Source organism: Podarcis bocagei (assembly GCF_964188305.1).
Source record: "Podarcis bocagei genome assembly, chromosome: 6".
In the NCBI taxonomy this organism is placed as follows: Eukaryota; Metazoa; Chordata; class Lepidosauria; order Squamata; family Lacertidae; genus Podarcis; species Podarcis bocagei.
The window spans coordinates 35209551-35352121 of record NC_138130.1 but is presented as its reverse complement, the minus strand read 5'-3'; the positions used below and the strand labels follow the sequence as shown (position 1 = coordinate 35352121).

Here is a 142571-nt window from a genome sequence, read left to right as displayed (position 1 = left end):
ATTGGAGCCTCAGCTTCAGGATCTGTCCTTCCAGTGAGCACTCAGGGCTGATTTCCTTCAGAATGGATAGGTTGGATCTTCTTGCAGTCCATGGGACTCTCAAGAGTCTACTCCAGCACCATAATTCAAAAGCATCAATTCTTCGGCAATCAGCCTTCTTTATGGTCCAGCTGTCACTTCCATACATCACTACTGGGAAAACCATAGCTTTTACTATACGGACCTTTGTTGGCAAGGTGATATCTCTACTTTTTACTTTTTTTACTTTTCCTTAGGACATCCCTATTTTCATCAGAGACATGTTGGAGGGTATGGTAGGACATTCCTATTTTCACTGGAGAAATGTTGGAGGGTGTGGAGTTATGTGGCCCGCGAGCCAAGGGGACAAATAACTATACAGCAGTACCTCAGAAGTCAAATGGAATCTGTTCCAGAAGTCCGTTCAACTTCCAAAACTTTCGGAAACCAAGGCGCGGCTTCAGATTGGCTGCAGGAAGTTCCTGCAGCCAATCGGAAGCTGCAGAAGCCGCATCGGACATTCGGGTTCCAAAGAACGTTCTCAAACCGGAATACTCACTTCCGGGTTTGCGGTGTTCGGGAGCCATAACGTTGGACTCACAAGGTGTTCGGAATCCAAGGTACAGCTATATAACCTTTAGAAGACACCTGAAGGCAACTTTTTAACGTATAATGTTTTATTATGCTTTTATATATGTTGGAAGATGCCCAGAGTGGATGGGGCAACCCAGTCAATTGGGTGGGGTATAAATAAAAAAAATTATTATTATTAAATAGGACGTCCCTATTTTCCTCAGAGAAATTTCGGAGGGTATGTCTAGGCCAGACTCCCCCTGAAGTCTCAGGCTGTCCTCCCCCAGCCTGCTAATCCAACCACCCTCTCCATGACTCTCCATGGGACTCATGACAATTTCCTCCCTAACGATTGGCACTCACCCCAAACACTGCTTACAGAGCGAATGATAAATAACGCATAAAACACCAACAAAGAATATAGCAAGATCATCATTTTCCTAGCTTGCATGTTCCTCTCTACACTAAGAATGGGAAAGGGAGCTGAGTGAAAATGAGACTCCCAGCCTCAGATATGTACTAAAAATAGTCAAGGAAAAGGCCAATACAATCTGCAAGCAGGTGCTGGGTTTATCAAACTGAAATCTGCTTGGCATGGCTAGCAATTGCTCAGGAAGGAGCAAATTCAAATATCTTTAATACGGTCAATGACCAACAAGCAATTTATAAAATAAAATAAAATTGGCAATATGAGTACTATTGTACTACAGATAACAGTGGAGATATGGCCAAATCACAAAATTGGTACTTATGTTTATGATCAGGTTTCGACTTTTAAGGTTTTGAGAATTCAGTTCAAATGTCATTACTGTTTATTATCGTTCCTTCGATGTTTACAATTTGAACTCCGTTGCTGTCATCATTGCTCGTCTTATTCTTGTTGCAATGTAACAGTACTTCGCCACAGGCCTGTTGATTTCGGGGTCTTTGTCAGCTAAGAGGTGTCTGATATAGGTGTCATCTGTACTACGAGGTATTTTCCTCAGAATCGGCGCGATCAGCTCTTTTCTTGAGTCTTGATATAATGGGCAATATAAGATGACATGCCCAATGGTTTCTATTTCGTTGCTGTTACAGGGACATAATTGTTCGATCGGTATTTCGTTGTATCGAACAAAGATTATGCAGCTCAGTTAGGCATTTACACTGATGACTCTGAAAAAAGGCACACAAGGGGGGATGATTAACTCGTTTACTTTATCTTCTACGCTACCTCAATGTGCTCTTTTGGAAAACATTTTGAAAGTATTATTAATAAACAGATATTGATATGGGTCTTTTGTACTTTCAAAGACTTAGAATTTGCTTCTGATCCTGTTTCCTGGTGCTATGGTCAGCACAGAGCCTTGCAGTTTGGTCGACAGAGAGAGGAGCAAAGCACACCTCAACAAGACACTGAGGGCACATTTCTCGGTGCCCAGATTTCCTATGGAAAATCAGTACAACAGCAGTTCACCTCACAGGGCTGTCGTGACAAACCAAACGAAGCTTATAAAAATAGACTTTGGAATTTCTAAATATAAAAATACATATCAGGTGTCAAGGAGATAAATAAATATACAGTTTTTGAAAACATCTGAAGGCAATCCTGTATCAGGAAGTTTTTAATGTTTTATGTATTATTATGTTTTTATATGTGTTAGAAGCCACCTAGAGTGCCTGGGGTAACCCAGCCAGATGGGTAGGGTATAAGTAACAAAAATTGCTGTTATTGTTGTTGTTGTCATCTAGGTGTTTTTGTTTTTATTTTTGTTTGTTTATATTCATTTATTTGTTCATTAAATTTGTATTCTGCCCTTCATCCAACAATCATAGGGTGATTCACAACATATTTGTAAGCCATCCTGGGAAAATCTTTTTTCATATATAATTTTTATTAAGCAAAGGTATTATTAAGTAGGTATGGATGAGGCCTTGGCCTGCCATATTTCAAACTCTTTTCAGAATGGATCTTGAAGAAAGTGTGCTGCTGCCAATGCTCAAAGTGGGTAGGTTGAGATCTTGGACTCCCTTAGATGACATTCTTATTGAACATTCATCCTGATTTGTTTGCAGAAAACTTACATGGAGGTTAGAGTGTATATAGTCTTTACTGAGCATATTAAGTAGTGGGTTGACATAGCAGCCGGCACAGCGATTTCTTCAAGTAGCTCTTTATTAAGACAAGCTGGAATAGAACTGACTGTGAACAGCTCAGCCGGCCTGTATTTATAGGCAGCCGGCTGTCAACATTGTAACCACAACAGCTCAGAGTTCCCGCCTAAACTAACTGCCGCGGACCTGAGTGAAAACTATCTACAGACCTGAGTGAAAACTATATACATTATCCCCCTGTTGGCCCAGGGTGAAACTACACTACATAACACCCCTCCCCACCGAGATAAGGCGTTAGTTACAATCGTAATGGTTTCCTTATATACAGCACTACGCGTATGGTTCAATTAGGCACAAAAGCATATCGGTTACATTTCCCATACTTAGACCAACAGTGATACCTGTCCAACAACGTAGTCCTTTAAATGAGTTGGGCGCTTGGAAACTCTGCCAGACCGCCGGGGACTGGTAGCCAAGTCCGGAGGGCCACACAGTTCTCGCTGAGGCTGTGGTGCGACCCTAGGTGGTGTTGGAACCAACTCCCCTGGATCCGCTGCTGTGGGTGGAGCCTCCGCAAGTGGAGTGGTCTGAGTCTGTTCTGAGACGGCTTGGTTCGGCTCCACGCTGGCAGTTTGCGAGGGAGGTGTAGGTGGGGCCTCGCCATCTGTACGTGTCTCTTCTGGAGCCGCAAGCGCAGTTGGGGGCACCTCGGTAGTGTCTAAGTCGCCAACCCTGCGCCTAAGCTGGTCTATGTGCCGTCGCCACAAACGTCCGTCTTCGAGTGCCACCTGGTACGAGCGAGGTCCAGTGACTCCCACTACTGTGGCTGGCACCCAAGGAATGTCCCCCACATAGTTCCAGGCAAAGACCTGGTTTCCTGGGACAAATGACCGTGGTGCGTTGGCACAGCCTGGAGGTTCAGCCACGGCAAAGTCTGGGTGTAGCCGGTCGAGCGGTGACCTGAGGCGGCGGCCCATAAGCAGTTCAGCAGGACTCCTCCCTGTGGCCGCATGAGGAGTGATGTGCTGCACGAACAAGTATTCGGCGACCCGCTCATGCCAGTCTCCCCGGTCCAGGCGCGCCAGTGCCTCTTTTGTCGAGCGCACCATTCTTTCCGCTTGCCCGTTGCTGGATGGATGAAAAGGTGCCGTTAGGGCATGGCGGATGCCCAGTCCCAAAAGATACCGCTCAAACGTGCCTGACGTGAACTGCGGTCCGTTGTCAGAGACAAGGACATCAGGACACCCATGCGTTGCAAACAGGCCTCGCAGCACCCGGATGACAGCTTCGGTAGTGGTGGAGGGCATCAAGGCGACCTCCAGCCATTTGGAATAGGCGTCCACCACTACCATAAAGGTCCGGCCGTGAAAGGGGCCAGCCAAATCGATGTGCACCCTCGACCAGGGTGTCTTTGGCGTCTCCCAGGTGTGTCCCTTAGCTGCCGGTGGTGCAGGCCTCGACTCTTGGCACGCTTGACAGGCGGATACCCAGGCAGTGATGGCATCGTCCATATTAGGCCACCAGACGTAACATCGAGCCAACGCCTTCATTTTGACAATTCCCGGGTGGCCAACGTGCAGAGCCTCCAGGACGCGCTGACGGAGTCCCTGGGGAATCACGACGCGGTCTCCCCACAGCAGACAGCCGCGATGAGCTGAGAGTTCATGTTGTCTGGTTGCGAAGGGCTGGAGCTCCGATGCAAAAGGCTCTTGTGGCCACCCCCTCCACACCCAGTTGAGCACCCGGCTGATGGTGCGATCCTGGGCAGACGCGGAGGCCACAGTGGCAGCCGATACAGGCGCTGCCGGAAGATCCTCAATCAGAAGGAGCGATGAAGCTGGAGCCGGGTCTTCCACCAATGCTGGAAGAGGGCAACGGCTGAGGGCGTCGGCATGGCCCATCGATTTCCCCGGGCGATGGATGAGCTGGTAGTGGTAGGCAGCCAGGAAAACAGTCCATCGCAGCATGCGTGGTGAGAGGACCGGTGGAGTTGGACGATCACCGGCGAGGAGGCCCAGGAGTGGCTTGTGGTCAGTGATGAGGTCAAAAGTCCTGCCATAGAGGTATTCATGGAACCTCTTCACTCCAGCCACAAGTGCCAATGCCTCCTTGTCGAGCTGGCTGTAATTCCGTTCCGCCGGAGATAGTGTCCTGGAAAAGTAAGCGAGCGGTGCTTCTCTTCCATCTGGAAAACGGTGACTAAGGACAGCACCGACGCCAAAAGGTGAGGCGTCGCAGGCAAGGACCAGCGGTCTGGATTCACTGTACTGTACCAGCACACTGTCTGAAGAAAGGAGAGCCTTGACCGCGTTGAAGGCCGCCGTCTCTCGATGACCCCAGGCCCAAGGCGTCTTAGTGCTAAGGAGTCGGTGAAGAGGCTCAGCCACTGTGGCTTTGTGGGGCAGGAACATGTTATAAAAGTTCAGCAGCCCCAGGAATGCCTGCAACTCCGTTTTGTCCTTCGGGGTGGGGGCCTGCTGGATAGCGCGGATCTTGGATGTGGTTGGATGAAGGCCGGAGGCATCGATAAGATAGCCCAGGAACTCTACCTGTGGAACGGCAATCAGGCACTTCTCCCTCTTTACCTTGAGCCCGGCCTCCTGGAACCTGGTCAGCACGGCACGGAGGCGCTCGAACAGCTGCTGGTGTGATTCTGCAGACACCAAGACGTCATCAAAATATGGTACCACGCCCGGAAGGCCTTGCAGGAGACGCTCCATAAGGCTTTGGAAGATGCCAGGAGCCACACTCACCCCGAACTGCAACCGGCGGCAACGGAATGCCCCCCGGTGGGTGACGATCGTCTGTGCTTCAGCAGTGGCATCATCGACTGGCAGTTGTTGATAGGCTTGGGCAAGGTCCAGCTTAGCGAAGACCTTACCCTCACCCAGGGAATGCAGCAGGTGTTGGACAACAGGAACCGGATAAGCGTGCTGCTGAAGTGCCTTGTTGATTGTGCACTTGTAGTCAGCGCAGATTCTCACCGACCCATCTGGCTTGACAGGCGTGACGATGGGGGTTTCCCACTTTGCGTGGTCAACGGGCTCCAAAACTCCTTGGGCGATCAGTTTGTCCAGTTGTTCGTCCACCTTAGCCTTGAGAGCAAAGGGAACCCGGCATGGCTTAAGCTTGATGGGGGCGACTTGTGGATCAAGGCTAAAGGAGATGGGCGTACCAGTATATTGTCCCAAGGTGCCGTCAAAAACCTCGGCAAAGTCTTTGACCAGACCCTCAGTCTCTGCGTTAGAGATGCAGTTGATGCCGGTGACTTCCAGGCCGAGGGCATCAAACCAGTCTAGCCCTAGGAGGCTTGGCCGCTGACCTTCGACCACCACCAACCGGAGCAGGCCCGAAAAATCCTTGAAGGCGATCCGGAACCGGCCAACGCCTACCACGGGAATGTCGTTTCCCTGGTAGTCTCTCAGGTGTACGCGGTGAGAGTCGAGTTGCCTTTTGGATACTCTGGGTACCAGTCTTTTGATGGTGCTCCATGACACGACGGACAGGGCAGACCCGGTGTCGATCTCCATGTCACATGGAGCTCCTTCAATGAGCACCGTGACGTTCAGCTTGCGTCGCGTAGACGAGTCGGTTTGGCCAATCGTGGTTCCAGACGGGCAGCGGCAGTTGGTGAGAGCGAAACAACTTTCCTTGGCAGACTGGAGTGAAGACTTGAACTTGCGAGTCGATGAAGGGGGGGTGTCAGACGGAGCCGATCGGCAGACCTTAGCGATGTGGCCCCTTCTGGAACACCTCCTACAGATGGCGTCTCTGAATCGACACTTGGCACGGGAATGGTCGCCTCCGCAGCCAGCACATTCCGGTTGGCCCTTGGACTTCTGTTGGAGCTTCCGGCGCTCCCGCTTTGTCTGGTGCACGTCATCGTCTTCACTGGAGGATGCCTCATCACTGCTGGCCTCTTCATGATGCACCGGAACTGGCCCCCTAGCAAGACGCGGGCTGCTGGACTTGCGGATCTCCTGGGCGGAGCGTTCAGCAGCTTCTGAGGCCACAGCCTCCTCAATGGCTTTCTGTAGCGTGAGGTCTGGCTTGGCTAGGAGACGCCGTTGCAGATGGATGTCCCGGACTCCGCAGACGATTCGATCCATCAGGGCATCGTCTAAGTCTCGGAACTCACAGTGCATTGCAGCCTGTCGCAGGGCGGTGGCGTAGTTGTTGATTGACTCCCCCTCTGCCTGGTTCCGGTGGTAGAATGCATGGCGGGCAGCAATCTTGGACCGCTTTGGTGCGTAGTGGTTGCGGAGCTTCTCTTGGATCGTGTCCCATGGTGTTGCCTGGACTGCTTCAGGCGCAACCAATGCTCGGGCCGTCTCAAACACCTCAGGCCCACAGAGGCTGAGAAATAGGCCCCGCTTCCGATCCACTGATACTGCTGTCAGCTCGTTGGCTTGGAGGTAGCAGTCGAACCGAGCGAGGTAGGAGTCCCATGACTCAGAGGCTGGCGCAAACGGCGGTAGAGGCACAAGTGAAGCCATGATTCCGATGCCGGCGTGAAGGGCGATGGATGGAACACAGTGCTCTAGCCAGAACAGTCAGCTCTGAATTGGTTCTGCCCAGTGATTTCGCTCAGTGATTTCGCTCAGTGATTTCGCTCTGTGATTCAGCTCAGTTCAGAGGCTGGCCGCATCTGGCTGTGCTCTGATGTCCATCCATCCCATCCTCGTCGCCAGTATTAAGTAGTGGGTTGACATAGCAGCCGGCACAGCGATTTCTTCAAGTAGCTCTTTATTAAGACAAGCTGGAATAGAACTGACTGTGAACAGCTCAGCCGGCCTGTATTTATAGGCAGCCGGCTGTCAACATTGTAACCACAACAGCTCAGAGTTCCCGCCTAAACTAACTGCCGCGGACCTGAGTGAAAACTATCTACAGACCTGAGTGAAAACTATATACATTATCCCCCTGTTGGCCCAGGGTGAAACTACACTACATAACAGAGCATTTGTTCTGTCTTGTTTGCAGGGAGGTTATACAACAATGAGTATTCATCCTGTAGTCATCCAGATTTGCTTGTGCAGTGTTTATACATCTTCCCATTCATCACTTGCTCATCCCACACTTCTCTCTCTCTCTCTCTCTCTCTCTCTCTCTTTCTCCACACATACACACTCACTTTTCATTACATTGAAAGTAACAATTATTACCACACATAATTATTGCAGTCACAAGCTTGTATAAAGCAAGCAGAGTACAGAAAGATGAAAAGTATCCACCTGTGGAGCATTATGAGCACTTTGCTCTCATGCATTTGGAGATTCATCTCAAAGCAATAATCCTATGCCTGATGCATAACCACACTTTAAATGAGCTCCTACTGGCCTCTCCACCTAGGAACTTGAGAGACTGGGGGATATAAAGTATGCTGTCCCTTGTCTATAAAAGAGAAGAACCAAAAACCTCCTCAAACCTATCTCTTTTTGACACACCCCATATGGTCCTCCTTCTCAGCAGAATAAGTTCTAAGAGGGCAGTGTCCAAGACATAATTAATCCAGGCCTCAATTAATTCAGTTTTCTAGTGATGAACTGCAGTCAGCCACACAGCATCCCACACTTTTCAATGCATTTCCCTGTCACATTCCTAACGAAAAGGTCTATTTGCTTGATTTGTTGTGCTAGGGTGATGGAACACTTTAATCCACTTCAACTGCACAAGCCAAAATTTCCTTGTACACGCTCGAACCCTCTCTCAAATCACTGACAGTAAAGAGGCAACAACTTCTTTCAAAGCAGCTCAATAACCACCTCACTCTTTCTCAATGAATGCCATGAAATCTGACCTAATTTGAAGAAAAAAAGATCTCACTTCCTCCCCCCACCTGTCTCGCCTTGAGCACCGTTCACTATGGAAATAAATAAACATGAACCTCACAATGTGCAAGATTCTTCTGATTCAGTTATAGGAAGTGCAATCCAAGTTGTCTGTTTTGGAATTTGTAGCACGTGCAGCATCTTAAGATGGAACCTCCATGGCCGTTTTTAAAAGGTTTGTAAAGGTAAAGGGACCCCTGGCCATTAGCTCCAGTCGTGACCGACTCTGGGGTTGTGGCACTCATCTCACTTTATTGGCCAAGGGAGCCGGCGTACAGCTGGCGTACAACCAGAACAGCGCACGGAAACACCATTTACCTTCCTGCCGGAGTGGTACCTATTTATCTACTTGCACTTTTATGTGCTTTTGAACTGCTAGGTTGGCAGGAGCTCACCCCGTTACGGGGATTCAAACCGCCAACCTTCTGATTGGCAAGTCCTAGGCTCTGTGGTTTAACCCACAGCGCCACCCGCATCCTTTAAAAGGTTTGAGAAACTGATAAAAAAAATACCCTCTGGCATACAATTATCTGTGTGCATATATTTTGATGCTCAGATGGCTGCATTGCATGGGTATTCACACAAACACTCGAGCTCTATCTTCTCTCCAGCCTTATTAACCCCCTTTCCCTTTCACCATGGCCCCTTAAAGCAGCTACAGAACAACTCAGGGAGGCAGGGATCAAATATAAATGGGGATTTCCATTTGCTCCCATCGCGGAGATTGATGGCATGCCACACAAAGGCACCAGAAAAGGAGAAGTGGAACCTGTCTTAACACTACTGAAATTAAAGGTCCCCTGGGAGGAAGATGAATTTAACATGGGAGACCTGCAGGAGCCTAAAGCAAGAAGGGACAAATGGAAACTGCCCCCTTACCTAACAGAACAAGACAACACCATCAATTATAATTCTCCAGGAAACACATCACATGGATAGTAACGCTAGGCTTCCTAAACATCCATGCTTCAATAACCTTTTTACAGCAGCTCTAAAATTCGATTTTAGAGCTGTCATCATTATTTTGGACAAAACAAGAAGGGAGGATATATTTTTGTGAATTGAATGATGGACACTTATATGGTCAAAGAAAAGCAATTCTCTTTTCTTTTTAACACATTAGAAATGCGATTCCATCTTTTGCACTGTCACCTGATGGATTCCTGTTGGTGGGTACACCCAGGGCGTCAGGGACTACAACTATTTATCTCCAGGTCCTATTCATTCTTACAACTGAATTACCATATTTTTCCGTGTATAACATGCCCTCATGTATAAGACGCCCCCTATTTTGGGGGACTCCAAATTGAGAAAATGGGGGGAGATTGTATCTGTGTATAAGACAATCCACAATTCTGCACATAATTCTTTAATTAAAAAAACCTAGTCTTATACACAGAAAAGTACGGTATGTGCTGGATTCTGGCCCCCTAGAGGTGCAGCTATAGGATGCCAGATTCTTCCTAACACTATGTCAGACCATTCACCTCTATGGGCTACGTTGCAACTTAACTATGACTCATCTATCCAATCGGTTTGGAGATGAGACTCAAATTTATTTAACAGGAAAAGCTCCATGGAACGTATTAAGAAATTGATAATGGAATATATTACATTTTATTTAGGCTCAAATCCAAATTTAACTATTATAGGGGATGCTATGAAGGCCACAAACCAAGGATGTGCATAGCTGTAAAAAGAAAATTTAATAGGATAATCATTCTAATCAAACAACAGCTTTTACATTACATCTCAATTTTGGAAATTAAACAAAAGACCACAGCTTCAAGTAAAGCGTATAGGCAATTATTACTCAGTCTAATGAAAGAATGTGAAGCCTGAAAAACTCAGCTACAAAATCTTTAAACTTTTTTAATCAATGATTTTATCAGGCTGGGAATTGAAACTCAAACCCATTAACTGATATGCTGAAGAAGAAAAAATATGCACATTTGTCTCTCTCTATAAAACAGAAAGGTAGAGTGTTTTCTGACAGTCAGTAATTACCGTATTTTTCGCTCTATAAGATGCACCAGACCACAAGACAAACCTAGTTTTTGGAGGAGGAAAACAAGGAAAAAAATATTCTGAATCTCAGAAGCCAGAACAGCAAGAGGGATCGCTGCACAGTGAAAGTAGCAATCCCTCTTGCTGTTCTGGCTTCTGTGATAGCTGCGCAGCCTGCATTCGCTCCATAAGACGCACACACATTTCCCCTTACTTTTTAGGAGGGAAAAAGCGAGTCCTATAGAGCAAAAAATACGGTAATTAAAACCTTTACCAAATAGTATTCTAAATTATATAGTTCCTTGAAACTTAATGAAGAAAACTACAAAACTAGCTATCCCTAAATTATAGCCTATCGCCGATGAGCAAGGAAGAATATTGTACAAACCTATTTCAGCAGAGATCAAAACTTCCATAAATAAATAAATAGAAAATCAACAGGGCTCCCAGTCCAGATAGCTGGGAACAAATTCAAAGGGAATTCAAATGCATGTCTGAAAGGTGTTTCTAGTGATACACTTAAATGCAACTTGTGGGTATCTAATAAAGGTTAATGCTGGAAGATTCAGGACAGATAAAATAAAGCATTTAATGCAGTACATAATTAAACTATGGAATTGCTTCCTCGGAAAGCAGTGATGGCCACCAACTAGGATAGCTTCAAAAGATAATTAGATGAATTCACAGAGCATAAGTCTATCAGTGGCTACTAGCCATGATATGCTCTGTCTCTATAGTTTAGAAGCCATATGCTTTTGAAAGCCAGTTGCTAGAAACCATAGGAAGGAAGAGAGCGCTTGTGTGTCGCGTATTCCACGCGGCGTTTTCAGCGAGTCACTAAGAGTTCCAGGTTTTTCAGTGCAGTCCTTTTAATGTGAGCTATATACAGGCATTTACAAAAGAAACAGTCCATACAGAGTACTTACAAACGAATACTCTCCACCACAGCACCACCACACTACAGCACAACCACCACACACCCCTGTTAAACAGGCTTTCCTTTTAAAACAGGTGATAGCCAATTACACTAAACACACTCCTGCTGAGTCACTCTGACCCAGCAGAGTATTGCATCATCCTGTCGAAGCCTGCAGACTTATCCAGTATCCTGCAAATCCCAACACTCCTCCTTAAGTCAAAGGCTTGAGACCCAATAATTCTCTTAAGTCTTGAAATTTAGGAGCATCCAAACATTTTGTATACAAATCTGCCACATTACATTTTGTGTTACAGTGCTGTACCTTTAACACATTTCTTTCCAAAGCATTTTTCACATTTCCGTATCTTATCGCAATATGTTTACTCTTGCTCTTAAAGTTCTGTTGGTTAGCAAGCTGTTGTGCAGCCATGTTGTCACTTAACACAGTGATTGGCATTTCAGAAGGTATTCCAAGCTCTTTTGTTAGGCAAGCAAACCACTCTATTTGTGATACACATTCGCTTATGGCTGAGTACTCTGCTTCACAAGTACTTGTGGCAACAAATGTTTGTTTCTGGGATTTCCACTGAACCATGGCATTTCCAATATATATGGCATAGCCAGTGGTAGACTTTCCATTTTCTCTGTCCCCCCCAGCTGGCATCAGCGTATGCATACACTTGCTGATCATGTCCTGTATCCAGCACCAGTTTGTAATCTTTTGTGCCTTTCAGATACCTTAGGATTCTTTTAAGTGCTACCCAATCTCTCTGAGCCGGGTCTGCACTTCTTTGGCTTAACATGTGCACTGCCAATGTTATGTCGGGTCTTGTCCAACAACTTAAATATAACAGAGAACCCAACAGAGAATGAAACGCTGTTACATTCTCACATTTTTGCCCTTCTGGTTCATTTTTGTACTGGGTAGTTATGGGAGTGTCAACCGCATTTGCCCTCTCCATTCCATATGTCTTCAGTAACTTTTCAATTTTCCCCTTTTGACTCAGAGAGTAAACGCCCTCTTCATTTCTCTGAACCTCTACTCCTAAGTAATTCTGAATCTCTCCCAAATACTTCAGTTTGTATTTGTTACCTAGGCTGTTTATAAACCAAGACACTTGCTTTTGTGCAGTTGTTATTAGACAGATATCATCAACATACAAAAGTAAATAACAAACACTTCCTTGCACCATCGCTGAATATAAACAGGAATCAGCCAGGCTTTGTTTGAATCCCATCTTTTTCAAAGTTGTGTCTATGCATTCATGCCATAGACGTGCACTTTGGTGCAAACCGTATAGTGCCCTTTGCAGTTTTAACACCATGCTGTCTTTTTCTAGCTCATAACCTGGTATTTGCTGTAAATATACCTCGGCGTCAATAGGAGCATTTAAATATGCTGAGGCAACATCAAAATGATTAACTTTTAACCCTCTCAGACTTGCCATTGCTAAAACTGATTTTACTGTTTCAGCCTTTGCTGTTGGGGCAAACACTTCATCATAATGTATCATTTTCCTCTGTGTAAAGCCCCGTGCAACCAACCTGGCTTTCCTCTGACAACTACCATCAGCCAGCTTTTTCACTTTAAAAACCCACTTACAGCTTATGGGCTTTTTACCTTCAGGCAATTCTGTAGGTACAAACACATTGTTGTTTAGCAGAGAGTTATACTCTGCCTGCATTGCCTTTAACCACGCCTCTTTCTCTAGAGTAGGTAACTCTTGCACTTCTTCAAAGTTTTCTGGCTCAGTTACACAAACCTGGTTTATGGTGGCTGGGAACCCATAACGGTCTGGAGGTTGACCTTTATTACTTCTTGCAGACCTCCTTGGTTCATTAATCTCACCCCCTGGGCTATCTTTAGGACTGCTTTTGGGATGGATTGACTCTGGAGATTTACCTCCTCCTTTCCCTGTTGCACTTTCTTCTCTCCGCTGCTCCATGCTAGCAGCTGGAGAAAAATGCTCAACCTTTACTTCCTCCCTTTCAGTTTCTCTGGGAGAGCTGCCAATTCTTAACTTTGTTTCAGCTGCCTTATCAGGTATGCTCGGCAGTAAAACTTTTTTTGGCAGCAGGTTTGCATGTATCTTGGGCCAATTTCTTTGCTCATTAAAGCTGGCTGACCGACTATAACTCAAAAGGTTTTTATCATCTTCAAACCTGTAGGCTTTCGTACCACTTTCATACCCAAGAAATAGCAACTGCTGTGCCCTTTTCCCACCTTTTCTTCAGTTCTTCACAGGTATGTCAACCCATGCCTTTGTCCCAAAGATTCTTAAATGTTTCAAACTGGGACTTTTGTTATACAGAATTTTATAGGGTATGTCATCTAGTACCCTTGACCACAAGCGATTCCCAATATAGTTCGCGGTCTTAATACTTTCAGCCCAGTACTTAATTGGAAGATTTGCATCTGCTAACAATGCTTTCATTTGTGTCTGCAAGACACCTCCCCTACGCTCTGCTACTCCGTTCTCCTGAGGTGTGGCCACATTGGTAAGCCTATGTTTAATCCCTTGGGAACGCAACCAGTTTCTTAGGGAGCTTGCCATAAACTCCCCTCCCCTGCCTGACTGAATAGAGGACACCTTTTCACCAAGTTGCCTTTCTACCCTTCTTACCCAGAACTTCAAAGTTTGGGCAACGTCAGACTTTTGCTTTAATGGATAGACCCAGCCAAATCTAGAAAAATCATCCACTAGGATTAAACAATACTTGTTGTGGGAGACACTAGGTGGAAAAGGACCAGTTACATCAGAATGAATCAACTCCAGTGGTTTTTTGGTTTCTCTCTGGCTTGCTCTTGCTACTGGGCAAGCCCTGCTTTTAACCTCCTTGCAGATATTGCAGTCTAAGTAATTATCACAACTTTTTATGTTTTTCATCCCCCCACACAACTCCAATGTTTTGTTTAGCACCTTATAGCTAGCATGAGCCAAACGCCTGTGCAGGAGATGAATACACATATCATGGGTCGGGACATTTTGCACATTTGCAACCTTAGATTCACACTGCAGTACATACATATTAGTTCTAAGGCTAGCATTTGCCAACACTGCCCCATTTTGCTTTATCTGGCACTGATCTCCCACAAAATTTACTTCAAAGCCTGCTTTTGCCAAATCAGGAATGCTCAGGAGATTGTTTTCCAAACTAGGCACACACAACACATTCCTGAATGTGTGTCCTAGCTGTGGGAACACAACCTCCCCCTCACAAACCACATTAGCTTTCTGGCCCGTAGCAAGACTTACATGTTTTTTGTTTGAAGCCCTAGCATAAGTTAGCAGTCCTTTTCTTTTACAAAAGGTTTGAGAAGCTCCACTGTCCAGAACCCACAGTTCCTCTTTTTCTTGACCATCTGCAGACACCCAAGCGGTAGACTCCCTCTGCTGCCACTTGTGCTTCTGCTGTTTTTGTTGTTTTCTCGGGCAGTTCCGCAGCAGATGTCCACTGGACTTGCAGCAAAAAACACCTTTTTACTTTGTTGACCACTGGCTGGTCTGCAGCAGCTCCTCCTGGCTGTTTCTCCGGCTCCCGACACCTCTGCTCTTCCCGGCTGTTGTTCCCTCTGGGATGCTCCAACAGCTGGGCTGAGGTCATCTTTCGCTCTGCACGCCTGTCCTCCTCTGCATACAACCGTCCGGTCACGTATTCCAGAGTCAGCTTATCAGTCTCTACAGACTCGAGGGAGTTGACCAGCATATCATAGCTGTCATCAAGGGAACTCAGGACTATAAAGACTTTGTCCTCTTCCCCCACAGGCCTCCCTCTTAAGGCTAGCTCCTGGAAACAGCCCGTTAGGAATTTTAGGTGGTTTACCAGGGAGTCCCCCGGTTTCTTCCGACACCGGTACAGTCTCCTGGTCAGTGTTATCAGTGAGCCAGCTGTCTCTCGCACATGGACAGCCTTGAGCGCATTCCATGCCTCACTTGCCGTCACCTTATCAGCTACGTAGACTAGCTGGCTGTCGTCCACTCCAAGGATGATCGTAGCCAAAGCTTTCTCATCCTTTTCAAGCTGGGCCTCTGCTAGTGCCAGCTTTTCATCGTCGTCCTCATCCTCCTCAGGGGGCTGCGGTGGAGTTTCCACCACCTTCCACAGGCCCTCATGCTTGAGGAAGTGTTGCATGCGAACCGACCAGATGCTGTAGTTCGTGGCCGTCAGCTTCTCCAGCAACACGCCAGTTCTGGACTGCTCCATCCCTGCAGCTCACCTCCAGCACCCACGGCTAGATAACTGCCACCTGTACTCTTGCGCAGCGGAAGCGTGCTGGGCCCATAACCCTGTCGCGTATTCCACGCGGCGTTTTCAGCGAGTCACTAAGAGTTCCAGGTTTTTCAGTGCAGTCCTTTTAATGTGAGCTATATACAGGCATTTACAAAAGAAACAGTCCATACAGAGTACTTACAAATGAATACTCTCCACCACAGCACCACCACACTACAGCACAACCACCACACACCCCTGTTAAACAGGCTTTCCTTTTAAAACAGGTGATAGCCAATTACACTAAACACACTCCTGCTGAGTCACTCTGACCCAGCAGAGTATTGCATCATCCTGTCGAAGCCTGCAGACTTATCCAGTATCCTGCAAATCCCAACATTGTGCTCCCATCCTGCTTGCTGGTTTCCCACAGGCATCTGGTCGGCCACTGTGAGAACAGGATGCTGAGCTAGATAGGGACGCAGGTGGCGCTGTGGTCTAAACCACTTAGCCTCTTGGGCTTGCCAGTCAGAAGGTCAATAGTTTGAATCCCCAAGATGGGGTGAGCTCCCGTTGCTCTGTCCCAGCTCCTGCCAACCTAGCAGTTCGAAAGTATACCAGTGCAAGTAGATAAATAGGTACCACTGCAGTGGAAAGGTAAACAACGTTTCCGTGTGTTCTGGTTTCTGTTCTGGTGCTCTGTTGCACCACTAGCGGTTTAGTCCTGTTGGCCACATGACCCAGAAAGCTGTCTGTAGACAAATGCCGGCTCCCTCAGCCTGAAAGCAAGATGAGCGCCGCAACCCCATAGTCGCATTTGACTGGACTTAACCATCCAGGGAACCTTTACCTTTTACCTTTTATTTACTGATGTAACACACCACTAAATGGCAGCTGTTAGATCAGATAAACAGACGCATGCAAAGGAAACATCCATCTGAAGATTAATTTGCCCAACATCTTCCTGCTTCATAATTTGAAATGGTACCAAACATTCCAATCCACTTTAATAATAGAAAGTTTGACATTTATGGATGAGAAGGAGAGGTCCTGTTTGATAACTAGTTAAACAGACTGGGGTCTCATGAGTTATCTGTGATCAGCACACAAGTGAGGAAACAGTTAACCGTTGCAAAATATATATGTATGTATGGTCATTTCCTGAGCTGCGGGGTGCTGCCAAAACAACATCTTCTCACTTACTTCCCATCCCATCACATGTGGCTCTTGCATGCTATGAACTACACACCAAAGCAGGTAAGTGCTACTTTGTCATCTAAAACCTACATTCTATGAGATACGTGTGATTTTTCATGTCCCTTGTTTGATCCTAAGTTTTCTTGCAGTGAATTATGTCATGTCTACCGATAAGACCATCACTGATGGCTTAACCAATTGCACATTGCTATCAAAGCAACTTGCGTAACAGCTCGCAATCAATAACTAACTCAGGGAAAGGAACTGTGTTATTAAACAGCCACAAGTATTATTAAGATTAAATTAGGAACTGCTTTTAAAATTAAATTAGTTGTGTATAAGCTATTTTAAAGCGAAGTTGTATTGCATTTAAAACACAAATGATTTCATAAACCTTTCTGTACTTGGGACAGGCAAACAAATGAAGTAATGATTTGTAGCAATTTTGAAACTGCTGTTCTAGTGGGGAAAGAGTGTGGGAGACAATCATTTCGCACAACCCCTTTAAGAATTATTAGTATGTATCTTTATCAGAAAAGCAACATTTTCAGTCTCTTAATCACCACGAAAGCAGAACTTGGTTGCCTGCAGAATTCAACCACAATTTTTAAAATCACAGTGCATAAAAGCAAACTGTGCTTATTGTCTCTTACATAGGCTAAAACAGTTTATCGAATGCGGCTTTTACAGACAACTCTGGTCTATCCTCTTAATTGTAAAATAATTGCCAATTGCTGACCTATGGAAAATTTCAGGTACAGGAAAGTTTTTACGGTCTTTAGTGCTCCTCTAAGTCCATTTCACCATCTGTGTACCATTTTGGAATTAGCCAATCTGCTTATCTGCCTTTAATGTTATTTTTATTATTAGTTCTTTAATCCATTCTGTACGTAGTGGTTGGAGTTAGGGAGACCTGGCACCCCACACTCAGGCATGAAGCTCACTGGTCGATTTGGGGCCAGTCGCTCAAGCTAACCTACCATATTGTGTTGTTATGCAGGTAAAATAGGTTTCTTTAAATAATGATGAGATAGGAATCTGACAAGATTAAACCCATGTACTCTTTGGCTAGTTGGATACATACAATAGTTGTTAATTGACTTCTTATGATATATGTATACCTTCCCTGCTATATCTGGTACAAGTGCATACTGACTGGTGTTTAGGCACATCCTTGATGCACATTATATATATGCTGCACATATATGTATATCTTATAGATCAAGCTTCCTCAACCTCGGCCCTCCAGATGTTTTTGGCTTACAAGTCCCATGATCCCTAACTAGCAGGACCAGTGGTCAGGGATGATGGGAATTGTAGTCTCAAAACATCTGGAGGGCCGAGGTTGAGGAAGGCTGTTATAGGTTGTTCAATGGTTTTCTTTCTTTCTTTCTTTCTTTCTTTCTTTCTTTCTTTCTTTCAACCTTTATTAGGCATTACAGATATAGACCATCTTAAAAGATTCATATACAAACATTTAAAAATACATGCAAAGAAGCAGCCATATATAGTAACAGAAATTTTCATTGGAGTGTCTTCCCGCTAAACCGTGCCATTCACCACTGTGGTTTTCAACCAGTGTGTCGTGGCACCCTGGGGCGCCTTGAGTGACGGTCAGGGGTGCTGCAAGCAACACTAGACTCTGTCCCTCTTTCCTTTCCTCCCTCCTCTGATGCCCTCTTGCTTCCCTGCCTCCCAAAGGCTTGTGTGGCTGTTTGTTGCAGCAGCCCTGGCTACAAGCTGCCCCGGTGAATGGAGCCTCTGGAGCTGGCCAGGGGTGCTTCTCAGACCCCTGTGGGGCAGTTTGAAGAGGCACCTCTCTTTGGGGTGGGGTGGGGCAGCTCAGAGACCAGGGGCAGCAGCTGTGACTGTCCAGGGGACTCCCAAGGAGAGGAGAGGAGAGGAGAGGAGAGAGGAGGCTGAGGGAACACTTCACAAGGGAGGGTGCTTGAAAAGGGGTGAGGGGCTGTTGGCTCTGCATAACATAACATAACATAACATAACTGGGCTTCTGGGCTCCACAGCTGCAGAAAGAATGTAGTTAGTCAAGGCAGCCATGGGCCCAAAAAGGATGAAAACCTTTGTATTAATACATAGTTACCTTTGGGGTTTCACTACGAAACAAATACTTGCAGTACTTGAGTATGATGTAAATATCTTTGACATCTCCTGCAATTTATTTGTAGAGGACCTCAAATAGCATTTTAATGTTGTTGCCACCCCCCACCCCCATTATAACGTTGGCTGGTATATTCTTGCAAAACACAGAAACACCAGGTGCGATGCATTTTGTGGGAAGACTGTGATTTACCATATACATAGTTTCATGAATGAAAAAAAGGAAAGTTTGGGTTCGGATAAGCAAAGTACATCTGTAGGAAACCACATACCGGTAATCAGAATAAACTTCCAGGCAGCTGAAGTTGGAGTAGTCACCCAGGGGAAAGATCGTAAGTATAGTCTGAGACCATGTTTGCACCATCAGTTCACACAAGTGGATTCAAAAGAAGAGAATACTTCTTTCACCAGGAATCGTGTGACTTGACCTTCCTGTAGTGAGGATGTCCCCACCAATAAATCTCCTGCAATATTCACTGGTATATAGGTGTGAATATTGCACATTCCTTCTGTGCATGCAAGCCTACTATGGTACACACAGGAGCAATGCAGCTGTGAAGAACGACACAGGTAATATATTTGTGCTACACCATACACAGTCTGATTGCCTTATACTGCAACTAGTATCATTTTTGTTCTCTTGGTTTCTCATTTTTCCAATATTAAATTCAGTTCTCCATATTTCTGCAGCATTTTTCCCCCAAAAGCTCAGCATTTTAGTGTCTATTTCTCCCAATAAACACAATTTTGTATGCAGTTTTGATGAATGTATAGATTTCTGCAAGCCATTTCTCCTGATATAATGCACCGTTCTATGTAATTTTCACCAATTTCTTCATTTCTCCTTAATATATAGATTTTGGTAAATCAGGGTGGATTTTGAAGGATGGCTGTGGTTCAGTCAGGGCAAATTTGATAAATTTGACTTGAAATGTGAGAGAAAAAGCAGCAGCAGCCCTGCTGCAGCATGGTATTCTATGTGCTTCAGGAGCCAAGCATGTTGATATAATCATGTGACTGTCTTTGACAATAAGTGTCAAGAGAGGGGTTTATTTGAGTGGGCAGCAAGGGTAAGAATGTTAGTTATGACTGTGCAAACTACAACAAAAGTATACTACAGGAACAGCTTTCCTGTATCATCAATGCATCCAGCAATATTTGTGTATATGAAGGGAACACTCCACTAACGAAGGCCTATATCACCCAGCAGTAAGAATGATCACCATGCTAAGGATAGCCCCACCCACTTTTTCAGAAGTATTAACTCATTTATGGGTGCAGGACAAGTGACCCAAAGCCTTTGTTCTATCCTGTCCAAGTTGTCCTTGTTGCAAAGTGCATGTGGCAAAAAAAGGTGTTTTCAGACTTAACTGCCCCTTGTTGTGTTGGAAACCATCAAAAAAAGCTTTGCCGTTTTGAATTGTTATCAGCTTGAAAGAAAGAAGAAAAATCAGTGTACGGAAATAAACATCAAATATCAAGCATTTTTAACGTAAGAATTAAAATAAAATAGATAAAAAAGAGAAGGAAAAAGATGAAGAATCAGCAGGGTTCCCCCCCCCATCAGCTTTAAAAACCTGTATAAAATTCTTACTCCACAATAACATCCAACTCTTCTGCTTTCCATAAACCAACCTTTCCCCCCATAGTCTTCAAACCCTGAAACCACAGGTTCTTTTTCCTTGTTGCGCAGAAAGTCCGTAAGGGGTTTCTAGTCATTAATAAATGTCAATAGTGATTTTTCTCTACTTATCATCAGAAAGAAGAGCTGATGGTGCAGCACCCCTCTGCCAGCTGCTTCTTCCCACCCAGGAAAATTGAAATGATTGGTAACGACAAGGGAGGGGCTGGTTGATAGAGAAGCAGTCACTTCAGAGCTGATTCACATGTTACTTCAGGCTCTACCCCACTCACTGAAGTTGCTCATTGGCATGAGCAAGATCTAGAAACTACCCCTTAGTTCACAGATCTCAACTGCTAGCACAGCCTTCAGCATTCAAGGGTGTTATAGATAAAAGAGATAACATTTAGAAATCCACAGGCAAGGATGCTTTGCATGCATGTACGCAATCTGCAAACTGCCTGACACTCCATATTGCCAAATTGTAAGGTTTAAATGGAAATCACCTTTCCCCAAGTTTACTCTTTATGGAAACACTAATGAATTTGAAAAGCTTATTTGGTTCAAGTTAAAGCAGGCTTCCTCAACCTCGGCCCTCCAGATGTTTTGAGACTACAAAGCATCTGGAGCCAGTGTGGTGTAGTGGTTAAGAGCGGTTGTCTCGTAATCTGGTGAACCGGGTTCGCATCCCTGCTCCTCCACATGCAGCTGCTGGGTGACCTTGGGCTAGTCACACTTCTCTGAAGTCTCTCAGCCTCACACACCTCACAGAGTGTTTGTTGTGGGGGAGGAAGGGAAAGGAGAATGTTAGCCGCTTTGAGACTCCTTTGGGTAGTAATAAAGCGGGATATCAAATCCAAACTACTACTACTACTACTACTACTACTACTCTTCTTCTTCTTCTTCTTCTTCTTCTTCTTCTTCTTCTTCTTCTTCAATTCCCATCATCCCTGACCACTGGTCCTGCTAGCTAGGGATCATGGGAGTTGTAGGCCAAAAACATCTGGAGGGCCGAGGTTGAGGAAACCTGAGTTAAAGGCTTGGTCTTGCATGGGTGGGGAACCCTTTTCAGCCCTTACAGACAACCTTCTAGGGACTGCCTACTGGTAAAAGGTGGGACTAGAGGCAGAAGCAGTGGAGGCCACAGCTATAGATGTGTTTCTAATCTTTGTACAGTAGGCTGCATTCCGCCCATGCCAAAATCAGAGGTATCCCACCCAAACCGTGCATCTCTCCATCTTCCAACCAGGCAAGCAAGAGGCATTATGACAGTTCAATGACACAAGCAAAGGCACCTGAGGAAGGTGGGGAGCATAGACAGTGAGAAGAGTAGTCTACAGAGTTCTGAGGGGACAGAGTTCTGAGGGTCGCTTTTGAACACTTGGAATTAACTGCCCCAATCCAAGACCAGGCTCAGAATTTCCACTTGAGATAAAAAGGCTAAATAGTTATCTACCCATTCTGCACTTAATTACAGCCTTGATTTATCCTTCTGAGGCAGCTGATTTATCGCTCTGGGGGCAGTTATCCAGAGTTTTGGAGCACGTTGCCAGCTGTGTATGCTGACGATACACAGCTCTACTTCTCCTTTACATCCGCATGTGTGGCAGTGGATGTTCTGAACCATTGTATTGCCTCAGTCATGGACTGGGTGAGAGCCAATAAACCGAAGCTCAATGCAGATAAGCCCCATTCAACAATATTGCATATGCCCAGAGATGGATTTTGATTTGATGAGGCCCTAAGCTACTGAAGGTAATTGGGCCCTTTATATGTCCAGCTGCCCTTTGTCAACAACAAATTGTCGCTGTTTTGTGTGTGTTGAATATATGCTATATGGTAATTTATGGAGCTAATAAATCCATAATAGGTATCTAAAGCCATTTGCACAGGTTGCCATGCAACCAGTCCATGCAGAATGTAGGCACCCTATATATAGAAATGAGCAAATATTTCAAGGAGCAGGCTAGCAGGCGGGGCCCATTACTTACATCATAGGAGCCTACACAACACAAAACACTGTTGCTGTATGTAGGTTTTATTTTATTTGTTTTTTACCTTATATTTTAGAAATATACATACAGGGTTTTTTCCTGTTAAAATTTTTGGGGGGCCCCAAGAGAGTGGGGCCCTAAGCTATAGCTTATTTAGCTTACACGTAAATCCGGCACTGCATATGCCTCTGAGTTTACGTGCATCAAGTAACAGCCAACTAATTAATACTCAGAGCAGACCCACGGAAATATATGTACTTAAATCCACTAATTTCAACGGGTCTACTCTGAGTATAAGAGACTCTCTCTTTAGTTTACAGCCATATTTATTTAGCATATCCGTTTGTTAGCAAAACAGGGTTTAAAGGTTACTTTCAAATTTCCACTCCAGTTTGTATACAGGTTTTAGCCATGCACCCTCCAATTTGCTCTGCACTTTGATACAAATCATTGCAACCACTTCCTCATTGCTCATGGCTTCTGTTTCACAGCTTTACAACACACCCCAGCATTCAAGAGCGAGCAGCGCCCGCGCAGCTGCCACACTGTTTTCAAACCACTCTGCGAGGTGACGGCTCCCACGTGGCAAGTTGTTTGTGTGCAGAGCTGCCATCAGCAGATCAGGCAATCCTCTGCATGATGGCTCTGGGCCTCAAAGGTGAGGTCTTACAGTGCCGCGGAGGAAATCCAGCCGTTGTCCACTGCACAAAGGCAAATGCCGCAGGCTGCAAAGATGGCCGTTCTGTGGCAGCTGCTATATATGCATCAGAATTGAAGGTTTTTATTTTTAGAACACTTGATTCCAGATCATCGCTATTTTGGGGTGGGATCCAGAAACGTGCCGGTATATTCTAGTTCCACAATTAAAGTTGATTTGGTGCTCTTTCTCCTCACACCGTGACCTTTTTGCAGTAAAGAAAGTGACAGGAAAATGCACTGGCTATGCTTGATGAAACATCATATAGCCTCCTTGCAAACCAATCAGAATGAATGTTTGTGGTATTTAACCTCTCCCCACAAACGCTTGTCTAAAAAAAAAAATCAGGATAATTGCTCATAAACAGTAAGTCTGAAAGTGACCTTATCTTGCTTCTCTGATGGCAATCAAAGGAGAGGCTATTTTTCTTTTTGAGGTTGTGTACATACAACACATTTAAAGCACATGGCTTCTCCTGGGAACTGTAGTTTGTTAAGGGAGCTGGGAATTGTAGCTCTCTTAGGGGTTAACTACAGTCCAGGATTTTTTTGGGGGGAGCACTGCTTTCAAATGTAGGTGACAATTAAGCATGATCTCTCTGTGTGTTTGTCTATTGTATATTTTTCGGGTAATTAGGAAGTGGAGTGTTGAAATTTCTCAATAATAATGTTGCCAGAAAGATGGTTGTTGGCTCACTCATTCCCGCTAGCATTCTTTCTTTTGCAATATAGTTATATACGTAGTCATCTTGGCTAACCAGGAGTAATTGCTGCCCATGGATGAAAACTTTCAGTAATGCAGGGGCTGTTTACCTTCAAACACATTTTGTTCAGAGCCTTGATTCAAGGAAGGAAGGAAGGAAGGAAAGAAGGGTTGAGGTTGATTTTGAACAGAGAAAGAAGCTATTTATCTGCTTCATTTTGCATACAGTGAGTGGCCCACAAAGAAGTATGTGAAGCCCCTACTCCACTATCCCTCAGCTGGGCACAGTGGAATGCTTCTCGCCATTACCAGGAAAGGGAGGCCCTCCTGCACATCATAGAGTTAGGTAGAATCTACACACATATATAAAAACACTGTGAAAATGCTTTAAAAAAACCATTTTGAAAAATGCATTGAATTTTGCATAGCTCATTGTCCCATCCAGTGTCGCATTTGCATATTCCACTTTACAACACATTTAAAATGTTTTATTTGCAGTTGTGTAGATGAGTCCATATTCCGTGGCCTGTCTCACTGCAAGGCTCTAGAGTGCAGGCTCTTTCACAAGGGGCACAAGCTCTTTGTATACATAGGGATCGGGCTGGGAAAGTCCTTAGTCTGTTTGATTTATTGCCACTGAAATTCCAGATCCATCAGGCTAGAATCTAATTTGGCCTGTTTTCCAGCCCGTCCTCCAAGCATCTCATCTTCCTTTTCCCCAGCATTACATTCATTCATCTGTTCATCTGTTCTGGGCAGCTTCCAACATATATAAAAACATAATAAAACATTTTTAAAAACCTTCCCTATACAGGGCTACCTTCAGTTGACATATTGGCTGGTTAACTCCATGCCCTCCAACATTTCTTTGATGAAAATAGACGTACTAAGGAAAAGCGGGACATTTAGGGATCAAATCAGAAACCGGGACAGCTTCTGTAAATCTGGAACTGTCCCTGGAAAACAGGGGCACTTGGAGGGTCTGAACTATCCCCCCCCCCATTTTTTTGTATATGGATCAATGTATATACAAGAAGCGAAAGGGACATAGAAAACTAGATCACGGTATTACAGAGAGTAAATTCTAGGAAAAAGCACTGGAGCAAACACAGTTCTTATTTCTGTCTCCTCAGAGTATGTGCTTATGGACACGTTCTGAAGAAAACACAAGCGAAACGTGACTATGGTTTCCTCCAAGTGATGGGTCTAATCCTGATCTAATCCTTTTCATTTCTCTAGTGTTAACATAGTGATTCTGCTATACTGTCGCCCTGTCTCATTGCCTGTATAATATAATACTCCCTTAAATGGAGCTACACTAAGTCCAGCCTAAGTACCTCTAGCCTTTTCACCCGCAGGAAGTCTCAAAGCCTTTAGGGTGGTGATGCCAATTCTGACAAAGGGTTAAAATGCAAAATGCACTCAAAAAGCATTTCCACGCCCTGCATTTGGCAGTATTTTACCTTCTATGTGGTAACACCAAGCCTGACCACAATGTCCCGTTTTCAACAAATGACTTTTGCTAGAGGAAAAGTCTGCCACTTTTCAGTAGACAGCGTAGGTTATATGGTTTTCCTCTCCGCTCCACCCTGCCAACCCCTTTACAATGGAAATAGTTTGCTTGTAAATATATACCGTACTTTTCCACCACCACCCCCCCCCCCCCGTGTATAAGACCTCCCCTATTTTGGGGAACTCACTTTTAAGAAAATGAGGGGAGATGGCCCCAAGTTGTTGAGCCTCTCCTGCCACGCAGCTGCGGGCAGGAAACACTCCCTAGATCATTTCCTGCGCGCAGGAAGGGAGTGTTTCCCTCACGCAGCGGCATCGGGGGAAGCTGCGCACCGCCAGCCAGCGCCCCCAGATCGCTCCCTGCTTGCTGCGGCATCGGGAGAAGCTGTGTGCCAGTAGCCAGTGCACCCAGATCGCTCCCTGTGCGCAGCAGCAGCTCCCCCCCCCCCATGCCACTATCTGTGTATTGGACGACCCCAGTTTTTTGACATGATTTTTGTGTCAAAAAACCTCGTCCAATACACGGAAAAATACGGTAAAGCCAGATCGAATAAAGACACCAGAACGCAAGTGCATGCATTCGGTCGCTGAGTAAAAAACAATCCTAGGCCACATTCACACCAACATTTAAAGACCTGCAATGCCACTTTAAACAGCCATGGCTTCCCCCAAAGCATTCTAGGAACTTTGTAGATTCATAGAATTGTAGAGTTGGAAGGGACCACGAGGGTCATCTAGTCCAACCCCCTGCAATGCAGGAATCTTTTGCCCAATGCGGGGCTCGAAACCCACGACCCTGAGATTAAGAGTTTCCTGCTCTACTGACTGAGCTATCTCATAGTTTGTTAAAGGTGCTGAGAGTTGTGAGCAGGCTTGTTTTTCCCCTCCCATAGCTATAATTCTCAGAGTGGTTGAGCAATCAATCTCTCTTCACAGGGAACTCTGAGAAATGTAGCTCTGGGATAGGAACAGGGGCCCCCAAGAATTCTCAGCAATAGTCAGGGGTTATGGAATTGAATCAACAACCTAGGGGAGCCACCACAGTGGCCAGCCCTATTTTATGGAGTTTTCAGCCTGAACCCTTCGTGAAGCTGTCCAGAATGCCACTGAATTCTGAAAGCCTTGCCTCATCTCAATCTCAGTCTATAATTTTTGCATTGGGTCAGAACTAGGGATGGGCGAGAAACTTGGTTTAGTTTGAATTTCAATATGAACCTAACTAATAATGCACTTCCCAAAACGATATGTGAACCGAAACACAGCTATCTTTTGAAATTCACACTTCTCCAAACTTTGCGATGCAGTTCGCCAATCAAATAACGTGCACAAAAATACATATATCTGTGTGAACAATATATAAAGCACATTATATTAGAGAAGTTTCTTGCAAAACAATGTGCATAATGTGAGATGTTTGCACTAAAACGCCAACAAATTTTCACATTAACTAGTTAAAATAAATAAATAAATTGCAAGCCGGTGCAGGAATGTGCGAAACTGAAATTAAGATTGGCAGAGTGAGAAACTCAAATTGACATATTCCTATATCCTTAGTCAGACTCTTAGAACAGAACAACTTCATTCGCACCAATCTGAGTGGATCTTGTCCTCAGTAGCTTTTAGCGGCTGATTTGGTGTTCCCAGAAGTGTGTTGTTTGCCAGAAGCATTATTTGCATAGTTATTTGAGGTTCTGCAGTGAAATGGCTTCTGAACTTTCTTGATGACAATTTGGTGCAACGACCAGGTTATTTTAGTCCTGAACAGCACGTGCATGCTGTCTCTTTGGCATCTGTTGCTTTTGCATCCTTTCGTGTACCACATTCAGAAACAGCCAGGCTCATGCAAATCTTCTTTTGTACCTTTCATCAAAAACATTTGCTGCCTGGGCCACCTTTGGGAGGATGGGCAGGAGAGAAATGCAATAAATTAATAATAACTAGGGGCTTCACCCCTGCTGGCTCCAGGGGTGAAGCCAGTGTGGTGTAGCGGTTAAGAGCAGTAGTCTCGTAATCTGGGGAACCAGGTTCGCATCTCCGCAGGCAGCTGCTGGGTGACCTTGGGCCAGTCACACTTCTTTGAAGTCTCAGCCCTACTCACCTCACAGAGTGTTTGTTGTGGGGGAGGAAGGGAAAGGAGGTTGTTAGCCGCTTTGAGACTCCTTTGGGTAGTGATAAAGCGGGATATCAAATCCAAACTCTTCTTCTTCTCTTCTTCTCCACTCACCAACCCCCCTGTCCCCCATTAATGTCCTACAGATTCCTCTTCCCACTCTAAGCTTACAACTACTAAGCTCGCTCTTCACCTCCCAAACCCCATTTCTGAAGCCGCTTCTCCCTCTTATTCTGCATGCCCATGCCTCCCCCTCTCCTAGCATCTATTGCATCTATAGTAAGTTCTCCTTTGAGAACTTTGGTTGTTGACTTGACCTGACTCTCCCTTTCCATGGCAGCCATTTTTGTGCCCTCAATCTGTGTGAGCAAATAATAATAATAACAATCAGCGCCTTGCATGCCTGGACAGATGTTTCTTGGTTTGTTTTTAAAACTGTGCACCAGACAGTTTGCACATGATATAATCTATGAAAAAAGGAAGTCAAAAACATCAGCAGTCAAAAACACTCCCTTTATCTTGTGATGCACATGACCCTGTAGAAATATTTCCTGTCGCGCTAGCCTATATGTTTCATTACGTGTACTGCCATGTGCTAGTGAGATGCCCACCAAATGGTGGGAATGTGGATGGAAATGAGGCCAGCATGATGGACTGCAGCTGAATAAGTGGGTGAGTGCACAAACCCAGATTCCCTCCCCAAATTGTTTTGCATCCTCTTTCTTTCCTTTGACCCATTTACTTCCTGTAAATCCCCTTGGGATTCTTGCCTCTGTCTGCGGCTTGATACGCACCCTTATTTCAGCTGCCTTCTTCCCTTTCCCTTTCAGTACTATTCCACTAAAGAGAACAGATCCTTGTTCTTCAAAAGCCCTGCATTGTCGTCCAATTATTTCTCAGGTAATAGATGTTCACATCTTTATGCCCGCACTCATTCTTGGCCCTTTGTGGTGTAGTGGTTAAGAACGGTGGACTCGAAATCTGGTGAACCAGGTATGATTCCCCGTTCCTCCATATGCAGCTGCTGGGTGACCTTGGGCTAGTCACACTTCTCTGAAGTCTCTCAGCCTCACTCACCTCACAGAGTGTTTGTTGTGGGGGAGGAAGGGAAAGGAGAATGTTAGCTGCTTTGAGTCTCCTTCTGGTAGTGATAAAGCGGGATATCAAATCCAAACTCTTCTTCTTCTTCTTCTTTGCTTCCAGGTCTATTAAGGATGACAGCTTTTGCACCTGTCCTTAGTGGGCAGTTAGTTGCTAAACATGCAAATAAGACTGAGGTGACAGTTGTGATTGGTGGACTGGTTGCTGTTGTAAAAAGGACATAGCTATCTCTCTTAAGCAATCTGCATGGCAGATGGATGTGTGTAATGAATATCGTGAAATGCATCCATCTATGTGTGTGAGGACCATCTTGAGAAGGACAATTATTTCAGCTGCAGTTCTCCTCCCTCACATCCTTTCCCTTTCTTGCCTGATTGCTACTTCACTCATTCATCTGTTGGATCCAGCAATGGATTGCACAAAAGGAAAGGTCTCTGGCCACCAGTTCTGGTCTTCAGAATTCAACTTCACTCGGGGAATGTGATAGATATAGCTTACTCTTGGGTAAGGGGTGGCCTATGACTGCTTCTTCTTTTTCTGACAGTCACAGGCTACTTCCAAGGTCTTGGACTTAGATGCCTTGCTTCAAAATCCAAAGCAGTATTATTTTAAAAAGCAAAACACTGTTCTATCTAAAGATTCCTGCATTGCAGGGGTTTGGACTAGATAACCCTCGTGGTCTCTTCCAACGCTACAATTCTGAGATTCTGTCTTGTATATACACAAAGCCTTCTATCTGGATGTTTTCTTTTGCCCTGTTTTTCTCTGAGAGACACATTATGGTTTCTCATAAGTAAAATGAATTAATCATGCAAATAACAGAACAAAATGTTTCCCCTGTAAATGAATGTTTTGAATCTCTTCACATTTTTTTCTAAGAATGTGTCAAAGTACTTCTAACAGTGAAACCAACAAGCCAACATCTTGTTGTCAACTACGTTTGAAACATTAACATATTTCGGTGAAAAAGTACTTCGGCCGTTAGAAAATCTCGTGCTGGCACAGACCTTTTTAAATGCGCAAGCAATTTCATAAATAAATCAACAACTGTTCTAGGACTCATCTAGATAGCTGCAAATAAAATGTTTTAAGTGTATTTTAAGTGCAATATACAATGTGATATTACATGGCGATGGTGAGCCTTATGGGAAATTCAGTGTAGTTTTAAGAACATTTTTTTAAAGAAGCATTTTCAGAATGGTTTTTATACGTGTGTAGATTCCACCCTAGACTTACCATTTTCATATTGCCAATTACTGTCTGAAAGAGCAGCGGATATACAAATCAGGTGTATTTGCAGAACTGGCAGCAGCAGGGTCATATGTTAAGGCGTGGTCCAACAGAGGAAACCACATCCAAGCTTCCTTTCACATCTCTCTCCCCTCCCTCCCCACATGCAAGTGCTATACTTCATTTGTCAACCTGGTTTCTCTCAAGCAGCACAAATAGATATGAGACAAAAGCACAGAGTGTGTTATGTCTTAGAATGGCACACCTAGGACCCCACTTCTGGGCTTTGTTGTGGGGAAGGCAGCATCACATCAAAGAGGCAATAATTTCCGCAGAATGGGCCTTGTGATGTCTAAGAGGCATTGCGAGGGATGTGATTTCACAGTGAGCATCTGCAACAGAGCAAGCTGCCTCCTGTACTCTGAATAGTTGCATAGAAGAGGGGAAATCTGGAAGGTCTCACTTTTGGAGCCCATAAATCAGAGGTTGCCTATTTTTCTGGACCAGCGAGTACATTCTGAATTTTGAGAAAGTGCTGGGGGTGCTGTCACAAAAAAGCTGGTGTGTGTGGCATAACACAAAACTAGAGAGGCAGCCACTCCCGCCATCCATGGTAAGACGGCTATGTCCTGCTGGTCCTGACAAATAATAATAATAATAATAATAATAATAATAATAATAATAATAATAATAATTTTATTGTTTATACCTCGCCCATCTGACTGGGTTTCCCCAGCCACTCTGGGAGGCTCCCAACAGAATATTAAAGACACGATAAAACATCAAACATTAAAAACTTCGCTTGGCAGATGTCTTCTAAAAGTCAGATAGTTGTTTATTTCCTTGACATCTGATGGGAGGGTGTTCCACAGGGCGGCTGCCACTACCGAGAAGGCCCTCTGCCTGGAGGAGATCACACCATATTTCACATAACACATACAATCACACACACACACACACACACACACACACACACACACACACACATACATTGCTGTTGCCTAAAAGCAACAGAGAGCATTTCTAAGTACCAGGGAAAAACACACAAGGTGGCTAAACCACACTCCCTCTCATTTCACAGAAACCACTTAGAAGGTACCTGCACATTTTGCCACATAACTTTCTTTTTAGAAAACCTAGAGACTTACTTATTAAAAAAAAGAAACAGCCTTGAGCCCAGGGGCAGCAGTGAAATCTATATGGGCAGCAGCTTAGTGACCACTGCCCTAAATGATAACCTACAAATGTTGGCATGTGTAGCTTGCTTATCATTTGAGGGATGCAGAAAGAGGAACCTTCCAAATCCTCCCTTCTATACAACTGTTAAAACTTATGTATGATAACAGTACGGGAAGCCTGCCCCACCCCTCTGCATTACTTTACTTTACAGTGTTCGTTTGCAGAATGAAGCAGCAAGATGAAGCGACTTTTCACCACTAGTGTAGGCTCTCCAGCCTGCCATTTGGTGTGGAAGGTTCAGGTATTTACCTGCTTCTTGCAAAAAGCTGCCTGCTATTTCAAGCAGCGAGCATTTCCAGCAAAGAAGCATCCCTTGACCTGTTCCAAGCAGCAAGCTGGTGCACCTCCTCTTGAGTAGGTCTTGAAGGGGGTGCACTGAATTAGTTGTCTCCTTTCTAAGCTCAAAAGCCAATATATTTAATGTCAGTACGATGATGGCATAGTATCTCAGTAAATATCAACAGTGTGCTCACACCCTGAGTCCACAATGGCAGTTCTGGTCACTCCATTGGCTATATAATATTTAATATTTAGCATTTAATCTTTTCTAATAAGATGCACTTGTGCATGACTCAAGTTGTAGCAAAATGATATGATGCTTTTCATCAAAAGATCCACACTGTGGTTTGAAGATTTCATTACTTAATTGGTAGCTGTGAGGTTATTTTTTGGTCAGTTTGATTTACTTTGCATTTGTCAACACACAGATGTCATGTGAAGTCAGATATATGGGGCGGAAATCTCTGCCTTTTACATCTTTGGCTTAATCTCTGAGGTTGACCTTTCTGTTTTGGCAATAAATGGTGTATGGTTATAATCGCTGCCATCTTCAGTATTGGTTACGTGAAGAAAGGAAGCAATCTGTCACTTGACCAATGCAAAGAAACCGCAACAAAGTCTGCTTAACTGATGGACCCTTTCCAGTCCTGTCATTCTGTGGTGGTGGTAGGGACAATAATATAGTAAATTGCCGGGAACCTAACAAGTCTTTCATTATGGCCAGATCAGCCCCAAATTCTTTACAAATGTTGGTGAAAATGTACCTTTGTCAACCTGGTTGGTTCTAGTTCCACTGAAACTGGACGGGTTTAACAGAGAAACATTAAGGGTTTGGGGCCATGTATGCCAAAACGTCTGAGCTTCCTAAATGGTGAAACTTCTCAGCTTCCTAAATTGGATGTTTTATTCAAAACATAGGTTATAAACAATGATCTAGTAACTTTTAAAAATGTCTACACTACCCACAATAAATCCTCACCCTAAACTGAGCCATCTAGGTATGAGGGTACAAGAGGGGGGTGGTTCTGGTCTGACACAACCTTTAAACATGCTCATAGATTTGGGACCTGTGCATTTGAGAAACTCTCTCAACTGCCCCTATATTGCTCTTGCTTCAGCAGTGTAGCAGCTCAGAATGAGAGGAATGGAGCCTTCCGATCCAGACAGACCCACCCATCCTCCCCCAGGGCTGCACAAGTAGATGGAACAGGCAGCCACCCAAGTGCCTGCTTAGCTGCACATGAGCTGTTTGGAAGGAAGAGGCAGCACATGGAAGTATCTGAGAGTTGGCTAGGAACCCAGGCAACTAGTGTGGAGATCTCTAGTCCTGGGGATGCCGAAATTTGATAGCTCCTCAGCAGTGCAAAGCTCTGCTGGGAGGCCCCACACTCCTTGCTCCTCATCTGCAGAATGAAACCTCAGGTTCTGAGGTCTGGGCATGGCTGAGCCATGGCATTCTGCCATCATTTGAGGGGATGTGGGCAGTACCTGGGGAGAGCGCCTTCTCACCTTTGGTGCCCTGCATGCAGAACTCTCTCATCAAAAGGAGAATTCTTAATTAAGTCTTAAATAATTAAGTGAAAGCTTTCAATCTCCTGATTGAAATACACACACAGAGTCCTACCTCCCCCGAAACATCTTTCCCATTCATTGCAATGGACAGGCCAGCTCATGGCATCCAACCCTTTGAGTATACACTGATCAGCCCCTCAGTGCTACCTAATTGATGTATTATTAAGCATAAAATAATTATAATAAAAGCAGTTATTTTTATATCATCCAATATTGCATTTTAGCACTGCTTGTGTTTGTATTATGTTCATAGCAGGAACAACTTGCCTTTGCATTTTACTTATGACAGCAACATCAGCTATAAGAATCATGTAAGTATTTTTTACTCAACAATCTGAAGATATCACAGTATTGCATAAGAGTAAGATATAAGGGCAACTTGGTGGTGGTGGTGATTTTATATAGCTGGAAATGGATTTAGCCATAAAGGAAACTGGAAAATCAATGTGAATTGTTGCTACATGTTGTTTTCACTTATCTCTTCTCCACCCTAGGTTGCAGACCTCAGTCACATGACAGAATTCTGCAGAGCCTCAAGCGCCAACAAGCCCATCATACAAAATGTATTTAAATAGTACCAATTCAACTCTGGACAGTGCAACCATTAACATGCTCCAGAACCAAGTCATCATGGTTGCCTTGCCAGTTGTGTACTCCCTGACAGCAATCATCAGCATCCCTGGAAACGTTTTCTCCCTCTGGATACTCTTCTGCCACATCAAGCCCAGAACCACCTCGGTCATCTTCATGATTAATCTTAGCATCACCGATCTTGCGCTGGCTTCCTGTTTCCCCTTCCAAATTAAATATCACTATGATGGGAACAACTGGACTTTCGGCAGGCGTACGTGCAGCTTCGTCACAGTGATGTTTTACGCAAACATGTATTGCTCCATAATCACTATGACCTGTATCAGTTTGGAGCGATACTTGGGAGTGGTAAAACCAATGACGTCCCAGAAATGGAGAAGAAAGAGATACGCGATTGCCTGCTGCCTTGGAATGTGGTTTCTTGTTCTGTTAGCCCTATGGCCATTAGAAGCGGAAGACCTGACTTTTGAAGTGAAAGAACTGAACATTACCACATGCTTCGATGTGCTTAAGTGGAAAATGCTTCCTAGCATGGGAGCATGGGCAGCTTTCCTTTTACTGCCCTTCTTCTTCTTCTTCTTGCTCCCGTTTATAGTGACCATAATCTGTTACTTTAGCATTATTCGGAAGCTGATCCAGGCCTCTAAGAAATATGGCAATGGGCAGAAGAACCGATCTATCTACTTGGCCACCATAGTCGTCTTGGTGTTCATCATTTGTTTTGCTCCCAACAACTTTGTCCTGCTGGTGCACATCATCAGCCGCCTCCGTAAACAGGAAGGCTACTACTACATTTACAAACTCACCTTGTGCCTCAGCTGCCTCAACAACTGCATCGATCCATTCATTTACTACTTTGCATCCAAGGAGTTCTATCAGACATTCATGCAGGTGATCGGCAAGAAGGTACCTCTGATGGAAAGCTGGGAAAGTAGAAGGGAAAGCATGTTCTCTGCCAGGACGACGTCGGCAAGATCGATGTCAAGCGGACACGCGGAAGGGGTGGCAGAACATAGACCATGTTTGCAAAGAAGTGAAAGTGTGTTTTGACACCGGGGTTCAAATGGGAAGCGGGTGCCATCTTTGCTCCGTAAAATGAAACCATAGCACTGGTGTCATTGAATGAAGCCACTGTGGGTCATTGGAAGGTATAGATATCAAGGAACACCAAAGGCAGAACTACATGTTACTGGAGAGACATGGTACTGCTCCCCTCAAATGGCATTATTTTTATTATTTATTAAATATCCACCCAAATATTATGTTCTCCCCAAACCTTCCTTAAAAGGCAGTAAGCTAATCATGTGAAGAAATCGTGCCATGCATTTCAGTGCCTGCTTCAACATCACCCAGTGATATGGGGCCAGGGTGGAAAAACTATGATATGATGGCATTACATCAAGGGATAAGTAATATAAATTATGAGGGACTGGAGTAGAGTTTGAGACAGGGTTATGGCCTTTCATGGCAGCCCAAATGTGCTGCAATGTGGAGTTCTGCCCTAAGGAACCAATTCTAAAAAGGCATTCACTTACTTGCTGAAAATAAATGTTTAACATTCACCACTTTCACATCTCTTTTCAGCTCATGGCAGTCAAGCCATTTGCAACTCAATCCTCTCTGTTTTGACATATTGTGGCTATAGTATCTAGGAAATCTACTTTATGGAGATCTTAATATTAAGCTTGAAAGTGCCGCCAAAGGTCAGTAACACCTTCACCCACTTACTTAACTATGAAACATTCAATGGCTGCACTTTTGTATGTGTACAAATACAAGTTCCATTGTCTCTTGAATTATTCTTTTTTTTTTAATCATTTCCGGCCTTGCTTCTAAGTTTGAGTAATTGTTTTTAATTTCAATTTTAATTTCCACTTAATGCTTTATACAATTTGATCAACAGAACTTTCAAGCTTAATATGGAGGTATCAATAAAGTATATTTCCTTGTTTCATAGACAAGTCAGTAAGTGCAAGCACTACTGACCTTTGGTGGCACTGTAAACAAAAATATTAAGACACACTAGGCAGTCTTACATGAGATTTAAACTGAGATTTGAGATTTCATATTAAGTGTTTCATTGATGGAATAAGTAAAGTGTGGCTGACTCCACAGCTGCAATCTTTTCAGAAATCTTCTGGATGATAAGTGCAACAAACAGAGCTCAAAACCAGAAGTGTGAGGACCCTCCGATGTATAATTCATGGTTGTATAAAATGTGAATCTGAGCTGAGTTTAATCCTATAGCTAATTTTAGAAGTTGCTGAAGCCATTTATAAGATTCTAGTCCTAACTAAAGGTGAAAGTTTTGTAAGTTTTTCAGTTCTTTGAAAGTACAATGTTGGGATTTTCTGGGTGTGTGTTTTTCCTATTAAAATCAATATACTGTGGTAAAAAATGGTGAATGATGTCAATTTCATAAGCAGAATTGATTTAATTACATGAAGTGCTTAGAAAAAAATAGGCTGTATTCCTTTACCCAAGCTTTCCTGGAAGTAACCTCCCATGAGCTCAATGGGACTTATTTCTGAGTAGACAAGACATTGTAGGATTGCACTTTATTATCCTGAGCCAGTTATCCAAAGAAAAAGTTTGCTTGCTTTTTAGTGTGCGCGTGTATGTGTGATAATTTCAAAAGTCCAAACTTCCACTTGTCCCATGTCTAGAAAGCATGGGTCTGAGCTGTTTTCCACTTGACCTATGCTTTCCCCCTTTCCCCCTTGCCCCACTCCTTACCCATGGCTCTTTAGCAAACAGTAATCTGTGGAAACCCCAATTGCTGTTTGCTCCAATTGAGCACTAAAGAGAAGTTTTCCCTGGGTGATAGGAAGCAGCGGGCAATGTTACTGCAGTGGACACCTTGTAGAAAAGGTAGCACAGGCATGTCTGAATGGTACTTCACAGACATGAAGACGAGCAATGCATGGGGGAAGGCTCAGTGACAAAACATGTGTTTCTCACACAGAAAATCCTGAGTTCAGTATGCAGCCTTTCTGAGTAGGACTAGGAACACCTCCATCTGAAGTCCTGGTGGTTGTTGCTGGTCATCTCTGCAGAGTTAGATGGGTCAGTTGTCTGAATAGAACTCCCCTTCTTTCTCTCAAAAACCACCCATGGTTACCTCGCCACCATGCCCAGCTTTCTTAATTTCAGGAAGAGTGTGTGTGTGTGTGTGTGTGTGTGTGTGTGTGTGTGTTTATATAGACTCAGTGCACTTTCAGACTCTCACTACTTTCAGGTGGGCTTTGTTAACATACTGGGCTGAGCAATTATAGCATACCTTCCAAGCGTGACGATTTTCCAGGAACAGTCCCAGAATTACAAAAGCCAACCCGGCTTCTCATTTGATCCTGGAATGTCCCTATTTCCCCTGCCACTGCTGCTGCCAAGGAGGAGGAGGAATCAGTGTGTGTCCTGAGAAGTGGCAGCAAAGAGAGTATCCCATTGCTTCTTCTTTTTATGGCTGTTGCTGTTGGCTTACCCACTTCAGCAGCTCGTAGTGGTTGCTGGAGAGCAGGTGAGGAGGTGAGGTTGCTGCCACCAAGGCCCAGCCCTGAGAGGAGAAGAAGAAGAAGAGGAGGAGGAGGAGGAGGAGGAGGAGAAGGAGTTTGGATTTGATATCCCACTTTATCACTACCCAAAGGAGTCTCAAAGTGGCTAACAATCTCCTTTCCCTCCCTCCTCCACAACAAACACTCTGTGAGGTGAGTGAGGCTGAGAGACTTCAGAGAAGTGTGACTGGTCCAAGGTCACCCAGCAGCTGCATGTGGAGGAGCGGAGACGCGAACCCGGTTCCCCTGATTACGAGTCTATCGCTCTTAACCACTACACCACACTGGCTCTGAGGGAGAGGCAGAGGGCAGGGCCACACTGGGTGGGAAGAAAGGGGGAGCGGAGCGAACCTCATGGAGTCTTGATTACTATATTTTTAAGGAACACTTTGTGCATCCATGTCTAATCTTGCCCCTTTCTAAAACGTATTTATCTCTGTGTGTTTGTAAATCTACCAAAGAATAAAATAAAATCAGAATTAAGGGGTTTTCTCAGGATGGCACAGGGCATGTGTGCTGAGTCCCATGTGATGGTGGCGGCAATTGCCCTTCTTCCGATAGGAAATGCTTGGGGGAAACAAAAAATGGCAGGGTTGAGGTGGGGAGTTGGGGTACAGTAAGAAATGTCCCTATCTGAAGAACGTTGAAATGTATCTTATAGTTCATTGAGAGGTCTTATGCAACAAAACCACTTCCCCCAAAGAATGATTTTTTAAATTTATTTTTTTGCAATAAGACTGTGAAGGGAAATTGCATTGAAAAGTGTGTGGCGTAACACTTGCTTTAACACAACATCATCTAACCTCCTTGTAAACAAATCTGAACAGATGGTTTTGAAAGAGCCAATGTGATCTAATCTCCCTGAAAACAAACCAGGATGAATGCCCACGTTTTGTTGTTGCTATCATTAAGCAATCGGGATTTTTTTTAAAAAAGAATGCTTGCTGATTCTTCTGCATTTGAGAAGCAGCAGAGATACCATCTGCCTAGCCACTTGTTTGAACAAATGAATGGGATGTCAGTGCAGCAAGTCCACAACAGACTGCTGCATGGAAGCACCTCAGGCATGCAAGTTTTTGGGTTTTCTTACAGCGCCCACAGGATGATGTCTTCAGCAAAATGCCATCCAATGTACTCGAGATTTACCACAAGTTTCCACAAGTACTTCTATTTATTGAAATGGTAAATCTGGATTAAAGAGGGAAATAATATGTGGCAGCATTTTTATGAGCATGGCATGTGAATGCTGTGCACATTTTGCAAGCATGAGCAGAACCAAGACCACAATGAGCTGCCACATGGGAGTGCAGACGATTCAGGAAAAAAAGAATAGTCTTAAAATATCACTGTTGAATTAGACTGACCTCTTGTGGTCAATTCAATGAAGAACCCCAAGTGATTTTTCTCCCAGTTGTAGGCACCTGTAGTAGTTCTGGAATTCTGTCACAGATTGGAAATGTTTTTCTCAAATGGGTGTGTGTGTGTCTGTGTGTGTGTGCCGTGACATGTGATCAGTTACGTGGGGTCCATTATGCAGCCACATTTGATCAATTATGCAGCCAAAAAAGTCAAAAGTCATGTGCAAGAGGGAGGTATCAGCAGATAATGAAGCTTCCAAAATTAGAAATAAAATCTGTATTCTACAGATTCTACTGTATTCTACAAATTCCGCTACACCCACCACCATCCCAGTGGCAGACCTCAGAATCTCAAATTTCAGGAGTGAGAGTCCTCAGTGAGAAATCAGGGGAGCAAAAAGCAAAACTCCACAGCGCCATCTGGTGCCACTGTGTTAGAATGCATAAACAACGAAAATAAAGCGATTTTTCTTTGCCAATGTAGCTGAGTCCTCAGTGAGAGACCCACTAAGCTTTCCATATCTCACAGGGTTGGTGAGAGGCTACAAGGAGAGTGAAAATCACTTATGTCAGCGGTAGACTTTGGTGGACTTTCAATGGCTCCCTGTGCAACACCCAAATTTGATGCCCCCCTCGCATCTCACAGAATCACCTTCCATTGTTCATCATTGTTGCATTGCCCCCTGTGGCACCCTCTCAGTTTTGCACCCGGGGCAAGAGAACCGGTCCCTAAATCTGCCTGTGTTTCTGTCACCTTGAGTTCCTTGGAGAGCCTTGATGAGATATGCGCGGAATAGAAATCGTAATCCTGCGGGGAGGAACTGACATTTGTAAGCTGACATTTGGGAGTGTTTTGGGGTGTGAAGGACAAAGATGCTTTAAAATAAATAATAATGAAATAATAAAGTAACTGTATGCTTTTCTATACAAATGTTATGTTGCTATGTTCTAGCAAAGCAAAAAGCAAAAATAAGTTTGTGTTAGGAAACCAAATCCTCCCTGCTAGGCTTTCTATGGAAAAGTTCAAATACCCCAATGTCAACAAAGTAAACCATGTCTAATAAGCTAACACAGGGACCAGGTGACCCTGACAGGTAATCATTATAACTTACTCCAGAACAAATTTTGAGAAACCAAAGGATGAAGTGAGCAAGTTGACTGAGATGAAGAACAATGACACCAGGAGTTATCAGTAAAGTAGTGGCCTAGGCTGGATACGCAGGTCAAAGATTACTACGTCCAAGGTTTCGTTATGAAACTGTTGACTTTTACAAATGTGTAATGTATTTTTCCTTTCACAGTATGGATTATAGACACAGAGAGCACAGTCTGTATAGATAACAATTTTACTGTGTTGTACAGGGAAATTTGTTCCTAAATACCTGTGGTCTTCTGTTGAAGTCATTCCTAGCAGCAAATCACTATGGGAAAGCTGTAAGGGGCAGAATTGTATTTATGGCAGCAATAAAATAAAATAAGATCTGGTGAAATTTGGCAAAAAAACCCAAACTTCTGGAAGCCTAAAAACTGAAAACTTTACAGGACTCTAAGAAAATCATGGATCTGTTCAAAATTATAGTTTGTATAATTATGTGGGCCTTAGATTTAGTCACTTCTTAATTTTTTGGTATTTGATTCTTCTCTCAACTTGTTTCTATCTGCAGCAGACCAAAATGTGACACACACTCTTAGCTTAGAGCTGAAAATGTAAGCAAATGAGAGATATGGTTTGGTAAAAGACATAGTTCTTTTTTGTTCACAGATATTTCATCATATTTAATTACGTCTCACTTCTTTGGTGTGTGGCGCTATTTTGTTTTGTGTTCCATCATTTTTAATTTTTAATTTTGCCTAAAGCTGGAAGCGGCCTAGGTCTCTCTGGACTACTGAAGCCGAGTGTCCCTGATCATTGTTCTTGCTGGCCAGGGCTGAGAGCAGCACTCAGGCACTCAAAGACTGGGCCAGTATTCTCTGTAAAACAGACTGCAAACACACACAAGAAGGGGGGAAAAAGGTAGCGATGAAGTCATCGTGTTTTCCAGGCTTAAAGATGTTCTATAGCGCAAAGGCCATACAAAAAAACGGCCACCGCATTAGCAGTTGAGGCCAATGGCATCAAGTCCTGGGCAATGGTAGGGACTTATCATTTAACGGTATGCATATAATGTTGATTTTCTTTATTGTAATTCTACGCATGGAACAGGTGCCCCAGATCCCAATCCCTTCAATGCCAGGTTTGTTGCTGCCCATGATGTTCTCAACCTGCCACACTCTCCATTCAAGATTGGCTGTGGAGCAGATGCTCCATAATGTAGCCGATAAGAGCCAGGACAAAGGCAAAATAGGACACCCTGCACAACAACTGTACCAGAAAGGAGCCATAATGTGCCTGGGGTGGAACTGGAGCTTTGGTACTGGGAAGGCTGGCGATAGAAGGCATGCTGGAGAAAAACAGACAAAAGATAGTTAGGCGCAGTATCATATGGACACCTCCTAAATTTTGAGCAAATAGAGATGTGCAGCTAAAACAATGCCATCATTCCAGGGCAAATTCTGCATTTCCCCCTTGAGACGTAGGAATGGAAAAGTCTGCTGTACCTGCAATCATAAGTGCCAGGAATCAGACTTCCCCAGGGGTGAAGAAATTGCACAACTGCACAACCCCTTTTGTTGCATGGACCCCCTTCATGCAGATAACTGGACTCTTGTCTTATCCACTCCTCCTCTGCATTCCTATTCCTATGCATTCTACCCTTGAAAGAAAGTTTGGTGCAACAGACCAATACAGCTACTGTTCAGGACAGAATCCTTTCTGACCTTAATCCTCATTCTCCCCCCCCCCCCTCTCTCTCTCACACACACACACACAATGTGAAAAGCCTGCCAAGTAGCTCTCAGACAGGACAAAAGGAAATAAAAGTAAATTTGTTATTATCTGAGAAAACACTACTGTGTTGGTCGGGAACTGAGGGGTGCTGCATATATGCACCTACATGAAATCAGTTCTTCAACCAGTCTCTGGTACGCAAGGAGTTTCCCCAGCGCTTTCTCTTCGTGTGCCTAACCTCAGAGAAAACCTGAGAAGAGTGAAGCTGGTCTGAGCACTGTAGCAATTGCTCCTTGGAGCTCTGAGGCAGTTAGAATGCAGCTTTCTTTGAATGCTCAGAACAACACAAATCATAACTCCTGGGTACTGTCCGTTTGGAACATTTGGCAACTGCTTGGAGGCAGTATGCATTTAAATACAAGTATGATTCTGGCACTTTGAAAAGACACTTTTTTGTTAGATGCAAGCTTATGCAAAGATCGGGTACAAAATGTGGCAATAAACACTCCAAGCTGCCAGTTCCAAAGGAATGAGCGAGCAAGATTTGAAAGAAACGAATAGATAAATAAACAAATATTTAGTTGTTTCCGTTGGGTTTCAACACCACTTTGAATTACAGCAACTTGATTCAGTAGTACTGGTGGATCAGACTAAGGATCCATCTAGTACAGTATCTCTTCTCTAAAAATGAAAAGCTTTATAACAACTTTATGGGGACAGGCATTTATTATCTCCATATTACTGTGTGGCAGAGGTGTGGTGACGTCCGATACTGTGGAATAATTTCTTACTTAAATTAAGACCACTCTGTAAATTCATGGTGAGGGGGCTCTTTGAGTCAGAGGTTTCCCAGTTCCTTGGTTGCTTTCCTGGTCACCAGAATATCAATCCTCCCTGCTGTCGCGGGTCCCCAGGTAGATTCTTTTGAGATTCACTGATTTTCATGTGCTATGGGCTTGTCACATTTGTTTGTAGATTTATAAAAGTCATGTACAAAGATTTTTTTCTGCACCTGCTCGTGGGGATTCCTTCCCTTATAAAACATGGGACTGAAAACATCCTGCATTCCAAAGCAGATTCCCAATTTGAACCCCGGAAGGGGAGACCGCCCTCTTGTTCCAAACGTGGCTGGGGTTAGGTGGTGCTTATTTTCCAACTAAAGTCGTTGCGTACTTTCCTGTGGTTGCCTTGGAAGGAAAGCCCCCTCATTCTGCAGCAAGAACAGAATAAGAAACTGCTTAGCCTTAACTGGAGATGACTAAGCCTAGGAACATGGGTGGCGCTGTGGGTTAAACCAGAGCCTAGGACTTGCCAATCAGAAGGTCGGCAGTTCGGGAGACTTCTGGGTTAGTGCCTCCGGTAATGGCTGAATTCCTCTAACCAGGAGGAATTCGCTTCGTGGAAATTAGGGTCTGACCGCCACGGCGAAGGCAGGGACCCACAAAAAATCACAAGCGGGAGAAGCCTGTGAATGTGGGATTCGGCTGGCACCTTTTGCGCCTCCCCTACTCACGGGGAAACCCGGTTTCGGGGATCCGGAGCGACGTGGGGTGAGTGGCGCGGAGCTTCGAATTGACTGCTTCTTTCACGGAGTGAAGCCGCATTGCTGCTGCTGGAGAGCACTGACTTTTTCCTGTGGACAATTCGATTTTAAAACAACTACCCGTGAGTAGAATGGAAAATTGGATTTTTAAACGCCTTAATTTGATACCGAAATGGGGAGGGTTTCAAACAGGAAGTCCGCCTTCCCCTTTTGTAAATAGACTGGAGCAAAAAGGCTGCAAACTAAAGTCTTGGAAAGCTTTTCATAAAGGATTAAACTTCCATCGGCTAAAATCATCAAACCCCCCTTGGAAGCAGGAGGAGAGGCGGGAATTTTTTTTAGACCGCGTAAGCCTGCAGGAGAGAGTGAAGAAAGTCAAATTACCACCGCTCTGAACCTGGAAACGAGCTGCTAGTAGGACTGAAGTTTTGGATATGTTCATTGACTGTGAATAGATCGTTTGTTGACAGTAAGTTAAAGAAGAGAAATACATTGTTTCCATTGTCTCCTTTTGCGTTTAAAAAGGAGTAAATGTAATTGAAAATTGAAACTAACTTTATTGTTTGAATTGTGCTTAAAAGGATTGATACAAATAGAAATTGTTTCCCCCTAGAGGAAGCCTTTGAAATTGTTACATGAGCTGAGCGGGGAATTTCCAGCTGTAAGACAAGACCGTGAGAATCTGGGATTGACCTTGGACTGTTAAGAATGTTGACAGAAGAAGCCTTAGTGGTTGTATTATGTAAGATTAATGACTCACTGGAACAGCTCCATAGGAAGACGGATGTGATGATTATAAAAATTGATAACTTGGAACAAAAAGTGACTAGCTTGGGACAAAAAGTGAATATTAATACAGAAACTATTCAGGAATCGATACAGGGATCTACCTTGACATGGCAAATTGAGGAGAAGGTGGGGGAGAAATTTGTTAGAGCCCCAGCCTCACAGATGCAATTTGATGACTATAAGTGGATGCCTTTTATGACTGAATCTAGAGAAAGCCAGACTTTGAGGATTGGAGCCCCGCTTGGACTGGAGAAGGAAAGTTGGATAGATCCCTTCATGCAGGGATTTATTGACTTTTGGGACTTGGACTTGGGTCAGGAGGAGACTGGAGTTGTGGGGACTGCTAGACTTGGAGGAACTTTGAAATACGACTGGAAATATCTTGTGAATTTTAGTTTTAACTATGGAGATTTAGCTGATTTGTCGAGAAGGAATAAAAACATTGCTAGGTGGGAATTTCCTCGAGATTTACTTTTCAGCATCAAAGGAAGGAAAATAAGAACAAGATCAGGAGAAGACAAAGTAAAGTGCATGTATAAACATGAAGAAGACTCGCAGAAGGGACTTGGAAAAGAGTTAAGAGCCTCGAATAGAAGATCACCAGGTTGATGGACTATATGGAATTGACGGAAAGGACTGGCAGAATCCGAGACCAGGGAGAAGAGACGGTGGAAGAATATTGGAAAAAGTTTAAAATCTATATATGGAAATAATGTAAAATTAATGAATGTTAGAAAAATGTTGGAAGGAAATTATATGGCTTTAGTAGAAATGTTTTAAGGAATTAAGCATAAATAAGTATTATAGTTTTAATGGAAAATAAGGTTAAAATATGTTAAGATAATCATATGACAGGAAATAGAGAAAGATAGAAAGGATTTGCTGAAACAATTAATAGAAATGGAATACAAAAAGGGAGGTGAGAGGAGGTCGATGAAACAAAGGAATGAAAGAGAGGATATTGAGATGCTATGATGTGTGTTTTTTGAACTGTTTTTGCTTTTGTTTTATTTAATGTGTTAATGTTGTGTTGTGTATTGTTTATATATTGTACTGTATGTTTTTTCTTCTTTTTTTCCTCCCCCCTTCTTTTTTCTTCTTTCCATTTTTGTAAGGTTTAAAAGTAGTAAATATTATTATTATTATTATTATTTTAAAAAAGGTCGGCAGTTCGAATCCCTGCAATGGGGTGAGCTCCTGTTGCTCAGTCCCTGCTCCTGCCAACCTGGCAGTTCGAAAGCACGTCAAAGTGCAAGTAGATAAATAGGTACCGCTCTGGCGGGAAGGTAAATGGTGTTTCAGTGCACTGCTCTGGTTCGCCAGAAGCGGCATAGTCATGCTGGCCACATGACCCAGAAGCTGTACACCGGCTCCCTCGGCCAATAAAGCAAGATGAGCACCACAACCCCAGAGTCGGTCATGACTGGACCTAATGGTCAGGGGTCCCTTTACCTTTACCTTGAAGCCCAGTGCCACCAAGTGACAGAAATAGAAAACAATGCCATGCTTAGTTGCTGCGTTTTTAAATGCACCCCCACCCCCTTGAGATACTGTCTGTGTTTCAAATAGATCTTGCCCCTTATTTGCTCAATAATCTCTAGGGCACTCCACTCCCCCCCCCCCCCGCGTCTACAAGGCATGAAAAACGTCTTTCCTAAGCCACAGTAGCAACAGCCGCCCACTGGGGGAAGGAAGGATTAGCTGCTCTGTCCCTCCTTTCCCTCCCCTCCGCGCAAACTGGGGAGGAGAGGCTGGAGGACTCCGCCCCTCGCCGCTTCCCCCAAGTGCGCCACGATAAAGGCGCCGGCTGGCTCCCTCCTCTCCTCTCCGTCGGCTCGTCCTTCCCGCGGCCGTCCGGTCCCGCCGCAGCCATGGTCCTGAACCCCGTCATCGGGAAGCTGGTCCACAAGAGGGTGGTGCTGGCCAGCGCCTCTCCGCGCCGCCAGGAGATCCTCACCAACGCGGTGAGTGTGCCGCCTTCGCTGCGCGCCGGGGCAGCCTGTGCGCTCTCGCGGCTCCTGCGCCCCGCTTGGCACCGCCTGCCCCCCGGGTGGCCCCTGCCTTCCTTTCCGCCAGGGGGGCTGCTACGTTTTCGGCGGCTGCACAGGTGGCGCCTTCACGTGTAAGTCGCCTTGAGACGGTGGTTTGGAAGGCGATTGATAGATAACTTGTAATGCTATTAATAAACAGCCCATCACTGCATCTTGGCTGCTGGAAAAGCTGCACCGCTTGAATTCCTGCCTGCCAGGTTGACAGCTCAAGAGGGAGAGAGGGAGGGGACGCTGACAATCCCATTGGCAGCCACTTTCTTCCCAACTACTTATCAGGAAAAAATAATACAAATCTGCGGTTCTGCTCCCTCCCAACAAAAGTCTCCCCCCCCCAACAAAATAAGTTTGTTTTGTGGCAACCCTACTCTGAGCCAGGGCTTAATGTGCTCACTCACTCACTCACTCACTCAATCTCACACACAGCCCTCTGCTTTTCGTCCTGGGAAGCAACAATGAAGTGCTCAGGATATACAGTGGTACCTCAGGTTACATACGCTTCAGGTTACATACGCTTCAGGTTACAGACTCTGCTAACCCAGAAATAGTGCTTCAGGTTAAGAACTTTGCTTCAGGATGAGAACAGAAATCATGCTCCGGCGGCATAGCGGCAGCAGGAGGCCCCATTAGCTAAAGTGGTTCTTCAGGTTAAGAACAGTTTCAGGTTAAGTACGGACCTCCGGAACGAATTAAGTACTTAACCTGAGGTACCACTGTATTAGTGTCCTAAAATCCTACTTGGCATGTGTTGGAGCCACTGCCCCAGCCACAAATAGCACATCTGTCCTTTGGACGAGCCTCTGTTTCAAAGGGGACAAAAAATTCAGACAAACCCTTGTGTCATTTATTGGGGTGGGGATTCAAAAGCAAGTTCTAAAGAAAGGAGCAAGTTTTCAAGTTCATCTGGCTAAAAGTGCGGCGAGGAAATAAATGGAGGTTGAGTGTGATGGAAAGTTCATGTCTGCAGCCTGTAAAATAGTTCATGAGATGAAATAAAGGTGCTGTTGTGCAAGTTCACCATGGGTTGGACTCAGACCCAGGATAGCAGGCTGCACTAAATACAGCTCCCACCCCCCACAACATTCCAGGGGGGGGGGGGAACGGGGGAAAGTCAGTGGCACAGAGTGCAATGAGATGGCAGGTCTTGAAAGGTGCATTCAGTTCTCACACATTTTGAAGTCTCTGAAAGTACTTGATCCACTAGTTCAGCTGTGGAATTTGCTCCCAATGGAGGCTGCGATGGTCACCAATTTGGATGGCTTTAAAAGAGGATTAAGGGACCCGGGTAGCACTGTGGGTTAAACCACAGCCTAGGACTTGCCGATCAGAAGGCCGGCGGTTCGAATCCCAGCGACGGGGTGAGCTCCCGTTGCTCGGTCCCTGCTCCGGCCAACCTAACAGTTCAAAAGCACGTCAAAGTGCAAGTAGATAAATAGGTACCACTCCGGCGGGAACGTAAACGGCGTTTCTGTGCGCTGCTCTGGTTCGTTAGAAGCGGCTTCGTCATGCTGGCCACATGACCTGGAAGCTGTACGCTGGCTCCCTCGGCCAATAAAGCGAGATGAGCGCCGCAACCCCAGAGTCGGCCACGAATGGACCTAACAGTCAGTGGACCCTTTACCTTTAAAAGAGGATTAGACAATAGATCATGCAAGGATCTTGCTATATCAGGCCAATGGCCCGTCTAAGCCAGCATCCTGTTCTCGCAGTGGCTAACCAGATGCCTGTGGGAAACCTGCAAACAGGATTCAAGCAAAAGAGCGCTGTCCCCTCCCGTGATTTCCAGCAGCTGGTTTCCAACCATGCCTCCAGAGTCATGGAGATAAAGGCTTTCAGTAGCCGCTAGCCAGTTCAGTAGTCCCTCCACCAGCACCTTAAGCAGAGAGCATCCACATAGCCTTCAAGTTTTGTAAGATTTATTGCTGAAATAACTTAGTGTCTCTAACAGGGCCTCCGGTTTGAAGTTGTTCCCTCCTGGTTCAAAGAGACGCTTGAGAAGTCATCCTTCGCAGCTCCTTTTGAATATGCTGTAGAAACTGCAAGGCAAAAGGCACTTGAAGTGGCAAACAGAATGCATCTGGTAAGCCATATAGGGACCTCGTCTGAGACGGTGCTTTAAAAATGCTGTCAAACTCTTTGCTGTTGCAGTCCAGATCCCTGCATCCTGGTTTATTGAACTTGGCTTATTAACAACGAACTATTTAACTACAGAAGTGCATGAGTGTTTGAGATGGGGCATGCAAACAATTAGTTGTGTCCATGTGACATTAGGTTGACATTTAATCTATAGTACAGTAGTACAGGAAGGCTTCCTGTTCCAGACAGTTGTACACTAGTGATGGGACCAAGCAAGTGCCAAGTCATCACAGAACCCCCTCATGTGACACCTTTAGCATAACTGTTTTACATAATGGTTGGTGGGGAAGCTGGATTCAGTCTAAATCAATTCAAGATTGCTTCTATTGTGCTGATTCTGCACTTGCTGTTTAATTTCCCAACTGTTAGTTTAAGCGATGGTTAAGGTGGAAAACTGAACAAAATGCATTTTTATTTTTTCAGAAACATCTTAGAACACCCGATGTCGTTATAGGGGCAGACACCATAGTGGTAAGTCATATACACCAGCAGCTGAAAATTAGAATCTCTCTAATTAGCAACTTTTGTTTTATCAATACACGCAGGTCCTGCTTTCACTCGCAATACAGAAATTCACTTATCCAAACAGAAAGAATTGTCTCCCAAACCATGTGACACACCCCACTGATTCAGGTGTTCGAACAGCCAGAGTTTGCCACTTCCTCACTTCTTTGTGCTTTGCTGGTTGATGGCAATCGTTTTGGGGCAGAAACCAAGGAGAGAGGGATGGGGGAGAGATCAGACAAATCAGAGAGGAGGAGGGATGGGACAAATCAGTTTTTCCTTTGTCTCTCTTTTGCTGATTGGCTGCAGCCAATAATGGAAATCGTCAGGAAATAATGGAAATCGTCAGCTCGTCATGCAAACACTCACCTAATGAACAATTTCCTAGAAACACATTTTGTTCGGAAAGCGGAAGTTGCATGTACTTATAATTGCACGGTAGAGATTGGGTATGCCAAACCATCCAGCCCAAGCTTCCATCAATGTGCTTTTTTTAACTCTAGGGTTTAAATAGCTCTTTCCTAGACTTCCTGCTTTTACTTGTGCATGGAATTAAACGCTTATCACCTGCAGTGTTTACTTTAAGCGCTTTGTACACAGACAGAAAGCAAAGTAGCTAATCATTAATATGTAAAAATATCCCAGGGTGAAAAGGAGTTTAAGTGGGGAAGGACTGTAGCTTGAGTTGTACAGTAGATACCGTATTTTTTGCTCTATAAGACTCACTTTTTCCCTCCTAAAAAGTAAGGGGAAATGTGTGTGCGTCTTATGGGGTTAATGCAGGCTGTGCAGCTATCCCAGAAGTCAGAACAGTAAGAGGGATTGCTGCTTTCACTGCGCAGCGATCCCTCTTGCTGTTCTGGCTTCTGAGATTCAGAATATTTTTTTTCTTGTTTTCCTCCTCCAAAAACTAGGTGCGTCTTGTGGTCTGGTGCGTCTTATAGAGCAAAAAATACGGCACTTTAAATGCAAAAAGTCCAGAGCAGGATAGTAAAAACTCCTGTCTGAAATGCTGGTGAACCGCTGCCAATACTGTAAGTGTCAACAACACTGAACTAGATAGGGCATTGGACTGACTTGGTATAAAGTAGCTTCCTATGTCCTTATTTCACCTCAAGTAGCAACTCTTCTATGGGAGAGAACTAGGCTTTCCCTTGACAAGTGTATGCAAATATACATATTTAAATATATTTATTCCCATTTCAGACAATAGAAGAACAGATTTTGGAGAAACCAGTGGACAAACAAGATGCATATAGGATGCTTTCAAAGTTTGTACTTCAAATCACTGCTTATTTCTAACCATGTTATACTGCCTTTGTCGGCCTTATTTGTGGATATGGAAAGCAAATGAAAAATTACTTGATTGGGATATGCTTTTCAGTTGTCCTTCATAAGAATGATAAGCATGTAGTTTCATTTGTTGGGGAAATGCATCTATTACAGTTACCTGCATTTCTTGTGTAGTTATTCCCACAGCTCATAACAGGCTAGCTCTGTTTCAGATTAATCTCTGGATCACTTTTTAAATCTGCTTGTCAAATACAACCATAAACACACCTGTGTGTGAATCACAGCAGGCAGGCTGTGATACATTTTTGTGAAAGCATCAAGCTTTTATTTTAATCCATGCTTGGACCTATTGTTTTGCGTAATCAAATTGGACCTAATTTGACCATGGCTATTTATTGCATAGTTGAGTTTCCTATAAAAGTTTCTCTTGCCTAGTCACACGTTAGAAGAGAACTTACCAATGTTTTGTTATGTGCACTGCTTAGAGAGTTTCATGGTTAAGTAGTTTATAAATCTAATTGTTAAAAACATAAAATGAGACCTCACGTCCATCAGAGTCAGAGGCAACCAACCCCAAAGTATAGCACACCAGTTAGTTTTTTTCACCAATGCTTTCAAATTTTGTGTCTGTTTTTCATTTAGATAAGGAGAGAAAGGTATCATTTTGTGCCTGGTTCTCGTGCCTTTTTCATGTTTTCAGTAGTACTTCAGTTCAGAGGTAGCAATCAATGTAAACGCAATCCAGCCAAAGTCAAGCACTTTGAAGCCCCATTCAGTTCGGTGGGAGAATAAAACAGAATCAAAGTTAAGTGCCTAGCTTTGCCTTGTTTGTAAGGCTATAAAATTGAGTAGATTGCCAACATTGCTACATCGTTCATAAATGAGCAGAATTTGTTTTTCAAACAAATTCAAGTGTTAGATTTCCAAAAAAATTAGTGCAAATTGGCTGCGGCCTAAATATATCTGCTTTTTCTCGCAGGCTGAGTGGCAAGGAGCACAGTGTTTTCACAGGTGTCGCAATTGTTCATTGCAGCAGTAAAGGTAATTGGTAAGAACGAATACAGATGCTTGTGGCGAATCAAAGTCTCATTTGACCCTGTAGCCTACTTACTTGTCAGTGAAATCTTCCCCAACCCGGAAGCCTCCAAATGTTGTTGGGCTGCAACTCCCATTAGCCCCAGTCAATACGGCCATTAGGGTAAGGAATGATGGTATTTGCAGTCTAACCTCATTGGAAAGTCACCAAGTGGGGGACTTTAGTGTCAGCGTGCATCGGAAGACTGCAGGAGTTTGGCTTTTCTCTCTTTGTTCACACTGAGGAGTACATTGGGTGATAGCCAACTAAGTTTTACTCGGAGTAGATCCATTCAAATTAATGAACATGACTGAGTTAAGTCCATTCATATTTCAGTGGGTCTGCTCTGAGTTGGATAGCATCCAGTGTTTTTAGAGGACAGCACTTTGGGATGAATGGAATTGCTTAGAAGTGTTGAGAGCCAGTGTGGTGTGGTGGTTAAGAGTGGTGCATTCGTAATCTGGTGAACTGGGTTCACTCCTCCGCTCCTCCACTTGCAGTTGCTGGGTGACCTTGGGCTAGTCAGACTTCTCTGAAGTTTCTCAGCCCCACTCACATCACAGAGGTTTGTTGTGGGGGAGGAAGGGAAAGGAGAATGTTAGCTACTTTGAGACTCCTTCGGGTAGTGATAAAGCAGGATATCAAATCCAAACTCTTCTTGAGAATTCATTTTGAAGTGGGTGGATATCAGACACCCCAGCCCAAAGGGTATGTGATGGCACCTCAGTGGCTTCTGTAGAGGCTTGTGGCATCAGCTGGAAAACACAAAGGGCTGGATTCAAGGACGTCTGCTAGTGTAGTGGGACCCCATCTCCCCAAACCCCACGCCCACCACAAAATTGACACTGGAAGGTCAGGAGAACTAACACAGTAACAGGCGAAATGATAACAAGCATTTTAAGTAGGTCTCAGATCTGGAAATAAATTGAATCTAACTAGAATAGAACTGGGCACTGTCAACTTCCTGTTCATAGTAAAACTCTTTGAGTTAGGGTTGGTATCTGTTGTCCTTGCCAATTTGTTGCCTTTCTGGCTGTGACTTGACTTGACAACTTCCATGTTGATTCTGCTTGCAAACGTGTTGACATTCATACCGTGACCCAGATTCATGTATTTATCTTTCCAGAAATTCCCAGTAATTAATCCCCTTTCCCCTCAGGTCACTGAGGAGCATATGATTGATCAGGCAAGAGACAGTAAAGCCAACCTTGGGGGTTATTTTGGCAAGGTGACTTCACACTTTATTTACTCCCCCCCCCCCTCACATGAACACAATGGCAGTAAATCACAGAATCAGATGTGATTGTAGGCAGACATCTTAGCAACTAGAATTGTTCCAGTGGCTGAAGGCAGCCCAGAAGCACCAAACAGAACATGCAGTCAGTATCACCATCATAAATCAGAATCTTTGCCTTTTCACAGCAATCCTTGCCCCTCAAAATAAAATGGATTATTGCATTGCATTGCATTGCATTGCATTGCATTGCATTGCGGCCCTGAATGTCTACTCAGGCAAATGCCATTGATTAAGGAGATTTACTTTCAGGAAAATATCTATAGGATCACAGCCACAGTGTTTGTCAAAACAGGGGATAAACTCCAAATCTCAAATCCAAACAAAGGGTCCTGACCAAAGGGGCTGGTTTAAAAATGTATGTTGCAGCATTGAAGAGTTTAAAGTCATATCATAGCCCCACCACAATAAAGTTGTATTTATTCATTTGATTTCTATCTTAAGGACTCAAAAGTGCCTTTCAGTAGTTTTTCCTTGGTGCTAATTTGCCTGCTCCCAAAAGGCTTTCCGGCTTAGGAAATCAAATGTTCTGTGGGATAAAAGAGGCCAAACTAAATGAAAATGATGCAGCAACAAGCAAGCCGTAGCAGTGATACAAAAATATATCTAATGGACAGTGCTCTTGCCAGGCAACCACCTTCGAAATGCCTAGTTGTGCATTAAAAGAGCTGCTGCATAATTGATGGGGTTGTTGGTTTATATGGAGAACATCCCACAAGGCAGCCTAGGTCCAGCAATGCTGCTCCTTCTCCAAAAAGCGATAACGGTGACTCTTTGAGAAGGTGCTTCAGACTGGGCTGGGTGGAAAGCAAAGCTCAGTTCTAGGTCTGACAATGATAGTTTCTCTGGAGCTCTGCCCAGGAGGCAGGTGGATTTTAACTCACAGGCCCTGCAATGGGCTTCCTCTCCAGCGGCAGCACCAAGAGTTTAGTGTTGACTGTTGGGAAACATGCTGTAGATTCTGGGTGGGGACCAGAACTGATTATTCAGATAAAGATAACATTTCAACCTGAATAAGATTTTCTCTTTTTAATGCAAAACAAAGGCTAGTGTCCAGAGAGCTGTGCAACTTATTTCACATGCCCAAAGGTTGGGTTTTTGTTTTTGTTTTGGAATTGTTTCTCAAAAAGGAGCCCCTCCGTACTCAAAGGCTACCCATTAAAAAATAAAATAAAAAAGAAACATGTTTTTAAAAGCAGTTTGTAATGTGCCTTTAGTTCAAAGGAGAGAGAGTCAAAAGTCTACTTGAGTATGCCCAATCCTGTGTAAAGGAGTTCGTAGTACAGCTGCCAAATATAACTTATCCCACTGTTTTGCATTTTATCCAATTTAAATGAGTAAGTGAGCCTTTGGAAAGCATGTTTTGTTTTTATTAAACTATGCATGCTGGTACTGAGGAGCATATTAGTTAACACCAAATTATGATGTTCCTTCAGTCTGTAATAATGTTTACAACATGCTTCTCTTCCACTATCATTTGCACCAATCTATGCTGCAGCTATTTAGCTCATTGTATATTGCTGCTGCCTCCAGAATGTTAACAAAGATCTGCACTGCAGATCAGTACAGAAGAACATCCTTGACTTGAAGGGCAAGAGAAATATAAAGCCAGTTTTCAACAGATTGTGTCAAATGCCTCACCAATATTTAGAGGGATATTTATAAACTAGCATCTTATTTTATTAAAGTAATTGGAAGGATGTTTATGTGTAGAAGAACCATGTATTCATTGCAGCATAATTTGGATTTGAATTTGGAAATGCAGGCCTACTGACTGCAGTGTAACGTATTCATAATAAAAATGCCTTAAAACTGCTGGTGTTCATCAGATATGTCATTTTTTTTAACCAGTGGTTTTTATTTTTCTAGATAATCAGCTAGAGACTGAAGTCACAGATTTCTATGAAGAAACCAAAGTTAAGTTTTCTGCACTCTCCGAAGAACTCTTATGGGAGTATATTCACAGTGGTGAGCCCATGTAAGCACAATAGTTGGGAGCGGATTTGAATGCAGACCTAATCACTATAGATGGCTTGTTGTGTGGGAAAACCGGCTGTTTATGTAGCACATGAAACAAAAAGGGAGTTTAGTCTGGGAATATGTAACATTGCATAAAATAATATGTTTGGTTTGTCATCTAGCAAGAGTGAGAGGGGACAGTTTTGGATTTTGAGGGTGAGGGCAGGAAAAAATTGGTAGCAGAATTCAAAGGCCTACTATATGTTAAAGAATGAATGTGGAAAACAGGATATATCAAAAGCATTTGTTTAGTCTGCATCATAGATATAACACTGTTATCAAGACAACCAGTCTCTCTCTCGCCCTCCTTTTTTTATCTTGAGGAAAACTGGATTTGTGCCTTTGATGTTTCAGCTTTGCAGACATGCTTTAGTTGTATGTGACAGTCATACAGGGGAGTAGAATAGCCAAAAACATAGGTTCTCCTGAAGAATAACCACATGTGGCCTGAAAATCAAAGTGAAGAGGAGCTTGCCCCCCATCCTTCCTAAATGTTACCCTGTGCATTATTAAACATGATTTGAACATCTAGGCCAGGGCTGGATCTTTTGGAGCCTGTGGGTATTATTATTATTATATTTATTTATTGCCTGCCTTTTTTCCTGATGGGACTCAAGGCGGCTTCTCTCTCTTGGGTTATTCTTCCACCAGACACACACATACACATACTGTATTTTTCGCACCATAGGGCGCACCTGACCATAGGGTGCACCTAGTTTTTAGAGGAGGGAAACACACAAAAAAATATTCTGAATCAAATGTTGCACTAAACTATTTAAAGCAGCAAAGCTTTGCTGCTTTAAATCGAGCCTCAGAGGAGGGTAAGAAGGGGAACCATGGCTTATCTAAGTCCAGTTAATAATGCTGAGCCTGACTTATGGCCATCGAGATTAGCCTGGCTGTCTCAGTGGAAATCTGGGGAGGCTGAGGTGGACTTTCCAGTGGTCAAAGTGTGGTTGTGTCTTCCTGCCCAGCACCTATTTCCTGCCCTCTTTCCCCCCTGCACCCCCGCACCCTGCTTCGAGGGAAGGAAGCGGAGCCATGGATCCTCTGCTCGCAACTGCAGTGGATTCCCTCCACTTTGAAGCAGGAAAGTGGGAGAGGAGCTGCTTACACGAATGTAAGTTGCTCCCCTCCATGGTCCCCTTCTTTCCCTCCTCCGTGGTTGCTTTGAAGCAGGAAGGTGGGAGAGGAGCTGTTTACACGAGTGTAAGTTGCTCCCCTCCCACTTTGCTGCTTCAAAGGGAGCCCGGGAGGAGGGAATCCGCTGCAGCTTCCCCCACCTCCCGGAGAGCCCGCAGAAGCCGTGAGCTCTTTAAAGGGGCTGCGAGGCTTCTCCTGGCTTTTCTGGGAGGTGGGGGGGATTCCCCCACCTCCCGCAAAACCGGCAGAAGCCGCCAGCTCAGAAAGGGGCTGCGCGGTTCTCCTGGCTTTTCTGGGAGGTGGGGGGGATTCCCCCACCTCCCGCAAAACCGGCAGAAGCCGCCAGCTCAGAAAGGGGCTGCGCGGTTCTCCTGGCTTTTCTGGGAGGTGGGAGAAGGGACTGATGCAGCCAGTCAGTCCCTTCTCCCTCCTGGGGAAAAGCCCGCAAGAGCGCACGAAGTTTGTGTGCGGCTCTTGGGGGCTTTTCCCGCCTGCCTCCCCCCTGCATTCGCTCCATAGGATGCACACACATTTTCCCTTGCTTTTTAGGAGGGAAAAAGTGTGTCCTATGGTGCGAAAAATACGGTACTTCCTTTTTCTGTGGGGTTTGGGTGAAAGTCTCATCCAATAGAATTAAAAATGAGCCTGTTGAACTTACATGATTTTTCAAGGTCCCCGAAAAACCAGCATCTCATTGGATGATCGTTTTTAAAAACTACCTTGAGGCATACAAGATGTCCCATCCTGACTGTAGTTTCCCCCTCTGTATCAAAAGCCTCTGAGTTTTTGGAGACATCACAGGGAACTGCTTTAGGAAGGCAGGGAGCTCAGAATTCCTAGTGCCTGTGAACCCTTCACTTATGTTGGTGTCTGTGTGTCATATCTATGTGACTAAAAAAATGAGATGCAAATGGTTGCTAACTAAGCTTTGTTGTTGTTTAGTCGTTTAGTCATGTCCGACTCTTCATGACCCCATGGACCAGAGCATGCCTGGCACTCCTGTCTTCCACTGCCTCCCGTAGTTTGGTCAAACTCATGCTGGTAGCTTCGAGAACACTGTCTAACCATCTTGTCCTCTATTGTCCCCTTCTCCTTGTGCCCTCCATCTTTCCCAACATCAGGGTCTTTTCCAGCGAGTCTTCTCTTCTCATGAGGTGGCCAGAGTATTGGAGCCTCAGCTTCAGGATCTGTCCTTCCAGTGAGCACTCAGGGCTGATTTCCTTCAGAATGGATAGGTTTGATCTTCTTGCAGTCCATGGGACTCTCAAGAGTCTCCTCCAGCACCATAATTCAAAAGCATCAATTCTTCGGCAATCGGCCTTCTTTATGGTCCAGCTCTCACTTCCATACATCACTACTGGGAAAACCATAGCTTTGTATTGCCATTTTTGCCGGTGGGAAATTCTGATATATTTTTTTAGTACTCAAACTAGCATGTTTTTAAATCTTTGTTGAGAGCATGTGACTGATCAGAATTGTGTCATTTGCATAGAAAATGCTAGGGATTTTTAGGATGAACTTCAGTCTTGCAACCGAGAAAGATGTTTAGGCTACAGATGTTCAGGCCTTGATCTTTCTGTGCAAATCAATAGGCAAATGCTGCCCTGGCACAGTGTTTGGGAGGGATTGGTGATGGATTTAGCTGATTCCCTTCCTGCCAGGATTTTGTGGCTTGCCCATAATTAAACTCGTGTGCTTTAGACGGGTCAAAAGTTCATGAGATCTCAAAATGAAACAGAAGTCAATCAGCCTTTAAATGGAATGACCCAAACCTTCTGGGTTTAGAAATCAGCCTCAGCATGGCACATTAGGGCCTTACAGTTCTGTCTGCCTGACTAGAACAAAGGGGAAAAGTCTTTTACAACAAGAATTTAGGCAAGCTTATGTGTTCTCCACAACTGAATTTATTTTTAGATGACTGTGTACCGTTTCTTCTCCTTTTGTGAGCAGTGGAAAAATCCAAAGGCCTTCCTGGATTTATTGCCTTCCATTAAGAGTAATGAAAGTGTGTACTGAAACTGATTTATCTACTCCTCTAGCTCATATCACCCCACTACCAAGAAGGCCCTCTACCTGGTTCCCTGTAACCTCACTTCTTGCAATGAGCCAGAAGACCCTTGGAGTTGGACATCAGTGGGAGTGGAGACACTCCTCTATGTATACAGGGTCGAAGCCGTTAGGGTTTTAAAGATCAGCACCAAGACTTTGAATTGTGCTCAGAAACGTACTGGGAGTCAATACAGATCCTTTAGGACTGAGGTTATATGGTCCTGGCGGCCGCTCCCAGTCCCAGTCTGGAAGCCGCATTCTATATTAGTTGCAGTTTCTGAGTCACCTTCAAAGGTAGCCCCACGTAGAGTGCATTGCAGTAGTCCAAGTGGGAGATAACCAGAGCATGTACCACTCTGACAAGACAGTCTGCGGGCAGGTAGGGCATGATGGAGCTGGTAGACAGCTGCTGTGGACACAGAATTGACCTGCGTCTCCATGGGCAACTGTGAGTCCAAAATGCAAGACTAGTTCACGAGTTCCAGAAGGCTTTAGACATGTTTTTCATAAATGGCTGCCCCTTACGCCACCTGAACTGCTTTCAAACTCAAGAGAAGTGTCAAACAGTTTCATGGTTGGGTCAACTTCACAATGAAAATACAAGACAAAAAATCCACTAAGCTAGCATAAACTCTTTATTTGGTTTTCTATATTTTCAGATCCTGGACAAAATGTTTAGCTTTTGAAATACGTAATGCAGAATAATGTCTAGGTGAAACTAAGATACCCGATCCTTTTCCATCCAAGTGCTGCTTCAATTTATTTTTTTAACTTTCTCTCTAGGGACAAAGCTGGTGGCTATGGGATCCAGGCACTTGGGGGAATGTTAGTGGAATATGTTCATGGAGACTTCTTGAACGTGGTGGGGTTTCCTTTGAATCGCTTCTGCAAAAAGTTAGCAGAATTATATTATCCACCCCCAAAGCACACTATCCATCACATAAAGCATGACTCTATCCCTTCAGTAGAGACTTTTGAGATTCTAAGTGATGGGGAATGTGACTCTTCAGATAATCACACACAGTTTGAAGGTGCTAAGAAGCGAAACTGCGGTGGAGTCCCCCACAGCCTGGAAAAGTGCATAAAGAGCAGTCATTCTTGCAACACACCTGTGGAAAGTCAGAATGGAGTAATAGAAAATGCAACACAATTCCCATCTAAACTCACTTACCTTCTGGATGGCTTCAGAGCATCAAAGGTATCCCATCTTTTGTTCTTTTGTATATAGATCTGTAAAAAAAGTTTTTGTTAATTTTATGGAATGTGGCACCTGTGGGCTTGGCGAATGTGCCTGCATTTTAAGGACAATAACCTGAGCTCCAGAGACCTTGAAATACACAGGTTTTATTTTGTTTGTACAGGTTTATCCATTAGGATACAATGAACTTTTAGTGAACAAGAGTATGTTTACAGCTGCAATTCTTTATATGCTGGTTCTTACATTTCTTAGTGGCTCAAATACTTGGTCAAGGGTAAATAAGAGATCTTTTGTGAAGATCTGAAAGCAGCTTGAGATGTTTGTAAATACCACTACAAAACTCTCCCTCTGTTGCTGCAAATGGGAGGTGGCTGTTGACACGACATAGACTCAGTGCCCTAACTCATCATTGCTACACCCAGTGTGGGCTCTCTTCTCTCTTCTCCATTCTCCTACCCTACCTGGAACTGCAGTGAGGTAAATTGAAGCTGGCCATTAATTTTTAAGAAAAAGTTGAAATTATCACTTCTCTCCGCTTGGTTGTTGAGCAAACCATCATATATTGCCCAAGTCTATTGCTGCAAGTCTCAGATTCAATCCCCTGCTTATCCAGAATCGGATGGAAGGTGCTGTGAAAGACTTTTGCCTGAAGTCCTGAGCCCCTGCCAATCAGAATAGACAATTCTGGACAGATAGAAAAAAAATGTCTGACCTAGTTATACCAGGCAGCTTTGGTACAGAATGAAAAACAAATTGGCACCTACTGACTCACTGACAACTGCTTCATAGTTAAAAATGCATTTATAGACCACCTGTTTCTATTTAAAAATATATCTATATTCTTCTGTTGTGAATGCTTGGCAACTACACAATTTTTTGGATACCCTCAGTATTCACCAAGGTACATTTTTAGAACACTTGAGTATCTGCTCAGCTTTAAAAAATTTAAGCAGCCATGAAGTCTTGTGAACAGGTGTCTGGTTCAGCCAAGGATAGCAACCATCATTTCCTCTGTAATATCCTTACCATGGCTGTTTGTCTACCATAATCTTTTGGATGTTGTGATCAGTAACAAATTTCAGCAGCTGAACTTCCATCCAAAATAGTGCAACCCAAAGTGGGGCTGGAGCAGCTAATCCAGGCATTGGTGTGACTTAGTAGCTTATGGATCGCCTTGATTAATTTTTCTTTTAGTAATCAATGTACATTTCATGTCCCCAGGCTTTGTTTGTGGCATCTAAACTGAAAGTATTTGATATTCTGAACGATAAGGGCACCTTGACAGCTACGGAAGCTGCTAATAAACTTAAAACCTCGGTGTGTGGCACAGAAAGATTACTTGATGCCTGTACTTCTCTTGGCCTATTGGACAAGAACCATCTAGGTGAGTCTTCTTCTCTAAAACATTTGGGGGTGGGGAACGAAAAGGAACTTGTAGCAAGACCTTAATGCAATTGGATTGTTGGCTAGACTACGGGCATATGTAATGGAGAAGAACAAAAAAGTGTGTCTAGAGAAATGAGTCAAATATGATTTCCAAGTGAACTTAGCACAGCCTTAGAAAAAGCAACACTTAAGACCAAACTATTCTGGTGTCTGTGAATCCCTTTTTTGTTTTTAAATAGCAGCCATGGGGGACAGGGATTCCTGATCTTATTCAGGATAGCGGGAGGAGAAGCCATTTCCTAAGTTTCTCAAAAGGTGCTATTGCCTTCAAACATGCTACACTGGCATTCTTCAGAGATAAATCACAGCTTGGTGGGGGTCTTAACTTAGGGGCATGTAGTAGGAAGGTTGTATTTCCTACCCCAGCCAACACTTTGGTCAGTGCGAGTATGTCCTGTGGGTAGAAGTTGCCTGTCTGGCCCTGCGACACTTCCCATGCTTCCACTTGTACACAACTGCACTCAGGTTGAACTTGTCATTTGAAAACAATGTGTTTTTAGGGCTGCAGTGTCGTTTTCTTAACATCACAATGCATCTTTCAGTGGCAAGGAAATGTGCAAACTGATAATAAGAAGCAATTATAATATTGGGTTTAATTAAATTCTTTACTGAGCTGTGATGATCTGTGGAAGTCAACTGAGCTGTGAAACCCTTGCAGCTGGTTAGGTTTAGCTTATTGAATTGAAAAAAGAGACACTAAGGAAAAATAATACGGATCTTGCAAAATTCTCTGTCTTCAAAGGTTACAGCAATACAGATATGGCAAATTTATATCTAGCATCAGATGGCGAATGTTCACTTCATGACTACATTCTCTACTGTAATGATCACGCATGGCCTCTGTATAAACATTTGGAGTTGGCAGTCAAAGAGGGGACTCCGCTGAACCAAATATTTGAGAAGAAAGCAGAAGATTGTATTCAGGTAGTGTAGAATCCACACATTCTTTATATAGAGCTTTGGTTTAAAACATTACATGCTTTGGAGATGGTCACTACTGGGCAAGTTTAACTTTCATTTTTTTGATTGTGAGCTGCCACAGTATGCTCAGGAATTAATTTGTTGAAGAGCTGGGTGCCTATAATGCAACAGGGGTTCCTGTTGTGCTGGAAAATTTCTTTGAGCCAGCAGAGTCATCCATAAGAAGAAAAGGGAAGGTGGCCATTTTGTCAAGTCCTTCTTCCCATTCAGCTCTCCTCACCACCTTCCCTGGTGTATGCTCTCCCAAACCTCTGGAGCTGATGTTCAGGGGATGTGCAGGGAACTGTAGCAGGAATGGCAAATCTTTGAAGATCACCTTGACCCGTTTCACCTACAGAAGACAACTGAATTAAATAGCTTTCTGTCACCCCCGCCCCCAGTATAGTACCATAAGGGCTGGTATATGTTAATTTGCTAATGCAAGTAAAGTTTCTATTTATCTATTAATAGAAAACTGCCAAAAAATAATCCCAAAATCCTATGCTGGTAAGGTTTAAGCAGTGGACAAATAAATGCTTTGTGTAAACCACTGAAGTAGTTAAATTGAGGAAAATACCTGACTCTGAATGCAAGCTAAAATCAAGGATTCAATGTCAGATCCTAAAATTACTATGATCTGCAAACTATTTTCCTCCATCAGTTATTTGGAGCTCTTGGGCAATGAAGTGGAGTCCTATCTTAGTTCTTACTGAGGTGGGAAACTTTGTTGGGCTGTACCACTTCTGCCCATCACGTGGTAGAATGCCCCCTCCTGTATAACAGAAAACAAACCAGCTATATTTGTAGGACAGTGTTTCCCAACCACTGTTCTGCGGCACACTAGTGTGCCGCGAGATGTTGCCTGGTGTGCCGCGGGAAAAATTAAAAAATTCGAAAGATTTTTTTTTTTAAAGTCAAATTTTCGATTGGGGCGCCGTCACTAGATGACCCCTGGGGTTCCCTCCCTCCCTCCCGCTCTGCGCCTCCCTCCTCCTCCTCCTCCGGGGAGGCCCTTCCTGGCTCTCGGCCAAGGCTTGGCGACTGCCACTCACTCACTCACTCGCTCGCCCACCCGTCCCTCCATCCCTGCACCCGGCCTCTCCCCCTCCGTCCCCGGCGCGGGGGCTGCCGGGATCCGTAGTCCCCTCGCCCTTGGGCTCCGCGCCCGCGCGGGGTGCGCAAACTACGTTTCCCAGCGTGGCCTGGCGGGCCAGGCGTTTTGTTTGAAGCGCTCTTCTCCCGGCCATGGAATGAGCGCAGCGGCGGCGGCCGGGCGGGCAGGGGCTCTTCCGCGCAGACCCCGCGCAGCCTGCCTGCGCCCCCGCGGAGATCGGGCGGCAGGATGGAGCCCGGGGATCCCCGCGGAGGCGGAGCGGCGGAGGCGGAGGCTGCCCCCCTGGTAGGGCTGCGTCGGGGGGGTTTTATTTTTGCAATGCTGCATCCGCGCCGGAGGGGACGCATCGGACCATGGGGAGACCCCTTGGCGGGCGTGCAAGGCAATGCATGCGTGCAGGCGTTGCATGGAGTGCAGTGCAATGCAATGGCAACGCGGTGCCCTGCATGCATGCATGCAACTTCCACCGGCGCTCCGGACTTGGCAGGTGAGGGGGGTCCCCAGTGGGCGGCAGAGAGAGCCGGGAGGGCGAAGGGGAGCCGGGGGGGAGCAGCGCTGCTCCGCGAGCCAAGCCCGGGGGGAAACTTCGGCGTCGTTGCGCCGGGTGTTGGAAGCGGAGGCTGGCGGGGGCCCCTCACCTGCAAAACCTGGTCGCCTCTCATATATTTCGTGCATTGCATTCATCGCCCGCTTTCTCCTCCAAGGAGCTCCCGGGGGCGCGCGTGGTTCTCCCCGTGTTATCCTCGCAACAACAGCCCTGCGAGGTGGGTCAGGCGAGTGGCCCAAGGGAGCACCCAGGGATTGTCCTGGCCAGGTGGGGTGATTTGAACTCTGCTCTCTGCCCGGTCTTCGTCCTCATTTAGCCCCCACATGTGCATGACTGTGCATGACTGAGGTTTCCCCCCCTCGTCTTGGCTATGGTGTGAGTCTGTCCTGTTAATTAATGGGGTTCTGCCTTCGGAGAAGATGAGCCAGCCCTCAAGGAGGTGATTATGTAATTTGCTAGCAATTCATGTCCCTCCCGGCGTGACGCTGCACGCTGACGTCACGGGGCTGTAATGGTGGTGTGCCTCGAGATTTTTTTCATGAAACAAGTGTGCCTTTGCCCAAAAAAGGTTGGGAAACACTGTTGTAGGACACAGACATGTTAAGGAGATCTTCTCCCTGTCATCTAGTTCTTAGGTGTGGAAGGAAGTTTTATATGGAAGATTATTCAAAACCATAGGAATTCCAGAAATACTCTGGGTTCTTTCTTACTTTTTCCAAATGAATTTTATTATAATTACCAACAAAAATTTTATTTACATCATAGTAAATTAACATCAGCAGCAAATAGTTGTGTAAGACAATCCTAATGTTATATATAATGAATTCAGTGAACACTGCTTTCTGACATGATCCAGAGAGTAGACTTTGCTGTTCTATTGACATGGTCTTCAGAATAATCTGAAATGTCTGAATTATCACTCTTAAATTGCGAAGGAAACTCACTTTTTGGGTCATATTAAGATTAATAAAAATAAATATGACATTTCTCTTTTGTGTGGTGTGGCTATGGCTATTTCTTTTTTAGGATGAAAAAGCAAGTCGTTTTCAAGGTGTGTGTTTTTAACACCTTTGCATATGTTCTGCTTATATCCTAATTCTTTTGAATGAGTCTAGAAACTTTGGTCTGCTGTTTTTAAGGATTTCTGTTGCCAAACTACAGAGGCGAAGCAACGTTTTATGAGTGCCATGCACAGCATTTCCAAACTAACAGCAAGAGATGTAGCCGTGGCTTTTGACCTTTCACAGTTCAGAACTGCTTGTGATTTGGGAGGTAGGCATTCCAACATCGAGGTGCATTGATGGAAAATTTCATTATAATTCCTGTTGTCACTGAATATGTAATCTCTATTATTTGTTTCCTCTTGGGTATCCTTCCTTATAACTTTGGTCCTATTATAAGTGTTGAACTTCAAAGAGAATCCGTGGAATAGAAAAGAAAACTCTCTTTGTTTTCTTGTGGGTGTAGTTAAGCCTGTTCATGGTTCACTTAGGTAAATTTTAAATGCAGACTTAATGGTGGAATATCAAAGTACATATGAAGCTACTGAGATGGAAATGAAGCTATTACTTTCTAGAATTAACAGCAAATGCATAGCAGCTTGGAACAGCTCAGTGTTGGGAGTACTTTTCTTGTTTTCAGAGAGAGTGGTTAAGATCTTTCTTGGAAAATCTTACAGCCTGACAGCCACTATAAGCAAATCTCAGTGGTTGAGGATGTTATGATCCATACAACCAGCTTAAATGCATTTTCTCACTTCTAAAAGAATATATGTGAAAGCATCTTGCAAGTTTTATAATTAGGCAGATTTTAATAGCTGCTGCTGGGTAAGCACTGAGTGCTAATATCATCAGATGTAAGATTTAACTAAATGAGGAACTAAATACAGGAGCTATTGTGATAATATTTTGCTCTCTTCAGGTTGCACTGGAGCTTTAGCTTATGAGCTGGTCCATATATACCCAGAGATGAAAGTCACGGTATTTGACCTTCCTGAAATCATCACAAGTGTCTCCAGCTGTCAGCCTTCAAGACAAAACCCAGCTCAGGTTTCCTTCATGTCAGGTAAACATACCTCTTAAGTACAGTGTGTATAGAATCTTGGCATATGTGGATACAAATGAGGCTTATCACAAGGCAAAGTTTGTATGTTGAGTCATCTTTCCTTCCTTGAATACTCAGTTTCTTGTGAAAGTATTATTGGTAAAGAATATATGTGATGAACATTTGTGTTAAAGGGCTGCTTATAACATATAGAGTGATATTCAACCAAGTTTAACTCAGAGTAGGTCCACTAAAATTAATGAACATGACTGTTAGATCTATTTCAAAAACTAACTTGATATTTGGGGTATTGATGTGTATATAAGGCTGCTGAGATGAGGATTTGTTCATTCGTTTTATAATTGATGAAAATGCATTTTTCAAACAGGTGACTTTTTCAAAGATGATCTTCCAAAAGGAGACCTTTATATACTTTCACGAGTTCTACATGACTGTTCGGAGGAGAAGATTTCCATACTCTTTAGCAAAATATATGCTGTTTGCAAGCCAGGTAAGATTTGACTGCTCTTTCCCCTTTTCCTTTGTATTAGTATATCATGAAATAAGTTTATTTTAGCACTAGTGAAAAGGGTCATTTCCCCAAAGATTGCAAAATTAAATATTGAAAGAGAGTGTAAGGTTGCTATTACATGTGGCCACCTCTTGTCTGTGTTTTCCCCTATAATGTTTAACTCCACACAGAGTCTCTGGGGAGAATTGTCCTTTTCACTGTAAAATTGCAGTAAGTAGTGTATCAAAGGACAATTGCAAACATGTAAAAGTTGAATATTAGCTCTTAAGAACCATTAACATCCTTCTAATGACAGTTTTGATTAGAGCTTCACAGAATGGCTTTGAAGTACATCCTTGACATATCTTAAGCTGCAGTCCTGTGCACACTTATCTGCAAATGAAAGCAGTAGGACTTCTGTTAAACACACCTAACTTTGTGTCAAAATAAAAAAATTCCTTCCTGTAGCACCTTAAAGACCAACTAAGTTAGTTCTTGGTATAAGCTTTCGTGTGCATGCACACTTCTTCAGATACACTGAAACAGAAGTTGCCAGATCCTTCTATATATAGAGAAGGTGGGGAGGGGTATTACTCAGAAGGGTGGTGGGAATCGGAGATTGGCAGATAGCTGAGATGAGCCTGATGAGCCTGTTGACGACTCTTAACGACTGTAATAGGTCTTACAGGAAAAGGCAAGGGGTGGGAAGGTGAGAAATGGTTTAGTCATGTATAATGAGATAAGAATCCAATGTCTCTGTTCAGACCAGGTCTCTCCATTGTTTTAAGTTTGGTAATGAGTTGCAATTCAGCAGCTTCTCTTTCCAGTCTATTTCTGAAATTCCTTTGTAGTAAAACAGCTACTTTGAGATCTTGTATAGAATGTCCTGGGAGATTGAAGTGATTCACAAAACAGAGAAACCAGTAGGAGAACACTTCAATCTCCCAGGACATTCTATACAAGATCTCAAAGTAGCTGTTTTACTACAAAGGAATTTCAGAAATAGACTGGAAAGAGAAGCTGCTGAATTGCAACTCATCTCAGCTATCTGCCAATCTCCGATTCCCACCACCCTTCTGAGTAATACCCCTCCCCACCTTCTCTATATATAGAAGGATCTGGCAACTTCTGTTTCAGTGTATCTGAAGAAGTGTGCATGCACACGAAAGCTTATACCAAGAACTAACTTAGTTGGTCTTTAAGGTGCTACAGGAAGGAATTTTTTTATTTTGACTATGGCAGACCAACACGGCTACCCATCTGTAACTAACTTTGTGTGTTACATATTTTGTCTTCTCAAAAAAGAAAAAAGAAAAAGTGGAGTGATTATGATGCAGGGAGATCACTTGCTTTCTCCCCCACCTAAAAAAAAGGGGGGGGTATATCTAGACCTGGTGATGTAAACCCTAGAGCTGGAAAGGAGACAAGTACAGCCAGTAATTAAAGCAGGTTTTCACTGCCCTGCCAGAGTGTGGTGAATGAAGGAATGAATGTGATAATGAAGCCTTATATTGCTGGCACTTTGTTATTTTTAAATTTCAAGGTTAAAGGCACTGGAGTGGTACAGTACAAAGCAGTCAGTCTCTTGAATCAAGAACAATATATTTAAAACTAAATCTTCATGTAAAAGAAAAAGTTAGGGTCTGTGACAGTGAAGCGTACCTTTAAAGTGCCTACAGCACTTCAGATAGCAATGTAAATTTTGAGGAATGTAAATTTTAAGCACATCCACACACACACCCCGCTGCCCACAACAATTAAACACCTGTAGGTAATCAGGATTTTCCCACACTAGGGGTCAAGGTAAAAATTGAGGAGTGGGATGAAGCTGCTCTTGGCGCAGGGGAAAGGGTTGAATTCCCTACACACACACACACACACACACACACACACACACACACACACACACATGCAGCAATCCCAGTCCTGGTGAGACTCTTTCCTGCAGCAGTTGCTCTTTTTAGCTCAAACTGCACATTTCTAGTTTAGCTGTACAAACACCTCTAGTCAGATAGAGCAAGTTTAGGAAAAGAAACAAATCTCCTGACTCTTAATAAAATAAAATAAAATAAAAACCTTCCTGTAGAGCAAGAGAAGACAAAATGCTAACTTGAAGTTAGAAATTTGTAACTAAACGGTGTTGTTGCCTTCTTTCTTTCCTTTAAATGCAGGCAGTGCTTTGCTGGTAGCAGAAATTGTGCTTGATGAGAAACGAACAAGCCCTGCTAGAGCTGTCCTGCAGTCCCTTAGTATGACGGAAGGCAAGCAAAGAACTGGCTTGGAGTATAAACAGTTATTGGAGAAACACGGATTCACCAATGTGCAGATTAAGATAACAGGAAACCTGCTAGATGCAATTTTGTGCTTTAAGAAAACATCTACCCATTAAATTAGATGGAGCAAGTAATTTGATTTACTGCCACCATCAGTTGGAATTAGTATACATGTTTCTGTTTTGGGGTTGCACTAATGGTTGTCATGTTACAGTTTGAACTATGCATAAAAGCTTGTCCTATTTTGTTGATTAAAACAGTACTAAGAAAATCCAGTGACCTATTTTTTTCCCTATCTGGGAAATGCATTGCTTGCCCCTTTATATAATTGATGGCAATTTAGTTTCAAATCAATGCTTATTTTTTCTTACCATGTGCCCCTTGCAACCACTCTTTAAAACTCAGGAAACATCAAGGAAACAAGAGAGAACAAACTGTGCATAAAGCTACAGTTCCACTAACTTCAGCGGGACTACTATGTAGTTTTTCATGCAATCTGTACAGCAGTTTTTGAAAGGGATAGGTGTGCATTCAGGGCTGTATCAGATATTGTCTGTCTGTGTAATGTTAAATGTGGCACAGAAGAAGAATCCAATGCAACAGTAGCACTAGTGGAAACTTGTTGCCCAACAGATTGTGAAATCTATTGTGCAACAAAGTTGCCAACAACCAGATCACACATTCTCTTGTGCAGCAATGTTTCACTAGTGCAGTGTTTCTCAAACTTGTGTTCCCCAGTTGTTGGACTACAACTCACACCAACCCTTGCTAGCTAGACCAATGGTCAAGTATGATGGGAGTTGTAGTCCAACAACAGCTAGGGACCCAAACTGAACAGGTATAAGTGACTTAGCAATTCGCTGTGAACATTCTTGCCAGGTTTAGTGGGCATGTAAGAGAAACTACATCCATATTTGGAGTAGGTCAGCATGGAATAAAACTTCATACCATAAAATATCCCACTCCATTTCAGTAATGGCGTCAAAATGTGTAGATGGAGGTGGGTGATGAGGCCCTTCTCTCTGATCCAGAATAATTTAGTTAAATAACACTTCAATAAAAGACATGACTACATATCTCTTTGATTTTTTAAAAAATGTCTTTTCAGAGAACTTGAAATGAATTCAATTAAATGTTCTCAGTGCAGTATTCCTTCCCAGTTCTCTGTCCTAGGAAGCTGTATAGAGAAATGACTGTTTTTATTTAAAACAATAGGTATAAATTGCTTTCTAGATCTGCCAAAACAATTTGTGGCTAGTTATATTGTTTTGTGGGTTGATTATATACACAGTTTACTTTGCTAAAATTGACTGGACTGGGGTTTTTTAGGGGAGGCATGCAAGTTTTCTCTTTGACCTCTGGTTCACCCCCTGAACCATGCTATATAATGGTTCAGAATACTATCTCCTCTCATCAGATAAAAGGAGGGAAGAGGGCTACTCAAAGCTCACTATAGTAACTTTCCAAAGACTATCAGCAGGTGAGTTACAGATTTTTATTTTCTTGAGCTAATCTTGAAACCATAAATACAAAGCATTAGCAAAGTTCCTTCATACAACATGCAATGTGCAGAGCAAAGGTCTCCCTGATGACTCAAACAAGGAACACTTTATATTGTAACCATTTAATTTGCATTTCAACCATAGAAAATTTCTCCTGAAAGCTTTTTGTTTGTTTTTTTATATTGTGTTTCCTCTCTGTGCACCCTCATGTTCCACATGCAACTTGATATTCAGAATGTGTGGTGGTACTTGTTTATTTGTCTGTCAAAAACTTAGTTCTTATTCCTTTTAAGATTGTTCAAAGATATCTAAAATGAAATTTTCCAATCAGTGTGTTAACGATTTAAGTTCCAAAAATGATTTATTACCATATATTTGCATAACCATTTCTGAAATAAAAAACGAGCCTCCTGATATTTTTACTATTAATACAAAAGGAGTCTCTTTCGTTCTTTGAAAAGCACTGCAAATTAGCGAAATTATAAATTATCATTGTTTACAATTAGCCTATGTTTAAATTTCCTTTTTCTTTTGAAATCACTTACCAGTAATCATTTCACTGTTAGTGCTAAGTAACAGTCAGAATATCAATTCAAAGTATCAATTCAAAACAAATCAACAGTTTTTGATAAATTGTTTTTACCTAGGCAAGTTTACTCAGAAGGCCCATTGAGTTAAATGAGATGTTTTCTTGGTAACTGCAGCTTTCAAATAAAAAGGTTGTTTAGTAGTTTGGCTGCAATCCTGTGTTATTTTCTAGTTATGAAATCCCATAAAACCAAGGGTACTTCTGAAAAAATAAGGGTTTTACAAAAAATTGTGAAAGCAAGCTAACAAGTGAAAACGATAAAGCTTAAGCCAAGCCCATCTGCTGATGAAGATTAGGTGTATGTGCTTAATTAAAAATAGTAAAGGAGAATCTAATATTACGTGAAACTTTGAACCATCCCAGCTTGTGGGGTGGAATCACAGCTCAGTAAAGCAGTAACTGTCAATGTGAATGTGTACATATTTTAATATGTAAAAACAGAGTCCTGCAGCATCTTACAAGTCTACAAAGACGCATGGCATGACAATAAATCTATTAGTCTTCTAGCTGTGCCTCCAGACTCTCTTGTTTTGGCTACTACAGACTAACAGGCTGGTCCTCTTGAATATATAAGGAAACATTACATACAAAAGGGAAATATCCAAGGACTTGCAACAATTATTATATGAAAGTGCAGTGTTTCATAAGTGATAACACTAATCTTTCTACCCTTCCCTGTTATGTCCTGTTTAAACAGAAGCTGTCAGGCCTCAGCACTGTTTGCAGTGTAATATTAATACTATGGGATCATAATCTAAAAGGGATGTAATATACGGATAGACTCTACAAAGCAATTAAACTGCAACACTGTCATGCACAACGGAGTCTACTAACATTACGGATTTCAGAGTGCTTTCCTGTTATGCGTTTAGAACCCATTTCAACTTTGCTCGTTCAGGCCAAAGGATGAAGTTACCTCCAATCCAGGTTAAAAGAGTCCTGATAAAGTAACCCACGATAACCAACAGGGTGAATTGCTGGCACAGCAAGCCCAATGCGGAATCTTTTCCCGACCCAACGCACATCGGGTACACAAATTAAGTCCCGGCGAGTTCAGTGGGATTGACCTCTTGAATTTGGTGCTGCAACCTCGGGGTATAGGGGGGATCAGGCCCGAGTCAACATGAGCCGGGCCTGACTTCGTGCCAACTCACTGACACAATGCAGCCCGCGCTTCCGCTCCCCGCCCCCCGCAGCAAAGCACTTGGAGCGCTCACACGTGCACTTTACACGGGAGTAAGTCCGCTGTAACTCCCCCTCGAGCCACAACGGGGATATAGCTCCGACGAGGACCGCAGCCCAGTCATAACACCCACCGGGGTCCGGTCCGCCATTCCAATTTAATAAAGAATAATGATAATAATAAATTCACTCAACAGCTCTTCATGGGCGGGTTTCCTGGGCAAAGGAAGCGCGTCAGGAGGCCGCCTCTTCCTCCACCGGCGTCTGCGAGGCCGCGGATCCCTCCTCCTTGCGGCTGCCCCGCCAATTGAGCCCGGCGGGCGGAGCCTCCTGAGCCGGCCATTTAGCTCACGAGCCGGGCTGGCCCTTCCCTTTTCGGCGGCCTGAGTTGCGACAGCGCCTGTGGTCTCTCGCCTCGCAGCCCCTTTCCCCGCACACTCGCCGCTACCAAGCACCACCACCACCGCCATGGCAGACCAGGCCCTCTCCTTCGCCAAGGACTTCCTGGCAGGCGGCGTGGCGGCAGCCATCAGCAAGACGGCCGTGGCGCCCATCGAGCGGGTCAAGCTGCTGCTTCAGGTCAGGCCTCCTCGCGGGGCGCTTTTATTTGTGGGAGGGGGGCCGAAAGAGGGGGCAGGGCTAGGAATGAGGCGTTTGGGGTGCGCGGCCCAGACCCCCCACTGCGCTGCTTTATTTTGTTTTTTAATACGCATTCATCTGTGTATGCTTGTGAGGAACTACTTATGCCCTCGAAAGGCCGCTCGTGACGACGCCTGCGGCAAGGACGAGAGGCGCCCGCCCCGTGTGAGTCTCTCTGTGTGTGCGCGCGCGCGCGCATGGCTGCCGTTAGGCCGGTTCCGCTGTAGAAAGTTCGTTGGCGGCAGTTTGAATGCGCGCGGCGCTGTTCCCCTCCTCTTCCCCCGCCCCAACCAACACGCAGATGAAAGGGTTCTCTCCTCATGCGCTGGGGGGGGGCGCGCCCGCTTCATTTCCTATGCCCCCCTCTTTGTGTAGCGGTGTACTTAAGATGTAGAGGGCGGGAACGCAATGAGAGGTCGAAGGAAGCTGCCGCCGCCATCTTCTTTTGCGGCAACGTGTCGTTGATTGGTGCGACCGCGGCGTAGGGCGTCCGCGCCGATTGGATGCGACCGGCCTCCGGGTCCCGCCCTTGCTCTCGTCTCGCGAGGCTTGGGCGGGTGACCCCTGCGGAGCGCGCGAGGTCACCGCCGCCTGTGCTGCAGTGGGGCCTAAGCCCAAGCCCAAGCCCCTCCCATCGGGCCGCAGCCGGGCGGATGCGTGACTGAGGCGGGGCGGGCTGTGAGACTCCCTATGCGGGCAGGCAGAGCAGGCCTCGCGTTTCACAGAGACACATAGAGCGCGGCCTTTTCTAGACTAGTTCCGCCATGTACATCCAAAGGACATCACTTTCTCCTTTCTCGCTTACATGTCTTTCCTCATCCTCATTTAATGTCCAGAAACAACCCTGTGAGGTACGTTAGGCTGAGAGACAGTATCTGGCCCCAAGGTCACCCAGTCAACTTCCTAGCAGAGTGAGGAGTTGAAGTCTGGTCTTCCAGGTCCTTGTCTGACACTTTAACTGCTACGCCACACTGCCACTGACTTGGTATAAGGTGTGTCCTGCATCTACAGCCTACGCTACAAGTATGGGCAAAAATCACGAAAGGACAAGGCGGAAGAGAATGTTCTTTGGTAGCTTCAGAACCTGTGATGAACAGTACAATCCTATGCACATTTGTTTTAAAAAGCCGACCCCACTGAGTTCCTTGGGTCTTTACTCTGAGGTAACTGCATACAGCAGGGATGGAGAACCTGCCACAAGTCCCCATTTGGCCCACAAAGCTGTTTTGGGGCAAGCTATACCTACCTGCTGTGCATCTGATGTCAGGTGTGGGGAAGTTAAAGGTGGGGCTTTGCCAAACAGGGCTTTGTAGGCCCTGCCAGTTAGCAGTGCCTGGAATTCCTACATTATACAGAGATTCCTAAGAACTCAACAGCCAGCTGATACTCAGAGACACATGGGAACCATTATGATGTTAGGTGATTGACAATGGGGTTGAACCACACAAAATTGACCCATGAGTGGGAGAGTTAAGGATCTGGCTTACCAGACCAAAAAGATTCTCTTTTTTTTTTTTTTAATAAAATTTTTTATTGCGTTTCTTTCCATAGGTTAACAGATTAATTTACATAGCAACATACAAGAAACATTTTTTTATATATATATATATGAAGAAAAATAGAAAAAAGAAGACAAAAGTTAAATATCATCAAATTCACTTTCTTTTAGACCTCCTCACATCCTCTCAACATTGCTTTCATTATTCTAACCAGTTCAGCAATTTGTTATCTTGTTTCACGTCTTATTGTACCTTTAAGTTTATTATGTTACCAATTTCGAAAGTTTGTAATTTGTTTTCAAGACTTTTAATAAACATAATATTTTGTTTCTAATTTATCTCATTTTTTTCATCATTACTTACTTTATCATTTACTTAGATAAATTGCAAAAAGATTCTCTACCACTGATGTACAGAATGGTAACCAAAGCTGTCAGTTTTATGAGTGTTTCTACATGGAAGCAAAAGGGCACTTAGTTTAGAAATATAAACATATTTATTTAAATGAAAATCCCACAGTTAGCAATGAGGAATGGCTGTACTACTGGTTTAACTTCCTTTAGAAATTAAGTTGCAATAGCTATATCCCTGCTCATTAGTTAAATTTTTACAGTAAGCTGATATTTTCACAGTCTACTTGTGGCTTTAACAAGACTCATAGGAAGATTAACTACATAGTGAGCTAATAAGAGCATTTCTAAACTGCCAATTCATAGAAAATATGAGGGGAAATTAAAATGATTAGAGAACTAATAACCAACACTGAATTAAATTAATTCTCTGGAAACACTTGTTGAAACAAATATTTTCAGCAATGACAACATAGCCAGAATTGTAGGTGCCTACTTGATTTCAATAGGAATGGTGTACTAATGTCACTATACTAAAGTATAGTTTGAGTAGAAAGTCAATTCTGTTCCTTTAATGACTTAATTGGATTAAATTATTCTATCCCATTTTCTCTAGCTCCCATTGTGACTTCAGATATTTGAAATGTATACTTCAGACTGAACCTGAAAGAATAAAGCTTATTTGGAACCATACAATTTCTCATTTAGAGTAACTGTGAACATCTTTTTCTTGCAGGTACAACATGCAAGTCAACAGATTGCTGCTGATAAGCAGTACAAAGGAATCATTGATTGTGTTGTCCGCATTCCTAAAGAGCAAGGAATGCTGTCCTTTTGGCGTGGGAATTTTGCCAATGTCATCAGATATTTCCCAACTCAGGCGCTCAACTTTGCCTTCAAGGATAAGTATAAGCAAGTATTCTTAGGCGGAGTAGACAAGCACACACAGTTCTGGAGATATTTTGCTGGTAACCTGGCCTCTGGTGGTGCAGCTGGAGCAACCTCCCTCTGCTTTGTCTATCCTTTGGATTTTGCAAGAACCCGACTGGCTGCTGATGTTGGAAAAGCTGGCGCTGAAAGAGAATTCAAAGGCCTGGGGGACTGCCTAGTCAAAATCTTCAGGTCTGATGGTCTGCGGGGCTTATATCAAGGGTTCAATGTCTCTGTCCAGGGAATAATCATCTATAGAGCTGCCTACTTTGGGATCTATGACACAGCAAAAGGTAAATGTGATGGTCAGGCTGATACTGACAAGCAACAGGCCTTGTGTTTTTGAATAGCACCATGTAACTATTGAGATGTGCCTAGTAGCACAAGTAAAACTGATAGACTCATTTGCTATACTATCCACATAGAGGCGGGGGGAGGGAGCTAAACCACAGAAAGTGTTGGTTTACAAAGCCACACAGATTATCTAGGGACGAAAACTCCATGTGAATCAGTTTGACAAAATGAACTATCTTTAAATAGGCATTAGGTTGTGTGTCACTATTTGGTTCTGTACTCGATGATGGAAACCTCTCTTGGAGTGCAGGGAGTGGAACCCTGGGCAGTCACGGTTGAAGAGGGTTATGAAAGAGACTAGGAGGAAAAAGATCAAATGAAATTTTACTTATACTAAAGGGAAAGTTGTAAAAGCTAAAGTGGTTACATTAACTGTTCCTATAATTTTAACTGTAACCAAGTATGTAAGTTACCCAAGGCTGTTCATTTAGGGCAGAGGACTAAAGCTTAAATTTAACTGCTGTAATCCCAAAGCTCATATTATTGAGATGGATTTTAGTGGCGATTCTGTATTTAGATGTTCTGGATTTTTGTTAATTAAATAAGGTGTTGACACCTGAATGGAGTATCTTTCTAGTAGCGCATATCTCACTGTCTACCAAAGAGATGACAGGGAGGAGCATATTTTAAAAACAAAACAAGACTTTACTAAAAGAACTGAGGTTGCCTGATCAGAGGTGTCGTTGAAAAATAGCAAAACATTAAAATGTAGGTCATAACTAGCAGTCAGTGAATTCCCCTATATGGATTCACTCCCTGAGTAAAAGAGGTTACTGTCCATTAGGACGCAAGTAGACTAGTACTTCAGATTTGACCATACATACTAGCTGCAGTGTTAGTCACAAGGGATTATACACCTTCTCTAGTAACTAGATATTGAGAAAAGGCTCCATTAGTTGTGTGTTAATGGCTGAATGATAAAACAGAGGTAAACAGAGTTGCCTGTAATATGATCTTCTATATTAACCAGGAAGGCAAAATTCAACAGTTGAGCATTATTTCATGATACACCATAAAGTGCCCCAAAATACGTATTCAAATGTTGCGTAATGGTAAACAGATCCTTTCTTCAATTTTCAAAATGATGCAGAAGTTTTGTTTTTTCATTATAGGTATGCTCCCAGATCCTAGAAACACTCACATTTTTATAAGCTGGATGATTGCACAATCAGTGACTGCAGTAGCTGGTGTGGTTTCCTATCCATTTGATACAGTGCGACGTCGAATGATGATGCAGTCTGGACGTAAAGCAGGTAAGCAGCACATAAAAATAAGCCAATTTTACATTAAGCATCAGCCTGATAGTCCTGTGCTGCAAGGAACTTCATGCAGATGTTTGCTTGAAATTGAATGCAAACCTAGTGAGCAGGCTAACAGAGGAGAGAGCAGAGTGCTAGATCTCTTCTGCATTTCCCACATTGAAATCACTGGGTTGCTGCAAGAAGGTCAGAACTCTCCATCTTTAACAGGGTAATAAGTAATGTTTATGGGCTATTAAGGGGGACGCGGGTGGTGCTGTGGGTAAAACCTCAGCACCTAGGACTTGCCGATCGCATGGTCGGCGGTTCGAATCCCCGCGGTGGGGTGCGCTCCCGTCGTTCGGTCCCAGCGCCTGCGAAGCTAGCAGTTTGAAAGCACCCCCGGGTGCAAGTAGATAAATAGGGACCGCTTACCAGCGGGAAGGTAGACGGTGTTCCGTGTGCTGCGCTGGCTCGCCAGATGCAGCTTATCACGCTGGCCACGTGACCCGGAAGTGTCTGCGGACAGTGCTGGCTCCCGGCCTATAGAGTGAGATGAGCGCACAACCCTAGAGTCTGGCAAGACTGGCCCGAAGGGCAGGGGTACCTTTACCTATGGGCTATGTGGCTTTTAATTATTTTTGGTGGCAGATGTGAGCACTTTTATGCTGGGTGGAATGCAATACCACACTCTTGATTGTGCTGTTCTGGGTGTTCTCCCAACCCCCTAGAGCTGATTTGGGAAAGGTGCAGGGGGAAGAGAGAGGGGAAACGCCCCATTGCGCTAGTGGAAGTGATTGCTCTGGCTTCCACTAGCACATTAGGTTAGGTGAATCTGGCGCTGTGTCTCGAATTTGTTTCTGTTCTACTAAGCTTCAGACACCATATATATAGACTTCGCATTGATTCTACATAAGTAGTTAATATTTAACTCCTGTTAATACTCATTGTAATTTAGTTCTTCTGGGGTCACCGGACGAGACTGCCCTCATATAAGCATTGTAAAATCGGCTTAGTAGTAACAACTGGGATCCTTCTTCTACCCTACACCCACCCCCAATAAAAGCAGTATATTATCTAGTTTCAGAGTAATATTTGAAGAACAACTTTCTGTGCATAGGTTCTACAGTGTGTTAGCTCAGTACTGCTTTTACATTTCTCTGGACAGAAATTAACATGATAGTCCTGCTGTCCTTGAAACTTTTTATTTATTAAATTTATATACTGCCCTTCATCAAAAGATCTCGGGGTGGTTCACAGAATAAATGCTTCAAATAATGAACTTATTTATCCTACAGCTGACATCATGTACTCTGGAACAATTGACTGTTGGAAGAAGATTGCAAAAGATGAAGGTGGAAAGGCTTTCTTCAAGGGTGCATGGTCTAATGTTCTTCGAGGCATGGGTGGTGCTTTTGTGCTTGTGTTGTATGATGAGTTCAAGAAAGTCATCTAAAAATACCCTTACTAGAATTGTAAGTTAAATTGACAGATCATGTAGAATAACTTGCCATTATGGACCATTGATCTTTGAAAAATTCCTGTGTGGAGTCTTATTTATCGGGGCCAGATTGTGTTTAAGTAGGGCTAGAAACTGCCTTCAGTGAACTGATAACACTTTGAGATACCATTATTCCGGCATTGAAACAGACAACTCAGCTTACTGAGTTTGTTTTTGGTGATAATCGTAGTGCTAGCAGTTCTGGGTCCAAGGCAGCTGAACTTCACTGAAGAGCAGCCTGAAGTTTCAAGTCCTATCTTAGAGGACCATAAAATCATGTTTTGAGAAGTATTCATTTAACAAATCATGTTTTTCCACTTGTACTTAAGCACTATGTACTGTTTGCACAGCTGAACATCTAGCATTTGTGTTCTCAGAATTGAGGCATTCTGTGAAATAAACAAAATTAACTCTGATGTATTGAATTTACTGTTATAACTTGATGTTCAGGGTCATGCCTGCTATGCAGTATGGTACTTCTACCAGCTTCAGATAGGGGAGGGAACACTGATGAAAAATTAAATTGGTGCAGCAGGATTTTGTAGAGGAGTGGGCCTAGCTGAGGGGTGGGTAACATTTGAATTTGACTTGGCTTGGCACTGCAAATAGCACATTTGAACACTGGACATTAATGATTGAACTTCCACTTTTAAATTAAATGAGATCTATTTTCTGAGACTTCCAGAGGTTTGACTACATCTTTATGACAAATGGGCAAAATAGTTTGATTTAGAATCCAAGGAACCTGTTTTGAATATGGTAACGCTAGAACCTGCAAAATAATTTTTAAAAAATGGCTTGGCAATGCTTATGTACATAATTCATTGTGCAATAGTATGACAATTGGGCCCCAAAAAAGAAGTGGTGGGAAGCACAGTATAAAACCACATTGGAAAGCAGGTAGGTGGATTTGAAATAATTTGGATTTGTACAGCTGGTGGTTGTACTGATGACATCAGCTGTCAAATTAACAAAGTGAATGAAGCAGCACTTCAGAGCAATATAGTTCATTCATAAATAGATAAGGTATATTCAGTGTTTCCTTTGTGTATGCATAGTACAAGAAGAGCATTTTAATAGCCCAAATTCAAGATTCTCTGCTTTGAAAAACATTAGATAAATCATAGAATTGTGGAGTTGGAAGAGACCTCAAGAGTCATCTATTCTAACCCCCTGCAACACAGTAATATTTTGCAGCATGACTAGCTCTGATGCAACTATTCTAGTGATGCTTAGAATTACACAGTACATTAGAAATGGTTTTTATAAACCTTTATTAACTCCTTTAGCAAGAGGAATTAAGAGCTAAAAACGCTAATGATATTTGTAAAATCTCAGTGCAGGGCACAAGACATCAATACACTAAAACTTAAAATCACAACACATGAATGCGGAAGTATCACAATAATGATCACTTAAAGCTTGGCTGGCAATAAAAACCAGCAAAATATAAGGTTACCTAATCAACTGAGTGTCTTAACAGGCTTGTTGTCAAAAAGCCTTGTTGGCCAATAAGGCTCATTTATTGGAGCAGTAGGCATCTTAAGAAAATGTTGAGATCTTGATTTTGATGAAGCATGGCAAAGATAGACTACAAACATTGCAGTAGCCCCTGTCCTTTAGAGTAGTGTTTCCCAAACAGTTAAGTTCCCCAACCCTTCTGAATTTAGTGCACCCAATCTATAACCCTTTATATTTTAGGGGACAGAAATTTTGTGTAGATAGTTCAGCTGCATCTACTTTGCTGTCATCATTGCCACTTCCTTGTGTAGCAAAATGACACCTGATTTATATATATACACACAAACACACACACACACAAGCTTTCTCTAGCTGTTACTTGCATAGGAAACCTATCCCTGGCATTGTCTTCCAGTGTGCTTGAGTAGCAGCTTTTGTACTTGTATACATGCATTTGCAGCTGAGACGAAAGGAAGCACCAAAATAATAGCATTTCCCTAATTTATTTGGGGTGGCAGCTGGCTAGTGAAAATCTCATTGTTTTTGCAATTCGCAATTCATTTCTTCAACCACTGTTATTTTTTCATCTGCTGCTGGCATCAGGTCCACCCATGTTTTCTAAAAAAGGGAAAAGAAAAATCCCCTTAAGGTTAATTCCTAAGGCGCGTGACCACTTCAGTTTCACTTCTTTATTACAGCTCATAACAAAGTTCTGCTAGCATAGCCAGTATTGAAGAATGGTGTGCTGGTGGTTGAGTTTTCCACAGTTCCTTCAACATTTAGAAAATGACAAATGGAAGCTGCAGCAAACACTTTTTGCAATGCAGCTTTTCCTCTGTAATATATTTTCAGTTCAGCCCTGTTTCAAATTTCCACAGAGTGGCTAGGGAAACCCAGCCAGGTGGGCGGGGTAGAATTATTATGGTTTCAATATCTCCAATTAAGTTAAAACTTACTTGAAAGTCCCATTTCTTTTAGATGAAACTAAGCAACTACCCTTGGCACTAAAATGTCAGTAAAATTACTAGTTTCTTACACAGGCCTTCCACTGATGGAGCTAGTTAGGTGAATCCCACCCATTATAACTAGAAACTCTTACATTTTTTGTTTTTATGACCACACAGATAGGTTTGGGGAAGTGGTTACAGTGTTTGGAGACTTCCATCGTTCATACACGATGCTTCAGGGTTCCGTCCTCTCCCCCATGCTTTTTGATATCTATATGAAGCCGCTGGGAGAGATCATTGGGGGGTTTGGGCTGGGTGTTCATCAGTATGCAGATGACACCCAGCTCTACCTCTCCTTTAAATATGAACCAATGAAGGCTGTGAAGGTCCTGTGTGAGTGCCTGGAGGCGGTTGGAGGATGGATGGCGGCTAACAACAGATTGAGGTTGAATCCCGACAAGTCAGAAGTACTGCTTTTGGGGGACAGGGGGGCGGGCGGGTGGGGGGGGATTCCCTGGTCCTGAATGGGGTAACTGCCCCTGAAGGACCAGGTGTGCAGCCTGGGAGTCATTTTGGATTCACAGCTGTCCATGGAGCTGCAGGTTAATTCTGTGTCCAGGGCGGCTGTCTACCAGCTCCATCTGGTATGCAGGCTAAGACCCTACCTGCCTGCAGACTGTCTCACCAGAGTGGTGCATGCTCTAGTTATTTCCCGCTTGGACTACTGCAATGCACTCTACGTGGGGCTACCTTTGAAGGTGACCCGGAAACTGCAATTAATCCAGAATGCGGCAGCTAGACTGGTGACTGGGACTGGCTGGTGGGACCACATAACACCGGTCCTGAGAGATCTGCATTGGCTCCCAGTACGTTTCTGAGCACAATTCAATGTGTTGGTGCTGACCTTTCAAGCCCTAAACGGCCTCAGCCCAGTATACCTGAAGGAGCGTCTCCACCCCCATCGTTCAGCCCGGACACTCAGATCCAGCGCTGGGGCCTTCTGGCAGTTCCTTCATTGCAAGAAGTGAGGTTACAGGGAACCAGACAGAGGGTCTTCTCAGTAGTAGTGCCCACCCTGTGGAACACCCTCCCTTCAGATGTGAAGGAAATAAGCAGCTATCCTATCTTTAAAAGACATCTGAAGGCAGCTCTGTTTAGGGAAGTTTTTAATATTTAATGCTGTACTGTTTGTAACACTTGATTGGGAGCCGCCCAGAGTGGCTGGGGAAACTTAGCCAGATGGGCGGGGTATAAATTATAAATAATAATAATAATAATAATAATAATAATAATAATAATAATAATAATAATAATAATAATAAAAAAATTACACAATTGTGGAAATATTTTACTAGACTAGATAAAATTCTAGCATGCAAACATCTCTAGGAATGGGGGGAAACTGCTAGATCAGCAATTTCATGGCACCTTCCGTGTGGCAGTAAGCAATCACATAGCATTACTTTGTGAATTACAGCCATTCATCTTTAAATTGTTTTAAAAACTGGCAGAATACTGCATTCAAGGCATTCTAGAACTTACCACATTCTCATATTGCCAAAGAACATCTTTTGGTTGTGGAACTGGAAAAGTTAGGCATCTCCATATGTGGAATCTGCAGGAAGGAAAATGTGGGGCTTTGACCAGGGTCTCAAATCCTGTTCTCCCTAATCCATATCCTCTTGCCTGCAGATGGAGAGCTTCATGCATAGAAGGGGAGCACTCGCCCAAACAGCATGCACAGATAGGACATAGATTGAATTATGCACTATACGTACTGCATTGTCTTAAATCTTTAACAGATCCTCCTATTCAACATTTTGATTAGAATATTAATACGTTAGATTTTCATTTAGTGTTTTCAGGTCTTCTAGAAATGTTGAATTTTTCAGATCTCTTGGTTAAAATCCTAACAAAGAATACTCAGGCTTGTCAAATCTCAGAACAATAGTAATTAAAAATGCTAGCCATTTTCTAGATGCAGGAAAAATGTCTTGTGTTTTACCTTTTCCAGATCAAAATCAGGAGCAAGATTGTTATGACGGTCCCAAGTACTACAAATATTAATAATTCTGTAGGAAATGGATTGGGGTCAGTACCTGAAAAGATAGGAAGGCATTAGTGCTAAGTGTATCATAAACACAGGCCCAGCATCAGCTTGTGACGTGGTTCTGGTCCTTAAAGGAGCACCAGACCTGGTAACAACCACAGCCTCTCTTGCCCCTTGGCTCTGTCCACATTGCTTGCTGGGATGGGGGCTTCCAGAGTAGTGCTTTTGGGGAAGAACCAGTATGGTGTTTTGCAAATCAAGCATCAGTCTTATATAAGCACACACGTACGGCAGTGTCAATCAACTGATCTGTCTCGCCAGAGTAAGGTTACCAGATGTCCCCGTTTCCCGAGGACAGTCCCCGTATTTACAAATCAGTCCCCATACAAAATCCACTGAAGCTGAAAAGTGTCCCTGGATTCATTGGAAAAAATCTGGTAACCTTACGCCAGAGTGGTACATGCTCTGGTTATCTCCCACTTGGACTACTGCAATGCACTCTACATAGGGCTACCTTTGAAGGTGACTTGGAAACCAACTAATCCAGAATGCAGCAGCCAGACTGGTGACTGGGAGTAGCCGCCGAGACCATAGAACACTGGTCCTGAAAGACCTACATTGGCTTCCAGTACATTTCTGAGCACAATTCAAAGTGTAGGTGCTGACCTCTAAACCCAAAATGGCTTCAGCCCAGTATACCTGAAGGATCGTCTCCACCCCCATCATTCAGCCCAGACACTGAGATCCAGCTCTGAGGGTCTTCTGGCAGTTCGCTCACTGTGAGGTCATAGGGAACCAGGCAGTTCTTGGTAGTGGTGCCCGCCCTGTTGAATTCCCTCCCATCAGATGTCAAGGAAATAAACAACTATCTGACTTTCAGAAGACACCTGAAGGTAGTCATTGTAGGGAAGTTTTTAGTGTTTGGTGTTTTATTGTGTTTTTAATATTCTGTTGGGAGCCACTCAGAGTGACTGGGGAAACCCAGCCAGATGGGCGGGGTATAAATAAATAAATAAATAAATTGTTGTCGTTGTTATTAAAGTTGCATTTCTAAGCAACAGGGGGACTGACACTAATATCATTCTTGATGTCTGTAAGGCTCAACTGCCAGAAACTTTCTGTAAGTCCTAGAAGCTGGAAGTCTTGGAAGTATGGGCTGTTTTCTTTCAAAAAAATATTTAATCTACAAATTTATATAGTTCTGCATGCCGAGGGAGTCCTCTGAATAGATATTGTAATGTGTATGGGTTGCTCGTGCGTAAGTTGCCGCCTCTCCAGGCTTTGTTGCCTTGCAAAACCTTTCAGTCTGGGCAGCCCTTCACTTCGTGGCTGCCTCAGTCGCTAGCAGAATCCGTCAGTGGGCGTTTCTTAAATCTTTTCCAACATAAAAGTTGTTTGACACCCAGTCTCCTCCTACTCTCTCTGCGCGGAAGTCTTCTGTGCAGGGTGGGCATGGGTAGCGGAGGACCCGTGCTCTCCCCGCTGGTGTCCGGTGAAGAGTCCTGGAGCCCTCTCGCCGATTCCCCCATCAGTCCCTCTATATCCCTGGTGTTGCACTGATTTGCTTCCCCATCTGCGGAGCTGCCTCTCTCCCTGCTGGGCCCTTCTCCAGCATCATTTGAGATGCCTTCCCTCCGCCTCTAGCTCCAATGTCAGTTCCCTGACAGATATATATAAACATTTTTGGATGGCTTTGTTTCTCAGGCTGATCGAGGCACACAAACCCCTGAGTTTACCATTAGAGAGAATAACAGAGAAAGGGCCAATGGGAAAAAAAATATAAATAAATCTGTAATCTTACCAAACACAATTGGTTTACTCCAGTCACTCCACTGTGTCCCAATGGGACAATACTGTCCAGCTGCACGGAGCCTCAATGAGTATTTCCCACGTACCGTGTAATTTTGGTGGGTTTGTCCACTTGTTAACTAAAAGTAGAAGATTAATCTGCTTTATGTCTTTGTAGGTGAAATAGCATGCCAATTCACATTCATCAACTTATTATTTCATAAACTTACACACCACTTGATTGTAAAAGGAAACAAACCTCAAACAGTTGAGAAAGATAAAACAAGAAAATCAAGAACAATTTACAGGCATGTTTTAAAGCATACGGAAACAGATTAAATGAGACTCTTAATATTAGGGTTGTGTGTTTGAGCCCTACATTGAGGCAAAGATTCCTGCATTGCAGGGGGTTGGACTAGATGACTCTTGGAGTCCCTCCCACCTCTACAAGTCTGTAATTCTGGGACACCTGCTTGATCTCAATAGGCAGGGAGTTCCAAAGTACAAGTGCTACTACACTAAATGATTAAGTTCTTACAAATGCAGAAGGGGTATTATGTGGCACCTGAAGCAGCCACATCTTAGGTGTATGTTTATTATATTTTGTATATAGGCACTTGTTGACTTCCCCATTCTAGATAATGAGGAAGTCGCCTAAGGCTTTGGAAATGGAAGGTAATCAGATCTGAAGCACAATGTCACATTGAATATCTGAAGCAATGAAGCAGGTTCCAAACCAAATATTTATTTTACTTTGTGTTGCCCATCTTTTGAGGATTCTGGATATTTTTTTGCTATATTTTCCCTTTTGGACCAAATCTGGACACCTAGATAGAACATCCAGTCAGATGGGTGGGGTATAAGCAATAAAATATTATTAATTAATTAATTTCAGAATGCTGGGGACAAATAATACTATGCTGCCTTCTTAATATTTATAGCCCAGCTTTCTTCCAAGGCAGCATACACATGATTCTCCCGTTCTAAAATTCAGTTCGCATGCCTCATGTTTATATAAGATAACAATACTTACTGTTGAAATCTGGCCTCTGATTTCATCCTTAGAGACAAAAAAGTAACGTTTTTAGTTGGTTTTCATTGTACTTTTTCAAAGTATGCTAGCTTTCACAAATTTGGCTGTATACCTTAATTAGCAAGGAAGGCAAAAGTAGTCAAGAGTAACCGATAATATCGGAGGAAAGAGGGCTGACTTCCTTGTGGGTGGATTATTAACTTTCCCCACAATCTTCTCTTTTTTTTCATTGTGTAACACACACATTATAAACATAAATATTAAAAGAAGATGAATGAGTTATAGAAGTTCACGTTTTTCCATACATTAATAGATGTGAAACTTTACAAAATGGTGTTTGGCTTCCCACAAGTGCTGACCACGAAGCACCAGGCAACCATTTTGCATTCCTATAGACCAAGGGTGGGAAAACTGTGATCCTCCAGATGTAGGGGGATCCTGTCATCTATTGGCCTATGCAAACTGGGGCTATGAGGAGGGCCACAAATAGGCTTCCTCTGTTATAGTGCAAGGATTTGGCAGACCAGCTTGTGATGTATATAGGAACTCAGCAAATAAATGTATCGCCACAATCCAGTCATTATTTTAAATATGTAGGATAGACCTGGTATTTGTGTACCAGCATGCATACCTAAATTGAGCCATACGGTATGAAGCTAGGAAGGGCGAGATTTCAGAAACCAGCAGTGTTGCAGGATGCTTCTGCACATGGGTACATTGATGCACCCACATGTATGGGTTTATGGTATATGCCGGTCAATGTAGCTCACACATTGGAACCTTGACATCACCATGAAAAACGAATGATGTGTCTATCCTCATGGGGACTTTCTAGACTATATTGCAGACATTGGCTTTTGACTGAGAACAAAACAGCCAAGAAACATTAGTTGGATTCAGATAAAATGCTATAAGCTTTTTCTAATAAGGAGGCTCAACAAATGAACTGGAACGCGAGGCTGCAATGCAGAATTTGTTGGGAGGTCATCCCACAAGAAAAGTATCACTCTATTTTATCTGAGGATTTTCTTTACTCATGAAAGAACTGTACGCTGCTCCATCTCTACCAACCAAAACCTATCTAAGAATTACCATTCACCCTGGTAGATAGGAAATAGCAGTCAAACTAAATTCCATGTACATTTGAAATTGGACAAATGTTTCTTTCACCATGAATTTCTACATCAGATATCCGCATGTGACTAGCAAAGGTAACAAAAAGCTATTCAACAAGCAAAACCACAATTAACCTCTTACCTTTATTTCATACTTAAAGCAGTAGTGTGCGTTATCTTTAAAGGCACAGGGAGGGGGTTTCCATTGTACTTTGCACCCCCACGGCTGTTCATGACAATTCCAAGTGATATCTGCTGGTGGAGTAAGTTTTTCTGTAATGAAATAGCCAGTATTTTACTTGACAGGTGGAGAGCTGTGAAATTTCAAGGGCATCTGAGTGGTCAACTTCCCTGCTTCCAGTTCCTAAGCATTTCATATTCACATACATTGTGGGTAGGTGTCACTCGGCTTATAGCCAGGAATTTTGTGGTGAGAGGTCTTGAAGGGGTACAGGGTATGTGAATGCAGGCAGACAAATACATCTCTGAGGTTTTTTTTTAATTTTACAAGCATTTTTTTAAAAAAGGACTAGAGAAGGGATGAGGGATTTCTGACTCCACAGCCAGCCTAGCCTGTGATCAGGGGTGAAGAGATTTAGAGTCTAATAATATTGGAGGTAGAAGACAGAAGTGAAGACAGAAGTGAAGACTTGAAGACAGAAGTGCCTGGTGTGCTCTGGTCCATGGGGTCACGAAGAGTCGGACACGACTAAACGACCAAACAATAACAACAACAATATTGGAGGTCCACAGCTTCCCCATCCCTGATTTATAAGGTATCTCAAGATATCTAATTTTTTGCACTATGAGTAAAAGAACAAACAAACCCCACCCTCCTTCTCTTACCATGATCGAAAGGCCAGAATTGCTGATCCAAAGGCTGAACCAGTGATTCTTCGCTTGATCCATTCACTCTGAGGGTAATATGATTCCCAGGAACTTTTATATTAGGAAAATGGCACCCAACATGTCTTCCAAGTTTATTATTTTTGTACTGGGGGCATTCTGTCTCTTCGCCATCGTTTTCGCTGCATGCCAAAACATTTTGTTAAAAACCCAGCCAGGAACAGCATACTCTAACCATTCCCTTCCCCACCCCCATTTAACAAATGAAAATGAATTACTGATATATCAAGTATAGAAAATACTGGACGTCTTTAGGAACATTCCTGCCAGTATCCCAAGTGCAATTCATTGAGGTAACACGAACTGTGTAAATGACACAGGATAAATTTTCAGCTGATGTCCCATTTTGTCCTGGGGAGAAAAAATAGGAATGGTCAGTGTGTGTGTGTGTGTGTGTGTGTGTGTGTGTGTGTGTGTGTAGCTCTGAGGCTGCATACCTGCATTGATTATCCTATATGTGTTTTATGAGATCAAGCTATGCAAAGTACTTCCTTTTTTTAATGTCAAGTGGCTTTTCAACACAGTTTCCACCACCAATGTTTATCCCTAGTGGGGATGTGATTCTCTATTGCTTACCTGCTGTCAGAGACTGGGTTGAGGAGTACAACTCTGATGACGAATGGCGGGAGCCTACCCCTCCCCCTGCTCATGGCCAGGATCCTGAAACTCCACAGGAGCAGTGGAGTAGTGTTGATTTGGAACAATGATTTGCTGAGGGGCACAGTTCAGAAGACAATAGTTGGGCAGAACTAGGAGGTGAACAGCAAGAAGAATGGGAAGAGAGTGAACTAGCTGACACTCTCTCACTGGAAGTTGTGCAGGCTCTGAGATTAGATAAGGTGACTGCGCAAAAGGCTCAAAGGTTGAGAGATCAGGTGGCTAGGAGGCGAGAGGACGGATGTGACTAGAGGGAAGTGGACAGAACCTTAATTGGGATCACCTGCACTCTGAGAATGGTCGCATGCTCTTTTGCTCTGTACATTAAACATTTCTGTTACTGGTAAAAGACTGCTTTCTCTTTGTACAGCCAAGAGGGGAGGAAGCAGAGTCCCTGAAGTCTGACACCGGCTCATTTCAGCTTCCGTTGAGCCTGTTCATGTAGCTGCTTGTTCATGTAATTTCATGGTAGTTTCATACCTGTTTGCTGCAGTTTCTGGGAACTTCATGATTTGTTTTATATCTCATAGTTGTTTTTGTATCATCTTCAGCAGACACAAATGCTCCCCACTGTAATATGTTATTTGTTTATGGTACCTAACTAATCTTCTTCAAGTATCCATCTGCCCTGAGGTGTATTGTGTGCCTACATATGTGTATTATATGTGTGTGCGTGTGTGTGAGAGAGAGAAATCTTCAAGAAAACATGCTTTTTTCATCTCTCCTCATTTTCCATCTTACACCCACATAAGAACCAACCCTACCCCAAAACTAAAATGCCGCATTCACCCACACATTAATGAACTACTTTGGTAATAAATACATTTCCTTCCACTCTGACTTTGCCTGCTCTCCACTGTCACTCAACTGAGCTTCCGCAATTCTAACCTTCCGCAATTCTAACCATATCTATGCTAAAGTAAGTCCCACACAGTTCAATAGAAATGTATACTTACCCTGATTATTCGCAAAAGTAATAAAGAAAACAGAGCAGAACACTGTGAGGCAACTCATGTGAACAAATCCTATATTGGGCACCATACTGATTTTTTGTTTTTTATATAAATACACAGCAATAAATCCTAAAATGAAAAAAAGAGTTTGTTTTATTTCATTGTTCTGCCACATTTTCATTGGAGTGGTATTCTTTGAAGTTACTCCATTAGGAGAATGGAACATTCTTTCCCTCTCATCTCCCTTTATGTCCACCCTAAATCTGCTCCAGAGGATTTGAGGGAAACCCAGGAAAGGTTTGAGGGTGACCAGGCAGAGAAGAGTGAGGGGAAATGGAAATCCTTTTGCTAATGGAACAATTTCATTGGTTGCCAGCCTCGTTTTTTCTAGTTTATATGAGGGGACATGTAATACTGGAGCTTTGGTTTTTTTAAAAAAAGTTTCTGTTTCTGTTCTCATTTGTATTTATTCAGTTCTACATATGGCATGCCTACATTGTTTTCAGAGAACACGTCTTTGAAATACTCCTGACTAACTTGTAGTCTTCCAGTTGTTGTTGAACTACAACTTGTATCACCCACAGTCAGCATCCCATAGTCACCCAATATATTGAACTTAATCACGAAGTTTTTCTTTTTTAAAAAACAACAACAACAACCATCCAAAAAAATCACTGCAGGGCATTCTGTATTATGTTAGCATTACCCTCTTCTGTAAATCTGTTTTATCAAACACTGACACCTAACAATCAGATGATATATACATATTCCCAAGTTAAAAATTAAAAATGTATTGATAATTCTCTCTCTTTCTATATCTCTCTGCTTAAAAAATACACAAAGCTTAGGTTTCTGTTTGCAAAAAGTTGCATGGAAAACCCTACTAAAATTTCAAAACAAACCCCCATAAAATTCTTAAATTTGACATTTTAATATTGCCTGGTAAACAAGGGGGGAAAGCCCGGGTGTACAGATGGGGAAAAATAAATAAACGGGGAGTGGGGAATGGCAGGTTTCCACCACTCTCCACCCCCCCCCCCATGTAAGGTTGCAGTCACGTATGTAAAGTAAGTATAAGTTGCAGGTCCACTGTATATAGAAATATAGGTTGGTTACCTGTATTTTTCCAGCTTTTTGTTTGTCAGTTCTTTTCTTTCTCTAATCTTGATAGCAATCCAGTTCCTTTTCCTTCCAGGTATGAAAGTTCCCTACTTGTCCATCTGTTGATCTTTCATCATCAAGTACTGGAGCAATGGGTTATGTTTTGGGGAGTAAAAAAAGAATGTCCAATCTGTTAAGCAGTTGTTTTTTAATACAGTTTGCACACAATAATATTTTTTGTCTACTTCTTTTCACTAAGAATCTTTCCATTGGTCTAAAATACTGATTTTCTTTCCTAACCCACAAACCTTTCTAAGTCATAATAAGATTCCTGCTTCTTGGTAGCATTCTTCTGTCTTGGGTACCCAAACGAACCCTCTTTCCAGTTTTTGAGAATAGCAAAGGGTTTCTCAAGACCTACAGTGGTTGGAGTGGTGATGACTGTCACGATGTTGAAAGGATTGGGATAGTAGATATATTCTATTATCCCTGCTGTGTCTCCCCCCACCCCCACCAATGAAAAATGGGTGATGTATTTGTGAAAGGTTATGAATGTGGCCCCTTGTTATCTGCTGGGTGGGGAGTTGTTCTTACCGTCTCTTCTTACAGGCTCAATAAGATTGTAGTGAAGAGAAGCTGTGGCAGTGCAGAGAGAAAGCAAGGATATATATGTTGCTTTCATAAGGAGCGTTGCATCATGAACTTCCTTCTTTCACTTCCAATTTACAGTAAGTGAATAAGAAAGAACAAAGTAGTGGGATGCTTTCTCTTACTCTTGAAGGCCTTTCTGATGCCTTCCTTATATTCTTGATACTGTCTGAAGAAGAATTCGCCATCTACAGGCCCACTGAACAAATATATCGCCTAGAGAGATCATTGTCAAAAGCTTTTGTTCATAAATGATATGATGATTAAAAACTCCAAATTCAGTGTATGGGCGGGGTTCACCAAGGGTTTCTGGACATAAGAGACCTCCTGGTGTTCTGAGGATCCTTGGGACCTGGAGAAAAGTGTCTGAAGCCTTCACACCCACAGTTTTCTAATTAAAGTAACAGACATGGAGAAATTCAGGAAATTCTCATCACAGGCCATCTCAGTTGTCACAGTTGCCTCACTAAGAACAACCACTTCCTGTCTTTAATGTCAGCCAAAAGTTTCCTTTTGGGGGAGTTCCTATTTTCACATCTTCTTAGCCCAGGAAAGACAATAGCTTGTGGGCTGCAGAGTTTTCTTTTGTTGAATGACAGTTGTCACCATGGCGTTCTGAAGGTGCAAACAAGTTTCTGTCAATATAGTATACTTCATGAGGGAAAGCTTCAGTTTTGCTCCTGAGGCTGCAATGGATATCCACTGGGAACTCAACCCAGGATATTTCCACTGTTATGCTCAGGAAAATAATATTCTAATCAACAGAAACGGCGTGTATCATATCTAGTCACCATTCCCTTTATTTCTGATATTCAGCCTTTGCTTATGTAGCTGATGCACAAGAGAGAGGTATCAGCAAGCTTGGAAGAATTCTAAGATTTGCCGAACTCCAAAAATAGGGGGGATAGATAGATAATAATATAGAACCCCAACTCACCCAAACAGGCCAATAGTATTTGTACTCAGTGGGTTTCCGATGCCTGGTTAAAAGTCTGTCCTGATGGAGCTGTACACAAACAACTTTGAAGGGTGTTTCATAACTGTGGGGACACCACCGAATAGCTCCTTTCTCTCATGCTTACCAATCTAATTGATCTTACAAATTGGACTACTAGCAAGACCTCTGAAGCTGCCCTTAAGACACAGAGAGGTTTACTTTGGCACAATAAAATTGCCAACCTGTAGAGAACCTGCAAGTTTTGTTCTGAGTGGTGCATAAAAGCTGGGTGGCAATGGAAAAGGGATGATTTCAATTGGAAGTGTCATTGTCCCAATCTGAATAAGCTCCATCTTCCACAGCTGTTATTAACACCCCACAAAAAAACCCATGGGAAGATAAGGATCTCCTGCTTCGTGTCTACTTTGGTCCTAAGTTTTATAAGGTACCACAAGACTGAGCTGTTTTAACAAAATATTCAGTGATTTGCATAATAAACCGCTCCCATAACTATAGGGTTGGATCTAATTAAATCATATTTAAGAGTAGACTCATTAACTAACAAATCCATGGATTTCACTGTGTCTACTCTAAATGTGAGTTTAGAGAGATCTCCCTGGATTAAAACCCATGCCCAAATTAACGTAACATCAGGTAGTGTGCCACACAGTTACACAATTGATGGATAGACCCCAACTGACCTCTTCCTCTTTGTGGGAAGCAGCAGAAATTATAGGAAACAGCTGTGACTCAAACAGTGGGGAACATGTGGCTAAAGCTGAAGAATATTTCTGTCTACCATATATACAGTGGTACCTCTGGATATGAACGGGATCCGTTCCAGAGCCCCATTCGCATCCTGAAGTAAACGTAACACGCGACTGTGCGTGCGCGGGTCGCGTTTCGCCGCTTCCGCACATGCGTGTGATGTCATTTTGAGCGTCTGCGCATGTGCGAGCGGCGAAACCCAGAAGTAACGGACTCCATTACTTCCATTACCTGCGGGGCGCAATCCGAAAATATTCATCCCAAAGCTACATCAACCTGAGTATGACTGTACTTGGGTATAAGCTGACTTTTTCAGCACATTTTTTATGCTGAAAAAGCCCCCCCCCCAGCTTATACTTGAGTGAGGCCGGTGGCGGCGGAGGGACAAGCAGCCCGAAAGGAGCCCTTTCTTGCTGCTGGTCCCACTGCTGCCTCCCACCTCTCGCAAGGGCAGGCACAGGAGCTGTGGTTGGGAGAGGCGCTGCGCTGCGCTGTGCTGTGCCTCTACCAACTGCGGCTCCTATCTCTGCTCTTGCAAGCGGCAGAGGCGGCAGCAGAGGGACAAGTGGCCCGAAAGGAGCCCTTTCTTGCCACTGGTCCCGCCGCCACTGCCCGCCATCATCCCTGACCACTGGTCCTGTTAGCTAGGGATGATGGGAGTTGTAGTCCCAAAACATCTGGAGGGCCGAGTTTGCCTATGCCTGTCCTAAAGGCTTATTTATAAGCCTCAGAAAGAGTCGTGGAAGGGAGCAGGGCAAAGGCGGAGCTTTCTTACTGAGAAGAGAAAAGGAACTGGTGAGAAGTGGTTAGCTGGGTTATGAGCAAAGCTCCTCTGGTCTGATAGGAACATAGAGAAGCTCTGATGTGACACAGCCATTTTGAGAGCCCTGACTTGGAGTTCAGTGATTCACTCTGTCAAAGACCTAATTTGGAGCATGTTAAGTGGAAAATACTCATTTCTATGCGAGGGAGCTTATATTATAACCATTGTTAGGAAGAAGCATGGGAGCTCAGAAAGCTGCCTTCTACTGAGTCAGACCATTGATTCATTTACATCAGAATTATCTACACTGACTGACAGTGGCATTCTGGGGCTGAAGGCAAGTTTCTCTTCCACCTCAGCCCAGATGTTCTGCATACAGAACAGATGCTCTGCCACTAAGCTACAGCCCTTGCTGTAGCCAGAGGACCTGTTTCCAGATAGGATAAGTGCCTGCCCCTGTTAGCAGTAGGTGTGGCATGAGGATATGATAGTGGAGGGGAGGTTTTGTTAATGCAATCAGATTTTTTTCAGGGTAGTGATAGGACACTGGGTGGGCAATGGAGTGCTGCCATACACAAGGAGCCTCAGAAATAATGAAGGCCTGGTGGTTTTTTTTAAAAAAAGATGTTGGATAGTTTTATTGTTTCCAGTTTTATACAAGCAAACCACAGAAGCCATTCTTTCCAGAGTGTTCCTGGCCCACTGGTCCAGCAGAAGACTAGGAATGGGGAAGGGTCGCCACTTATGCAGGGCTGTCCTGCCTACGAGGCAGGCTGAAGCAGCCATCTTGGACAGTGGAATCCCATGGGGCAGTGCCCACACAGGGACCCCGCCTGCCCCTACCACCACTGGGGAATGCAGAGCAGTAGGAGAGATCTCCCTGGAAGCCACTGCTGTGCAAGCAGGGTAAGCAAGGCTTCGTCTAGGGACACTTTCCTGTTTTGCCTCAGGCGGCGAAATGGGATGGGCTGCCCCTTGCACTTATGCATTGCCATCAAATTTACTTTTGCTAATATATATGTACAGGTGCAAATTTAGCTAGTACTTTTATCCAAACGATGGGACGCGGGTGGCGCTGTGGGTTAAACCACAGAGCCTAGGACTTACCGATCAGAAGGTTGGCAGTTCAAATCCCCGTGACGGGGTGAGCTCCCGTTGCTTGGTCCCTGCTCCTGCCAACCTAGCAGTTTGAAAGCACATCAAAGTGCAAGTAGATAAATAGGTACCGCTCCGGCGGGAAGGTAAATGGCATTTCTGTGCGCTGCTCTGGTTCGCCAGAAGCGGCTGGCCACATGACCCGGAAGCTGTCTGCGGACAAACGCCGGCTCCCTTGGCCTATAGAGCGAGATGAGCGCACAACCCCAGAGTCTGTCATGACTGGACCTAACGGTCAGGGGTCCCTTTACTTTTAATTTTATCCAAACAACACAACTCACCTTGGGGTGTGGATAGCCAGGTGGCCTGCATGCCTGCTTTCCCTACTGGTCTTTAAACTGGACTTGAACCAGACAGTGCTTCAAAAAGTGGGCTCTTTCAAATAGAGGTCATTTGAGAGTCCTTTAGACAGAGAGTCCTTCTCCAATCATGGACTGTCCTACAGTCCAACTGTTCTTGAATCTTTGCTAGGGTTGAGAATTGAATCTAAAATAAACCACTGTGGACATAGGGAATGACACATCCAACAAGAATGAAAAAGTGGGGCAAGAGAGAAGATGAATTTGCATGCAAAGCAAGAGGAGGGTGTAACTTTGCATGGAAGCTTGCTTCATTTTTGTTCTGAGACGAACTTGTCATGAGAAAGAGGCTTCTTTCCTCCTTTCACAGAACAGTTTCTTCATATCCTGGTCTAATTACAGAAAACCTAGTTCTGAGTACAAAACTAATTGAATGGCCACTGTTTGATTTCCTGTTTTTATCTTTCTAAGAAGCTGAATTTCCATGTAATTTGTATCTATAGCTTTGCATTTCAAGGCTGTATTTCCATCCAGCTGTTAATCTGCTTTCTACTTGGCTTAATCTCAATATTCTCGCCTTGTACACAGAAAGCAAATTAGCAGTAGAACAGAAGGTAAATGTGGCCCCAAACCGATAAAACACTACTCTTTGGAGCTATTCATATACACGTGCCCACTTCATTATTAGTACATTAATTCAGAATGAATGCAATAGGTGCTGATATAGTTATGGATGTGCAATTTTATCACTTCTCATCTTCCCAGTTGTTTCGGGCTCTTTTCTGTGTGCCTTAAGAGGCTTATTAACCCAACCCCTTATTAAACTCCTCTTACTAACCTCCACAATGCTTTTTAAAGTATTGCAAAAAAAACCAACCCCTTCATGTTGTGTGTTCTGCTATGTGTAGAATCAAACCATAAAAGCAGTTCCAGGAGTTTGATAATGCTAAAACAGCCATGTATCTATGAAGCTGCAATACAGTTTCGTATTAACTGGTGAGACTTTCAACATTCACCACAAGATGGTGCAGCTGTTCTCTCCAATAGGTTTTCATGCCCAAGTGCCATGCAAGTACCAGAATATGAGAATACAACCCCCCACTTTTTAAAACCCAACTAAACAAAACTAAAACAATAAATAAAAACACCCCCCCATTGTTGATACAGAAACACCTATAAAAACACTTAACTAGTTTGCAGCTTATTTTTTCTCTCCCACTGCTGCCCCTCCTAGAAACATGGCATTTTAAATTTCACTACAATAATCCCATTGCAACAAATTACATTTCTTACTGACACTAATAAACTCAAATCTCAGTATGGAAATTACTTACTACTAATAATAAAAAAATACACATGAATGCTTGAGTAAATGTAGTGCAGGAATTATAATCTCGAAATCTCTTCAAATCACATGCTTGCTGCAAAACTACATTCCTAGAAGATAGCCTTAGGCAAATCCCTGGGTATATAAACTAAAGGTGGGCTGAAAGTTTGAACTTTCCGATAATTTGGGGAGTGGTTTGGGAAGAAGGGAATCTACCTACCTCCCTTCACTTTTTTCATCCTTCTGCAACTTGGAGCAGTGACAACAAAACTCTTATTGATGGAAGGCTCAGAGGGAATTCCAATCATTAAGGCAGGACAATAATTCAACATCAACTTCATTGACTTCAACATCAACTTTGTTGAACTGGTTATGTTGTGCGGATGCCTGATTAACATCTTCCAAAGCAACTACTCTATTCTGAATTTAAAAATTGAAAGCGTAATGCTGGTGGTGAACAAAAAAGGTTTAAAACTCTCTCAAGGCAAATCTAAAAAAATGTAGTTTAAACACTAACAACTGGGGAATGCTGGCCTGCGAGTGCTCCAACTGGAGAACAGACTTTACCAAAGGTGTCATGGGCTTTGAAGACACCCATGACGAAAGGGAGAAATGTGCTAAGAGGAAGGCATACTTAGCAAACCCTTACCATGATCAACTCCTGCCCAGAAACCTATGTCCCCACTGTGGAAGGACGTGTGGATCCAGAATTGGCCTCCACAGTCACTTATGGACTCACTGTTAAAACATTTTTCATGGAAGACTTGGCTACAAGTGATCGCCAAAGAAGAAGAAGACAATAATTATTGTATTATATCCAGCAGCGAAAGAGAACAAACTCAGGAAACAACTAAGGCCTGTGCCATCTAGTGAATAAACTATGTAATGACATTAATGGTACCCCAATCAGCTTCATCACATGTTGTGAGCAGGAGAGGCAGATGCTGGCAGCCCAGTTTGTATGGCAATGCTATGGAAGTCAGGTGGTGTGTGCACTGACTTTCCTCCATAACTGTCACCCAGCTGAGCTCCACTTGAGAACAGGGCTGGCTCCAGGTTTGAGAGAAAGGGCTGGTCAAAATGGGCTGGTCAAAATGTCTTCTGGTATCACCTGCCTCAGGTGGCCTTGGCATATTTAGCTGCAGTGGCATTGTTCAGGCACTGTGCCTATCAATTATTTGAGTCTAGCATCATTTTATTTATACCCCACCCATCTGGTTGTGTTGCCCAAGCTACTCTGGACAGCTTCCAACACAAATAAAAGCATAACATCAAACATAACATCAAACTTCCAAATGTCTTCTAAAAGTTGTGTAGTTCTTTATCTCCTTGACATCTGAAGGGAGGGCGTTCCACAGGGTGCGCGCCACTACTGAGAAGGCCCTCTGTCTGGTTCCCTGTAACTTCACTTCTCACAGTGAGGAAACTGCTAGAAGGCCCTCAGAGGTGGACCTCAGTGTCTGGGCTGAACGGTAGGGGTGGAGATGCTCCTTCAGATATATACTGCCACGGCTGTTTAGAGCTTTAAAGGTCAGCACCAACACTTTGAATTGTGCTCAGAAACATACACAATGCCTTGGAACTCTTAGAGCTGGGGCCATGGTAGGAAATTAAAAGAGCAGCTGCATCCAGCTTCCAAAAGTGCCTGGTCAGAAAACACAATAAGGGGGCCCTGGAGTGTGCCGTGCTACAGCACTGAGACCTTGGCTCCTGTCCAAAGTGCTGGTGCTGGTTCAGCTTGGGAATAGCAGCATACACTGGTCACTGCTTTAACACTGGGTTCTGAGAATGTTTAAATGGAACATCTCCTGAGGAAGTTTGGAAGATGTTTCATGAGTCAAAGTACTTTCAGATGTGCAGTATTCAGGGTGGCAAAAGTCCTAGAGTGATTAGATAGATAGATATGCACACACAGAGAGAAACACTGGCAGGATTGTTCATGAAACAAATCTAATTATTTTGTGATGGTCATGTGTGCCATATAGTTAAAAAGTTGCAGTTGTGTGTGAGGGGAGGTAGTCTGTACCGCCTCCATTTCGGCCAAAGCCTCCTGAAATCTTAATGATTTATATCTGGAAAAAGGAAAAAGCTGATCCGAATGCCATTGGAAAATGAAGGAAAATAGAGACATGGGGGCATTTATTTTACATCTGCAGGACATTCAAATGCACTGCTGCATTTTCTCTTAAAGGAGTAACAGATTCAGATTTTTGCCTTGTGGAATCCCTTGAACATTGCCATCAGATAAATTTCATTGGTGTAGACAGCCAAAACTTATTTTTTACTTATCAACAATCTTTTGTGCTTGCTTACTGAGAAGGATATATTTGGCCAGTCTCATGCTAATGTGAACCACCTCCTCTACCCCCACCCCCACATTTCCAGATAGGCTTCATTAAGCTGGAGTGTTATGAATTGCTTATTTAACGAGAGGAGTGGTGCCACAAAATCATTGTTTTGCTGGTGTGGGAGGGGAAGAGGAAGGTAAAGCTTTCTGGATAACTTGTGTCTGTGGGTTTGGCTTCTCTGATTCGGGAAAAGAAAACCCTGACCTCCTTATGTCTAGACAGGCCAAGGGGGGGGGGGAAGAGAAAGAAAATGTATGTGTTTGAGAGAGTATGAAGATGGAGAAAGTAAAGGGAGGGGAAAATCCCGGGCCATTTGTAATGGGGAAGATGGCATACAAAAGTCCATGTCTTTGGATGCATGAAGCATTATCCTGATGTGTAGCTACATGTAAAGCTGGCTGGGTAGAATTATGAAACAGTAAGGTGAGAAAAGTACAGACAGTGTCATGATGACTATTTACAATGGCCATTCTAAAAGAAAAAAGTAGAGAGATGGAACAACATCTTGACCTGTGTGGGTGATCGAAAAGCCCAGAGAGCCACAGAAACCGATCATCAGAGCAGCACAGCTCCAATTTTGCCCTTTTCAAAACCTGTGCCTTGTTATTTGTTAGCTATAAAGGCAAAGCCTCTCCTCCTTCCAGAGGGGAGGAGTTGTGAGCGGGAGCCATTTCCCACGTTGACAGGGGGTGTTCTGGCCCCTGCTCAGCTGCCCGGGGCTGCTGCGCCATGCCCCCTGGCAGCCAGCCAATCAGGCGGAGGCTTGGGGGCGGGGTCAAATGCAGCCGCGGCAGCGCTTCCCTTTCATTGCGCTGCTGGTTTTCATCGGAAGAATAAGAAATCAAAATGATCAAGTTTTTTAAGAATGGAAATCATTTATAGAGTATATTCAGAATTATTGTAAACACATTAAGAGTTTAGCAGGTTTAATATAAAAACGTGCAGTAGTAGAATAAAATGTATATGGAACATAGGGGATAAAAATTAAATTGGTTTAATTTGGAAATGCAGTAAAATATGATAAAAAATGAACTACAGAAAGAGGAGGAGGGAAGTCATATATATACAGTAAATGATACATTGTTTGATTTTTTTAGTTTTTCTTTTTTTGAATTTTTGTATGTTGTAAAATTAATTGTATAAATAAAATTATATATAAAAAAGAGAAATATGAACCCTGGGTAAGTGCAATCCCTGAAAGCTCACAACACTCAGAGATCACTCCCAAGTGATTAAAATATTTATACTGCACCACAGTCTAAAGAATACTGTAGATCTCTCTTCAAGCATGATTATCATTATCTGATGAGGAAAGCCTCTTAACAAGCCAGTGTTGCATAATTTTGCTGGCTCTGACGGTGTGGTTTTATGGATGAAAATATCTGCAGATGACAGCTGACTGTTACAAAGCTGTCTGGCAATTGAAGTGAATTTCCTTTTAAAATACCTGTTTTGAAAGCTTAATTTGTAGGTGTGCAGAAGCTAATCCACTTCATTTGATTCAGTGCTTGATCTACAATGCTTGATCCACACATGACATGGAAAATTCTGTATGAAAAACCCAATGGAAGGAGATGGGGTGCTCCTAAACAATATGTTATATTATGAAGCTTTTAAGCTTCATTAAACCTCTCTTAGGTTGATGACGGTATGAAAACACTGGGTAGCCTCGGAGGAAAAAATTTTAGGCCAGGGCCCTTTGTGGACACTGCCTTTCAACAGGGCTAGCCCAAGACATTTTGACACCTGAGGCAAACAACAAATTGACGTCCCTCCCCTCCAGGAAGTGAACACACATTCTTTATGACAGTACAAAGACCCACAAAAAACAATTTTGAAAGGAAAGGTTTCCTGTGGATCCTGCTGCCTGAGGCAGGTCACCTCACCTTGGTTCACCTTTCAAAAATACATAACCCATTTACTTTGTGCACTTTCTTGACATGGAGAAATGACAGTCTTGCATTTTGCCAGTCTGTTCACCTCTAACACGGTTACATTGTCACCCTGCTCTTTTTGAGCCCACTTTGAGGAAAGTTCTGGCAAAGGATAGCTAAAGGAAATTTTAAGGTGTGCAATTTTCCAAATAAATAATACACCTGTTACACCCTGGTTGAATTAACTTGCATTATGTCAAATATGGCCCCTGATAGGTACTATGGACAGCCACAGCCACACCAACTATTTGATTTGGGTCGACTGGGTTAAAGGAAAATAAAGGTAAAGGTAAAGGTACCCCTGCCCGTACGAGCCAGTCTTGACAGACTCTAGGGTTGTGTGCTCATCTCACTCTAGAGGCCGGGAGCCAGCGCTGTCCGCAGACACTTCCGGGTCATGTGGCCAGCGTGACGAAGCTGCTCTGGCAAGCCACTGCAGCGCACGGAAACGCCGTTTACCTTCCCGCTAGTAAGCGGTCCCTATTTATCTACTTGCACCCGGTTGTGTTTTCGAACTGCTAGGTTGGCAGACGCTGGGACGGAGCAACGGGAGCGCACCCCGCCGCGGGGATTTGAACTGCCGACCATGCGATCGGCAAGTCCTAGGTGCTGAGGTTTTACCCACAGCGCCACCCGCGTCCCTAAAAGAAAATAGTGAGTATCATATAATAGTTCAACCTGTCCCTTTTCCAAATCACTGCGGGAAACATCAGATACATTTTGTTTGCATAACTCTTGATCTCTTTATTGGTAGCTGCTTGGTTATCCATTGTACAGAAACTGAAAACTTTATAAGATACAGATCTTCCATTATGGTACAAAAATATATGAAATATATTTCTGAAAGAATCACAAATTTACGTACTTGCGAGCTCTATGGCATACTGTTAAACCTGATACATTTCACGATGGAACTCGGACATAAGTTAATGAACACCACTTGCAGCAAGAAATCTCAGTGATTTATTATTAATAAATTTGTATGCCACCCTATATCTTCAGGTCTTCGGTTTCCATAGAAGTTTTAAACTCTTGACTTTGCATGACTATGGTAAATATTTTGTTGATGTGATCCATCTTTTAGCATTGTTTTTGAGTTTTTAACCTTCTTCACAGGTGTATGTATTCTTTCCTGGTTTCTTTCTGCATCCTGAAAATCCAGTGACAATTGTTACAAAACATCAAGTTCTGTTACAAAATAGCAAGGGGGAATGCTCTCATATAAGTAAAGTAAGCGTTGCAGCCTTCACCTATTGGAAAGTGAAAGCTCTAAACTTTGTACCCTAGAATAATCCCATTGGAGTTAAAGGGGACTGTCCATTTGAAATTTTCTGACTCCAAACAGTAGGATCAACAAAATGACTCACCCTCTGGTCCAAAATTACACCGTTCAGATAAAGAAAGCTTTGACTAACTGGGAGCGGATTTTGTGTGACCAAACTAAATTCCTTTGGCTAATTATCTATGGCCTTTTAAACTGTCTTTGTTACTATGTTACATATTTTTATGTTTATATATTTTATATTTTATATTTTTATATCACCCAGTGACCCTTGACTGAAGGGTGGTATCAAAATTTAATAAATATTTGTGTGTGTGTGTGTGTGTGTGTGAACTGCTTTAAGGTTTTATTTACAAGCAAGCAGTGTACATTTCCCATGAAATAAATAAATAATAAGTAGACTCAACTGGCATCAAGTTGTCAGGGACTGGACAGAGGAGGAATGGTGGAGACCGCTTCTCCCTCCTCCTGAACCTTCCAGAGAAGAGGAAGACAGTATAGATTTACAGCGGTGGTTTGCGGAAGGTAACGGCTCAGAAACAGATGAGGGGCAAAGTTGGGGAATAATGGAAGAGGAAGAGGAGGAGGAGGCAGAGCCAGAACAGCTGGCTGACACATTATTACTAGAAAGCATTCCAGACACTCCTTCTCCCAGAACCGGGTGAACATTGAAAGTAGGAGAGCAAAGGGCTTGGAGGCAAATGGCCCTAAGCAGCCACCGTAGGGTGGGTGCTGCTGCTGACAATTGAGGAGAGAAGAGAGGGGGTGGAGATTACTCGGAGCAATGCCATTACTCCAAGAGGCTGCATTTCTAAGCCTCTCTCTGTGAATATTGAATAAAAGACATTGGTAACAACTTTCCTTGTCTATCTGTTCCTGGCAGCCTACCGTGGGGGGGATCGGATTCCCTGATACCTGACACAGGTCTCCATAAATCTTGGAAACTGGAAGAATAAGCTGTTTTTGTTTATTAAACAATGATTATTTTTTTTAAAAAAAAACCCATATATATTTCTGAATACCAAGGATGTTGTTTAATGTGCAAAAAACCATTTTTGATTGCCTTGTTTCCCAAACTGATAGAGGCACTTCTCAAACCTGAGTTAGCCACTTAGGCAGAATGATAGAGACTCCCTGAGTGAGTGCTTGTGGGCCCTGCTTTTGCCACTTACCATCTGGCTTGGGGCGGGGCCTGGGGCCTCATAAGGACAGCGTGCTGCTTGCGGCCTGCTGCCCAGGAAGACTCCCTGAGTGAGTGCCTGAGGGCCCTGCTCCTTTCTGCCACTTACCATCTGGCCTGGGGCGGGGCCTGGGGCCTCATAAGGACTGCGTGCGGCTTGCTGCCTGCTGCCCAGGAAGACTCCCTGAGTGAGTGCTTGTGGGCCCTGCTTTTGCCACTTACCATCTGGCTTGGGGCGGGGCCTGGGGCCTCATAAGGACTGCGTGCTGCTTGCGGCCTGCTGCCCAGGAAGACTCCCTGAGTGAGTGCTTGTGGGCCCTGCTTTTGCCACTTACCATCTGGCCTGGGACGGGGCCTGGGGCCTCATAAGGATTGCGTGCTGCTTGCTGCCTGCTGCCCAGGAAGACTCCCTGAGTGAGTGCTTGTGGGCCCTGCTTTTGCCACTTACCATCTGGCTTGGGGCGGGGCCTGGGGCCTCACAAGGACTGCGTGCTGCTTGCTGCCTGCTGCCCAGGAAGACTCCCTGAGTGAGTGCTTGTGGGCCCTGCTTTTGCCACTTACCATCTGGCCTGGGGCGGGGCCTGAAGCCTCACAAGGACTGCGTGCTGCTTGCTGCCTGCTGCCCAGGAGGAGTCCCCTGAGTGAGTGCCTGAGGGCCCTGCTCCTCCCTGCCACTTACCACCTGGCCCGGGGCGGGGCCTGACAGGCCTCACTAGGACAGTTGTTACTGCCGGAGAGGCACAGAGTGTTTTTAAAATGTTTTTAAAAATTTTCTTTGGATTTTTTGTATGTGGGGGGTGGGGGTGGGATGGATGTTTGGTTGGGCTTGGGGAATTATTATTTTTTTTATTTTGATGTTTTTGTAATTTTTACATTTTTTTAAGGTGTTATTTTGTTTTTAGGGGGAGGGTTCAGGGCTGCCGGGGAGTGGGCCCCAGCCCACAAAATGGCTGGGGCATGTTCCACAGGGGGGGATGCACTGGGACAACCGATCTCAGTGATCACGGGTAGGAGGAGGAGTTACGCTAAGACCAGACCATGTCATTACAGAGGAGGCAGGTTTAGTCGTTGTCTGAGGACTATCCCTGCCTCCGGGTCTGGTCCTGTCCGGATGGATACTAGAATCAGCAAGGGATACCCACGTGACCTGAAGGTGCTGCTGTGCAATGCCAGGTCAATGATTCGTAAGACCACTGCCATCCATGACTTGATCATGGATGGAGGATTTGACCTGGCATGTGTAACAGAGACTTGGTTGGATGAAGCAGATGGGCCTGTCCTTGCCGCTGCTTGTCCACCAGGTTTCTCTTACGCACAGCAACCCAGGTCACGTGGGCGGGGAGGGGGGGTTGCAGTGATTTTTAGGAAGTCATTAGTTTGCACCAGGCGTCCTATTGGGAAGACCCAGTTTTCTGAGTGCATGTTCTGGAAGTTGGGCAATAGGGGCAGTACAGGATTCCTTTTGGTGTACCGACCTCCCCGCTGCACCAAGGATTCCCTGCCCGAGCTGCTTCAGGTCGTGGCGGATGTTCTCCTGGAGACACCCAGCCTGGTCGTCCTAGGGGATTTTAACATCCATGCCGACACGACCTTACAAGGGGCCGCTCGGGACTTCGTGGAAAGCATGGCCTCCATGGGGCTGTCCCTGAATAAGTCTGGCCCAACCCATAGCCGTGGACATGCCTTGGACCTGGTGTTTACCTCTATGGATGTTGGTGATCTGACACTAAGTAAAAGCGAAATGAAAGAAGTGCCATGGTCAGATCACTTCCTGGTGCAACTGGACTTCTCTGCGACCCATCCCCTCTGCAGGGAGGTGGGACCAATTCGGATGGTCCGCCCCCGCCACTTAATGGATCCAAATGGTTTCCAGAGAGTGGTAGGGGATGCTTTATCCCATGTTGATGGCCTTTCAGCCGATTCCCTGGTGGCCCGCTGGAATGTGGAGTTAACCAGGGCTATTGACTGTTTGGCTCCGAAGCGCCCTCTCCGATTGCATGGAGCCCGGACAGCCCCGTGGTTTTCCACGGATCTGAGGGCAATGAAACAATCGTTGAGACGGCTAGAGCGCCGGTGGCGGATAACTCATTCCGAATCTGACCGGACACAGGTTAGAGCTCAACGTCGAGCCTACCAAGTGGCGATAGCGACGGCGAAGAAGAATTTCTTCACCGCCTCTATTGCATCTGCAGAAAACAGCAGCAGGAGGCTTTTTCAGGTGGTTCACAATTTAGCGGAACCACCTGCAACATCGGGGCCCAGTACGGGCCACATGTTCTCCTGCAATGATTTTGCAAAGTTTTTTGCAGATAAAATCGCCCAGATTCGGGAAGAAGTAGACTCCACCGTGGGAGCAGGGCCGGGGCGGGAGAGTGCTAGAGTTCTGTCTAGTCAAGTTGAGTGGGATCAATTTCAACCTGTTACCTCCGAGGATGTGGACAGGCTGCTTGGACGAGTGAAACCAACCACCTGTCTCCTGGATCCTTGCCCATCCTGGCTTATAAAAGCTAGCCGGGAAGGACTGGGCGATGGGCTTCGTGGGGTGGTGAATGCTTCCCTCCGTGAGGGAGCCTTCCCAGACCCGCTGAAAGAGGCGGTTATTAAACCGCTTCTTAAAAAACCATCTTTAGATGCGGCCACGATGGCCAACTATCGCCCAGTCTCAAATCTTCCATTCCTGGGCAAGGTGATTGAGCGAGTGGTTGCTGAACAACTCCAGGCACGCCTGGAAGAAGCGGACCATTTGGATCCCTTCCAGTCGGGATTCAGGCCTCATCATGGGACTGAAACTGCCTTGGTCGCACTGGTTGATGATCTCCGGCGGGCTAGGGACAAAGGTGAGAGCTGTTTCCTAGTTCTGCTGGATCTCTCAGCGGCGTTTGATACCATCGACCATAGCATCCTTCTGGACCGTCTTGAGGGGCTGGGAGCTGGGGGCACTGTTATACAGTGGTTCCGCTCCTTCCTCCTGGGCCGTGTTCAGAAAGTGGTGGTGGGGGATGAGTGTTCAGACCCTTGGGCCCTCACTTGTGGGGTGCCTCAGGGTTCTGTCCTCTCCCCCATGCTTTTTAACATCTATATGAAGCCGCTGGGAGAGATCATCAGGAGGTTTGGGCTGGGTGTTCATCAGTATGCGGATGACACCCAGCTCTACCTCTCTTTTAAATCAGAACCAGTGAAGGCGGTGAAGGTCCTGTGTGAGTGTCTGGAGGCGGTTGGAGGATGGATGGCGGCTAACAGATTGAGGTTGAATCCTGACAAGACAGAAGTACTGTTTTTGGGGGACAGGAGGCGGGCAGGTGTGGAGGATTCCCTGGTCCTGAATGGGGTAACTGTGCCCCTGAAGGACCAGGTGCGCAGCCTGGGAGTCATTTTGGACTCACAGCTGTCCATGGAGGCACAGGTCAAATCTGTGTCCAGGGCAGCTGTTTACCAACTCCATCTGGTACGTAGGCTGAGACCCTATCTGCCTGCGGACTGTCTCGCCAGAGTGGTGCATGCTCTGGTTATCTCCCGCTTGGACTACTGCAATGCGCTCTACGTGGGGCTACCTTTGAAGGTGACGCGGAAACTACAACTAATCCAGAATGCGGCAGCTAGACTGGTGACTGGGAGCGGCCGCCGAGACCATATAACACCGGTCTTGAAAGACCTGCATTGGCTCCCAGTACGTTTCCGAGCACAATTCAAAGTGTTGGTGCTGACCTTTAAAGCCCTAAACGGCCTCGGTCCAGTATACCTGAAGGAGCGTCTCCACCCCCATCAGTCTGCCCGGACGCTGAGGTCCAGCGCCGAGGGCCTTCTGGCGGTTCCCTCACTGCGAGAAGCAAAGCTACAGGGAACCAGGCAGAGGGCCTTCTCGGTAGTGGCGCCCGCCCTGTGGAACGCCCTTCCAGCAGATGTCAAAGCGATAAACAACTACCTGACATTCAGGAGACATCTTAAGGCATCTTCAGGGAAGTTTTTAACGTGTGACATTTTACTGTATTTCTGGTTTTTATGGAAGCCGCCCAGAGTGGCTGGGGAGGCCCAGCCAGATGGGCGGGGTATAAATAATAAATTATTATTATTATTATTATTATTATTATTATTATTATTATTATTATCAGGGCAAAGGAAGAAGAACATGGAGAGAGAAAAATCTGTAACCTTACCAAATTTAATTAGTTCACTCCAGTCACTCCATTCTTCTCCAACAGTGCAATACTGTCCAGCTGCACGAAGCTTCAAGATGTATTCTTTATCCTTCGGAAACAAGTGGTAGGTTTTCCCAGTTTTTTTCTTAAAAGGAAGATATTAATCTGATTTATTCCTTTGTAGGTGAAGTTACATGCCAATTTGCACTCAACGATTTGATTTTTTAAATAGTATTAGTGGTGCCCACCCAATTCCACTGTGTAATGTAAAGACGGCTATTTCTCTTGTGCAAAAGCATTCAACAAGCTGCTGCCTTAATTCAGTCACTAGGAAAATACTTTCCCCTTGGAAAATCTCTATAGCTGCCTTTTAAGTAAATATGCTCAGTAGCAGGATATTAATAATTCTTCGGTTTTACAACTACTATTAGGAGATTAGAAGTCGAAACTCAAGAAAAGTCACAATATGTTTGTCTTAAGGGCAAGGGAGAGGAGAACTGTGGTCCTCCCTAGATATACTTGAGTATGCATAGCCAATTCAAACTATGGTCCACAGCCTTACTTCTGTGATTCTCCCAAGCCTTCTTGTGGGGATGGTGTTTGCCATGAAATTTTTATTAAAATGTTTCATTATACCATACATTAAAAAGCAAACTAATCTGAATAAAAAGAAAAAAGGGAAATGAAATAGAAATAATAGAAATAATAGAAATAATAGAAATAATAGAAATAATAGAAATAATAGAAATAATAGAAATAATAGAAATAATAGAAATAATAGAAATAATAGAAATAATAGAAATAATAGAAATAGAAATGGGTGGAGGATACAAAGGCCTCTCTCATAAGCATATCTTAACCTTTGTCTCACACAGAAGGGGGTGGACCCTCCCAGCTCTTACCTGGGAAATTCCCTCTATATGTTCCCAGTCTCCCACCCTGGGAGATTTTCCCTTCTCTGCCTCTTTCACCAGCCATCTATCATTAACCCAGATTAGGTAAAGGTAAAGGGACCCTTTAGGTAAAGGGATCTGTATAGTTAAAGCCATGGTTTTCCCAGTAGTGATGTATGGAAGTGAGAGCTGGACCATAAAGAAGGCTGATCGACGAAGAATTGATGCTTTTGAATTATGGTGCTGGAGGAGACACTTGAGAGTCCCATGGACTGCAAGAAGATCAAACGCATCCATTCTTAAGGAAATTATCCCTGAGTGCTCTTTGGATTTTTTGTATGTGGGGGGTGGGGGTGGGATGGATGTTTGGTTGGGCTTGGGGAATTATTATTTTTTTATTTTGATGTTTTTGTATTTTTTTTACATTTTTTGTTTGTATTGTTTTATTGGTTTTGTTTGTTTCTTTAAGGTGTTATTTTGTTCTTAGGGGGAGGGGCCAGGGCTGCCGGGGAGTGGGCCCCAGCCCACAAAATGGCTGGGGCATGTTCCACAGGGGGGGATGCACTGGGACAACCGATCTTGGTGATCACGGGTAGGAGGAGGAGTTACGCTAAGACCAGACTATGTCATTACAGAGGAGGCAGGTTTAGTCGTTGTCTGAGGACTATCCCTGCCTCCGGGTCTGGTCCTGACCGGATGGATACTAGAATCAGCAAGGGATACCCACATGACTTGAAGGTGCTGCTGTGCAATGCCAGGTCAATGATTCATAAGACCACTGCCATCCATGACTTGATCATGGATGGAGGACTTGACCTGACATGTGTAACAGAGACTTGGTTGGATGAAGCAGATGGGCCTGTCCTTGCCGCTGCTTGTCCACCAGGTTTCTCTTACACACAGCAACCCAGGTCATGTGGGCGGGGAGGGGGGGTTGCAGTGATTTTTAGGAAGTCATTAGTTTGCACCAGGCGTCCTATTGGGATGACCCAGTTTTCTGAGTGCATGTTCTGGAAGTTGGGCAATAGGGGCAGTACAGGATTCCTTTTGGTGTACCGACCTCCCCGCTGCACCAAGGATTCCCTGCCCGAGCTGCTTCAGGTCGTGGCGGATGTTCTCCTGGAGACACCTAGCTTGGTCATCCTAGGGGATTTTAACATCCATGCCGACACGACCTTACAAGGGGCCGCTCGGGACTTCATGGAAAGCATGGCCTCCATGGGGCTGTCCCTGAATAAGTCTGGCCCAACCCATAGCCGTGGACATGCCTTGGACCTGGTGTTTACCTCTATGGATGTTGGTGATCTGACACTAAGTAAAAGCGAAACGAAAGAAGTGCCATGGTCAGATCACTTCCTGGTGCAACTGGACTTCTCTGCGACCCTTCCCCTCTGCAGGGAGGTGGGACCAATTCGGATGGTCCGCCCCCGCCACTTAATGGATCCAAATGGTTTCCAGAGAGTGGTAGGGGATGCTTTATCCCATGTTGATGGCCTTTCAGCTGATTCCCTGGTGGCCCGCTGGAATGTGGAGTTAACCAGGGCTATTGACTGTTTGGCTCCGAAGCGCCCTCTCCGATTGCATGGAGCCCGGACAGCCCCGTGGTTTTCCACAGATCTGAGGGCAATGAAACAATCGTTGAGACGGCTAGAGCGCCGGTGGCGGATAACTCATTCCGAATCTGACCGGACACAGGTTAGAGCTCAACGTCGAGCCTACCAAGTGGCGATAGCGATGGCGAAGAAGAATTTCTTCACCGCCTCTATTGCATCTGCAGAAAACAGCAGCAGGAGACTTTTTCAGGTGGTTCACAATTTAGCGGAACCACCTGCAACATCGGGGCCCAGTACGGGCCACATGTTCTCCTGCAATGATTTTGCAAAGTTTTTTGCAGAGAAAATCGCTCAGATTCGGGAAGAAGTAGACTCCACCGTGGGAGCAGGGCCGGGGCGGGAGAGTGCTAGAGTTCTGTCTAGTCAAGTTGAGTGGGATCAGTTCCAATCTGTTACCTCCGAGGATGTGGACAGGCTGCTTGGACGAGTGAAACCAACCACCTGTCTCCTGGATCCTTGCCCATCCTGGCTTATAAAAGCTAGCCGGGAAGGACTGGGCAATGGGCTTCGTGGGGTGGTGAATGCTTCCCTCCGTGAGGGAGCCTTCCCAGACCCGCTGAAAGAGGCGGTTATTAAATCGCTTCTTAAAAAACCATCTTTAGATGCGGCCACGTTGGCCAACTATCGCCCAGTCTCAAATCTTCTATTCCTGGGCAAGGTGATTGAGCGAGCGGTTGCCGAACAACTCCAGGCACGCCTGGAAGAAGCGGACCATTTGGATCCCTTCCAGTCGGGATTCAGGCCTCATCATGGGACTGAAACTGCCTTGGTCGCACTGGTTGATGATCTCCGGCGGGCTAGGGACAAAGGTGAGAGCTGTTTCCTAGTTCTGCTGGATCTCTCAGCAGCGTTTGATACCATCAACCATAGCATCCTTCTGGACCGTCTTGAGGGGCTGGGAGCTGGGGGCACTGTTATACAGTGGTTCCGCTCCTTCCTCCTGGGCCGTGTTCAGAAAGTGGTGGTGGGGGATGAGTGTTCAGACCCCTGGGCTCTCACTTGTGGGGTGCCTCAGGGTTCTGTCCTCTCCCCCATGCTTTTCAACATTTACATGCGGCCGCTGGGAGAGATCATCAGGAGGTTTGGGCTGGGTGTTCATCAGTATGCGGATGATACCCAGCTCTACCTCTCTCTTAAATCAGAACCAGTGAAGGCGGTGAAGGTCCTGTGTGAGTGTCTGGAGGCGGTTGGAGGATGGATGGCGGCTAACAGATTGAGGTTGAATCCTGACAAGACAGAAGTACTGTTTTTGGGGGACAGGAGGCGGGCAGGTGTGGAGGATTCCCTGGTCCTGAATGGGGTAACTGTGCCCCTGAAGGACCAGGTGCGCAGCCTGGGAGTCATTTTGGACTCACAGCTGTCCATGGAGGCACAGGTCAAATCTGTGTCCAGGGCAGCTGTTTACCAGCTCCATCTGGTACGTAGGCTGAGGCCCTATCTCCCTGCGGACTGTCTCGCCAGAGTGGTGCATGCTCTAGTTATCTCCCGCTTGGACTACTGCAATGCGCTCTACGTGGGGCTACCTTTGAAGGTGACTCGGAAACTACAACTAATCCAGAATGCGGCAGCTAGACTGGTGACTGGGAGCGGCCGCCGAGACCATATAACACCGGTCTTGAAAGACCTGCATTGGCTCCCAGTACGTTTCCGAGCACAATTCAAAGTGTTGGTGCTGACCTTTAAAGCCCTAAACGGCGTCGGTCCAGTATACCTGAAGGAGCGTCTCCACCCCCATCATTCTGCCCGGACGCTGAGGTCCAGCGCCGAGGGCCTTCTGGCGGTTCCCTCATTGCGAGAAGCAAAGCTACAGGGAACCAGGCAGAGGGCCTTCTCGGTAGTGGCGCCCGCCCTGTGGAACGCCCTTCCAGCAGATGTCAAAGCGATAAACAACTACCTGACATTCAGGAGACATCTTAAGGCAGCCCTGTTCAGGGAAGTTTTTAACGTGTGATATTTTATTGTATTTTTGGTTTTTATGGAAGCCGCCCAGAGTGGCTGGGGAGGCCCAGCCAGATGGGCGGGGTATAAATAATAAATTATTATTATATTATTATTACTGGAAGGACAGATCGTGAAGCTGAGGCTCCAATACTTTGGCCACCTCATGAGAAGAGAAGACTCCCTGGAAAAGACCCTGATGTTGGAAAAGATGGAGGGCACAAGGAGAAGGGGACGACAGAGGACGAGATGGTTGGACAGTGTTCTCGAAGCTACAAACATGAGTCTGACCAAACTGCGGGAGGAAGTGGAAAACAGAAGTGCCTGGCATGGTCTGGTCCATGGGGTCACGAAGAGTCGGACACGACTAAACAACTAAACAATAACAACAAAGGGACCCTTGACCATTAGGTCCAGTCCTGACTGACTCTGGGGTTGTGGTGCTCATCTCACTTTATTGGCCGAGGGGGCCGGGGTACAGCTTCCGGGTCATGTGGCCAGCATGACTAAGCCGCTTCTGGTGAACCAGAGCAGCACATGGAAATGCCGTTTACCTTTCCGCCGGAGCGGTACCTATTTATCTACTTGCACTTTGACATGCTTTCAAACTGCTAGGTTGGCAGGAGCAGGGACCAAGCAACAGGAGCTCACCCTGTCATGGGGATTTGAACCGCAGACCTTCTGATTGGCAAGTCCTAGGCTCTGTTGTTTAACCCACAGCACCACCCGCGTCCCTTTAACCCAGATTAGAAGACATCAGAAAGCAAAGTAGATTAAAAAAACAAAACAAAACAGGGAGACACCTAGATAGAACTTCTAGACTGGCCCTATTTCAGAACGTTGTGACCAAATTTTACTATACCGCACATTTATACCCCATTTTTCTTCCAGTATGTAACCCACGGCAACATACACGTGGCTGTCTCATTCCTAAATTCATTCCCCCATGTGTAAGTGTTTATATAAAGTAACAATACTTACTGTTATAATTCCATTTCTCAGTTCATCCTTAAGGGAAAAAGGTAACATTTTTAGTTGGTACTGGTGTCAATTTTTCTTTGTGGTTTTTTCAAAGTATGCTTGATTTCACAAATTCAGCTGGATACTTTAATCAGCAAGGAAGGCAAAAGTTGTCAACAGCAATTGATTACATGTGTCTGTGACTTACTTGTGGGTAGATGGTTTAACTTTCCTCCCAATCCTTTCTTTGCTCCACTGTTTGACATGACAAACAGGATTGGCTTGGGGCATTTTGCTGATGGTAATTCTACACTGCAGCTAGACCCTTTTCTCTTAGCCCATCCATCTTGTTGAATCTTGTTGATTCCTCATGTGCCTCACCAATCCCAGAGTAGCAGTACTGGGTCCTCTGCAAAACTGAATTCTATATACATTTGAAAGCTGGACATATTTCTGAAATATACTCGGAGCCGAGAGTGGATTTCATGCTCTTTATTCAGCTCATAGTGGTGAGGAGGAATGAAAGTTCCCTCCAAATATCTGCTTTATATACATTATTTACACAATGGGCTGCACGTGATTGGCTAATTCCAGGATTCTCCTGTAGGCCAATCAGGTTGTGGATTCACTTCCACCTGGAGCTGGATTGGGTGGCTCCTGCGGACCAATCATACTGCTGCATTGTTCTAGGACCAATCAGACTGCTGCATTTTGGATTCTATTCAACTCATAACAATTTCAGAATGTGAAATGGTCGTCGTCCCCCCCCCCCTTTGGATGTCTAATTGAAATATGCACATGGGACGAGCAAAGATGACAAAAAACAATTCAACGAAGAGAACCACAATGGCCTCTTACCTTTATCTGGTACTTAAAACAGTAATCTGCATTTGTAGTAGCAGTTGGAGGATGTTTCCATTCTACTTTACAATACAATAGCAGTTCACGACAATTCACAGTGATAAATTGCGGTGGGGCAAGTTTTTCTGGAATGAAATAACCCATCTTTTACTTGACGGTAGAGATTACAAGGGCATTAGAGTGGTCAGTCTTCCATCCCTCTCTTAAATATTTTAGATTCACATACACTATGGGTGAGTGTGGCCAGGTTTATAGCCAGGAATGTTATGGTGTGAGGTCATGCAAGGGTACAGGATGGGGGTGGGTGTATCTGCCACTGAAAAGCTGTGATGTAGAAGCAGTCAGATATGTTTTTGAGGTTGTTTAATGATAATTTTACAAGCATTTTAAATTAAAGGCCTATTGCAGGGTTGCACGACATCTGACTCTCCAGATGTGGTTGGACTCCCAGCAGCCCCAGCCAACCTAACCTGTGATCAGTGGCGATGGGAGTCAGAATCTAATATTGAGGCCACATTTTCCCATCCCAGATTTATAGCTATATCAAAATTTCTAGTACTGCTGGCAGAAAAAAGTAAACCAATATACTCCACCCTCTCTTACCATAATCGAAAGGCCAGGCTTGGTGATCCAAAGTCTGAATTGGTGATTCTTTGCTTGAGCCAGTCACCTGGAGGGTAATATGATTCTCAGGAACTTTCATATTAGGAAAATGGCACCCAACATGTCTTCCAAGTTCATTATTTTTGTATTGGGGACATTCAATGCTTTCTCCATCGTTTTCGCTGCATGCAAAAATATTTTGTTAAAAATCCAACCAGGAGTAGCATACTCTAACCATTCCCTTCCCCACCCCCGTTTAACAAATGAAAATGAATTACAAATATATCAAGTTGAGAAAATACTGGACGTCATTAGGGGCATTCCTGCCAGCTTCCCAAGTGCAATCCATTGAGGTAACATGAACTGTGTAAATGACACAGGATAAATTTTCAGCTGATGTCCCTTCCAGTCCTGGGGAGAAAAATTAGGAAAGATCATGTTTAGTAACATGCATTGAAATGCTCAGAGTACTTTTATCATCATCTCATATATGTGTCATCCATGTGCATGAGTTTGGTTCTGAGTCTGAGTAGCTGCATGCAGGGGTGAAGGAAGGGGGGTGCGGGTAGGTGCGATCTGCCCAGGTGTCACCACTGAGGGGGGTGACAAAATGCTGGGTGGCATTCACTGCAGGGCCTGCAGCGCTCCCGAGCCACACGTCTCTCCTGGAAGTGGCACGGTGGCTTGGGCACCCGCAGGCTCCGCTCGGCCCAAATAGTCTGCCCACTGCCTCCCCCTCAGCTGTAGGGCAGCTGAGTGGGAGGAGGCAGGCAGACTCCTTGGAGGCCCTGCAGAGCGTCCTGTCCCGGCTGCCCCTGGGTACAGGGCACGCTCGCCACCTCAGGCGCCCGATCGGCTTGCTCCGCCGCTGCCTGCATGGGTTCTTCTGAGAAGAGTTAATGTAAGGTTACCAGACATCCCCGTTTCCCAAGGACAGTCGCCAGATTTACAAATCAGTACCCATACAAAATCCATTGGTTGAAAAGTGTCCCTAGATTCATTGAAAAAAATCTGGTAACCTTAAGTTAATGTGCTCTTCCTATAAGTTTGAATGAGGTTCGACTAAACATGAAGAAGAACTTTCTGATGGCAAGAGCTGTTGGACAATAGAATGGACTACCTTGGAAGGTGGTGGACTCTTTTTCACTGGAGACATTTAACCAGAGATGGAATGACCATCTGTCAGGGATTCTTCAGCTCTTATTCCTGCATTGCAGGGGGCTGTACTAGACGACCCTCGGTGTCCCTTCCAACTCTACATTTCTATGATTCTATGAAAGTGTTTCCTTTTTAAGGTCAAGTGGCGTTTCTCTACAAGTTCCATTACCAATGTTCACCCTAGGGTGTTCTATATTCAATCAATATGAGGTCAGAATGCTAACCCCATATCACACCCCTTGTCACCAGAGTTATGCATACCCTGGCCTCAGTTCTGTACTCAAACATGCTGGTATAGGAATGAATGACTCATATACCTGTATACCGGTATCATCTGTTAAGTATACAGTAATTGGTTTTATTTACACAGAAATGAGCAAATAATGATAGTTTAACATGGAGAATGGATAAATGTGTATCTCTAATTTGGATTTCCCCCCACAGTTTTCTAAAGTACTCTAAGCTCCTAAATGGGACAATAATTACCCATTGAGTGTTTTCTGTTTCTCTAATGTATCCTGTTACTCTGAATGTAACCTTTGAGCATGTGATGAAGTTACTGAGTTGTAAAATCACCATCTTGAAAGAATGGTGGCTTTTAGCCTTTCTCTGGATGCCACAAAGAACAAAAGGATGTAGATGGCTCACCAAGACATCCATAGGCTAAGGCCACTGGGGGCTGGAATGTGGAACAGAGATACAGTTTGGATTTTTGGAATTATCTTTCATTTCTAAGATGCTGAGCCTGTGCTGGACAGCACAAGACATTGCACGGATGTTTTGGATGTATCATTTGATGTATTTTGTTCTGTTTTCAAAAAATTTCTGCAAGTAAGCTTTGAATAATATTTTTACAGGATTGGACAATGTTTATTTCCAAAAGTAGTCAGTTCTTATGCACCCAGCCACTTCTATCTCTCCAATATTAATATCTGCAATATAACCTGCTAATCAACTTGAAAATATATACTTACCCTCCTCCTGTCCAAAGGTTCTGTAGAAAATAGAGTACAACAGAACAATGAGCCGAACTGTGTCAGCAAATCCTAGAGTGGCTACCATGCTATTTTTCTTTTCTTTAAAAGTGGGGAGGAATGAGTCCTAAAGTGAAAGAGGGGGATTTCTTTTATTTCATTGCTTTGGTACATTTTTCCTTTGAGTGGTATCCTGCAAAGCCATTCTGTTATCACGCCGCAAGGACTTTCATTTGTGTAACACAACTGCCTTCCCTTTTCCTGTGCTCTCCTCAAATCTGGGTTGGAGAGTTAGCAAAGCCTCCAGAACAGATTTGTGGGGTGTGTTAGGAAAGGAGTGAAGGGGAGGAGTTCTGTTGTATAAATGAAAGACTTTGTGCAGACTTTCTGTGGACAAAGCAACTCTGATGGCTACTGTGTTTTGTGTTCAGTAGCTTTTATAAAGAGGGTTTCTTTTTAATGTTCTACAATGTTCCCTCAATGGGACATGCAATACTGAAGTTCAGCTTTTTTAAAAATGTTCTTTCTTGTTAGAGCTGGCTAATAAGATAGGTAGATAGATAGACAGATAGACAGATAGACATGATAGATTACGGTATTTACCAGGCAGTTTTCTTATCATGTGTTTCTCCCCCTAGTATTCTGCTGTGCTTGCTATCTTTTATATGAAAATGTCATTTATAAATATTTGAATATAAATAAATACATTGATGGGGACTGCTCATGTGAGCAATGAAGCTTTGGAAAGAAATACTCATAGAACATGGCAGTAACCTCCCCCCCCACACAAGCAAGGACCAAATGAACCTGAAAGCATTTCCCCAACATGAAACTGCTGCAATCTAAGGGTACAGAGAGTGTAGAACTTGCAACTGAAGAGTTTTGGCAGCTTAGAGGATTGGTGGATGTGTGGATGTTTGAGGCCAGAAGGATGGCAGGGATGTTGAGACTGACAGAACAGATTGAAACACCTGTTTGGGTCTGTGGGAATATTCTGGAGGGCCAAAACAATGGAAGCTTGAAGGGGGGTTGAACTTTGATGATGAGGAATCGAGAGTGGCAAAGACCTGGGGTGGGACAGGACTGGAGACTGCTGCCATGCTGATGGAGGGATTGGGCACTTAGCATATGGAAGGTTAGCAGATAGGGATTGGGTGGTGGGGTTACGGGAACTACTCTTGCTGCTGCCCACCCCTTCTCCACCAAGCTTGTCGTAAAGGTTGTGAATGTAGCCCCTTTTCTGCTGAGTGGGGTGTTATTCTTACCTCCTCCTCCTCATATGGGCTCAGAGAGATGTGTAGTTGAGAGAAGCTTTGGTAGTGCACTTGCAAAGTGTGCTTTACTGAGAAAACGAGGGTATATATGTTGTTCTCATGAGGAGTGTTGCATCAGTCTTTCATGAATTTCCTTTTTCGCTTCCAATCCCATTGCACAAGGAAGTATAATGGAGCGCTTTCTTTTGGTGACTTCCTTATGTTTTTGATGGTGCATGAAGAATAATTCACCCTAAACAGGCCCACTGAACCCTAGAGAGGTCCTTGCCAAAATGTTTTGCTGATGGTGATTTTAAGGTTCATGAAGAATAACACGCACAATAAATAACCCAACTGAGTTAATACTTCACCTAATGCTTTCCTTATAATAGAATCATAGAACCATAAAGTTGGTAGGTGCCTCTAGTCCACCCCCCTGCAATGCAAGAATCTCAACTAAACCCTACAAGACAGCTATCCAACCTCTGCTTAAGAACCTCCAAGGAAGGGGGCCTCCTCTCCATTGAACTGGCCACCTTAAACATGCCTACATTTTTCTGATGAAGTGATTGAACACATAGGGCTCAGTCTGAACAAAGGTGAGGTGCAAAGGCTTTCATATGAGTGAGCACAGTGGTGGTTGTTGGAGGTACCTTTTCCACATGGTTGGGACCTGAAGATGAGGTGGCAACATGTCTGCACCATTTTGTGGTCCTTTGTCTTTTTTCTACTTTCTCAGTTGCATTCATTTTATTACTGATGCCCACAGCACTTTCTCAAAATTTCAATTGTGCCCACAGGCTCAAAGAGGTTGGTGACTGAACTATTGTTAGCACTTCAGTGCGGAAACGTTTCACAGAGTTTGAGTGGGACTATAAAAGAGAAATTTCTTGCTAAAAGTTAAAGTTCATGGAAACACAGCAGAAACAGCACCACTTGTTTTAGCCAAATAATTGTGGTATTTCCCTTTGTGTGTGTACTTATCTCTGTGGTGAGGGGCATCATTAACTGATAAAATAAGAACAGACAGTACTGTATCTGGAAAGCTGCTCTTACACAAATCTGTTTTTAAATTGTGTGTGTGTGTGTGTGTGTGTGAGAGAGAGAGAGAGAGAGAGAGAGAGAGAGAGAGAGAGAGCGAGCGCACAAATGTTTTAAAAACCAAACGCCTTCTTGTGGTATTTTACTACTTCCTTCTTTCATTTCTAAGTAAAACTGCATCAATTCTTTGGTAAATATGGAACGCTCTATTAAAACACTTTCAATGTTTGGATTGATCTTAAATGACTTTGGGTCTGATAGATCTTTGTATCATTTGAACTGGCTTGTTCTATGATTCTATTCTTTCTTAAAAGGACACCCGAATTTGAGGATTCTTTCCTCCAAGAAAATAATGTGAGATATATGTATATACGTGTGTGTGTGCACGCGTGCGTGCATTTGTTTGTGTTTGTGTGTGTGTGTGTGGATAGATGATAGATAGATAGATAGATAGATAGATATAATATGAAAAGGCAAAAGCAAAGCTAAAGGGGTGGTAGTTGGGATTCTATGATTTTCTTAAGCCACTTGATGCAGTTTCTGAAGTTTCCATGAGAACTGAATGAGAATGAAGTTCATTTTGTAGTGCATCTTTGCTGTTCACAGTACACTGTGTGTGCTTTGATGTTTTCTTAATTGGTCTTTTCAAGTATATTTTACACTTTATCAGAGAAGCTTATAAAATTAGGAAGGCCTGAAATAAAAATGCCAAGGATGGCAGGGATGCATTGAGGATCAAGCTGTCAATTGAACTGGAGCAGAATCGGTTCCCTTCTGAAGGGGGTGAACTTGAACTTGAACTAATTCCTTTTTGGAGTGAGTGAACTTGAATTGGAACATTTTTTAAAAAAATGAACTTTCAGTGTATTTTAGGAAGTAAACCATACTGTGTTTAGTGGGGCGATTCCTAGGAAAATGTATGTTGCAATAGATACATAAAAGGCTTTGAACACAAATATTTGAAGATGTTCCTCTTCCTTTATCAACTTGCCTATGCTCTGAGAGAGTCGCGGGAGGTCCTTTCCCATGTCCCATCATTAGGGAAAGCACACATATACAAAGGAGACAATATTCTCTGTGTTGGTGCCCCAATTGTGGAATGCTCTCCAAGAGTGGTATGCCTAGTGCTGGCACTGTATTCTTCCAACTGCTGGTTTAAAACCTTTTTATTAACCCAGGCATTGAGAATTATGGTGTATTTAAGCTGGTTGAATAGTTTTATTCCTTTTAGTTTTGTTGCATTGCTGTTGGTTATGTTTTCCATTCTATTTCTTATGCATTCTGCCCTGAAACCAATTTTTAGGTAAAGGTGCAGTATATACCTTTCAAAAACACACACACAAATAAATAAATAAATAAATAAAAGCTGATGTGGTTTTTCTCAGATATCAGAAATGTGTTCTTTATTTGAAAATGCCCCCCCCCCACGTTGATAAAACAGCCTGTCTGCTGTTTAAGCTTTCAAACTTACTACTAAGCACAATTTTGGTCCTTTGGAGATTTTCTGTCTGATTACTGTACGCATGTGAACTTATCGGAGATCACTGATGTTTCCTTTGGCTTCTCAAATTTCTTACTTCAGATAGAACCATCTAGAATCAGCCATCCTGCTGCCTCTTGTCCTTAGCTGCTTGGAGCAAGTTGCATCTGTATAGTCTTTAGAATGAGGCTACCAGATTTTTTTCAAAAAATTTGGGGACACTTTTTTTTTTTTGAAAAGAGAAAAAAAGTTATTTAAAAAAAACTATTTAAAATAATAGTAATTAAGAAGTAATATCTTCTCTTCTGTGGTCTCCTCTGTCATGCAGCCTTTCTCTGGGCCCCGGCCTGCTCTCTTGGAGTGCTAGTTGCCATGGAGTAGGCTCGGGTCAGGCCTGGGCTCAGCCATGTGTCCTTGCCCTCCCGGTGCTCTCCTGCCTCTCCTCCTCAGTGGCGGTGGCAGCAGTGGTGCGGCAAGATCAGGGCTCCTTCTCCTCTCCTCCTTCTCCGTGTTTCAGCCCCGGGGTTTTCCTGGCCCCAGAGCGTCACTGGGCAATCGGCCGGGTGGCTGGGCGCTCTCGCTCCCGGCTTGATTTGGATCACGGGGGGGTCAGCAGTTCCCCCAGTTGACGCGCTGGGCATCCCTGGTTCCCCCTTGGCAGTGGCAGTGGCAGCAGTAGTCTCAGCAGCTCGGAGCCAGCCTGGTAGTGCAGTTGGCTCTGGCTGGCTTCAGGAGCTGCTCGCTGCCATGGCACCCGCCATTTTGCCTCACCAGAAGTCCCCATATGATGTGTCTTGTGCCATTGAACCAATCACACAACATTCATTCCCTGCTAATAAATCTACAACACTTAAAATATAAATCCGGGGACATTAAATGAAATCCGGGGATATTCCAGGGACGGATTTTGTCTGGGGATAGATTTGTAAATCTAGGGATTGTCCCTGGGAAATGGGGACATCTGGTAACCATACTTTAGAATTTCTTCCGCCCCGTTTCTGCTTTCTTACCCTAATCAATCAGATTTTCATCCTATACATTCTATTAAAACAGCATTCACTTATGTTGTTGAGTTTGTTTGTCTGTGTGTACAACAAACCATGCTTGCAGTTGACCACTAGGCACAGGGAGGGACGTGGGTGGGTGTGGAGATCACACAGGGTCCCCGGACGTTTAACGGTCTATTGATCCCTGCACCACCACTGTGCTCGCTTCCCCACTGCCACCAACCCGTTACTCTCTGGTAAAACACTGAGTCCAAACAGTTGTTAAAAGTGAACCAAAAAGACAAGTTTATTTTACAAATATTAACAAGTTTATTGTTTCTCAGATAATATTCCTGTCAGTATCTTAACTTTAGTTTCTTTACCAGCCTATACCTTCCTAATACCTTCTGACTGATTATATCAACAGTTTGACTGACTCCTCTTAACAAATTTTCTCACTCTCTCACACCAGACTAGCCTAGCCCACAGACTTATCTTCTCTGTCTCTTGTAACTCCATACTGTCTTCTCAACCACCCTAGCTCTAACTCTCTCACTCCAAAAAAACCTCTGTGCTAAAACCTTATACACAGTTAACTCTGCCCCTTGGGTTCCCATTGCTTAGTCATTTTACAATTAGTTAACCCTTTCCTTAGGAGGTAAAGTCAGTTATGATTCATTGGGCTAAAGATTTTGGGTATAATATACAGCTGAATGATTGGGAAAAACTATGGAAAGAAGGTTTAAAGTTCACTGCATTCACCTTAAAAGAAAATGTGATGAAAATGATGTATAGATGGTATATTACACCTGTTAAATTAGCTAAAATGTATGAAGTTAGCAACAAATGTTGGAAATGTAAATAAAAAGAAGGAACATTTTATCACATGTGGTGGGAATGTAAAAAAGTGAAAAGCTTCTGGGAAATGATATATAATGAGATGAAAAAAATGTTGAAATATACATTCATAAAGAAACCAGAAGCACTTTTACTGGGCATGGTAGGAAGTGATATAAATAGAAAAGAATGTAAGCTGTTTTTATGTGCAACGACGGCAACAAGAATATTATTAGCACAAAAATGGAAGCAAGAAGAATTACCGACGAAAGAAGAATGGAGGATGAAATTAATGGACAATGCAGAATTAGACAGACTAACAGGAAGGATTCGAAATCTGCGGGACCAGAAATTCACAGAAGACTGGTGTAAATTTACAGACTATTTGAAAAGTAATAGTGATGATCAAACTATGTTTGTAGGTTTGCAAGAAGTTTTGTGAGGTGAATTGTTGGAATTATTGCAAAAATGGATAAAGGGGAGGATGATTAGTTAAGATAATTAAAGGCAATATGAATTTAAGAAGTGGTCAAAACGGGGGATCATCAGAGGTGCTGATGGGAGTCCATAAAACAATTGTACAAGTGGTGAAGTTTTGTGGTATGTATTATAATTCATATGTTAAAATTAATAAAAATTGTTATTAAAAAAATAGTTAACCCTTTCCTTATGAACCCAGTATGATGTCACACACCTAGGAGGGCAAATGCCACAGTGGGGAGTAATGACTGATCTGGTGGGTCCCACAGCAACTTGGATGTGTGGAATCCAGTCGCTGTTCCCCTGACTGGAGCTAGGCACTTGCTATGCCACAGCTAATATCCCTTATGATAATCCCTCTTAAATTATGGATCCTACCAAATGCCTTCCCCTACTAAGCTGTGACAGGGGCACTGGGATACCTAAGAAACTCCATGGCTGAGTTGTTCAAGATATATTTCCAGTTCAGGTTCTTCAGAGGACTTATATTTGACACCCATAGTCACTTAGTAAAAAGGAAGCCTAATCTATGCAACTTTTAAGATCTGTGAGAACAGATTATAATTATCTCACTATTTGCAAATATTTCCTATAGTCATTTCCTCTAGATTTTCATTTTTGATACAAAGCTATTCAGTAGTAAAGATCAGTCCTAGAGAAGTACTGCTGTGGTTTATATTGGTAATAATTTGATCATACACTATATTTCCAGGTATGGGGTTGAGTGTTAAGTCCTCTGCTGCTGTTCTGCTCTGCATCCTCCTGTGGGTTTCTCAGTCATGGGCACCATGTAAGTTAAAATCTGACAATATGAATTTTTAGCACACATACCAGTATTAACAACTCAGTATTAGCAACCATTCACTTTATAATGTACAAAAATTACAAAGACCTGAATGAAATTTAGAGCTAAATCAATTGTAAAGGTTTATTTGAACCAAGTCTTTGTATCACTAAATGTCAGAGGCAAAATTCATAATGTTTGGTATAAAGTAAGCTCAAACAGTATAGTATATATTGCAACTTTCAGGACAGAGCACAATAGTTATGCAATAGTTACGTAAGGTGAAGATCTCATTACAACTACAGAGATCTGTAACATGCAACAAAGATTTTTCTTTAAAAATGTTAAATAAATTAAGTGTTTTCTTATTACTTGGTTTTGGGGTGGGATTTTTTTTGCATTAAAAATTCTAAGCAGCATTACTTATAACTAAAAGCCATGGGAATTTGTGTCTTTTGTGTTCTGGAAGTAGTTCAATAAATGTAATTTAATGTTATATCCATGGTTATTCTTTTTTCTTTTAAATGAATTCTAGAGAAAAACAACAACCTACCATTTAAAAATCACGATTATGATAGGAAATAATGATCTGCTAGTTAATACTGTACAAAATTACATGGATTTCCCTCCCCCCCCCCATGCTTTTCATCTGCAGTGTGGGATTTTTTGCCATTCTTCCTTTCACATTCAGTCTTATTATTCGCTTTGTTTTCAAGGTCTATACCCCATCAATCAATTTAATGGTTCTGAAGACGTCTTAGCAGGTAATGATACAAAAACAGAGCTCTCAGATATATTCACACACACAACCTAGAAACCCTCCTCTTAATCTCCATGCTTCAGCAGAATAGGCTTCTCTTTGGTGTTGCCATTTTAGGACAACTCGCATTTGGACCTGAGCATTCATTCTAGCAGGGACAGGGAGGAATAATCTCTCAGCAGAAGATGCTTGGACATCCTTATCGTATTAAGCAATATCAACCTTGAGCTGTCAAATAATATTGTGTGAAAATGTTACATCAATGGCACTAAATACCTTGGAAGTCCCTCAAGGCTAGAGAAAGAGGAGCATGGAAAGTGCAGTGCCAAAAAAGGAGACCTTTTCTGCTGTGGTGGGAATGAAATAAAGCAAAGAGCTTTTGGCAAATGGCAATTACTATTACCTAGTGAAGTACTTGACCCTTTTCTGGGTGGTCTAATGTATGCAAGTTGTCCAGTATATGCACTTAAGCTTGCTTGGTTATTTTCTAGCCTTATACAATAAATCCAAGCCCAAAGTTTCTCCTTTTTAGTACTGAGAGGTGCAGCAGAAACATGTATATTTAGAAGATCTAACTTGGATGAGACTGATAGCCATTTATTTTGCAGATTATTTTAAACAATTACAACCCTTCGTTTTTGCTAGATGGTTGCCCAGAATACGAAATGCAGAATCTCAATGGTAAGAGGATGGAGATTTCATGGCATGCAAAAAAAAATTTTCCAGGCAGGAACATGACAATGTCTTATAAGTAAGTACTGACAAACAGACTTTCTTTGGATTTCTAGGTTTGAATGCTGGGAATTTTCAAACAAATTGGTCTATAAATGCACCCCCCCCTTTCCCTTTCCTTTCCCTCCCTTTTATCCAAAGGAACTAAAGCATGAGATAGATAAGATTTTATATTTATATTCTGAACTCAAGCTGGTGAGAACATTGATCTGGCTTCCTTCTTATTGCACACATTCACTCTCCATTCCATATTGTTTGGAGGCCACAAATAGCTTTTCTGTTTGGTTGTTGGGAGAAAGCTGTATCCTCAACACTTTTAAAAACCTACAACCTATGGCCAGTTCTGGTGGCCAATTCTAAATGTGCCTGTTGGTTTCACTGGACTTTCTTGTAGCATGTGAGGCTCGGTGTAATTTGCTCAAACCATCTTGCTCCGGTGAGTAACCTGGCCACTGAATTCTGCACCAGCTGAAGTTTCCGAACCGTCTCCAGAGGCAGCCCTATGTATAACGCATTGCAGTAATCGAACCTTGAGGTTACCAGAGCAGTAGTTAGGCTATCCCTGTCCAGACAGGGGCATAGCTGGGCCAGCAGCCAAAGCAGATGGAAGGCACTCTGGACCACTGAGGCCACCTGAGCCTCGAGCAACAACAAAGGATCCAGGAGTGCCCCCAAGCTATGAACCTGCTCCTTGAGAGGAAGTGTAACCCCATCAACAGCAGGCAATCTCTCACCCATCCAGTCTAAGGAACAACCCACTAACAGTGCCTCAATCGTATCTGGACTGAGCTTCAGTTTGTTGGCTCTCATCCAGTCCACTACTGAGGCAAGACCCTGGTCCAGCACTTCCACTGCCTCACCTGCAGATGTAAAGGAGAAATAGAACTGAGTGTCATCAGTATACTGCTGACAACATACTCCAAACCTCCAGATAACCCCACCCAGCAGTTTTGTGTACAGTAGATGTTAAACAATGCAGGGGGTAAGATTGAGCCCTGCGGAACCCCAGACTGAAGGTTCCAGGGGGTTAAAAGCATTCCCCAAGCAACAACTTCTGGGAATGACCATCCAAGCAGGACTGGAACTACCACAAAGTGGTGCCACCCATCCCTAATTCGAACAGTCACTCCCGAAGGATAGTCGGTGGTATCTAAAGCCACTGAGTGGAATATAGAGCCTCCAGGCAGTGCAAAAAGTACAAGAATAAATGGCTGAGCTGCTGGAATATGTCACACACAACACCCCTCTCTCCTGGCTGGTGGGGCTTTTCATGCTCTCTGGCAAGTTGCCCGTTGAAGCTGCAGAACCAGCAGAGTAAGGCTACCTTGGAACAGGCAAGACTTCTTGCAGTAACCTTGCTATTCACTCTTCTTGCTCTAGATGTAAGCACTGTATTTTGATAACTTAGCGGCAGATGAGCCCTGTTACTATAGAAGACAAGCATCTTTGTGCTGGCTGAACTCTCAGAATTGTAAATATCCAAAACAATAACTTTATTTATCTAAAACGGTGAACTGTTGTAGAGTGAAGCTGTTAATATTGAAGTGGTGGAAATTAAATAGATGGTCAAAACCAGTATAGTTGGAAATCATGTTGTCCCTACCTCAAAGGAACAACACGTGACTTGTAGTTGTCAAATCCTGTCAATTGCCTTGCTTTTTGGAAAAAGTGTTTCAAAGGAGGCCAACTAAACACTACTGCATTCTATTATTTAAATAAAATAAAATAAAATAAAATAAAATAAAAGTATCTTACATTTCATGGACAGGACCTGGCAGGACAGGAATCTGCTCTAGAGTGCAGAGGGCTAGGCAAGGATTATCCCCTTTAAAGCATTTCCAAATATCCTGATTTTCAATGGAAAAGATTTTTGCCATCTTATTGAGTATGATTATTTCAACTGCAGGTTTGATGAACAAGAAGAGAAGCAGTGCATTGAATATTTGCATGACCAAGGATACAACAGTGGGTGTCTATTTCCTACTGAAGGGAGTTATCTGCACATTTACATTAGGAATCCAAATCAGACAGAGGAGGCTTACTTTGATGAACAAGAGAGCAGCAATTTGTGTAAGTTAACAACTATTATCACTCTGGCAGTAATCTTTTCAGGTGTCAGTGCCTCACTAGGATTACAAAAGAAAAAAAAGGGGAAGCAACAGCAATTTGACTTCTTCAAATTCTGCTTAGTAAATATCTGTGTTATTATTATTATTATTATTATTATTATTATTGGGACATGGGTGATGCTGTGGTCTAAATCACAGCCTCTTGGGCTTGCCGATCAGAAGGTCAGCTGTTCAAATCCCCGCGATGGGGTGAGCTCCCGATGCTCTGTCTCAGCTCCTGCTACCCTGGCAGTTTGAAAGCATGCCAGTGAAAGTACCGGTAAATAAATAGGTACTGCTGTGGTGGGAAGGTAATAGGAATTTCTGTGTGCTCTGGCTTCCATCACGGTGTTCCGTTGTGCCAGAAGTGGTTTAGTCATGCTGGCCACATAATCCAGAAAGCTGTCTGTGGACAAACGCTGGCTCCCTTGGCTTGAAAGTGAGATGAGCACCGCAACCCCATAGTCACCTTTGACTGGACTTAACCATCCAGGGGTCCTTTACGACTACTTCTTCTCCTTCTCCTTCTCCTTCTCCTTCTCCTTCTCCTTCTCCTTCTCCTTCTCCTTCTCCTTCTCCTTCTCCTTCTCCTTCTCCTTCTCCTCCTTCTCCTTCTCCTTCTCCTTCTCCTTCTTCTTCTATCCCCAATGCTGCCTAATTTCAATTTTTTACCATTTTTGATGCCATTTATATGCAGTAGTACCTTGTTTTTCATAGTACGGAGAGCTGTTCTGCTGTTTCTACCTTTCCACATCAATCTCTGCCTAGGAATTCAGTGTTGTAGAGGATTCTGATTAATGTTCTAAGGCACACACTCAGTTAACACAGAATGCTTTGGAGTTTCACTGTGACAAATACGACTACCATATTGGGAAAAAAATCTATGACAGGGACAAAGTGTCTTTCCAAGAACCTTGTGTTCTCTCACTCATCTTTTCAATGAGGGACTGCCTTTCATGCTTTCAAAGAACCCGGGAATCCCCAGGAATCAGTTTATAACTATCACACACAACAGCATTTGATTCTCAGTATGCAGTAGCTTTTGCTATCTGACTGCATTTAAAAGTGTTCTCGACACATATTTACCCTTATATAGCATGCAACAACATGCCGTAGCAGTTATTAGTTGACTGATAGCTTATGTGATTTCATATTTTGTTGTTATTTGAGCAGGCTTCAATCATGAGATGCTAACAAGTACAATATGTTCAATTAAAACATTTTGTAGCTCGACTGTGTAATTGAGTGTATTAATGTTATCTTCACCAGTGAAGCCCAACCCACCTGAACACGTTACTTTCCAATGGGCAGATGACAAAGTAACTGTGCAGTGCAAGGGAGTTGACAAGGAACATTGTTTTCACTTTGAACTTCAGTACAAAAGCCAACTTGACAAAGATTGGCAGGTGGGTAGATAAGTGCAGCTTTGCGTTGCAGAATGGAAACCTGGAAAGGGACTTTTTCTTTTGCAGTGCAGAAATAAATGTGGGTGTTTTTTGTTAGGAGTTTTCCACCACATCAACATAGTCTTGAATCGATGAATTTGAAACATCATCTTGGGTTGCCAGCAGCAAAAAAGAAGGCCTTGAAGCCTGGCAAAGCTGAGATGTCCAGAATTGCAAATGGACTGCTGAGGCCCAGCTGTGGAAAGTGGGCTGATTATTGTGCAGATCAAATCTCCTGCATTTGCCGCAGTTTGGCACCTGATATTTCATGCCTCAACCTTGTAAGCTTTATTGTTGGCTAGTTGATATTGGTTTCAACTTGGAACTTATGCAAGACACAGAATGCAGGGAAAACAATTACCATATTTTTTGCTCTATAAGACTCACTTTTTCCCTCCTAAAAAGTAAGGGGAAATGTGTGTGCGTCTTATGGAGCAAATGCGCAGCGATCCCTCTTGCTGTTCTGGCTTCTGAGATTCAGAATATTTTTTTTCTTGTTTTCCTCCTCCAAAAACTTGTGGTCAAGTGCGTCTTATAGAGTGAAAAATACGGTATCTGAGCAAGGATAGACTCTCCAAATGTCCCTATTTTCCAGGGACAGGCCCAGATTTACAGAAGCCGTCACGGTTTCTGTTTAGATCCTGGACATCCCTATTTTCACCGGAAAAATGTTGGAGGGTATGGAGTTATGTGACTCCTGATCCAATGGGATACAACCTTTAGAAGACATCTGAAGGCAGCCCTGTACAGTGGTACCTCGGGTTACATATGCTTCAGGTTACATACACTTCAGGTTACAGACTCCGCTAACCCAGAAATAGTACCTTAAGAACTTTGCTTCAGGGTGAGAACAGAAATTGTGCTCCAGTGGCGTGGCGGCAGCAGGAGGCCCCATTAGCTAAAGTGGTGCTTCAGGTTAAGAACAGTTTCAGGTTAAGAACGGACCTCCAGAACGAATTAAGTACTTAACCCGAGGTACCATTGTATAGGAAAGTTTTTAAATGTTTAATGTTTTATTATGTTTTTATATCTGTTGGAAGCCACTCAGAGTGGCTGGGGCAACCCAGTCAGATGGGTGGAGTATAAATAACAAAAATTCTCATTGGAGAAATGTTGGCGGTTATGCAATGACATCACAGTGCACTCTAAATTGATTGCCAGTGGACTGTTGCTCACATCCCCCTCATCTGTGTATTTTGACACACAGTCCCAATTATCTGAGTGGAACTTAATTTCACAAACTGTGTTTAAGTAGCTGTGTTTAGGCAACTAAAGATCTGATAATTCCTTGGGGACTTTATATGCAAGAAAGCTGGGGAAATCCCCAAGTTGCTACTTCATTGTTCTAATTCATATGTTGATTACTTCCTCATGGTGTACAAGCTTCTTTCTTTCAAAGCATTGCCAGAATAATGAACTAAGGGTTGCATCAAACTAAGTTCATCATGTCCATTGATTTCAATGGGTCCACTCTGTGCAAGGCAAGCACAGGCTATAACCCTGAGATAAGAAATGAGGGGAAAAATAAAGAACAAAATATGATACAAAGGGAGGTAAGATGAAAACCTAATGCCTAATGAAAACCTATTAGAAAAGCCTAGAAAATAGTGAACAGTGAACAAAATTATTAATGACTGGTACTCTTGTTGTTCAGTCTAGGGACCAAGAATGTTGTGAGATTAAAGACCAAGGATTTGATCCAGCGAAATGCTATTCCTTTCGATTCAGGCTGAATCACATTTGCAGTGTATTTGCTTATTCCAGTGAATGGGGAGCAGAAACACATTGGAAAAATGGCAGCTCTGTAGGTAAAAATAAAATAAAATACACTGCTACTGTAAATCCTCTTTCTGAAACTTCTATTTCTAGATAATGCTAACATGTAGACCTACTTCTTGTCATTTATTTAGTGTTCAGGGTATACTGTCTTATATACAGGGTGCCCCCAGACTGCCACTCTTCTGCAGTACAGATTCAAGCACATAAGTTTTAGGTTTGCACAATTAAAGTTTATCATCATCATCATCATCATCATCATCATCATCATCATTTTATTTATACTCCGCAGTCACCATAACACAACAAATCCACTATTTTATTTGATTTTTAATTGTTTAAGAACCAACAACTAACCCTCCCCTGCCCTGCTGTCAAATCCCCCCACTCCCAAATTAGCAGTGATAACAGGGCAATGCCAAAATCCCTTCAATTATTTTTTCCAGGCACTGAGGAGTCTGGGAAATGTAGTTCTCCACTGGAAAGTTGCCATTGCAGTATTCTAGTGGCTGGGAGGTTTTGCACAGAAAACTCCAGCGAAACCATGCCACTGTACTGCTACCTTACCATTTCAGGGTGTGTTTTGGGGAAGGGCGTCAGAAGTGGGGCACGCTTTAGGGAGGGAAACTTTGATTCATCACATATTGTGGATCTACAATCCCCATCAACCCCAGTAAGTGACTATAAAAGTCAAGATCCAAACTGAGCAGAGTTCTCCCATAACGGTCCCAAGCCTTATTTCCAAATGCTACAGCACTGAGGGTGATTAGTCAACACAGGGACCTGTTTTCAGTGACATCCCAGTGGTCCATTTCACAACTGGGAAACAGCAGAGAATTGGACACAGGACTTTAAATGAATTTCAGTTGATATTCTCTCCAGACAACATTTTGTTATAATATATTCCTTTAAAAGCATTCATTAGCAGGCATCAGCACATGTACATGACACTATATTTCCTATTCCAGTATAGTCACGCTTTCTGTTGGAACGAAGAAGGTTAGTTATATAAATGACAATATAAAGAGCTAAATGACAATATAAAGAGCTAATTTTTATTCACAAAGCAGAAAAATCTCATACCGGTATTCTTGTATTCTTTCATCCTAGCAGAAGGGTACTTCAGTGGACAACACAAAATTCCAAATTATTGTGAAATGTAGAAGCTTAAAAGAATGGTGGCCTAAAGATTAATAGTATATATTATTCCATTTTTTAATAATTGTTTTTCGAAAGAAAGAGTTGGCCAAAATATGCTTTAAAGAATCTGATGTTTCTTTTTTCAAATATACTGGAAAACACTTTGAACTTTTTTCTTTTTGTCATTCCTCAAAGATTCCTGTGATATAGATGTCTCTGAACCCAAATCAATTACAGTAATCCCTTTGACTTTGGTGATGGCTGGCGTCCTGGTAATATTTGCCCTTCTGTTGTGCGTTTGCAGATGGGAAAGGTAAATGCTGCTTTGTGCACTCACAAACCCTTGATCAAAATGATCAAAATGACAGAACAATATTTGTGGCGGGAAGGCCTACACATTTCAGGGATCTAATGGGTACAGTGTGCATTTTGAGAAACGATGAACTGCACCTATCCACTGGATCTTGGCTGTTGGAGATGAGGATGATCAAGGTGTGGCAGATAGACCTTCAGCAGTTTACTCCCCCGCCCCCAGGAATTTTACTCCCATATTACAGATTATGGGATGGAATGTTTGGAATTTGCTATATACACTATATGATGTGGGTCTTCCAGGTTTATAATTTTGAGAATAGTAGAGAACAAATGCATGGGATCTGAGTCAGAGTGGGGCCAACTATGTCTTCAGGATTTACTGTGTAAATCCTTACCGGAGAAGCTGTGTGAAGTTTTTTGTGTGTAGGTAAGAATGGACAGATTGGATAGGCAGGCGCTGAGCCTGAAGGCAAAGAAAGGGGCGTCGACAAAGGGTGGAACTCTAGAGAAGATTCAATGGACGCCCTCTGGCCAACAAGTAACATAATAGTCACAAGGTGGTACAGGAAGTTTATGTAAAGTCTTCTAGCCAATCAGAATATTGAGTGGCTTCCCTTCACTCATCCTGGATAAAATTAAGGATTGGGCTCATCAAAGAATGCATGAGGAGCATCGTGAAACCATCTTGGCTAGCCCCACCACCAATAGTTGGAGAAGGCATGCCTCCACACTTTGGCCAATGTGTGAAGGGGCTTTGTGTGAATACTGATGTGTGTGCTTAGAATCCTTTCACATGCCAACCGATTGGGGCATTGCAGCTGCATGTGTTGGGGGAGAGATAGATCGGTAAACTTTATTCGCATTAGCCAACGGCCATAGCAACATAAAACAAGCAATATATACAAATAAAATATATACAAATAAAAAAGACAGCAATGGGTAAAGAGGGCAATCAAATGACCAAGATTATCATTCAGATAGCGGCCCTTAATCTCATTGCACCCTCGATAAACCTAGCAACCTTTGCTGTTGTCTGATCATTTTGATCTGATAAAAGAAAGAACAATGTGGCCTCAGATGGGCGGCCTGGGATGGTAAGTAAGAGTGGGGTAATGATTTCATTCCTCAGATCTTTATAAAGGGGACAGGACAGGTGAACATGAGCTACTGTTTACTGTTGGGGGAGAGGCAAGCAATCCCTGGCATCTCCAGGTAGGTATGAGAGACTTCCCATCCAGAACCCTGGAGAGCGACTGACAGTCAGTATGAATAACGCTGAGCTAGTTGGCTCAAAGGCCCGACTCGTTTTAAGGTGGCTACCTATAGTCCTAAGTGTAACCACCCTTGCCCATCTTTTTAACATGCTCTATGGGTGCGTGTATCTAAAACCCCTCTTTTTAGAACTGCATTTGCAGTGGATGTAACTTTTAGCTGTCCATTCTTCCTTGGCAAGGAATCAGTGCTCTCTCTGGAGAAACTCAACAGACTCTGTTTATCATAATAGATGGACACTTTACTAGTAAGAAAATATTACTGAGTATGATGATTTTGTGATGGAGCCATATGATCAGATTGTGGTGGATTCATATACAGTGGTGCCCCGCAAGACGAATGCCTCGCAAGACGGAAAAGCCGCTAGATGAAAGGGTTTTCCGTTTTTGAGCTGCTTCACAAGATGAATTTCCCTATGGGCTTGCTTCGCAAGACGAAAACGTCTTGCGAGTGTTCCTATTTTCTTTCGCTCCCCCCCTTTTCTAAGCCGCTAAGCCGCTAATAGCCTTTTAGCCGCTAAGCTGCTAAGCCTTTAATAGCCGCTAATCCACTAAACCGCTAATACAGTGCTGCCTCGCAAGGCGAAAATAATCCGTTCCGTGAGTTTCTTCGTCTAGCGGTTTTTTCGTCTTGCGAAGCAACCCTATTAGCGGCTTAGCGGATTAGCACTATTAGTGGTTTAGCGGATTAGCGGCTATTAAAGGCTTAGCGGCTTAGCGGCTAAAAGGCTATTAGCGGCTTAGAAAAAGGGGGGAAGCGGGGGAAAATCGGAACACTCGCAAGACGTTTTCGTCTTGCGAAGCAAGCCCATAGGGAAATTCGTCTTGTGAAGCAGCTCAAAAACAGAAAACCCTTTCGTCTGGCGGGTTTTCCATCTTGCGAGGCATTCGTCTTGCGGGGCACCACTGTGCTAATCCGCTAATCCGCTAATAGGGTTGCTTCGCAAGATGAAAAAACCGCTAGGCGAAGAGACTCGCGGAACGGATTATTTTCGTCTTGCGAGGCACCACTGTATGTGGGGTCCAAAATCCTGTTCACTTTCAAAGATGTTTGTCCTGGTCATGATGAGGGAGAGTGAAATCCTGAACTTTTGGGCCAAATTTGTCCCCAATCTGACTTTAAGTGTAAGGGAAGTTGCATGCCTGGTTCTATGAAATCCCTTTAAATGAACTAGGCTCTGACTTCAAGCTCTAAGCCTGCCATATTGTCTTTCATCAGCTGAAAGGTGCCATTCCCCATCCCATTTGCTATATGTGCCATTAATTTTTAGAATAAACTATTTTCCCTTCTTTGTTTTTAAGGACCCTTCAAATTATCTGGGGCATAAAATGTCTGTTTCTGCTTTTATTTAAATGCTGAAGATCCTATATTTAATGTCTACTTTTTGAACACAGCTTTTCTTTTTCTTTTATGGTTTTTATTGTAATCATTTAAATCATTAATTTTTTTTACAGAATTAGGAAGATCCTAATGCCTTCTGTACCAGACCCCAAACATCTATATTCTGATTTGTTCAGCGATCATAATGGGAACTTCCAGGTAGAGCATCATATTTTTTCCAGGTTTCTTTCCCTTGTATTCTGATTTTCTTTTTCTCAAACTTAGTTTGATCCCTCTGAAATATGCATGCATTCTTGTGTTCCCAGCTGCACATTTAGTGATTTTTAATACCCCAGAGAATATGTGACTATTGAGAGGAAAGCAAATCTAGAACCATGGTTTTATCTTGCTGCAACAAAGGACTCACATCTTTATTAAGCCTAATAAAGCAATTACCAATTACCAAAAAACACTGGATCAATATTTTTCAAGGAAGTCCAAAATGCTTTACGGATGTTGCAGTTAAAGATTTATTTATTTTTTACAAGATTTTGTACTTACTCTTTATAAGTTTCAAAAAAGAAGTAAACATTACAAATGTGTAAAGCCACAGAAACTTTAGATATATTTAGAGAGGTTGTAAAAAAATGCTTTGGATTGAGGTGATAAAAATTGAGAAGATTTCAGGACATAAATTAAGTACAGACCCCATAGTCATACTAGGAGAAATAAATGTTGTTAGAAAAGTTATAGGAAAATGGTAAGACATTGGTACCCAAATACTGGAATAGAAAACCGCATCTTGAAAGGAAGAAAAAAAATGACATCTGGTGCAGAATTTTAATGCACGAAGTATAATATTATAAAAAACTGTAATGAAAACTACAGACTATTGTAGCCAGCCCTCTGGCTTGTGTTAATGAACTGTAAGGTGGTTTTACATCAGCCGAGTTTATCTAGTAGGAAAAATTTCTACCTAAACAAATGATGATGTCCACATTTTTTAAGGAATGGATTAGCAAGACAGAAAATGTGTTGGTTCAAACAAAGGTAAAATATGATGATGATGATGAAGAAGAAGAAGAATGTGCAATTGAAGAGGAAGAAGGAAAAGATTTCCAGGGAGCCAAAGTATAAGCCAGAGGTAACGTTCTTGAAATCTGCACAGTTCTCTCCCTCAAAAAGGAGAAGAAAGAACTTCAGGACCCAGGTTTACATGCAGTTGACTGCTCATATGAAGGGCCCGATTCACAATGTCACTGTTTGTCCAATGGTAGGGAGGGCTTATGGTGCCCCTTCTCTGTACTGTCTTGGCACCTCCTCTGATTGAATGTATGAACTGGGGCACAGCATATGTTCAGGACATCATTGTTTTCTCAATATTGTTGCATGCCACCCTAGTCTCCAAATGTTGTGAGACTCTAGGGGTTCCAGGTGCTTACTCAGGGTTGTGTTTCCTCAAAACCGAAGACTGTTGTTTCTTTAGGAGATATTGCTTATTTACACATATGTACAACCTGAACCCACAATGGAAGGACTCATAGCATTAGCACCCCAAGAGGGTCTTGCTACTCCCATCGCCACAGCCTTGGATTCAAGCAGAGATCAGGCATGGCTCTGTCTCTCTGGCTTCCCAGCCCTTGCTTCCAGCTTAAAGCTCACATAGTTCAATCTCTAACTGTTTTTCTTTCTAACTAACAGACAGTTGTGGGAGGTGGGAGGCACCCATGTGTACCTTAATGGTCCGTACTTAGGGGGCCATTACATCATGAGGAAGCTAGCCTGGCTATTCCAGGAATTGAATCCATGCCATATCCAGGAATTGGAAGGGAGCTCAGATATACAGCCTACATCCCACAAATGCATAACACTATGTTCCCCCTCCCTGATGTTATTATGGTAGGCAATCAAGAAGATACTGAAGGGGTCCAACGTGTACCAGAACTTCAGAGTCAATGCTTGTTATACAACCACTGAAGGCAATATCAACAGGTCGCTCTCACAATTTCAACCACCCAACTTTGCTCACATGCTTATCTCCGTCCTCCCTCCACCGTGTCCTCTGTGTCATCTGTGGATCCTCTGCCAAGAAGACTTCTGAGTGTCAAATGCGTATTAAATAACAGTGAGAAATGAAGAGGTAGATGACATGTAAGTTGGGTAGATGATATGTAAATAGCCATTCTAGAGGATGTTGAATGATACTCATATCACAAATGATAAAAAGAAATAGCCAATCAATGATACTAACTCAGGGAGACAATGCATAACCATTGCCTGTTCTTTGTTGTTTGACTCACACTGTTGTTTCAAAATAAAGAAACACACTTATCCTCTTCTTTGGTTAATAGAAGGCTGCTTCCATTATGCAAAGATTGTCATGTACTACATGTCTATATGGTGCACCAAGTTTCAATGAGCAATGTAAAGTTTATGCAGGGTGTGGATATTCAGCCATGCCTAAAACATATCCCTGTGTTACTGATTCCAGTCCTCAATGAGCTTTGGAGTAGACTGATTGGTATATTTCTGAGTTCTTCTCTTGTAAATTCATCTCAATACTAATGAGGTCTGAGATCTTCTTTGTTTCTCCTATACTGCACTGAATGCAAGAAAGCTCTTCCCTTCCCACCCTTCTGCCTTGAAAACTGTGAGATCTAACTGGTCCCTAATATAGAACTGTCCCTCATGTAGAATTTTAGCCTGTCCATTGCATGAGCTGGCTTTTCATCTGGGAACTGGATAAACAAGAAGAGGAAGAGGGGCCAGTTAAAATTGTGAGGAATCCATGTTAGTTTTCTGCATTATGCCAAATTAATGTGTGTACACACAAACACACCCTTACACATTACAGACCACACGGATGCATACTTCACATGTTCAGCACATGGACACATAAATTATGAAGACAGGAGAAGGGCATTAGAGAACAGGCAGTTCATGTTTATTTTTTATAGTTTTTATTAATTTTTTTGTTTTACAATTTAGAATACTCATTTAAACATCCTTAAAATATCAACGACTTCCCTTCTTCTCTTTCCATGGTTCATTTTGCATATCATAAATCCTTGCATATTTTACATAAACTAAACAATTCAGTATTCTATCATTACATCAATCAAAACCTATTTAAACTGTTGAATTTATCTTAATGCTGCCAACAATTTCAAGTGTACCCAATTCCCCCCTATACCTTCAATAAACATTTTCCAATCTTCTCTAAATGTATGTTGTTCTTGTTCTCATATTCTATATGTTAAGTCTGCAAGCTGCGCATATTCGATCAGCTTAAGTTGCCATTCTTCTTTAGTTGGGACTTCACTCGTTTTCCATTTTGAGGCTAATAAAACACGGGCCGCAGTAGTGGCATACATAAATAACCTTTTTTGACACCTAGGAATTTACATCTGAATTATCCCCAATGAAAAGGACTCTGGATTTTTGTGTTTTTATTAAAAAAAGTACTTTAAAAAAAATTCAATTCATTATGGATTATTCCCAATACTCTTTTACCCTTTTACAGGTCCAGTGACAGTTCATGTTTAGATCAGGGGTAGCAAACCTATGACTATTGAGATGTTGTTGGACTTGAGCTCCTGTGGCCTCTGGTTTAGATCCTCAGTGCCTAGAAAATAGTCAGGTTTGGGCTGTCAGTTTGCTAAAAGAAGAGAAGTTCAAAGCTCACCAGCAGTCACATAAAACTTACATTGTTCAATGTCCCATCAGCATCCAGATGTTGCACATGGTAGAGGGCATGATCATGAAGCCAACTGAATGCATGGACTGTAATAAAGTGCAAGATGGTGGTGATTTCATAGGTTTATATGGTAGTCTCTAAGGACTTGACTTGGTCACTGGACATCCAGTCTCCAGTAAGAACAGACTATGAATTGCAGTGATGCTCTTTCTATGCATTGGCTTATGTGTCATTCTTGCTTTTCCATATGTTAATAATTTGGCTTTTAAGCAGATCTCTGTAGGCAGAAGCTTTGTAACAGAATCTTTGCCTCCAGAGAAAAACGATAATGTTGCATGTCTACAACTTATCAGACCACACACACATGCTTAGAGGCAAAATACACAATAGTAATAGCAGATGTTTAGCTGTATTGCTTTAGCTCTGATAATGTGGTCAAGCGCCTACGGGTATTTTGGAAAAATGAACAGCAAAGAAAGTCCTGCATTGTTTTGTCTGAGAGTCCTTCACACTTCTCACGCACATTAGTTTACTAAGTGAAATCAGAAACCGTACACGAGAACCTTACTTTTAGAATTGCACACGTTGGCAGCATCCAATTTATAATGGATATTTAATTTAAGCCAAATGTCTGTGTACCATGCACAAGAAGGGAGCTGTATTACTGTGGATGTCTCCATGTGAACAGGGCTCCATGATAAGATTGAATAGCAACCAAAACACATAAGGCAGGAGTGAGGACATGGTGGCCTTTCAGATGTAATTGGACTCCACTGGCATCAGTCTGTCTTGAGAGACAATGGATGAATGCACCATTGGGAGTAAAGTCAAACTGTTGGAGAGTTGCAGCACTTGCTGTGGATGTAATGACCAATATGGGAGATATATGTTTCTGGGGCAGATGAAGACATCTGCTTTCATTGCTACAGATGCACCATGGCATTTTCTCTCTCTGTGCTCCTCCCAGTAGCCATTTTTCCTCTGGCCACTGCTATGAATATACACACTGTCTGTCTTTCTGTCTCCAGGCACTGCTGTTGTCTGCAAGCGATGAATGTTGCCAGCCTTCATGTCACATTTGCATACATCTTTATAATGCAGAATTGGTCTGCCGGCAGGCCTGGTGCCTGAAGCCAGCTTTGTGTAAAGGAGTCCGACACTTCCCATAATCCCTGCTATAGTTGTTTCTTCTTTCTTCTTCCTCCTTCCTTCTTCCTTCCTTCTTCTTCCTTCTTCTTCCTTCTTCCTTCTTCCTCTTCTTCACCACCACCACCACCACCACCACCACCACAGGCTATTATGTGACTCATTGAGAGCCATCTTGGTTGTAAGTTGCTTTGGGTTGCCTTGGGCAATATAAAGTGTCTAACAAATTTACCGTAATAAGTACAGTAACAATAATAATATTTCAGGGTAAAGCACCCAATCCAAGATGCAATCCAAAACAAAAGTACAGCAACAAAATTTTGAGGCTTTCTGGAGCCTGCCGTTATCTGTTTAATTATAATCTTTTTATTAAAATAAAATAAAAACTAATCTGAAAGTAAATTTTCTAAATGTTTCTACTGTTTTCTGTTAACCTAACAAATGCTAGAGGGGATCAAACACAAATACTGAGACCCTAAGATGATCCACTCCGTAAAATAAGTTGGTAGGATGGGTGTGAAACAGCATCCTGCCCCCTTCCCAAATTACTCCTGATTTACTGTACAGGAAACCAGAAATTATATTATTATTGGATACCAAATGCTGTTAATATTGAGTGAGTTTCAAAATACAATTTTTGAAAACAATTTTTAGAAATTCCTTTTTTGCCAATGGCCAAGGTCCATGTAGGATCCTCATTGAGTCTTCATATCCCTTAGTCCCCCTTCCTTCTTTCTCCTGAGAGCCCATTCTAGTGGGGAGGTATTTCATGCACATAAAAAAGATACTAAGTCCTAGCAATAGCTTCCATGTGATCATAGGAGCTGCCCAAGGGCAACGCTGAAGGAAAGCAACTTTGATGTTCCAAATACCTAATCTCAGACCACATGGGCACTTGCCCCTGTAAAATATTAAACACAGACCCTTTTGATCTCACAGTATAAGACTAAGTCATAATTGCTTAATACATTGAAAGATTATCAAAATAAAAGTAAATGGAAACATACTATCTTTTAAAAATGTCATTAGGCATTTTTACTTGTTCATGTTGTTATTGAAATATTCTGTGGTGAGGCCAGTACTTCCTTTCCCTCTCCTCCACCCCTGCCCACTAATCCTGTTAGGCGCAAGATATTCTGTTGCTTATTATTTTACTCAACCGGATTTTCTCTATGCAAACGTAGGCCATGATCTTGTAAACCTATTATTTGGAAGCAGTTCCACTGAGCACAACAATGGGACTTGGCATTGATGCAACTGTGTTCAGGATAAGAGAATAAACCTCAGACTCTTGAAAATACATTTGTTCAAACCAAATAACCCAGAAAATAAGGAGCTGGGAGAGGCACATTGACAGATGAAGTAGCACATACCACAAACAATGTAATCATACTGATCCATTTGAAATCAAGGCACATGCTTAGGATCTGGGGACCATTTGAAGTGCAAGACCCTGAATACAAGCATGGACTTGTTTGGCTGAGGTTTTACTTGACAATGGAGATCTGTATAATGGCTGCTTGTAACCTAATTTAGTCATTTCTTCAGAAGTCCATTCAGCATCGTTGGAAAGGGCTACCCTGCAGCTCTGCGACAGAGCATTTGCATTCCAAGCAGAAGATCCCAGGTTCAATCCCTGGTATCCCCAACTGGGTTAGGAGAGACTCCAGTCTCAGTTCTTGGAGAGCTGCTTCCAGGCAGTGAAGCCTTGGCCCAGTATACCTGAAACTTCCTAAGGAGATGTTCCATTTAAACATTCTCAGAACCCAATGCTACAGCAGCGACTAGTATATGCTGCTATTCCCAAGCAGAACCAGCACCAGCACTTGGGACAGGAGCCAAGGGCCCCCTTATTGTGTTTTCTGACCAGGCACTCCTGGAAACTGGAGAAGTGAAGCTACAGGAAACCAGGCAGAGGGCCTTCTCGGCAGTGGTGCCCACCTGTGGCACCACCTCCCATCGGATGTCAAGGAAATAAACAACTACAGTGGTACCTCGGGTTAAGAACTTAATTTGTTCTGGAGGTCCGTTCTTAACCTGAAACTGTTCTTAACCTGAAGTACCACTTTAGCTAATGGGGCCTCCCACTGCCGCCATGCCTCCGCCGTGCGATTTCTGTTCTCATCCTGAAGCAAAGTTCTTAACCTGAGGTACTATTTCTGGGTTAGCAGAGTCTGTAACCTGAAGCATCTGTAACCCGAGGTACCACTGTATTTGACTTTTAGAAGACACCTGAAGGCAGCCCTGTTTAGGGAAGTTTTTAATGTGTGATGTTTTATCGTGTTTTTAATATTCTGTTGGGCGCCGCCCAGACTGGCTGGGGAAACCCAACCAGATGGGCAGGGTATAAATAATCAGTTGTTGTTGTTGCTGCTGCTAATACTGAGCTAGATGAACCAGGGCCCTGCCCTCTACCTACACCTCGGAGTAGGCGTGTCATGCGAGGCTGGGCTTCTGCAGCAGCGGCAGCCTCCCCGCCTCCTCGCATGCTCTCCAGTAGCCACTGCAAATGGCCTAAGAGAGGAGGCCAATAGCAATGGTCATGGAGACACTGTGGAAAGGTAATGGAGAGGCAACAGGGTGCTCTCTCACAACCACCACTGCTGCTTCTGTCACCGCTCAGGATAAGCACTGGCTCATCTTCCTTCCCAAGTGTGGTGGTGCTGGAGTTTGTGGGGGGAAATAGGGATATTCTGGGATCAGATAAGAAGCTGGGGTGGCTTTCATATTTCTGGGACTGTCCCTGGAAAATAGGGACACTTGGAGCATATGCACATATGCTAAAAGAAAGGATGTAAGTTCTTTACGAAACTAAGGCGTACTCGTTTATTCTTCATACTAAAAATGTTGTGCTATGCAGTTTACGTGCTTGACTATCAAGCTCACTAATGGTCTCAAAAGCAATATATTTGTCCTAGGCATTCACAGCAGCCCCATAATGGGCACTCTAAGTATTCAAGCCAGCACTAGCTTTTGTCAAAACAGATTCAGTGCTATACAGATTGATGAAGACCAGCACTGGCTGAAATGCAATATGAGGATGCTAGTATGCAAATAGACCTCTTTTTTTTTAAGAGACTGCATAATATTTACTGAGCTTCTTGATTAAACAAGTTGGCTCCAGGTCAGGCTGCACGTTAATATGCCCAGGGTTGTTTTTGCAGCATAGGGACTTCTGTTTTACATGATGTTTCACCCAGAAAGAAATAAACAAGGCCTGCTTAGCAGTGCTGTAACAAGCTGCGTCGTTGCCTTGATTCACCCCACCCAGGAGGCTGGAGCAGAACGACTGCCAATTACGCTGGGTTGAAAAATGTCCGCCAAACAAATGATAAAACACCACAAAACTTCCTTTGTGCACGTGAAGCCATGTAATGAAGTGAACCAGCACAGTTTGAAAACTGTAGCGACAAGCGGCAACAAATGTTTGTGATGGATGATGTGATTAAACACACACGCACATATATAAAACACAAACTGAATAAGTAGTCTGTTTGGGAGAAATGAGGCTTCAGGGCTACTCCTGTTTATTAAGCTCAGCTCAGTGTCTCTGTACTGGGCAGAAGAACACAGATATCCCAAAGAAACATTGGTCACTGCCATTAAACGGCAGCAACCAAATTATTTCTAGAAGGAATCACTATATTATCATTGAAGGAAATTCTAACCAGAATCACATTCACACCATAAATTTAAGCACTATTAGACCACTTTAACAGTCATGGCTTCCTCCAAAGAATCCTGGGAAGTGTAGTGTATGCCAGTTGTGAGGAGAACTTCAACCAACTACAATTCCCAAGATCTTTAGAGGGAAAGCCATGACAGTTACAGGAGGAAGCAGGGGACCAAGGATATGGAGACAGATGCAGCCTTTATCCTGACAGCGATTACCATCAGTGTGTCAGCAGCAAAATACCTCTGGGAACACTAGCACAGCACACTTGACAAACATCATTCGCAAAGAGAACACGGCACCAGCCCACAGGAAATCAGGACATCATTTAATTTTAATGGATATTACAGCCCTTCCACCATATTGCTTCATGCATACTGATGCACTCATGCCTAGTGTAGTGTGGGAATATGTTGTCTTTTCCACCCCACCCCACCCCACCTCCAAAATCATGCCATTTTGCTAAGTATTGGACCCCCAGGCCTGTTGGGATGGTTCTATCATTAGGCAGAAAGAACCAACCACTTCAGGCATCAGTTACTGGGAGGCAGCCATGGCAGCTTCCTGAATGTTCCTTCTCAGCCAACAGCTGTTCCCTTCTGTTGGAGGACAGAGCTGGACACAGCCTGTCCCAGGCCTCCTACATTAACTAAAGCAAGAGTCAACTGCCTCTCCGGTTGGCATTGGGAGGCAGAGCTATCTTGTCCTTCACCACAGGCTCAGTAGTAGGGTTGCCATATTTCAAACACTGACAATCCGGAAAGAAAAGTTGTTGAGCTTGCCGTTCTAGAGCTATTTTTATGGATAATCGGCAAAAACAACATTGCCAACATGGGCAGCTATACGTCCGGATTTCCCCAGCCATTCTGCCAATTTCTGCCAGGACACTGCTGCCAACTGCAGTATTCCGGATATGTCTGTGAAATTCCAGGTGTATGGCAAACCCTACTTCTGGGAAAGCACGCAAATGATTAAGCTGAAAATATAAGTGCCAGGCACACAGTTCAGAGCAAGCCCTTCTGCAGTCAATGGCCTGTAGGATACAACGTAAGGAATTGTGCCACTCCTTTGCATCCACCTCCAATGTGGCAAACATCTGGTCAATTCCCTCTTGCAACATAGCTTAGCCAGGCTCCCCAGGCTCATGCAAGATACAGGAACAGTGCAAAGGGCAAGGTAGCAGCCACCAGCTCAAGATCACTGACTCAGTCATGCCAACAGTGGGGCTGGCACACTTGAGTTCAAGCAGTGCTGCCTGGAACCAGAACATTTTTTTTTTTTTAGTTGCACAATCTCCTCTTCACCTTAACTGTTTCCTGCAACCCAAAGATAAGAGCTTCGGAAATAGTCCCTTGAGGACTGAAACAAAGATCTGATTCATAATTTCCTTTTGAATTGCCTTCAACGAAATCACAA

General features: G+C 43.5%; 6 protein-coding genes and 1 long non-coding RNA gene across 11 annotated transcripts; 4 read left to right on the top strand and 3 right to left on the bottom strand.

The window, feature by feature from the left end:
- The first annotated feature begins 16756 nt into the window (after nucleotides 1-16756).
- Nucleotides 16757-36015, top strand: LOC308588604 (P2Y purinoceptor 8-like). Of its 2 annotated transcripts, none has more exons than XM_081197119.1 (2): nucleotides 16757-16911; nucleotides 33521-36015. In XM_081197119.1, exon 2 carries the CDS (start codon nucleotides 33588-33590, stop codon nucleotides 34665-34667), a length of 1080 nt encoding a protein of 359 aa, XP_081053245.1. In that variant the 5' UTR covers nucleotides 16757-16911; nucleotides 33521-33587; the 3' UTR covers nucleotides 34668-36015. The 2 variants fall into 2 exon arrangements, with proteins under 2 accessions (XP_081053245.1, XP_081053244.1); XM_081197118.1 differs by lacking the exon at nucleotides 16757-16911 and adding an exon at nucleotides 28155-28277.
- Nucleotides 36016-45454: 9439 nt separating this feature from the next.
- ASMTL (acetylserotonin O-methyltransferase like) lies at nucleotides 45455-67609 on the top strand. Of its 2 annotated transcripts, none has more exons than XM_081197052.1 (13): nucleotides 45455-45649; nucleotides 47682-47813; nucleotides 48293-48340; nucleotides 49580-49644; nucleotides 50646-50707; nucleotides 53905-54013; nucleotides 58030-58444; nucleotides 59666-59828; nucleotides 60633-60814; nucleotides 63627-63783; nucleotides 64432-64575; nucleotides 64943-65065; nucleotides 67237-67609. In XM_081197052.1, exons 1-13 carry the CDS (start codon nucleotides 45557-45559, stop codon nucleotides 67452-67454), a joined length of 1911 nt encoding a protein of 636 aa, XP_081053178.1. In that variant the 5' UTR covers nucleotides 45455-45556; the 3' UTR covers nucleotides 67455-67609. The 2 variants fall into 2 exon arrangements, with proteins under 2 accessions (XP_081053178.1, XP_081053179.1); XM_081197053.1 differs by having other exon boundaries at nucleotides 45457-45649; nucleotides 63651-63783.
- Nucleotides 58017-70897, bottom strand: LOC308588622. The gene is made up of 3 exons (XR_014008827.1): nucleotides 70807-70897; nucleotides 58418-58476; nucleotides 58017-58131 (listed from the first exon to the last, which is right to left on the bottom strand). It is a non-coding gene; the product is annotated as an uncharacterized lncRNA (long non-coding RNA).
- Nucleotides 70898-70967: 70 nt separating this feature from the next.
- On the top strand, nucleotides 70968-77538 carry SLC25A6 (solute carrier family 25 member 6). The gene is made up of 4 exons (XM_081197138.1): nucleotides 70968-71190; nucleotides 73836-74322; nucleotides 75496-75636; nucleotides 76920-77538. Exons 1-4 carry the CDS (start codon nucleotides 71080-71082, stop codon nucleotides 77075-77077), a joined length of 897 nt encoding a protein of 298 aa, XP_081053264.1. The 5' UTR covers nucleotides 70968-71079; the 3' UTR covers nucleotides 77078-77538.
- Nucleotides 77539-79070: 1532 nt separating this feature from the next.
- On the bottom strand, nucleotides 79071-89877 carry LOC308588597 (granulocyte-macrophage colony-stimulating factor receptor subunit alpha-like). Of its 2 annotated transcripts, XM_081197103.1 has the most exons (11): nucleotides 89728-89877; nucleotides 89149-89276; nucleotides 88036-88161; nucleotides 86641-86773; nucleotides 86363-86544; nucleotides 85659-85789; nucleotides 84402-84428; nucleotides 83382-83508; nucleotides 81536-81629; nucleotides 81073-81145; nucleotides 79071-79201 (listed from the first exon to the last, which is right to left on the bottom strand). In XM_081197103.1, exons 3-11 carry the CDS (start codon nucleotides 88118-88120, stop codon nucleotides 79118-79120), a joined length of 936 nt encoding a protein of 311 aa, XP_081053229.1. In that variant the 5' UTR covers nucleotides 88121-88161; nucleotides 89149-89276; nucleotides 89728-89877; the 3' UTR covers nucleotides 79071-79117. The 2 variants fall into 2 exon arrangements, with proteins under 2 accessions (XP_081053229.1, XP_081053228.1); XM_081197102.1 differs by lacking the exons at nucleotides 89149-89276; nucleotides 89728-89877 and having other exon boundaries at nucleotides 88036-89134.
- CRLF2 (cytokine receptor like factor 2) lies at nucleotides 86730-135863 on the top strand. The gene is made up of 11 exons (XM_081197120.1): nucleotides 86730-87422; nucleotides 121700-121777; nucleotides 122488-122535; nucleotides 123177-123282; nucleotides 125170-125333; nucleotides 126641-126777; nucleotides 128471-128624; nucleotides 129928-130045; nucleotides 132774-132858; nucleotides 133648-133783; nucleotides 134543-135863. The coding sequence occupies exons 2-10, from the start codon at nucleotides 121702-121704 to the stop codon at nucleotides 133774-133776; spliced, it is 1017 nt and encodes a 338-aa protein (XP_081053246.1). The 5' UTR covers nucleotides 86730-87422; nucleotides 121700-121701; the 3' UTR covers nucleotides 133777-133783; nucleotides 134543-135863.
- LOC308589225 (granulocyte-macrophage colony-stimulating factor receptor subunit alpha-like) lies at nucleotides 100072-115965 on the bottom strand. Of its 2 annotated transcripts, XM_081198097.1 has the most exons (8): nucleotides 115718-115965; nucleotides 114911-115037; nucleotides 113057-113189; nucleotides 112779-112960; nucleotides 112173-112300; nucleotides 111336-111362; nucleotides 105929-106055; nucleotides 100072-100462 (listed from the first exon to the last, which is right to left on the bottom strand). In XM_081198097.1, the coding sequence occupies exons 1-8, from the start codon at nucleotides 115736-115738 to the stop codon at nucleotides 100413-100415; spliced, it is 795 nt and encodes a 264-aa protein (XP_081054223.1). In that variant the 5' UTR covers nucleotides 115739-115965; the 3' UTR covers nucleotides 100072-100412. The 2 variants fall into 2 exon arrangements, with proteins under 2 accessions (XP_081054223.1, XP_081054224.1); XM_081198098.1 differs by lacking the exon at nucleotides 105929-106055.
- Nucleotides 135864-142571: the final 6708 nt, after the last annotated feature.

Excerpts from the sequence above, each read along its gene's own strand:
- LOC308588604 (XM_081197119.1), top strand. The coding sequence starts at position 33,588 with ATGTATTTAAATAGTACCAATTCAACTCTGGACAGTGCAACCATTAAC.
- ASMTL (XM_081197052.1), top strand. The coding sequence starts at position 45,557 with ATGGTCCTGAACCCCGTCATCGGGAAGCTGGTCCACAAGAGGGTGGTG. Across the intron at positions 47,814-48,292 it reads TGGCAAACAGAATGCATCTG|AAACATCTTAGAACACCCGA; the intron begins GTAAGCCATATA and ends TTATTTTTTCAG. Across the intron at positions 63,784-64,431 it reads AACTGCTTGTGATTTGGGAG|GTTGCACTGGAGCTTTAGCT; the intron begins GTAGGCATTCCA and ends TGCTCTCTTCAG.
- SLC25A6 (XM_081197138.1), top strand. The coding sequence starts at position 71,080 with ATGGCAGACCAGGCCCTCTCCTTCGCCAAGGACTTCCTGGCAGGCGGC. Across the intron at positions 71,191-73,835 it reads GGGTCAAGCTGCTGCTTCAG|GTACAACATGCAAGTCAACA; the intron begins GTCAGGCCTCCT and ends TTTTTCTTGCAG. Across the intron at positions 75,637-76,919 it reads GCAGTCTGGACGTAAAGCAG|CTGACATCATGTACTCTGGA; the intron begins GTAAGCAGCACA and ends TTTATCCTACAG.
- LOC308588597 (XM_081197102.1), bottom strand. The coding sequence starts at position 88,492 with ATGAGAACAGAAACAGAAACTTTTTTTAAAAAAACCAAAGCTCCAGTA. Across the intron at positions 85,790-86,362 it reads ATTCTGGCCTTTCGATCATG|AAAAACTTACTCCACCAGCA; the intron begins GTAAGAGAAGGA and ends ATTTCATTACAG. Across the intron at positions 81,146-81,535 it reads CTGATTTTGATCTGGAAAAG|ATTCCACATATGGAGATGCC; the intron begins GTAAAACACAAG and ends TCCTTCCTGCAG.
- LOC308589225 (XM_081198097.1), bottom strand. The coding sequence starts at position 115,738 with ATGTTGGGGAAATGCTTTCAG. Across the intron at positions 113,190-114,910 it reads AACCTTTGGACAGGAGGAGG|GACTGGAAGGGACATCAGCT; the intron begins GTAAGTATATAT and ends TTTTCTCCCCAG. Across the intron at positions 111,363-112,172 it reads GTTTTAAGTACCAGATAAAG|GATGAACTGAGAAATGGAAT; the intron begins GTAAGAGGCCAT and ends TTTTCCCTTAAG.
- CRLF2 (XM_081197120.1), top strand. The coding sequence starts at position 121,702 with ATGGGGTTGAGTGTTAAGTCCTCTGCTGCTGTTCTGCTCTGCATCCTC. Across the intron at positions 130,046-132,773 it reads TGCGTTTGCAGATGGGAAAG|AATTAGGAAGATCCTAATGC; the intron begins GTAAATGCTGCT and ends TTTTTTTTACAG. Across the intron at positions 132,859-133,647 it reads ATCATAATGGGAACTTCCAG|GAATGGATTAGCAAGACAGA; the intron begins GTAGAGCATCAT and ends ACATTTTTTAAG.